The sequence below is a fragment of the Mustela lutreola genome, chromosome 17 (assembly GCF_030435805.1).
Source record: "Mustela lutreola isolate mMusLut2 chromosome 17, mMusLut2.pri, whole genome shotgun sequence".
In the NCBI taxonomy this organism is placed as follows: Eukaryota; Metazoa; Chordata; class Mammalia; order Carnivora; family Mustelidae; genus Mustela; species Mustela lutreola.
In genome coordinates, this window is record NC_081306.1 from 44,661,786 (window position 1) to 44,805,964 (window position 144,179).

Below are 144,179 nucleotides of genomic sequence, written 5' to 3' on the forward strand. Positions count from 1 at the left end.
GTCTAGAACCTTCTGTACTAAGTGGAGGAGATTTTACCTTATCTCAAAGAGAACAGGGAGCCTCAGAACACCATGGCAGGAAGGATAGCGCTGTTGCATTCGTGTTTTGGGGCCATCTCCTCAGCAGTGTGGGGGCTTCCGGGGAGGGGACAGTGGTTGGACAGTGAGACCCGCAGGAGGCTCTTGCTGGGGTTTGGCCAATAACAAAGAGGTCCTGGACCAAGGTCCTATGGGGCTGGAGAGACGAGCATTTGGCAGACACCTTGGAGGGAGCTGGAGGGAATGGTGTCTGGGGAGACACAGGGCTCGGGCGGGATCTGACTGGACAGTGGTTTGATAGCGCTGTTGGTCCCTGTGGGAAGCCTTAGCCAGGGGCTTATTTGGTGGGAGAAGTGAGTTTGGTTCTGGACCCTTGGAGTGGTTGGTGCCTGTTGGTGGGACATCCTGGACGAAATGTGAGGCAGAGCATTGGACATGTGGGTCAGGACACGAGTCGGGGAAGCATGGGCTGGTGAGAGAGACTGGGGGCTTATCAGGATAAAGATGGAGGGAAAGTCAGGGCATCTGCAGGTCACCATCCAAAGTGAGACCGTGGAGAATGCTGGGCACTCTGAATGGAGCCGTAGGCTTTATCAATAGAGAAAGACCCTGACTAGGAGACAGAGAATTCATTGGAATCCAAGGGCTCATGGAGCCACAGAAATCAAGAATGAAGATGTTTCTAGAAGAGTGTAGCCCACGGGGTGAAATGCAAAAACACGAGGCAACCCAATAAAGACTGGACACCGCCCATTGGGTTGGTCTTTGGTGATCCTGGGGGAGAGGTGGGTTGAAGGGAGATGGTGGGGTGAGGTGCAAGGGGTCATGGATTGCTCACTGTCTTGTTCCTTCACTTTGGTGGCTCTACCTCTGTGCCTGGGCTTGTCAGAGCCCTTCCTCCATTTTCTCTGCATCCTTCCAGACCCATCAGGGTAGGGGAGAGACGGCCTCAAAGGATGAGCTAGACAGTGGGTGGAGACACGGCTGTCTTGTGTGGGATGGACAGGGAACCCTCACCTCCTGCCGGGATGAAACCAAACAAATATTATGAGAATGGCCTCCTGAGTGCCCAGGTTTGTGAGGAGAGCACGTGGGGCTACAGCACCCATAGCACACCCCGTCCCCCACGGGTCAGGGCTTCTTGGCCACCAAAGGCTGGGTATCCCCTTTGCTCCCTGGAGTGCTTGGTATAGAGAGCTGAATTGCCCTAAAACGCAGAGCTGAGAATCTGGCTTACATACCAGGCAATCACCTTCTCTTTCTTATTATTTCCTCCAACAAAGACATCAGAAGCTCAAAGAAAGGATATCTGGGAACTCAGAAAGCCTCTACGTAGCGTCCCCCCCACCCCGCCTCCTTGGGGATGGGTGGAAGCCCTCCCCCTGGGCCTGGGGCTGAGCAGGGGGTCCGCCAGAGGCTGCAGGTCCTGGGGGACACGCGCGGGCTCTCCTCCGAGCGCTGTCAGTCAGGATAACATTTCACACTGCCATTGATTTTTATGTCTTTCTACACTAATTAGACCTGTTATTACTAATCTTTGGTAATCACCACAAGGGGCTTGTGGAAACTCTCAGAGATTTCAATCTAGATTAAAAATAAGCAACATTATCACTTCTGGGAAAATGCAAAGAAAGCACATGTTATTCTAATGTTTAAATCAATAAAGCTGTCCTGCTTCTGTTTTGTGCTGGTATTGATGAAATTTATAAAAATCCCCTTTAAATTTCCTTCTGTCCATCTCGGGTCCTGCAGGGGAGCCTGATTGATTTCTCCGAAGGCATCTGTTGGGGGCAGTGCGTGGGGACAGACGCCCACATCCCAGGGACTCTGGGTGGAGTGCAGAGACCTGGGGGACGTGCGGTGGAGGGACGGGGCGTCCCTGTGGGGTCCACTTTCCATTCCTTTATTTTGATGTCTGTGGATTCCTCTTATTAAAGGAGCTTTTGAACTCACAAGAAAGAAAGGGAGAAAAGCCTTTCTTCCTTAATTAATCTCTCTTCCAATTGTTAAATCGCACACTTTGATTGCAAAACAATCTGCCTGCCCCCAGGGCAGATTCAATGATGTAGGGGCGTGAGGTAGGGGAGGGGTCCTGTCACCGGGGAACGCAGAAAAGAAATCACCTGCGAACGCAGAGGATGCCATCTAGCACATTCTCTCCAACAATTGAAACTAATGTGTTCACACAGAGAGAGAGAAAGGAGCCTCCTTTAATGTTCTGTGAAGACATACTGTAATTTGTAATACCTCTGATCAGAAATTGAGGCGGCATATGGACCCGAAGTGAAATAAAGCACAGTTAACTTTCTGCCAGGCGTGGGGGGGGGGAGGGGCAAACACATCTCCGTATGACATTGCCGCCGCAGTGTTTCCTGGCATCAGCAGTGGGGACAGCTTGTGTACCCAGAAGGATGCCAATGTGTACCACAACTCAGGAGGCAGCATGCGTTTCCATGCCTGCTGTGTTTGCCAGGAGCTGTACTCAGCTAGTTGCCAGAGATGTGGTTCAAGATGCATTTCCCAGCTCCACCGCCTGCCTGCCCCCCCACTCGCCCCCCACCCCATCCACCCCAATCTCCCCACTGTCTCCAGGATCAGTCTTGGGGAGCTCTTGGTGCCGCAGAAGAATGTACGATGTCTGTGTCTCTAGGTGTGAGTTCAGCTTTCTTCCCAGGGGAAGAGCTCCTTATTTCTAAGAGCCCCAGGGCAGCCAAAGTACTTGGGCATGCTCGTGTTACACCCCAAACGCTGTGTTATGGATCCGTTCCCTCTACTTGACCGGTCATAAGCTCCTTAAGGGCAGGGGTTGTGTGATTAAAAATGATGATGGAAATAATTGGGATACGCTTGTGCTGTGTGCCGGCTCTGGCTTAGGCACCTTACCTTCTCTGGAACCTGTCTGGTAGCCCAAGCAGGTACGTGACTTAGACTGGGCTGCTAAGGCAAGGTACCATAGCCTCGGGGGGCTTCGATAAACATTTATTTCTGATAGTTCTGGAGGCTGTGAGTCCAAGGGCAAGGGGCCGGCAGACTTGGTCCTTGCTGAGGGCTCTTTTCCTGGCTAGCAGATGGCCACCTTCTTGCTGTGTCCTCACATGGGGGGAGGGGGAGAGTGGGCAAGCGGGCTGTGGTCTCTTCATCAGAGGGCACTAATCCTACCCTCCACAGCGGTGTCATTACTGTCATTTGTTAGTAAAGAAACTGAAGTTCAGAGAGATCCAGGGTCTCTCCCGAGGACACTCAACCACAGGAGGGCAGAATTGGAAGCAAACCCGTACTTTCCACCTCCAAAGCTGGCTCTTCGCCCTCCCACCATGCTATTTCCTGAGCCGAGTGTGGGTCCAGGACCGGGCTGGTGCCCAGGGATGCTGGTTGAAACACGGAGTGTCTTACTTGGCTTTCTGTGACGTCTGTCTTCTTGTGATCTTGACCTCCTACAGTAACCTCTAGATTCAGGGAAGTTTCTCCCAATGGAAAGACTCTAGTGAACTCCCAAACCCTTTCAGTGAGCACAGGTCAGTGAACTCCTGCGGAAACTTCAGCTCAACCACCTCTGTTCACAAGGCAGGGACGACCGTGCCCATTAGATTTATCATGTCAGGTGTTTTGCATATTTTATTTCCGTCATCATTATAAGTTATTTTCTTGGAGGAGAAGATAGTTTCAGGGGGACTAAGTATGTGCCTTACCGAAGGTCTTGCAGTCACAAGCAGCCGAACGGTGATTCTAAACTGGAGCTGTCTTACTATTATTTGGTGACACTGCTTTTATGAACCAGCATGGTATTTTGTGGGAAGACCTTCCTGAACTCAAGTCCTGCATTTCTGGCTGTTGCTTGGACAGCCGGATAACACCTCAAACTCGGTATACATCACGCACCTAAGTCCCGGCCAATCGGATGTGAGCGGGAGAACGCCCACCCTGACACAATTTGCCCTGGACGTCCCCAATTTCCTGTCTAGTGGCTAAATGCAGGTGTGAAAATGCAGCAACTTCATGAAGCCAAGAAGGAAGATAAAGACCTGGGTCCCTTCTGACTTCAAGAAACTGATCCTGCCTGCTCTTCCCAGACAGTCACATAAGAGAGAGAAGCTCTTCTGTCTTCTGGAAACTACAGCATTTCAGGGCCTCCTTGTGCAGGAGGTTCTTTGGTCTGTTTGGTTCTCCCTTCCTCTGCCTTTGAGGATGGCTCCATTCAAGCTCAAAGCCCACGATTATCTTTGATGTGACCCCTTGCTCTCAAGAGATCTCTTGACATCTCTTGACGTCAAGGTGTTACAGCATGAGATATATACTCAGAAAATAGAAGGATTCTTATCTCAGGGCACAGATGGAAACCAGGGTGTATTGAACACTTATTAATTGCAGACAGTCTCACAGATTTCATGAAGAATTGTGTTGCTTCAATATCACTCTTCGATGACTTTGGTAAAAGGTTTACACTTGGCTCCGTCAAAGGCTTTTTGAGTAAGGCAAGACAGAGCTCCAAGCATCACAATGGGGAAAGACAGCAGACTCCTTAGTTGAGCATATGTGGCTCTCCACAGCTGGATCTGTGCCACCCTTCCCCTTCTGCTGCCCTCCTCCCACTGCCCTTGCCATCTCAAGTCTTGCCACTTGGCTCTGTCCTTCCAGATGCTTTTTTTCTGGAATGCCAGTGGCATCTGGTCTACCAGAAGGCTCAGACTCATCTGTTGAGACTAGCTCAATGCTTTCCTTCGTGGACTCTTCCCTTACATCCTCTGCCTTCTACCCCTGTTGGTTTTTCCCTGTGTTCATGGACTCCACTGCATAGCCTCCAGGGCATATGACAGACATGCCCAATGATGGCTCTTGGACGTCATCCATCCTAAGCTGGAACACGGCTCTCCCAAGGCAAGAGCCTCGTCTTATCGTTGCTTTGTTGTGGGTCCCAGCACAGTTCCTGGCCACTGGAAGGGTCTCGGTGGATACTGAATAAAATTGTATTCCGAACAACAATCCCGTGAGGTCCGTGTGATTATCCCTGTTCGCCATAAGAAAAACTGAGGCAGGGACATTCCGACTTGCTCAGAACCAAGGTAGTTCCTAAGACCCATGCTTGGGTTTTGAGTATAGATCTGCCTGATGCCCAAATTCATGCTTTTTAATGTCACCTTATAACTGCCTTTTATATCCCCTGCCTGTGGAGAGTGATTTCCTTTCAGAAAGAGGGATTTTCTGGATTAAATGTGTCTAGACATCTCTCTCTCTTAATGCGGATTTATTCAGAGTAAAGCAGACTCTCCCTGACTGGTGGTAAAATGGAAAAGAAAAAAGCAGTGGCTGTCACTCTCCAACGCTGTCCTTCACTCAGCCCACTGGACCTGTGGTCCTCACGGGCTCTGGGAATGGCCCCGAATGTTCCTTCCTTCCTTCTTTCTCTCTCTCTCTCCCCCTCCCTTTTAAATGAAAGAGCCCAGATCTGGGCTTCTCCGTCTGCAGTTCCGATCTGGGGAGGGTAGGATTATTTTGGGTCCTTGGCAGCGGAGAGTATCTCCTGCTGTGACCTCCATTTCAGGGATTTAGCAGTTGGTATTGAACTCTAGCCTACGTACCAGCAGGTGGGGCCCGCAGCTAGTTTGGCTGCCGTCAGCCTTGTGTTGGGAGCGCCCGGGAATCAGGCAGGGCTTTCTCTTCCAGCACTGAATTGCTTGCCTCTTCCCATAAGACGCTGATTTTAGTTTGCACAGGGTGTCATCCACCCAGCCCCGAGGGTTCCGGCATGTTCTCTACTTTCCCGCCTGCTCCGAGCCTTCCCGGAAGACCCGCTTTGCTCTCTGACCTTGGCTGCCTCCCTCCAGCTGTCTCCCTGGTCTGACGGGACTGGAATGTTGGACCTGGGACATCACTGAGGAGGTGTGAGGCAGGGACCTCTGAGGGATGGAAGAGGCTCTGGGTTTCCGAGAAGACAACAGCCACCTAGATGCCCTTCGCGTGGTAGTTACCCATCCAAGCTGTGCCTTGAGGTCTCTGCAGACAAGCAACTATCTTATTCATAGTTTATGTGGGTCCCAGGATAGTTCCTGGCACCCAGAAGGATGCCAGCAAATACTGTGTGGTAATGGTGGTCTGGTGCCAGTCCTCTGGTGTTAATGTAGCTGTCCCTGTCCATATGCTAGCACTTACATAGTGGCTGTTGGGGAGGGGAGGGGAGAGGGCCCGGACTTGTTCAAAACCCACGTGAAGATTTTGCATTTTGTTTCAGTATATGTGTCCCTGTAGATGACAATCCTCAGACTTTTCAAAAACAGATCCTAGTGCTTCCCCAGCTGCTGAGCACTGGGCTCCTGCTTTGCTTGGAATTCTCTCTAAATTTTTACCATAATCCTTCGAGAAGGTAATTTGCTTAGTCATTAAAAAAGAAAAAAAAAATTAACAAACCAAGGTTCAGAGAGGCTAAAAGACTCCCAGCCATGGGTGGCCCCGTGGAGATTTGAACCCAGCTCTGCCCGATGCCAGAAACATGCTTGTGAGTGCATCAGCTCCCCACATAGCTACCCCAGCGGACGCTTCTAGAGCCTGCCGTGCTCTGATTCCATTGCAGTGGGCCCCGAACTGAGCCCTCCCATGAAGACGAGCAACTGAATGTGAGAAACAGAGGTTTTCAAAGAATGTGCTGTTGTGAAATTTATTCTGATGTCAAAAGGGGGTCTTGAGGGGGATGAAAGAGGCATTGTACCAGCTCCTATGCTCCCCCGATAAGCCTGACTGTGAACTGTAGCGTATGCAGCCATAATGAGTAAGAGAGAGATTTATTTGAGTGGGTCATATTTGGTTAAGTACTTTATATGTACGACAAGCATTTCACTTGTACATATTACATTTTCGATGGGTTTTCAACCATTTTCAATCCATTATTTTTAACTCCTTGCATGATATTGATGGTAAATTAATTACAACAATTACAACTCAAAACCCCATATTGTCCAATCATAATTTAATTTGTTTTAGTTCCTCTTTTTGAGTTTGGATAAAAAGCTAAAGCGCTTTAGAAAACACTGTCATTCCTTCCAGAATCCAGCCCCCCCGTGTTTCTGTGGCGGTTTGAAGGCGGGATGGGGATTCAGTGGGGAGGCGGGGGTTAGCTGGCTCTCCAGGGGACACCGCCATAAGGTCACCAAACAGCCTGGGTTGGGGTCTGGATTCAGCAATCTGCTTGGATCCTTGGATAGCTCACTCAATCTCTCTGTGCCTCTGTTTCCCCACCTGTAAAATGGGAGTAGTGACCGAGTCCCTACCTCACGGGGTTATTCTGGGGATTAAGTGAGTTAGTGGGCTCAACCCCCAGTAGATGCAATGAGCCGAGAATAAGGTTGGCCATAGTTATCCTCACTGTGCTCTGGGGTAATAATGGTGGGTAGCATTATCTCATGAACCAATTCCAGTTCGTAAGTGGTACTTTTCTGGAGCCCCGTGTGAAGACAGACCCAAAGGTCCAGCCAAGGTCAGAATCTATAGTGCAAAGGTTGATCGGAGAGGTCTGCCCTGGGCACAGCTGTTGGGAGAGGTGACAAGTCCTATTAGGTCTGGAATAATGCTTGGTAATTTCTCCACTATTCCCAGGACCCGGCACAGCGCTTGGGCACTGCCAGGCCAGATTTCGATAACAGGGCTGAGCGCTAGCATCCGGCCATGCCTGAGGCCGGCCCTGCCCTGGATGCCTCCGTCAGTGAGCCCATGAAACAGCCCCCTCTGCCTCAGTCCGTTTGGGCTGGATTTTCCAGTATGGGGAACAAAAGGCTCTTTTCAAAACAGTTTTCATTTTTTGCAGTGTTCATGCCTATTTTTTTCATATTTTATTTTATTTTTTTCAGTGTTCCAAGATGGATTGTTTACGCACCACCCCCAGTGCCCCATGCAGTAGTGGCCTCCTCAATACCCATCATGGCCATTTTCCTTACTTCCACTTACTGGAATTGCAGAGGTCCCACGCTCATGGCATAAACATATTTACAGATGTTAGTCCATCTTGAAAAAGAAGGAAATTCCATATTCTGTGACGATGTGGATGAACCGTGAGTTCATGTATGTTAAGTGGGAATAAGGCACTCACGGAAAGACAAATACCGAGTGATTCTACCTCTGGGAGGTGCCCAGAAGAGTCACGTTCACGGACACGGAGAACACAAGGCTGACCGCCAAGGGCTGGTGGGGCGGGCGAGGAGCGTGGTAGGGGGGAGAAGGGGAGTCAGTGTTCAGTGGATATGAGTTTCAGCTGGGGCAAGAGAGAAAGTTCTAGAAACAGATGGTGGAGACGGGAGGCACGACAGTGTGAATGTACTCAGTGCCCCTGACCTGTGTGGTTAGAAATGGTTACATTTCTAAGATATAATGGTTACATTATATCTTCTTTGCTACATAAACATTCGTGGTCAGAAACAATGTAACACCCAGGGACAAGACATAAGGACACAGGTCTGGCTTCTTTCTCTCCAAGGCTAGTCTGGTTCAGGCTCCCGGGCCAGGGGACGAGCTCCATGTCTCTTGCTTTGTCCCAGCACTCCATCCGTGCACCTTCCGGCCCAGCTCCGTGGCGGCATGATGTGTTCTGCCCACCCCACCCCCTCCATGCATCCCCAGGGGGGAGGGCCCTGTCTGCGAGGCTATTTCCAGACTCAGAGCTTCCCCGAGGCCTTGCTGGCGTCTGGCTCATCTCCACGGCTCTCGGGCCTAGCACAGAGCAGATGTCAGCGACTCTGCGGAGGCAGAAATCTTTGATGGTTCTCTCGACTGCCTGGAGCTGTGATTTCCCGAATGGTTCCTCCTTCCCTTTCCTCCAGCATGGCGGTGCACACGGAGGGGACTGGATCATTTTCCTGCAGTTTGACGTTAATGAGGGCTGCCAGACTGCCTGAGGAGCCCTGCTCTGGGGCGCACTCTTAATTGCCCCATTAGACCTGGCTCAGCCCGGCAAGGACACAGCACACTGGCCGGGGGCCAACGGGACCGTCAGCAGCAAGACTGAACCCAGGAAAAAATTAAACCACATGCATCTTGGCTTCCTTTTTCCTTCCCCGGACGTCACCAGCAGATGGACAATGCCTGTCTTGTTTCCTTTTCCTCTCTTTTGACAGGAGGCTGTGTTCCCACCAGACCCCAGCTAAGATGGACTGAGAGAGAAACAGAACAGAGTCGTAGGGAAGGAGGAATGGGAAGCAGAGGATACAAGACAGAGGGAGACGTTGAGAGCAGGGCACAAGGGCTTACGGAGATTCTGCCAGGAAAAGAAGAGGTTGCTTCTTTATGGGAGAGGGGAACTTGTGTCAAGTGTCCATTGGATCACAAGACCTGTTGACTTTAAAGAAACACCCTGCATTGTGCTATCCTGGTGGTAGAAGGAAGAATCTATTGTTCAACCAGGAGACCTGTCTCCTGGACCCCCTCCATCCCTTGGTGTGCCTGCCCACTGACTGCAGTGTCTTGTTCATTCTGCCTGCCAAAATGTGATTTTCCTCTCTGCTTTGGCTTAATTGGTGGAGTGCCGAGGAACAAAGCAAATATTTGTGCAGCTTGAATGCTGGTCTTGGGATTGGAAGGTAACATCGTTCAGTGTCTGCCCGTGAATTGTGATACGCAGGCAGGGGAGTCAATTTGCTTTGGGATCGATAGACGCCGTCTCTGTTGGCAGAGAACTTGGGGGCTGCCTTCTGAAAAGTGGAGGATGCGGGACAGCTCTTCAATGCCTGGCTCAGTTTAACATGGCAACTGGGTAATGGTTTTATTTCTACTCTGATTGTTTTTCAGCTCAAGAATGACGAGCACCTTCCCCGTATCAACCAGCTCAGTGTTAATCCTGCGGAAACACAAGAATCTAAGATGTGGTCACGTGGCCCGAAACGCTTCCTCTGTGTGTGTTACGTCTTTGATATCCTGTGAAGTCCAAGGGAATGGTCCCCTCTCTGGAAAGCCTCCCTCTGCTCTCATGGGGAGGGACCCCCTGTCCGTTGCACATTCCTGGTACTCGCACTCTGTCCACCATGTCTCGGAAGTGGCCAATCACGATGCCGGGCTGTGGCTGTTATATTTTTAAGGTCCCTTTGGTTGGTTGCAGCTACGAAGCACCCACCTGAGCAAGATGAAGACCTAAAAGAAAATCCACTGTAGGGACAAAGGCGCTCTCAGAGTTCAGAGAAGGAGCTTAGTCGGCCGTCAAGGAAAGACCAAATAAAGAATGAAATAACGATCGGAATTGGCTTTCTCTATGTCTTGCTTTTTGGGAAGTGTCTATGTCTTCCTTCTTGTTCTCTTTGCTGATTGATTTCTTTTGCTTCCTCATCCCTATGACAAGTGGGACATGGGCCTCTCACAGATCTGGAGCCCAGGCCGCTCTGGCCAAGGGTTGAGACCTGAGTCCGTATTCGTTCCCTAGGGCTGCCTGACAGAGGACCAAAAATTGGACAGTTTAAAACAGCAGTAATGTATTGTTTTACAGTTCTGGAGGCTGAAAGCCCCAAATCGGGGTGTTGCCAGGGCTCTGCTCTCTCTGAAGTCTCGGGGGAGAATCCTTCCTTGGTTCTCCTGCCTCCTGGTGTTTGCCAGAAATCCTCAGGTTGACTTTGCAAAGACCTTCTTTCTTTAAAAGGTCACCTTCTGAGGTCCTGGTCATTACGATTTCAACATATCTTGTTTTTGGTGGGGGGACACATTTCCACCCATAATGGAGTCCAACCCAGTGGCTGGGAAGACACGATGCCTGTTACGTTCCCACCAGCCCTCGATGGGCTCAAGGATTTGTTGGAGATTTTCCTGGAAAATAGTAAGTTTTTAATAAGAGGCGGCATTAATGGGGCCCTTACAGTGGGCTCTGTGTATTCTCAGCCAGTCATACTATGAAGTCACTGAACTCTTCAGGTCAGCTTGGGGATGGATAATTGCTTTTATCCCCATCATATGGAGGAGGAAAACATGGTCAAGAGGAAATTGTATCCCTGGGATTCTAAGCCAGCCATCATGGTCTGTGCTCTTCTCATCAACTAGGTGGGTTGATCCTGGGTGTGGAGTGGAGGCAGGACAGGGAGAGGAGGCTGCTTTCTGGGTGGGTATGGCTCGGGAGGAAGCAAATGAACATTTAAGGGTTTCATCTGCAAAACCAGGCAGCTAGCTTAGGCTCTCCTACTGGAGACGTTATGGTCCAACATTGAACACAGGATGGTGTCTACAGCAAACTTAGAGCCTTTCCCTGCTTGTGCGTGGGGGTTTTGATACCATGAGCAAAGAGTACCTTGGTTCCCCCTGTTCTGTCTCTGGGTTCCAAGCTCTCAGCTGTGGTGCCATCCCGCTCAGGAGGCTCCTTTTGGGGAATCATAGGGTGTCTGTACCTCCCCCACCACCTTTCTCCAGGCACGTCCTTCTAGAAGCTGTCACTGAGGCTTCCTCCCAAGGGCTCCTGACACCAGCTTCCTTGAGGCAATCAGCTCACAAATGGCCACAGCTGACTCTGGCCTGGGGCTTAGAAAGCAGACCTGGTGTTTGCATGTGTCCTTTTCCTAAAGTCGAGCTCCTGTGCCCCTTTTTCTACTTCCAAATGGAGGTGGTGGCTTCTGGTGGCTGCTTGCTGGATTCTGACAGCTGATCTGTCTTTTTCCTGGAAAGGAAGTGAGAGGAAGGATGTATCTTATTACCTGGACATGGATGGGGGTCTCCTGGTGGACAGGATGATCATCTAAGACTGAGGGTCTCACCCACTGGCTCTGGACGATAGCCGCCAGCACTGGATGGGACACACCAGGATCTGAAGCTTGTCATTGATTGGTCACCACGCCTGAAGCCCCAAGAGCTCCCTTGGGACCAGCCCCTTGGGCTAGATGAGTTCACTACTTCTGGTCCCACCTTCAGTGCTAACCACTGACTTCACACCTGCCTGGCTTCTCACTCTACTACTTCCTAGGTTAGTGGACTTTGAATGTTATCTCATCTCTCTTTTCTGGCCAGCATTCAGTCTGGGAAGCAGAACTAGATATATTTGGAATAAGGGATATAGTAGGGGAATTAGACTTTAGATCTAGGAGGGGAGTTGCCAGACCTGAGAAGTCACTAACTGGCTTTCTGAAGCCCTGGTGATGAGGAGGCCAGGCAAATCCAGCTCCCAACAAAGGGGAGCTCCTACAGAGGCTTACAGGAAACGTCTACCTCTGTGGGTTTGCAGCCAAACATCTGGTGGGGGGCAGAGCCACGGTTGGTCTGCAGGGCCAGCCCTTTGGCAGAAGAACTGGGCCTGGAATGGAGGAGAGAAAGAATAAGTGTTTTCGTGAGGCATCCTACCTGACCTTGAACCTCTGGGGTATCCTACCTGACCTTGAACCTCTGTGGTATCCTACCTGACCTTGAACCTCTGTGGTATCCTATCTGACCTTGAACCTCTGGGGTATCCTACCTGACCTTGAACCTCTGGGGTATCCTACCTGACCTTGAACCTGCGTGGCATCCCACCTGATCTTTAGCTCCTTTAAGGAGCCCCTGTGTCACTTCTGTTTTGCCCCTGCCCATCTCACACAGCTTCCTCTTGTGGCATCTCTAGATCAGAACGCTGTGGGGATCTGTTTGGGAATATAGTAATAGCTACTGGTATATTTTCATTGTCATTTCCTAATAGCATTTACCAGTAATTGGAGGTTTTCTTAGCTCCCAATTCAACGTGAATACTCCTTGGGGAGTCAAAAGCCTCTGAGAGGTAGACAGGGCTCCACTCGGCACGTGTCATAGCTTTCATCCTGAAGCATTTCAAGGGTTTGGGGCCATCTTGGAGAAGATCTTAAAGATGTGTCACATAAAGGGAATCTTTCATACAGCCTCAAAGATCCTCAGGGTTTGCTCCTGCAATTATGGGTGTTATTACTAAGGCAAGTCAAAACAAAACAAAAAAAGAAAGGAAATTTAGAACTTTCTTTTTCTCGAGACCAACGCAGAACTGTACGAGGACTTTTGATAAAGGTACGAAGGTCTTTAGCAAACATCTCTTTCAAATACTGTAGGTTTTGAACACATGGATCTGTAGGTACAGACAAAATAGTTAAGTGTTTAATTTCAAAGGTTAATGAAAAATAGAATTCAGAGGAAGCCTAGTACCATCATTTCTGCAGGAGCTAGACTTTTTTATTTAAGATTTTATTTATTTATTTGACAGACAGAGATCACAAGTAGGCAGAGAGGCAGGCAGAGAGAGAAGAGGAGGCTCCCCATGGAGCAGAGACCCTGATGTGGGGCTTGATCCCAGGACCCTGGGATCAAGGGTCCCAGGCGGCCCCAGGAGCTAGACTTTTGATTCTAGACGACTTTCCCTCCAGCCTGCTGACCTCACTCATTCACCCATTCGTCCATTCCACTTAGGTACTGGGTAGTTTTGTCTGTCGGCATCTCTCAGTCTCTAATAACTTGGGAATGTATAAAAGTCAAGCGCTGCCCTCAAGGAGAATCCAGTCCAGTGAAGAAGACAAGTTAATGCCTCATTCTCTCGAGGCTAATACTCAGACTCTCATTTTTGTAGCTAAATGGACTTGGGGCTCAGGAAACCACTATTTATAGAGTGTCTTTTGTGGGTGGCCCTAACCTGTGCATAGAGACAGGACGTACATAAACATAAGACTTAGGACCTAGTCTGTTTTCTAGGAGCTACAGGGTTGGATGGAGGGGGTTGGTGGGACACCATATCTGCAGAGTGTAGGATGCAGGAACTATAGGAGAAATGCACTTGGAAAGGACAGGCAATATGCTTGTCCTTAGTGAAATCTTGCGGTAGAACACCGTGCCTGACACAGAAGTAAAAAGTCACACTAGGGGCACCTGAGTGGCTCAGTGGGTTAAGCCTCTGCCTTTGGGGGCACCTGGGTGGCTCAGTGGGTTAAGTCTCTGCCTTTGGCTCAGGTCATGATCTCAGGGTCCCGGGATCAAGCCCCACATCGGGCTCTCTGCTCAGCTGGGGGCCTGCTTCTTTCTCTCTCTCTGCCTGCTTCTCTGCCTACTTGTGATCTCTGTGTCAACTAAATAAATAAAATCTTTTTTAAATTTTTAAAAATTTTTTAAAAGATTTTATTTATTTATTTGACAGAGAGAGAGATCACAAATAGGCAGAGAGACAGACAGAGAGAGAGATGAGGAGAAGCAGGATCCCTGCTGAGCAGAGAGCCCTATGCGGGACTCGATCCCAGGCCCCTGGGATCATGACCTGAGCCGAAGGCAGAGGCTTAACCCACTGAGCTACCCAGGAGCCCCTAAATAAATAAAATCTTAAAAAAAAAAAAAAAGCCTCTGCCTTTGGTTCGGGTCATGATCCTGGAGTCCTGGGATGGAGCCCTGCCTTGGGCTCTCTGCTTGGCAGGGAGTCTGCTTCTCCCTCTGCCACTCTCCCTGCTTGTGCTCTCTTTCTCTCTCTCAAATAAATAAATAAAACCTTAAAAAAAAGTCACACTAAGTTGGTTTGTCAGAAGGGAGGATGGACAAAGGCAGACTTGCAGAAAAGGACGTATTAAACCCTAACTGAATGGAAAGACAGTATTTTGTTTTCCTTACAAAAGTAACGCTCATGTGGTTAAAAGGGTTTTTTTTGGGACAGATATGAAAAGGAAGAGTGTGCGGAAACCAAAAGTGAAAATCTCACTTTTTTTGAAGTAAGGTTTTGAAAATTTTTGAAAATTTTGAGTTTTGAAAATCTTACTTACCCATCTCCATTTTTAGGCTCAAAATGCAGACCGAGCTGATTTTCAGCTTTTAATACTTCTGTTGGTTTCCACCACCAGCCTGAATCAAATACTCTGCGAGAATTTTTGATCCATCCAGATAGGGATGGTTCTGCTGCCTTGCCCTGTGCTCCCCCCCGCCACATCACTTCAGCATTTAGGGGTGTGGAACACTTACATTCTCTTCTGAAATCATACAAAAATCTTTTAGACTTTGACCAAAGGCTGATTAAAACCAAACCAAACCAAACCTGGAGAATCCACAGGCAGCATTTACAATAGTATGATTATGTAAATGCTATTCACTATAGAATTGGGTAGCATGATTAAACCCAGGGGACCCCATGTAACCCTATCATCAGGGTTGGTAGTTGCTGGGATGAAAAGCCCAAATCAACACGAAACAGGAAATGAAGATGGCAAGGTCTAATTTGATCCTAAGGTCTGCGGAGTTGTGCAGTGCCCAGCAGGGGCGCACATACCACTAGGCAGTGACTGTGGTTATTTAACAAGGATATAAAAATATAAATTTTTCTTTCAAATTATGTTTCAAATATTCAAATTATGTTTAGAATCAAATTATCTCTCAGATAACTCCTACCTTCTTAAGACATAAATATTTTATTTGGCCTTAACCAAGCAGAACTCTCAGGCATTCCTTTTGGACTAGGGATGCTGTCAAAAAACTTAGTGAGTCAATGAGACTGTCGTGGACTGAGAAAGCTTTGGACAGAACTCTGATAGAGCCGCTGTTCTAAAAAATTCCTTCTGGCTGCTGTGTGGAAAACAGCTGGGAGGGGGCATAAAAGTGGAGTCAGGGAGACGAGTTGGAAGTAGACCCTGTGAAAGAGAACCGGGGCTTGAATGGGGATGAACTCAAGACCCCTTGCGAGGAGACAGATGCCAGCATCTGCTGCTGTGGGAGGTGGGCTTGGAGAGTGGGGGTGGGGCCAGTTCCATCTGCTCAGGTCATCCAAAGGCTTAACTGGCTCTTAACAGGAGACCTCACTCACCTCCGTGCTGTCTGTTGCACAGAGGCCTTGGTTTCCAGCCACATGCACCTCTGGTGGGGCTGCTCGTCTGTCCTCACGACACAGCAGCTGGCTTCTTCTAGAGTGACCAATCCAAGAGATAGCAAAGTTGAAGCTGCAGTGCTTGGTCTCCTTGGTCTCACTGAAGAGAGAGACCACTCAGAACCTCTTGATTCTGTAGGCGAGAGGCCATGAAGGCAGCATCTTCCATCGCCAACAGTGGGCTGCTACCTGCTGGACCTAGGTGTCCAAGTCTCCGGCTGAGCACCTGGCCCATGTGGCAGACTCCCTTTTCGCTCTTGCATTGTACTTTGGAAAGTCGGCCGGTTGGGCACAGAACGTAACTCAGAAGCTGTGCCTCCTTGTCCTTTCTCCTTGGCTTGAGAGAAATCGGTTCTACGTCACTTTTAGACTACAGTGACTCAGTGAAGTGCAATCTTGACTAAAGTAAAATTGCTTAATTAGACAATGATATTAGAGAAATTGACCATTATATTTGGTTATTGACTTTTCAGATGGCCTGTATTACCATTTATATTCTTTCCAGTTGAGTTTTTAAGCATGAAAATAATTTATTGAGGGATTGTTCTTAGAAGCTATTTTTAATAGCCTAATGGCTTTTTAATTTTCAAATCGTTTATATTCATCAGCTGGAGCCAAGAAAGGAGTCAGATTGATTCTCGCTGCACGGCTGTTCCCTTCTCCTTGGTTATTAACTGTTTATACTTGGATATCAAGCCACTGGGGCTCAGGATGTCAGCAGGGGCACATGAGGAAGGAAATGAATTTTCGGGCTGGTAGCCAAAAAAATAATATTTAGTTGCTGTTTATTGATTGACTGCTCTGTGCCAGGCACTTAATGTAGATTTTCGTTTAACCCTCTTGATAATCCTAAGACACAGATATCATTATCAATCTTTAGTAGACCGAGAAATGAAGGTCATCATGGTGGATGCACGTTGATGGGTAGACTGTAGGTCTCTGTGGATACTTTGTCTCCACAGAACTGTTAATGGTGTTCTCCTTCAGTTTCCATATCATCCCAATTTGGGCAGTAGTTTCACTGACCACTCTGCTTATGGGACGCTCATACTGTCCTGAGTACCATGGCTCTGGGACCCTCACAACCACTAATGATTTCTTTTACTGTCCTCCCCTCAGAGTGAATGAAACTGCAGCACTGAGAGAAAAAGGTCAAGGGGAAATCAGTGGCAAAGTTCACAGAGCTGGTTAATGATGGAGCCAGGCACGGAGCCCAGGCAGCCACACTCACACCCCATTCCCTTTCCTGTTGCACAAAGCTGAACGGCAATCAATATCACGATTTCGAAAATGCAGACCAAGGAGAAAGTTCCACGAGACTGGTTATTGGGTGAAAATAGCAACAACACTATTATAACCACAGGAACATTGAATTGTTTTGTTGCGGTGGAACTTTGTTACATGAATAAGCTGCAGGAAATCACATTTTTCTGTTGTCAGGATCTGTCGAGGAAACACAGACTCTTTATATTGGATTAGCAAGAAGAACTCGTGCTTTGCAAGCCAGGGGGCAGCTGGACAAGATATGCATACATTTCTTACTTCCTCCAAGCTTAATTAGACAAACTCGGCGATTGCCAACAACCACAGTTATTCCTGGGAACTCAGGCTGCCTTAATATAAATTTAGCATCTAAAACCATGGCGGAGCTTTCTGGATGCTGGCACCATCACCCACGACTAGAGCGATGCAGAGGAGGCACGGGTGAGGTAATGTGTGTTTGGTCGAGGTGACCATCTGGAGAGGAGGAACAACAGCCCTGTCCTCCAAGGAAAACTTGGGGAATTTGTGGCTGTTAGGTCAGAAGAGATGCCCAAAGGCAGGGCATGGAGAGTGTGCACTTGGGTTTTGGAAGGGATATAATACCGGACCTGTTCTGAGTGGCCTCAGAGCTCTGATGGGGAGACAGAAGCTGCAGGAAGAGGGTCTCCTCCATTTCTGCAGATGTACATGGCAGCTTCTGGATGGCTTCAGAGGGACATCTGGCTGGATTGAGCAACACGTTCTTTATCTCTCCCTCCTGGTAATCTGATGGCACTCTTCACCACCAGACAGTATGAACGTTCACAGAAGACTTACTTGGTTGTTGACTGGGGTCTCCAGGCCATTGAGGCCTAGAGAAGAAGCCCAGATTCCCATTTGTTCCATGTGGCTCTATGATGTCCTTGCTAACATCCATGCAAATTTTGCATTGTTATGCTCTCCTTTGGCTGTGAGCTTCTCTGCCTTGATGTAAGGATTGGGTCATCTTGTCGGCTGTCTTGCTCTCTCTGTTCTGCATCTAATTAGCTTGAATCAATATTAAGGTTTAAACAGAGATCACCTGCTATTTGCAGAATGGGTTGATGGGTGTATTTTGATGAAGGAAGGGCTGAGTATGTGTTAGTAGACTTCAGAAGACTTTCTTGTTTTTTTTTTTTTTTTTAAAGATTTTATTTATTTGTGTGGGAGAGAGAGAGAGAGCACAAGTGATGGAGAGAGCATAAGCAGGGGGAGGGGCAGAGAGAGAGGGAGAATAGGTCCCCATTGAGCAGGGAGCCCAACCTGGATCTTGATCCCAGGACACTGGGATCATGACCTGAACCAAAGGAGGCACTTAACCGACTGAGCCACCCAGGCACTCTTCTGCAAGACAGCCTCTAATTAAACATTAGGCATTCCATTCCAAAATGTCTTTTGACAACTCATCACCAGGGAACTTTTTCTAACCTCTGATTGTACATCACTCGCTATTTTGCTCTTTTTTCCTTTCTTCTCCATTCCATGTGGGAGCAAGTTTCTGATATCAAGCAGTTTGGCCAGCTTTGCCTGATTTCCTGTTGACCTCCAGGTCCTAAGATGGTGGCCTTCCAATGTTTTGACCATGACCCTTAGTTGAAACACTTACTATATATACTGTGACTCAAAACACTCATGTAACACTTAACTCGTACCACCTCTGGTGCTCTTGGTTGGGTATTGTGTAATCTAGGTTATTTGCAATGCTGTATTACCTGATCTGTTTTGTCTGCTCACACCCCATTCCATTTTACTTCTAAATTTTAGTCATGACTCGCAAATGGTGCTCACTGATTTCACAACCACTGATGTATCCGAACTCGAAATTTTCAAAGCGCTGCTCCTACCTTTTTTTAACTCAAGTGATTTGCCAAGTACCTTGCTGTCACTGTTTTGCATAAGTGAGTCCTAGAATGCAAATCTTTTGAAGCGAGATCTTGTGTTTGAATCCCCTACATTGATTAGCTGAGTCGCAAACACAGAGTAAGATAAAGTAGACCCAGCGTTTATTGATCCATGGAATTGTTTGGCTCCTCCAAATGGCACCGCGATCTGAAAGTGACTGTCTCAGGACCAGGACAGTAAGCTAGGGCCATCTGCAGCCCCATTAGAAGCTGAGCGGGGAAGGCGTTTGTATGTGGCAATGTGCTCTTCAAATTCTAGTTCACCCCAAAGTACGTGTTGACTGGATGTGTGTTGGGCCTGGTGCCAGGTTTCCCTACGGAAACTGGAAACATGGGACCTACTCTTATCCTCGACAAACAATGAGTTTATAACATATTGTGGTGAGTGTGGTGTCAAAGCATGAATGATGAGCAGTGGGGACCCAGAGGGGAGGAAGCGCAGAACATGCTGTGTGGAGTTGGTTGAGGTTGGCCAAAGAGAAGGGTTGAGGTTGGCCAAAGGGACTTGGAGGCAGAAGCAACAGCCTGTGCAAAGGCCATGAGACCTAAGAGCAAGGCATGTCTGGTGGAGATCAGTTCTGTGTGGCTGATGTAAGCGATGAGATGCAGAGGGTCATGGGAGATAAGAGGCTGAAGTCAGGCTATAAAGGACTTTGGGCTTGGACAGGAAGCCATCCAATGGTTGTAAAATTGGGCCACAGAGGATGGACCAAAGGTAGGGAGGCTCAGAGAGTGTGGCTGGTTAGGAGACCAGGGATCTCTGCGGTTCCCATCTGCACCTGTTAGGCAGTGACATTGGACATAGCTGTCTTGTGTGTGGAGTCATCAGATAGTTTCTGGGGTAGCAGGCAGGGCTGTCACTCTAATCAATGAAACCTTGATCTGGCAATTTCCTTGGAGGAAATTGAGCCAAGGCCACAGGACTATCTTCTCTGTCTGTTCTTCTGGGAGGGAGGAAATCCCGAGGGCCTGTATGGACCGCCAGGAGAGGAAAGTGCCCATGGCGCTCCTTGTGGTGGCCACTGTGGAGACGTTCCTGAGGATGTCTCCATTACACAAGACTGGGTCCCCTCCACGTGAATGTAAAGAAAATTACCCTTTTCCTGAGTATTTGTCTTTCTCATGTCCCTGGCACTGCTAACGGCTTAGGCTTCCCTGTTTACATCACTTATGACACTCACTGGCTGATCCCTGTGAGTGTGGCAGCTGTTTTGATGTTTTCAATCTCATACCTACTGTCTGCCTCTTTTGTGACTTTCCTCCACTCCCCCCTCCTTGGCATTATTTTTCTATTCTTTTATTATTATTATTTTTTAAAGTAAGCTCTATGCACAAGGTGGGTCTTGAACTCATGACCCCAAGATCAAAAGTTGCATGCTCTATGGACTGAGCCAGCTCAGCACCCTTATTTTTTCCATTCTTTTTAAAAAAAATTTATTTATTTGACAGACAGAGATCCCAAGAAGGCAGAAAGGCAGGCAGAGAGAGAGGAGGAAGTAGGCTCCCTGCTGAGCAGAGAGCCCAATGTGGGGCTCGATCCCAGGACCCTGAGATCATGACCTGAGCCGAAGGCAGAGCCTTAACCCACTGAGTCACCCAGGCGTCCCTTTTCCATTCTTTTAAGACAGTTTTAGACTATCAAGAAGAAGGGTGGATATGAAATGATAAGTAAATAAACAAACCCCTAGAGGTAATATTTCTTACCTCAGTTTCCGTATCTGTGGAATTAGTAAGACTCTGGGCTTGCTCCAGGAGAGATGGGTGGTGCCCATGCATGGTCAGCACATATGGAGAGAATGGTTCTCTCACTTAGGGCAGTGGCCAGGACCTTCAGCCCCATTTGCTTGAGACCAGCCAGCCAGAGCCAACACTCCCTTCCACAGAAGGTCTGACTGTAGAAGTCTGACATGCAGGCTTCACCCACTCCATGTGTTCGCTTTACTCATCTCCCAGGTGTAACCTGTCTGGAGGCAGCCACAGGCGCAGGGACAGAGTTGGGTCCATAGACGGTGAGTGTCCAGACAGCTGTCTCTGACCTGTGGGCTAGGGCAAGAGATCTCAGAGCTGGGTGGGCCTTACTCATGAGCCCAGAGAAGGCTTAAAGCCTGGTGAGTGAAAGGAGAGTGTATTAGTTTCTAGTAGCTGCTACAACAAAGATCCATTAATGAGGTGAAACCAGAGTTTCTCCTCTCACAGTTCTGGAGGTGAGAAGTCTCAAGTCAAGGCACCAGCAGTGCCATGCTCCCTTCACAGGCTCTGGGGAAGAATCCTTCTTGGCCTCTTCCAGCTTCTGGTGGCTCTGGATGGTCCCTGACTTGTACCCACATCCCTCCAGTCTTCTCGCCCATAGTCACATGGCTTCCTTTTGTTGTGTGTCTGTCTTGAAACTCATCTTACCTCTTGCATTTGAAACAAATGTTATTTAAATTCAATTTAGGAAACCTATAAATACTGTGTTATTTAGTTTCAGAGGTCGAGGTCACTGATTCACAGTTGCAGGGAACACCCAGTGCTCCTTCCATCCCGTGCCCTCCTCATGCCCATCACCCAGTTACCCCATCCCTCCACCCACCTCCCCTCCAGCAACCCTCAGAAACTCGGGTGTTTCCTGGAGTTAAGAGTCTCTTACGGTTTCTCTCTCTCTCTCTGTTTTTAATCTTATTTTAGTTTTCCTCCCTTCCCCTATGTTCATGTATTTTGTTTCTTAAACTCAACATATGAGTGAGATCGTATGGTATTTGTCTTTCTCTGACCGACTTCTTTTTTTTTTTATGATCAGCTTTTTTAAAAAAAAATTTATTTCTTTTCAGCATAACAGTATTCCTTGTTTTTGCACCACACCCAGTGCTCCATGCAATCTGTGCCCTCTCCAATACCCACCACCTGGTTCCCCCAACCTCCCATCCCCCGCCCCTTCAAAACCCTCAGATTGTTTTTCTGACTGACTTATTTTACTCAGCCAGTTACATGTTTTGGCAATTCTATTTATTAATTTAATTCTATTGATCAGTTATATTTATTAATTAATTTTATTTAAAAATGGGCATTGTGTTTCAATTTTGTTCATAGTTGTGGCAGCTCGGATTTTTTTTTTTAGTTATCCAAGAAAGGTCGCAACTTGTCAAAAACCAGGCTCAAGATGGTCCTATTGGTTTTTGGGCAAGCCTTAAATGTCCCAAGTCACCCTAATCTCTTCCATGATCAAAGCATTTGGTCATAGATCTAGGGCATGGAGAGTCTGATGGCTTATATTTTAAAAATAGAGCTTTCTTTTTGAGGAAATATTTTGTGTCTTTGTTTTTGCTTCAACTCTCCAGACTTTTGAAGCAAGAAGACCGTGTTTAGTTGACATTTCTTTCTTATTTAAAAAATCTTATTGCACTATATTTGCCTCATCTTTTTTAAGTCTTTCCAATATACACATTGACTGAAAGATCCTCCAACCACGCTAGAGAAGGTAAGGTGTGCATTATCATCCCATTTTATGGATAGAAAGACAGAGTCCCAGAGAGGTGCCCCAGATTAGGGGCCTCCATGGTTAGCGGCAAAGCCGGGGTTAGAATTCTTAAATCCTAAGCCACTGTGGAGATGTCACGGGGTTTAGTCCACATCATGTCAACTGTACCTAAGATTCTGGGGGTTTGGAAATGCCATAGAGACTTTGAATGCTGGCTCTTTGCAGGGAGAGACAGAGAGAAAGAGAAATCACTCTGAGCATTGACTATTTAAAAAAAAAAAAAGATTTTTTTGTTTGGTTTCAATACTGACAGGCTCTTTCCCCTCTGGACCTATGTGAATGGACCACATCTTCTTGTCCCCAGTAAATGTTTTCTCCTGGCCTGTTGCCTCTTGGGGAGCATGGGAGAGAGGGTGCAGGTGTGGGGGTCGGGGGAAGGTGGGATGATGTGGGTGAACAGGGGATTTGGGCTTGGTGAGAAATCCAGGTTCTTGAAAGGCACATTTTACCCCACACTCATAGATTTGGGGTGAATCTTTAGCTCTGTGTCAACTTGTATGCGAAAACTGTACCTAGCTGTTTCTGCCTTGCATCCCTTGTCTTCTTAACTTGTGAATACTGATTGCATTTAAATAGGTTTTTGTCCCAGGGCTGGTCCATGCACCAACATGTTGGATGCAATGCCTTCTGCAGGAGGGAGGCTATGTATGATTATGTAGGAGACTGGATCCAATGTGCAGCCCTTTTTGGAAAGCAGAATTGCTTTATCCTGAATAATTTATTGGAGCCCCCTTTCTAACACAAAACATGAGTTAAGGGAGCTGTCTGGGATGAAGTAACAGTTCATCAGGCCATCTTGACTTGTCATCCCTGTAGCCCATTCTGTTTCCTTACACATGCCCCGTTTTTGCTAAATGAACTAAATTTGCTAAGACTGTAGATTAAGAAAATATAGAAAACAATTTAACAGCTAACAACAATGCACCTACTACCCACAATGAACAAAGGCAGACTTTATCATGAATGCTGTAGATGTTTTATTATTTTTGAAAAAGATATATTTTTTTAAAGATTTTATTTATTTATCAGAGAGAGAGGGAGAGAGTGAGCACAGGCAGACAGAATGGCAGGCAGAGGCAGAGGGAGAAGCAGGCTCCCTGCCGAGCAAGGAGCCCAATGTGGGACTTGATCCCAGGATGCTGGGATCATGACCTGAGCTGAAGGCAGCTGCTTAACCAACTGAGCCACCCAGGCGTCCCTTGAAAAAGATATTTTTTAATTTATTTGAGACAGAGAGAGAACCTCTCTCTTATAACCTCTTTTGCTGCATCAGACAGATTTTAGTATTTCTGTTCTCATTTCATCTCTAGTTTCCTTTTTAAATTTCTCCTTTGATTTCTTTGATAACCCATTGGTTGTTCAGTATCATGTGTTGTATAATCTCCACATTGTGTGGTTTTTCCAGTTTTCTTCTCATAATCCATTTCTAGTTTCATACCATTGTGGTTAGAGAAGTTGTGATTTCAGTCTTTTTGAATTTATCGAGACTACTTTTGTGGTCTAATGTGGCATCTGTTCTAGAGAAGGTTTCCTGTGTCCTCGATCTGCTGCTTTTGGATGGAATGTTCTGTGTATCTCTGGTCCATCTGGTCTAATGTGCCATTTAATGCTGGTGATTCCTTGTTGACTTTCTATCTGGATGATCTGTCCATTGATGGCAGTGGGGTGTTAAGGTCTCCTACTTTTATTGTATTGCTGTTGATTTTCCCCTTTGAACTGTTAATGTTTCCTTTATATATTTAGGTGCTCCTATATTGGGTGTTTACAAATGTTATATTTTCTTGATGGATTGACCCTCCTTATCATTATGTTTTTGTCTTTTATTATAGTATTTATTTTTAAGTCTGTTTCATCTATATAACTATTCCAACTTTCTTTTTGTTTCTATTTGCATGAAATATCTCTTTCCATCTGTTTACTTTCAGTCCACATGTGTCCTTACTTCTAAGGTCTTTTGTAGGCAGCATACAGAGGAGTCTGGTTTTTCAAGTCATTCAGCCACTCTATGCCTTTTGATTGGAGAATTTAGTGCATTTACATTTAAAGTAATTATTGACAAGTATATAATTATGGCCACTTTGTTAACTGTTCTCTGGCTCTTTTTTGTAGTTCTTCTCGGTTCCTTCCTTCTTCTCTTGCTCTCTTTCCTTGTGGTTTGTAACTTTTTTTAGTGCTATATCTAGATTTTTTTCTCATTTTCTTCTATGTATTTACTTACTGTAAGTTGTTGCTTTGTGCTTACTATGAAGTTTACATATAACACCCTGTGTATGTAATTGTCTGTTTTAAGTTCATAACAACTTAAATTTGAATACATTCCAAAACTTTACCTTTTTACTGTCTTTTTTCTGTTTTTGATGTCACATTTGACATCTTTTTATTCTACATATGAAACTAATTACTGGGCACCTGGATGGCTCAGTGGATTAAAGCCTCTGCCTTCAGCTCAGGTCATGGTCCCAGGGCCCTGGGATTGGGCCCCGCATCAGGCACTCTGCTCCTCAGAGAGTCTGCTTCCTCTTCGCTCTCTGCCTGCTTCTCTGCCTACTTGTGATCTCTGTCTGTCAAATAAATAAATAAAATATTAAAAAAAAACTAATTACTATAGTTTTAGTTAATTTTACTACTTTTGTCTTTAGACTTTCAAACTAGCTTTGTAAGTGATTGATCCACTCTTTTTACTATATATTTAAATTTTAGAGTGAGATTTTTACTTCCATTTTTTTTTCATTCCCAACATTGTTTTATTTTTATGCACATCCAATTACAACTTCTTTCTCCCCTAGATAAATTTTTTATTAAAAAAAATTTTATTTATTTTTGAATTTCTTTTCAGTGTTCCTGAATTCCTTGTTTATGCACCACACCCAGTGCTCTATGCAATACATGCCCTCCACAATACCCACCACCAGGCTTACCCAACCTCTTACCCCACTCCCCTTCAAATCCCTCAGTTAGTTCCTCAGAGTTCACAGTCTCTCATGGTTCATCTCTCCCTCCAATTTCCCCCAATTCACTTCACCTCTCCATCTCCCCATTGTCCTCTGTGTTATTCCTTATGTGCCACAAAAAAAAAAAAAAAAAAAAAAAAGCGAAACCATATGATAATTGACTCTCTCTGCTTGACTTATTTCACTCAGCATAATCTCTTCCAGTACCATCCATGTTGCTAAAAAAGTTGGGTATTCATCCTTTCTGATGGAGGCATAATACTCCATAGTGTATATAGACCACATCTTCCTTATCCATTTGTCCGTTGAAGGGCATCTTGGTTCTTTCCACAGTTTGGTGACTGTAGCCATTGCTGCTGTGAACTTTGGGGTACAGATGGCTCTACTTTTCACTACATCTGTATCTTTGGGGTAAATACCCAGTAGTGCAATTGCAGGGTCATAGGGAAGCTCTATTTTTAATTTCTGAAGGAATCTCCACACTGTTTTCCAAGTTGGCTGCACCAACTTGCATTCCTACCAATAGTGTAAGAGGGTTCCCCTTTCTCCACATCCTCTTCAACACATGTTGTTTACCGTCTTGTTGATTTTGGCCATTCTAACTGGTGTAAGGTGGTATCTCAATGTGGTTTTGATTTGAATCTCCCTGATGGCCATGTTTTCTTATCATTAATTAATGCCATTTGTTTTTTTCTTGAAGAAGTCCTTTTATATTTTTTGTAAAACCAGTTTAATGGTGATTAACTCAATTAGCTTTTGCTTGTCTGGCAAACTTTAAACCTCTCATCTTCTGCATAACAGCCTCACAGTAGATATGGTGACAGATGGTAACTAGACTTATTGTGGTGATCAGTTTGGAATGTATACAAATGTTGAATCACTATGTTGTATCCATGAAACTAACATAATATGGTGTGTCAATTAGACTTTAATAAAAGAAATCTATTTTCAGTCTCATAGGTTCAGAAATGTAATTTATTTGCACATCATTTGTGGATCCATCTCTCAGGAAAGGACTTATTCAGATAGCACAGCCTGATGTGTAAAATCAGCATGCCAATTTAAAAATTTATCATGAGAAATGTAACTGTTGAGGGATGGATGCTTAAGACCTCCTGCAGCATTCTTTCCCTAGAGGCAAGCTCCATGGGAAGCCACGTAATAATCAGGAGGCTTCCTATTGAGCATGGAATATAAGCAAAGGGGTTTTTAATTATGTGATTTTGAAAGTTTAATGGCCTCAGGGCCTGTCAGCTTGCTGAATCCATGTCTGTAATAGGGGAATTCCTTGCCAGTGGGACTGTCACATTCAAAGCCCATTTGACAAGGTGTCCTATCCTCTGGACAGAGCTTGGATGGTCAATGCCAGCACTTGTTTTTCTGTTTTTTTTTTTTTTTTCCTTTTCTACATTGCCATAAATGACCCTATTCTGTATTTAGATTTGTTAAGATCTTCCGTCCAGTCTTACTTGGGGCTGGGAGCCAATTTCTTCTAATATTATTTTGTAGGGCACTGGGTTGGCTCAGTCAGTGGAGCACATGACGCTTGATCTCAGAATTGTGAGTTCAAGCTCATTTTTGGTGTGGAGATGACTTAAAAATAAAATCTTTAAAAAATAATGTGATTTTGCAAGGCTCTTCTCTGATTTACTCTGGATAACTTCATAGCTTAGCTCTTAATGTTTCATCTTATGTCCAACGTCTTGGTAGGAGGAAGTAAGACCCACTCATGGCACAACCCCTTCTTCCAGCGGCAAAGCCTATGATTGTTATTGTTTCCCACTTTGTATATGAAACATCTTAAATTTACAAGCATTAGAAAAATAGTTCAGTAACCACTTATAAGCTATATTCTTTATCTAGACTCAATAATTGGTATTATTTTATTGCATTTGCTTCATATTTATGTATAAAACATTTCTACTCATTTGCTTTCCTGAAAGTGAGATATGAAGTTGTAGACATCATGCAACTTAGTTGGTATCAGCACATATTTCCCAGGAATAATTTCATCCTCTTGCATAACCACAGTACCATTATCACACCAAAGAAAATAAGTATTAATTCATATTCTAGACTTGAATTTCCCCAATTATTCCAACAATTATTATTAGTCACAACACTATCATCAGTCATATTTTTGGAAGAAAAATTCATTCAGAGTTTGAGGTGTCAAGAGCACCTTAGCTTGCCCTCAATGCAGGCTTAGATAGGTCTGGTCTTCCTTCTCCACTCATCCTGCTTCCATCTGTTGACCTTTCAGAGGGAGAATAAGGCACGAGGAACTTATAACAAGACCAATGTAAAGAGATCAATGAGAGCCAATGTAAAGATAAGTGGCAGAGTTATGATTTATTATCTTATTGACTCTTAAGAAACTATTCATACTTATCTGGAGGTTTTCCAAACACATTCATGGTTAAGATTTTATATTCAGGCATTTCCTTTTAGTAGCTGGGACCAGAGGCCACCGAAAGGAAACAGTGAATGGAAATCCCAAGGCTCCACCTACTTTAGCGCCAAGTCTTAGTGCCTACAAGAGTTTTGTGGCACAAGATTACCAGCCTTCTCTTCCCAATGGTGTCTGAAGGTATGTATGTTTAAAGAACTTAACACAGGCTGCCTTTCATGTGTTCATGGAAATATTCTGCATGTCCTGGATCAAGGCTGGGGGTGTTGCAAGGTGCTCAAGGGTATTCACTTGTCTTCAGGATGCAGGATCTACATTTTAGCCAAATGGAAGATGGTTTTTCTTGAGAAAACTTCACTGTATTGTCTGTAAGTCTATAGGCTCAGTTTGTTCATAGCTTGGTGAACATAAAGGTGATAACAACTAGACCTATGTTCCTAGGACACATGTGGATTCCTAGCCATCATGGGGGCAGGACTGTGCTCTGGTTCCTTGTTGAGGATGGAGATTACCTGTATACACAGAACTGAACTATCAGGACCGAGAACTGAGACCACCTGTGTGTCCAGAGGACTTTATTAAATGGTTCCAGGAAACTCCTACCCAGAAAGATAAGACGTAAACCAATAAATAACTTCACTGCAGGAAGTTTCTCAGAATCAATTTCTTTGGGCAGTAGTTTGCTCATCCGGGCAACAGCTCAATGATCAAATAACTGTATACTTATCCAGACTTGCTTCAAGACCCTCACTTTGCTGTGTCCATCACTCAGTGACAGCATGAATTTTGCACAGTGCCAGTCAGCTCCCTGTGTTGAAATACCCACCTCGAGTCACTTGAACAAGGCCCCCAAACCTTATAAATATCTGCCTCTAATTTCTTCCTTTTGCTTGCTTCTGAGGCTCTGTCAAGGTGATGTTATCTCTGATTGCAATAGGTTAATAAACTCAGTTTTGCTTCAGCAACAGGGAATTCTGGCGGTCTTTTAGGGTGAGCCCTGCAGTCAGCAGTGTGGTTGCTGGAAGACAGAGTGCTATGTCTACTTTTGCCTCCCTGTTGTCTCTTGGTGAGTTGGAACTTTAGACTTACAGGCAGTTGCTGCCTGGAACCCAGGAGATGCTCCATTTACTAACCGTCCCTTCCCTCTCTTCCTCTGGATCATTTTGGTGACTCACATTTTCCCTCATACACAATACTTTTGGTTGATTCTTTACCCTCATTTTGAATCATCTTGTTCACAGAAGCTGCACATTAAACATGTACAGATCACAAGCATATCTGTGTCCTGGCTGTCACAGGGCAGAGTGAAAACTTTTGGTAGGGTCAGAGGTTCGAAACCATTGAAGTCATGGGGATCTGGACTAAAATATATTGGGCAAGTGGATGGGGGTCTGAAAACTGAGATCAGGGAGCATGGGATAAGGAGATAAACTGGGCAAGACCGGAGGAGCCCTTAGACTTTCTGAGCCCTTTGAAATAACTTGAAGTAACCTTTGAAAATAACTTGAAAAGGAAGAAGATGGAGCTTCCTGTTGCTCCCCACACTTGGAATGAATGACCCAGACTTTGGGAACTCCATTGACCCAGCACTGTGGTGTATTTGTCTTCGCAGAGTCTTGGGGTTTGACCATTCTCCTATGGATGGAGGTTGAGCTTCCTTTGAAGGGACTGGATGGTCCCACCTTCAATCACAGACCTGAGATTTGAGGGAGAAAGTATGTACTATAGGAAATATGGCAAGAGCCTCTCCCTGGGGCCGGAGGAGGTGGCAAAGTGGAAGAGGCCACGTTCCCACTCCTGAGGTTCCACTGGAAGCAGTATTGGGAAGGCAACTGTGTCCAGAAATCTTAGAGGGGTTGTCTGCAGCACAGACAGCAAGGGATTGTGTGGTTACAGTGGGTAGTAGGAGACTGGTCAGGACCAGGGTTGGGTACTGGAGTAAAGGGCCATGACGAAGGGACTGGGAGCTTTTGAGATGCTGAGAATGAGTGTAGAGTCTAGGAGAGACAGGCTTTCTCTCCATTCCCTTTTCCTTCTCAAGCCTCCACGGCCCTACATTCTTTTCTTTCCACTGCTACTGACATTCAGACTAATGGCCAGTCATGAATTTTTTAGATGTTGACTACCTTTCCGATAATGAACCCCAACTGTTCAGAATGGCATTGCTCCAGATCAGGCACAATTTCTCAGCTTCCTTAGCAGTTAAGTGTGGAGATATGACACAGTCTGACTAATGAGACATAAACGGAAATGTTCTAGTAGTTTCCGTCTTTCCTTTTGTTCTTTCTCCTTATTCTTTTCTTGAAGTGGTTGAAATATGGTCTTTGACTTGACACACTTCGCTGCCCTTTCATTCAACAAATATTTATTGAGAGTCTGCAAAGTGCCAAACACAGTGCTAGGTGCCCGTAAATGAAGCTTAGGTCATCTCTGCTCTTCTAAGAATTCTATTTCTAATTAGGGAAGCAAATCAGTCAAGCAACTGACCAAATGACAGGAAAATATTAGCTGGAAGTGAGTAATTTGATGAAAATAAATCAGGAACAGGCTGGAGGCTCCTGGAGGTAGATAGACAGTGAAGGTTTTTCAGAGGTAGTATCTTTGTGAGAGTCTGAAAACAGAAGAAAAAGGTAGCTGTTGAGCCTCGTTGGACATTTTCAGGTAGAGCAGGGTCCTAAGGCCAGAAGACCCTTGAGGATTCAAGGATCAGAGATATGTGTACTGAGACTGGGTGTGTAGAGGACAACTGTAGTTCGGTGAGCTGAGTCCCATGATGGAGAAGGTTCTGACAAAATGGAGCAGAGAGTGGCCACACCTTCCTGGGTCTTTTGTCTTGCAGGTCACTCAACCGTTCTGGGGATTCACCTGAACCACGCTGGAAAATCCACGCAGTTGTGGCTGTATCTTCCTCCGAACTCCACCTCTTTTCAGCAGTGTTCCACAAGATCTGCTTGGCCGGAGGGCTCAGGGCCAGATCTGGTGCCTGCTGGTCTTTTCTGAGCACCCTATTATAGAAGGGCTCTCCTTTGTTTCTTCCCTGTCTCTGTCACTGTGAGATGATTAATATCCTCCTGCCCACTATGCCTCTTGTATTTTAATTGTTCTACCTTTTTACCTTTGTATTATGAACTCTTCCTGAATTAAAGTTAAATTTTCCCAATTTTTAAATTTTTGGCGCTCTTGGTCTATCTGTATGAAATACTCAGCTGTATCTTTTTAAATAAGTTTTATTAAATTTCACATGGATCAGCTGTGTGTGGTTTCCATGTGGTCACTTTACATGGAAGTTTCTAGGGAGCATGTGATCCAGGGAGGATGGAAGTCAATAGTCACTTGAGCCTTTAGGACACGTGTCTCAGGATTATATGCCAATACTGTCATTTGGGTAAAGACGGGGCTACAGAGGCAGAAAGATACAGACAGATAATAGTTTTCTACTCTGGGCTGGGTAATGTATTAAGTAAGCATTTACATCAGGGGTGAGTGAACTCGGGTCTGTGGAACAAATCTAATTTGATAAATAAAGTTTTATTGGAACATAGCCATGCCTGTTCATTTACAGATTGTCTATGGCTGCCTTGGTGCTACAGTGACAGAGTCGAGCAGCTGAGACAGAGACGACGTGGCTCACAAAGACTGAAATAATGACCCTCAAGAGAAAGCGTTTGCTGTTCTGTAAGACTAAGCTGCCTGGATCCCCTCTTCTGTAAGAACTCCTCTCTCCCTCCCACTCCTCACCAATTCTGACAAAGTCATGGAGGGCCAGAAGAACTAGAAAAGACAGAGGATTTGGGGGGAGTTGATCAAGAAGATCAGAAGGGCTTTCAGGGTTGGGCATGAAGCCAATTACCAGAAAGAAGGCTACTTATCCTGGTAATGAAAATAAAATGAGGCCAGGGGTTGTTAATGCCAACTAGGAGTGGAGGCTGAAAGCAGAGGGACGAAGAGGGCAAAGCATGGAAGTGTCAGAGGACATCATCTTCAGGGGCATCTGGAACAGGTGCTCCACTGGGCAAGGTCATCTCACATGTATGAAGAGCAGCAGGGTAAATAGAGACCTAGAAGACGGAGCCGGGAGGAATTGGGTGGATTCCATCCTCTGGTTTGTGGAATTGAAGCCTCTCTTCTTCAGTAGGTTTGTGAACGCTGTTTCCATTTCTTGAGGGCTGGGACTATGCAAGAACTAGAGTGGAGCTCCTCCTCCGTGCTTAGTGTCAGCCTGGATTCCAGAATACGTGCGTCCCCAACACTCGAGCTTCTGGGCTTTGCCTCCTGCTCCCTCCTCCCTCCCTGCCTTGGCTACGCCACATCCCTCCCTTTGCATTTGGCTTCCTGAAATATAGTCTCATTTCCCTGCCAAGCCTCTGTGATTTACTGCACGTGAGCATCGCTGTGGAGCAAGTAAGACATTCTTCATTTTCATACCTGACACATGAGGAGCCATAAAAGTAAGTCTCTGAAGTCAGACTCAAGGGCCTCTTGATTAAGAGTTAAATTGCTGATATGATTTACTCAATTTGAGTTTGGGGAAACAAGGGATGTTGAAGATAATGTGATTGGCAGACTCACACTTCTGCCTCTCTCAAGTGCGCAGATCCCTGTTCAGTCCTTGCGGAGGTGATGGGCATGGGCACTTGGGCATGGAGAGAGGGAGAGCAGAAGACATGAGTGACTCACTTTCCTGGGTCTGTTTCAGGGAAATGTGAGCTGGACAGCTCTTCTGAGGTCAGTTGGACTGAAGTAAAGTCAATAGGCTAACTTGTGAGTTGAAGGTGTGTGTGTGTGGGACGGAGAACATTATGGAAGGAATGGAAGTTCAGAGATAAGAGTTCTGGTCTTGACTTGACTGTGGAGGAGGTGTGGGACTCCTACAGAGGGAAGTATGAATGGGTCTCAGTTTCTTCACCTAAAAACTGGGTTGGGACTAAGTTACATGAAGATTCTTTTCATGGACTTAAGGGAGAATGAGAGATGAGGAAGAAGATCCTGTATGTTTAGAAAATTTTTTGATCAATTTAACCATGAAGGGGAGCTGGGAATGAGTCCTCTAAGAATGAGAGGGCAAGGTGGCATCTGGATAGGGTCCCTTTAAAATGGAAGATAATCGGACACATTTCTTTGATTAGGAATGGAGGAATCCATTGAAGTTATAGAAAGATAGGGGATAATTGTAGTAATAAAGACCCTGGACAGGTGAAAGTGGAGAGAACGTAGAGCTCAAGTGGCTTTGACAGACACAGGGACAACTCATACCCTGTAACTGGATAAAAGACAGAGTATTTGGGCATGAATGCCAGGAGACAGCTGAATTTGATAACGGGAGAGTGAAATCATTCTCCTCTGATCATTCCTGTTTTCTCAAAGAAGCACCACATGATGCTGTCAGCCCAGCTGGAGGGGAGACGTCTTGGAAGTTTGACAATAGAGAAGTTGCGATAGCATCTGAGAAAGTGAGAAAGTGAGATTATTAGGGTATAGGGCATGGTTCTTGGCCAGTTTGAGCACTGGTTTGAGAGCTGTGGGCACAGATTTAAAGGGAGACCAGTTAGCATGATTGTGGGGTTTCTCTTCCAGTGGAGTTCAACTTCCTGAGTGGGGACACAGGGTGGTGAGTGGTTGGCTTCAATGAGGGATGGGTCGGCCAGTTGAGGAGGTATATGTAAAGGGGCCGTTAGAACAAGGGGCATCCAGAACCTAAACTGTGCAAAAAGCAAAACATGGCCTTGAGAAAGGTGATAGATAACAACAACAACAACAACAACAAAAAGGAGAATCAATGAATTTTATGGAATTAATGGAATTGTTGGAGTGGGGTCCTAAGATAAGCAGTCGGAAGGTGGTGGTCAGGAATGCACATGTTCATATAGGAATTTGAACTCTTTTCTTCTTGGTTTCTTTTACAGGTTTAAGTCAAGTCAATAGACTTTAGCCTAAGGACCCAGGTCCAGAGCTGTCAAGCTGTCAAGCCATCAACCCTTCTCTTTCTTTCTCTGTTTTATAATATTTGATCCTTCAGTTGAATTGGTGGACAAGAGGCTGAATTAGTGTAGCCCATTCTTACTATTGCAAAATGAAGTCAGATCGCAAGTCTTATTCACGGAATCCAGCAGTAGTACACGCTGTTATGTATATGTGGTTTTTTTTTTTTTAATGTTTTATTCTTGTTGGATTCAGTGAAGAATCTGTGGTGTTCTCCATGCTTCTTTATGGTTCCCTGGTCATACCACTGATTGGTGAAGGGAGTCCCTTCGCTGTTGATAACATAAGGCCAGTGTAGAGAGATAGATTCATCTAAATTATAAGTGTTAGCATTTCTTCAGTGCAGACTAAGACCCTGCCAAGAGGATTGGTGGGACCCATAGGTAATTTCCATTATACACATGAAGTCAGAGTCCTGGAGACATTAATACCTGCCCCTCCTGCTGTCTTCCTATCTTAGGAAAAACACCACTGTTCACTCAGCTGCCCAAGCCTGAAACCTTGAGATCATCCTTCGTTCCCTGTCTCTTTCACCTACTTCAACCCGTGGCTGTCTTGAATGACTAAATGAGTGGATGAATGAATGAGTTATACAACTTCACCGTAGTTCAGGGGGCCTTGTTAACTCCTTGGGCAGGAGGGATACTGTTGTCCTAACTCCTTCCCATTCCCGCTTTCAAATAAGAAAATAATTCACTCTGATAATTATACAAAGAGCTTAATAAATAAGTTTCAGGATGAGCTTATACATTTACTTTATACTTATTTCTAATTAATTTAGAATTTCTAATTATTAAAAATTCTAATTATTTTAAACCTTAATATCTAATTATTATAAAACCACATACCAAAACATGGATATAAAAAAGCATGATTAATGTAGGTGGGGCAAATAACCTATAGAAACTAAATTGATAATTATGGACTAGCTGTAAAATTTCAATTTAAAATTAAACAGAAAACATCACAGCAACGGGAAACCATGGTTAACTCAGGACACACTGAGGACACACACACACACACACACACACACATTCACAGGTGACTTTTCACACAACTCTTAAGTTGGGGAGGATTGTATGACTGCACTCTGTATTTCTGTTCATGCTGTATTTTCTAAAAATGGACATTGCAATATTTCTGGTCCTTTGAACTTTGTGATTGCCTTGATCAATACAATGTAGGGAAAGGATGTTATAGGACATGGAAAACTAGGCCATACAAGGAAATATGGACCTGGATCTCCTGAGATTCCGGTCATTGGACCCAGCCACCATGTTATGAGGAAGCCTATGCAACAAGGGGAGGCTGTATGTAAATGTTTCAGCCCAAAGCCTCTGCTGAAGTCTTAGTCAATGTCTATCTCATCCACTTGACATGAATGAATGAACCTTCAGTTGACTCCAACCCCTTGTCTTCCAGCCCCTGGCTGACACTCAGTGGGAGCAGAGACAAGCTATTCCATTAGTCCTGCTTGGTTACAGAGTTATGAGCCAAATAAGCACTATTGCTTTCGACCTCTACATCTTAGAGTAATGTGGAACACATGCATATTAGAAGCTTTGCAGCACAGACTTGGTTTGGACGGCAAACAAATTTTCTAATAGCATACGGACTTACTTAGAACCCCTGGAAAACATCCATGATTTTGGTTGACCACTTACTTGCGTCTATTACAGAAACTCTCTTCAAAGAGTAGACTCTAGAAAGTAGGCTTCATATTTACATAAAAATGAACATCTATGAAATTGAAAGCTGTTTTTCAATATAAGCCACAGGAAGAACTTAAAATTTTGGGATCTGCTTACAGTTCCTGCCACTACTTCTAGTTTCCTCCCTTTCTTCATAAGGCAGACTGTGTCCTATACCAGGGTCCCTTCCATGCAGGGCTGTGCTTGTGAGCTCTCTAGTTGCCCATTCACACATTGATGTTTTATGTGTGTCTGAATAAATCCTTCTTTTTTTTTTTTTATTATGTTCAGTTAGCCAACATATAGTACATCATTAGTTTTTGATGTCATGTTCAACAATTCATGAGATGTGTGTCACACCCAGTGCTCATTAGAACAAGTGCTCTCCTTAATATCCATATAATACTTCTTAAAACATAGTTCAGTATTTTGGATGAACATCTGATCTGTGTTACTAGATCTAGTGGTCAGTTCTCATTGTGCTCATCGGGATCTGTTGGGAGTATGTTCCACACTGGGTCACTGCCTCTCTTGATTCCAGGGAGAAGCAACCCTCCTAGTTTCCTACCTCACTGATTCCTCCTCCTCGGTTTCCAGAGCAGGGCAGGACACCATTCCTTTGCCCAACTGCTTCCTGCTTCAGAGCCCCAGAGCCCAGGCATTCCTCTTGGTATCTCTTTCCTCTTCTCTCCACACATACTTGCAACCTGCGTGATCACATCCTAGCTGCTGGCTGAGGAATTTATCCTTTGTCTCTCACCTAGTTCGATATTATTATGTCTATTAATATCCATGAGGCATCTCTTCCCCTGCTCCTGATTTGGAAATTGTACTTTTTTCCTTATCTGTAAGGATTTACTCCAAAACTTTTTAACATGCATTTTTTAAAAAAATTATCATTATTATTTTAAAGATTTTATTTATTTATTTGACAGACAGAGATCACAAGTAGGCAGAGAGGCAGGCAGAGAGAGAGGAGGAAGCAGGCTCCCCGCTGAGCAGAGAGCCCGATGTGGGGCTCGATCCCAGGACCCTGAGATCATGACCTGAGCTGAAGGCAGAGGCTTTAACCCACTGAGCCACCCACGCTCCCCTAAAAAATTATTTTTTATTTATTTTCAGCATAACAGTATTCATTATTTTTGCACCACACCCAGTGCTCCATGCAATCTGTGCCCTCTCTAATACCCACCACCTGGTTCCCCCAACCTCCCACCGCCCCCACCACTTCAAACCCCTCAGATTGTTTTTCAGAGTCCATAGTCTCTCATGGTTCACCTTGCATTTTTAAAAATTTCTTTTCAGCGTAACAGTATTCATTGTTTTTACACCACACCCAGTGCTCCATGCAATACATGCCCTCCCTAATACTCACCACCTGGTTCCCCCAACCTCCAACCCCCCGCCCCTTCAAAACCCTCAGGTTGTTTTTCAGAGTCCATAGTCTCTCGTGATTCACCTCCCCCTCCAATTTCCCCCAACTCCCTTCTCCTCTTCATCTCCCCTTGTCCTCCATGCTATTTGTTATGCTCCACAAATAAGTGAAACCATATGATAATTGACTCTCTCTGCTTGACTTATTTCACTCAGCATAATCTTTGGAGAACAGTGTGGAGATTCCTCAAGAAATTAAAAATAGAACTTCCCTATGACGCTGCAATTGCACTCCTGGGTATTTACCCCAAAGATACAGATGTAGTAAAGAGAAGGGCCATCTGTACCCCAATGTTTATAGCAGCAATGGCCACGGTCGCCAAACTGTGGAAAGAACCAAGATGGATGAATGGATAAGGAAGATGTGGTCCATATACACTATGGAGTATTATGCCTCCATCAGAAAGGACGAATACCCAACTTTTGTAGCAACATGGATGGGACTGGAAGAGATCATGCTGAGTGAAATAAGTCAACATGCATGTTTGATGAAGTTTCAAGTTAGTAATTATTTTAATTTTCTTCTGAAAAGCACACAGGTTTTAGAATGTTTTAGCTCCAATCCCCCTCCTCCTAATTTCTATTGAATTACTATTAAGTGTTTTAGGTCCATGTTGCTTTAACTCATACCCCAATTAAAATTGTACTATTATTTTATAGTATAAATGTTTATTAGATATTGACATGTCTACCGTTTTTGGGGGGGTTGTTTATTATTGATTCTTGGACCCTGTATCTTCCTTCCAGGGTCAAATTTATTTTTACTAATGTACATTTTCAAGAGTTCTTTTGAAGAAGGTATATGAATGAATGTATTTCTCTGACCTTATCTGCAAATGTTTTTCTACACCCTTCCTTCTTAGTTTTCACACTTTTAAAGTTTTGTTCCTTTCATTCTTAAAAATAGCTCATCTAGACATAGAATCCTACACTAACCATTGTTTTCCATCAGCCTTTTAAACAATGACTCCATGGTCTTCTGATATCTGCTATTGTCAATGAGAAGACTGTACGGTTTCTTAACCGAACTTAGATAGTTTTCCTTTTTTTCTGATTTTGTACAGGTTTTTCTCTTTTGAAAAGTCTATCTGGATGTTGGACTTCAAGCTAAAAACTCACATTAGTGCTGGAAAGTTTTCAATAGCCAATTCTTGGAGTATTGTCTCTCCTTAACCCCTGATTCTTGTCTTGTGGAACTCTGAAGCCATGTTTGTTCGTTGTTAATTCTTGTATGTTATCCTCTGTGTTTCTAAATCTACCATTCAGGTTTTCCATCCCTCTGTTTTTTAGTGCATTTCTGGTGATTTCTTCAAATCTAATTTCCAGCTCACCAACTATCACTACGATTTCCCCCCCCCCCCCTAATTCTATTGAACTATATCCACCAAGCTTTAACTATTTATGAGTTTTCTAGAAGTTCTATTTGCTCCTTTCCAAATCTGCCTCTTTTTGTTTTTCATACTAATTTGTTCTTCATTGTACTTTGTTTTGAAACTATGAACTCTTCTGTCATTTTAAGTTTACGGATTCCACATCCTCTTTCTTCTTTCATTCTATGCCATTCCTGGGAGCTAGATTTCCCTAAAGACAGATCTCCCGACTTATCTTCAGGGTGGTTCATTTTTTTCCTATTTTGGCAATTCCGTATTGTTAGTTTATATCAATCAAGGACGACTTATTTCTGTAGGAAGTCTTTGCGCTGTGGGTTGCAAATTTTCCTCCCGGAGAGATTATATATATTATACACACACACACACACACACACGTATTTTAAAGATTTTATTTATTTATTTGTCAGAGAGAGAGAGAGAGAGAGAGAGAGAGAGAGAACAAGCAGGCAAAGTGGCAGGCAGAGGCAGAGAAAGAAGCAGGCTCCCCACATAGCAAGGAGCCTGATGTGGGACTTGATCCCAGGATCCTGGGATCATGACCTGAGCCGAAGGCAGTGGCTTAACCCACTGAGCCACCCAGGCATCCCATATATATATATATATATGTTGGTGCCATTCAGGGGGTCCCCTGACTGGCAAGAGTTTGTCCATTAAACATTCGGCTCGTCGTTCCTCTATTTTTCAAATAATATAATTTAATTTCACAGTGTTATGAGGAACTTGTCTGAGATTTGGTTATTTTCTTTCCACGATCTTCCCAAAGTCTTGCCAAAATCTTCGACAGACATTCGACTCCCGATAGCCTTCCTAGGAAGGTAGATGGAATTCATCTATTTCCCATTTAAGGAAGAGGCAGTTTTCTGAACCTCTGGACTTTATGCACAGGCTTTGGTTTTCATTCCCCACTTCTCTCAAGCCTGAACAGGTGTTCCCTGCCCCAGATAGGAAATAGAACCCAAGCCACTGGGACCTATCATCTGGGGAGGAAACGAAGTAGTTCTCCGTGGAGTCAGCTTGGCTTTCCTTCCTATTCATAATTTTTTCCCATTCGGTTTGGCAGTTGAAGTTTCGTTTTGAACCCACCTTGGCATTACATTTTTATACTCACATTGTATGCAAATTCTTGTTTGTTTTTGGCAAGAATGGGGTTAGCTTGTACCAGCTTAGCCACCCCTCCCATGCTTAAATATTCATTTGCATCTTGGCAAGGTAGCATCCGTCACCAACTCATTGGAGGAAAAGCCTGAAGCCTTCACAAAAGTTAAAATACAACCAACCAGACACACACACACACACACACACACACACACACACACACACACTCAAGCCCATTTGTTGGTTAAAATAATGAGGTTGATAGATTGGATGAACGTTAAAATCCAAAATACTGAACATTTGGAGCAGTATATGATGCAGCTGGTTTAGCACTGGATGTTCTTGAATCTGAGCCTTAGCTTGGCTGTTCACCAGTGGTCAATCCTGAGGGCATCATTTCTCTGAAATTTGCCTTCCTAATCTGTGGAATGGGGATGATACCGACTTCCCATGTTTTCAGGAAGCATTAGAAGAGCTTGTAAGTGTAAAAGTGCCCAGAAGAGTACTTTTAGATTTATACGAAATTTATATTTATTTTGAAAATGTTCCCTTCATCTCATTTTATTAACTAGATTACCTCTCTCCATCTCTATCTTTTAATGAGTTAGTTCTTTAATGAGAGAGAGAGCGCACATACACACATGTGTAGGGGGAGGAACAGTAGGGGAGGGAGAAGAAGAGGGAGAGAATACCAAGGGGACTCAGTGCCAAGGTCACAGCTTGACATGGGGTGAGACCCCATAACCCTGAGATTGTGACCCCAGCTGAAACCGAGAGCCCAACGCCCAACCGAATGAGCCACCCAGGTGGCCCTCTATCCCTCTTTCTATCTCTTTCATCTCTACCTCCTTTCCAACATACAGGGGGGTGGGTCCTCTCTGTGGCCAGTGGCTACATAGCTCAGTCTCTGCTAGGTGCAAGAATAAACCCTGAAAGGACCCCAAGGAGGACCCACGCCTTGCAGATGCCCAGGGAGGAGGACCTGTCTTGTGCTTTAATTCACACCCTCTCTGCCTGCATTTTAGTCTGGCTGTTGCCATGGGAACTATCTGCCTGCAGGTGTAACTTGGCAGCACCTCTCCTTGGCTGTACCAGGCATCTTTTACCTTCTTCCCCAAAGCTCCTCTCTCGGGAAGCCCAGAGGAGTCACGTAGCCATTCTAAAATGTGCACCTGGGTAATCCTCGAAGTGTGAGCGAACCGACACCCATGGGACTACACTTGAGTGGTGCATAGGAGCTGGCATATAAATGCTACCCTTGAGGTGCCTGGGTAGCACAGTTGTTTAAGTGTCTGACTTTTTGATTTCGGCTCAAGTCATGATCTCTGGGTTATGGGATCGAGCCCCGCATCAGGCTCTGGGCTCAGCATAGAGTCTGCTTGGGACTCTCCCTCTCTGTCGCTCTGCCCTTCCCATTTGTGCTCTCTTTCTCTCTCTCTGTGTCTCTGTCTCTCTAAAATAAATAAATAAATCTTAAAAAAATATGCTACCCTTTTACATCCCGGAACAACGGTTCTGAGATGCGTTCTACGTGACTGAGCTCTAGAGGTCAAAGTTCCAGTCTCTTGCAGCTATTAGCCAGTTTAGAATCCCAGTCATCCCCTCAATTTCACTCCCTCTGGATTATACTCCTATTCCTTGGAATAGGAGTATAACTTGGAATTCCTACCTAAGATAAAATATCTGCACATAAACCCTTGCCTCAGGCTCTGCCTTTAGAGAGAACACAGGCTAAAACTCCTGCCTGATTCATCCAGAGACTGGCTTTTCCACATGAGTCGGTGAGAACTTAACTCTATCAAGATTTAAGTACTAAGGTTTAAGTGCTGACATTAATGTGAAGACACGTGTATTGACAAGCTCATGAAATGAAGGCATTTATATTGCAGAGATCTGTATAATTTGTACCATATCCCTTCCCAGAGAGGATATGAGATGCTTTTATGGATAAAGAGGACAGTTAAAAAATCACTGATATTTCAGAAACTTACAACCAATGCTGCCACATCTGAAGCCCAGCATTTGCTATGCTAAAGGCTTTGGGTGATAGAGCTTCCTAATGACTGGAACTTGGCAACCAAGGGACAGAGATAGATAAGAGACAATTAATTATAGGGTATCTTGAAAAATGATAAAAATTAAGAAGGTATTTGCCCCTAAACCTCTCCAGTTTTTGGAGTGATAAACATGATTTCAATTCCCTGGAATGATTCTAATCCCCATGATTTGGAGATCAATCCTAAAATCCAGCTCAAACTGACTTTTCCACTCATTTCTTGTTTGCAGGATTTGGAGGAGCCGTTGTAGGCATCACTCGCTTGGATGGGCAACGAGTAAGTAGTCAGGGCCTTCCTGATCTTGATGCCCCCTACCAAGGAGTTAGGAGTAATTGCCAGCATCAGAAATGGGGCATCTGGATGATATTTTCCAGCAGAGAACAAGCTTCTGATTTTTTTTCTGGACTGTGCTTTGGAGGTCAGATGCCAGAAGTAGAATGCCTGTGCAAGAATTCTAGAAGAGGGGCTCCTCAGGGGTCTCTAACCATCTGCCTAACCATGCTGATTCATGAATTGCTCATATTCTAACAGTCTGTCCTTGGGGTAGAAAGTAGCACCTCTCCCCTTGTGTCGTGCCAAGAACACCTCTCCCCTTCTGTTGTGTTGGGCAGCTGGAATTTCCCTCTGACAAAAATGTGCAGAGGAAAATATATAGCTCACCGAGGTGAGGACAGGTCAGGGGACAGACAGTGGGGTCTCCGCATTCTGAAAACCCATGTCACCATGAGAGAGATCAGAGCACAGGAATAGAAGCGGCATCCAAAGAAGAAACAGGATAAAACAGTTCTGAGCTGGAGAAACACCTTATTGGCAGATCAAAACACCACGAAGCCCCAGGCAGAAAGAATGAAAGCATCCTAACACTTAGAAACAATCTGGTGAGATTCTTGAACTTCGAGGGCAAATAATCACCAGTGCGTTCTCAGGAAAGAGTGAGCTGACCACAAAAGAATAAAAAGTTAAGCTGACGTTTGCAGCATTAAATAGGAGACAACAGGGGCAAATCATGACATAGTTGTGATGGAAAGAGGAGTCATGGTTGCAATTACGCTCATGTGTGAAGTCACGAGGGAGGCATCCCCAGATGGGCAATGACTCAAGGATACCACCACCCACCAGCATATGGTCAGAAAGCTACCCAAGATGTGTGCCAGCCGTACAGAGCATGTATGATGATCAAGAATCCACAAATTACCAAAGTGGGCACCAGGAAAATGACAGCCAGCCCAAAAGTCATTTAAATACAGAGTGAAGTGTCAATAACTGTTGTAAATATATTTTGAAAGCATAATGCAAATACCATCATTAGTTTTGGAAAGAGACAATTTTTTTTGTTTTGTTTTGTTTTTCCAAGACCTATTTATTTATTTCAGAGAGGGAGAGTGTGGGCATAAGCAGGGGGAGGAGCAAGGAAGAGGGAGATGAGCAGACTTTACCTTGAGCCCAGAGTCCAACCCAAGACTTGATCTCACGACCTTGAGATCATGACTTGAGCTGAGATCAAGAGCCAAGAGTTGGCAGCTTAACCAGCTTAACCGTCGGAGCCACCCAGGTGCCCTGGGAAGGAGACAGTGTTAACAAATAAGCTAGGTCAAAAGTTTCAAACCATGTCCATAAAAACAATGAGGTGGGGCTGCTGGGCTAATACCACTGGTATAGAGTGGTACCATTTTTGACGCTCATGGAGCTAAGTGTAACAGTGAGGTAGGTGGTTCTCCATGTCTCCTTTTGATGGGGACTTTCCCACTATTTCCATTTGAGTCCACCTCAGCTAATCTCCCTTTTGTCCCTATCTCCATTTGGAGTTTACAGGTATCTGCCCTTCGGTTGAGGGGAGTGTGCTAGGTCTTCCTACAAAAACCTGGATCATTGTCAGTAGGATGTCTTGTGTGGGTGCTGGGTTTGTGTGTGAGTTGTGTGTGTAGTGAAGACCGCTCTTCAGGGCTGTCTGGATCCTTCTATTTTGCCTCTCAGACCTCTGCTAAGGATGACCCTTCTTGCAGGTCAACCCTATTCCCAGATACTTCTTCCCCACCTTCACCCCAGCTCCAAATTTATCTAGTCTCTGGCAGGGGAGAAACCGGTCTTAAAATCCATCTTCTTCCTCTGCACCTTGAATCTATATTCTTGCTTTACAATGGGCTGTGGAAGACGCCCCCCAGGGTCAAAGTGAGAGAAGGATATTCACAGGGAGGAAGCACATTGGCAATTTGGGATATAACTCTGCCACGCTGGTTTCCAGAACCTTCTACATGGTAGGCTATAACAGAGGTGCAACACGATGCGCAAAGTTATACAACTTAATGTTCCTCCCAAGGTAGACACCAGGGTAACCAGAACTTTTGTACCCCTCCCGGAACCACCACACCCTCTACCCTCACAGAAACACCACCCTGATTTTTTTTTTTTTAAATTAGGAATCGCTTGCTTTTCTGGATATTTTCACCACCAAAACATGTATCCCCAAGTGCTCTGGTTTGATCTTGTCCCTTTTCTTGAACTTTACATAAGGGAAGTTGTAGAGTTTTTTGTTTTTTTTTTAAATTTTACAACAGATTTTTAAAAAATTTTATTTTTTTAATTTCTTTACATTGCTCCAGAATTCATTGTTTATGCACCACACCCAGTGTTCCATGCAATATGTGCCCTCCATAATACCCACCACCCAGGCTCACCCAAACCCCCACTCCCCTCCCCTCCAAAACCCTCAGATTATTTCTCAGAGTCCACAGTCTCCCATGGTTCATCTCCCCCTCCACTTTCCCCAACTCCCTTCTCCTCTCCATCTCCCCATGTCCTCCATGTTATTCCTTATGCTCCACAAGTAAGTGAAACCATATGATAATTGACTCTCTCTGCTTGACTCATTTCACTCAGCATAATCTCCTCCAGTCCCATCCATGCTGATACAAAAGTTGGGTATTCATCCTTTCTGATGGAGGCGTAATACACCATTGTATGTATGGACCATATCTTCTTTATCCATTTGTCTGTTGAAGGGCATCTTGGTCTTTCCACAGTTTGGCAATTGTGGCCATTGCTGCTATGAACATTGGGCTACAGATGGCCCTTCTTTTCACTACATCTGTATCTTTGGCGTAAATACCCAGTAGTACAATTGCAAGGTCATAGGGAAGCTCTATTTTTAATTTCTGAAAAAATCTCCACACTATTTTCCAAAGTGGCTGCACCAACTTGCATTCCCACCAACAGTGGAAGAGGGTTCCCCTTTCTCCACATCCCCTCCAACACTCGTTGTTTCCTGTCTTGTTAATTTTGGCCATTCTAACTGGTGTAAGGTGGTATCTCAATGTGGTTTTGATTTGAATCTCCCTGATAGCTAGTGATGATGAACATTTTTTCATGTGTCTGTTAGCCATTTGTATGTCTTCTTTGGAGAAGTGTCTGTTCATGTCTTCGGCCCATTTTTTGATGTTGATTATCTGTTTTGTGTGTGTTGAGTTTGAGGAGTTTTTTATAGATCCTGGATACCAGCCTTTTGTCTGTAGTGTCATTGGTGAATATCTTCTCCCATTCTGTGGGTTGCCTTTTTGTTTTGTTGACTGTTTCCTTTGCTGTGCAGAAGCTTTGATCTTGATGAAATCCCAAAAGTTCTTTTTCACTTTTGTTTCCTTTGCCTTTGGAGGCATATCTTGAAAGAAGTTGCCGATGTCGAAGAGGTTACTGCCTATCTTCTCCTCTAGGATTCTGACGGATTCTTGCCTCGCTTGAGGTCTTTTATCCATTTCAAGTTTATCTTTGTGTATGGTGTAAGAGAACAGTTGAATTTCATTCTTCTACACATAGCTATCCAATTTCCCCAGCACTATTTATTGAAGAGACTGTCTTTTTTCCACTGTGTATTTTTGTTTCTTCGCTTGTGCAGGTGCACGCAGCTGGGGTCCTTCTGCCCTGTCGCTGCACAGCGCTCCCTTGTGGGAACACTCCATTATTTAGTTACCAACCCACTGTTGATGGACATCTGGGCGCTGTACAATGTTTGGTTTTTACAAACAGCATGAGGGGGGTTGCCGCACTGCTGTCCCCGTCTTGTGGTTCGCATGTGTCTGCATGTCTGCTGAGCGTCTCCTAAATCAACAGCTGAACGCCCCATGCTGCTTTATTACCTTTAACTTCCTGCTGAGTTATTGATTCTGGGATGTGTATTTTTGCGTGGTACTTGTATGCTGACTTATGAATGCTTGAGTGATGTTGTGACAGGACATAAAAGGCATTTTAAATCACAACACTACTAAACGTTGGGATAATAGTATGAGAGCCATTCAGGCCAAGACTACCAGAAGTTCCCATGCTCACAAAGAGTGGCAGGGTACCCAGCCCTGCAGACTGGTGGGAGCGGGGGCGGGGCATGTCACTGTTTTCCAGCCCATGACCTCCAAGCAACAGGTGCACACAGTCACACTCTTTCTGGCCCACCAGCTTTGAACTTGGGCAATTCTACATGACATGTTTTGTTTGTTTGTTTGTTTTTCCAGTTTGGTGCGCTAGTATTATTTATAGTGTTCTGCATAAAGTGAGACTTTAATATTATAAAACACTATGTCAAGATGAATAATATAAAAGCACATAAAAAGCAGCTTCACCTCAGCTCTGAGTGGCTATTTCTCAACCACACAAACAGCCAGTGTGGGCTTTAAAACTGCTGTTTGGAAAAGATTCAATTATATCTGGATCCTGGAGGACTATAATGGCCCCCAATCTCTTTTGAAGAATTGGGGGGGTAAGAGAAATGGAGGTGATTTTAGTCTCTTTGTTAAATGCATATTTAAATGTAAAAATAATAAATATGTATGTAAATAGATACAAATATAATATGTATGTAAATATGTAAATAGATACAAATATAATATTGGAAGGAATATATTGAAGTGTTATGGGGGTCATTTTTTGTGCAAGGGGAGAGGGGATGTTATAAGTAATTCTTCTTCTTGCTTTCTGTTGTTTTCCTGAATTTCTGTATTAAGTATGCTCACTTTCCAACTAGAAGAAAACTTCAAAAATACTGAGAGCTAAGGAAATAATTTAGATAAATAACTAATAAATAGTTTTTATTTTAATTTATTTGGAATAAATAATGTTTAAAATAAAACTTTTCAAGAAGTTGTAGAGAGCAGAAAGAATCCGTATAGAAAATGAGAGGACATAATCCAGCCAGAACCATGAAGCTACATATTTAAGTCTTAAGCCTTTCGGTGAGTGAGGCTGGATGAAAATTTGAACCACTTCTGTGATCTTGTTGCTGAATAGGAAGGAGCAAATCAGTTTTCTAGGAAGCACCTGGTTTTATCTCAGCCACAAACTATAAAGTGTAAGAGGAAATTTTCAGGCCATAAGGTCACTTACTCTGGGACACCGACTCGCTAACCGTGTCTTCAATAGTCAAATTTCTTCCCATCCTTGGCATTGATTCTTAGACCCAAAGGCCATGACATCAACTTTCCTTTCCCTGAATGGGTGTCAGTTAAGGAAGTAGGATTTGCTTTCTTCCTGTTTCTTGCCCTGAATTAAAGCTGGAGCTTGTGAGACAGATCGGCATGTCTCCATATATGGTAGACTAGATGACTGCATCACCATATCTGTTGTCCCACTCTACTGGGACCAGTCCCACTGGATTACATTCCATGGCACCCCCTGTCCCCATGCTCTGTGAGAGGAGACTGTCTCCCACCCCATCAACAGCAGGCCTGACCACGTTACCTACAAGGGTAATGGGATATGAACAGAAGGGGTGTATCTGCATTCAAGCAGAGGCTTTAAAGAGCATTACAAGGTCCAATCACCATTATTTTCCCTCTATAATAAGATCAGTGTGTCCAGAGCAGGATTGTGCTCTCAGCCTGGGGTCTGGGATGGAAAAAGGCAGGAGCAGGGCAGAGCTGACTCACAAAGCACAAGGAGAAGAGCCAGGAGGAATATGTGTTACATATACAAGAGCCACTGTGGGGTTGCTTGTTACTACAGCAACCTAGCAAAAGCTGACTAATACCTAGGACTGCTTTTCTCATGGATTGCATTTTCTGCTAAATGTGAGCTGTGTGGATATGATCTGTTCATCAAAGCAAAATTTATATGCTTTCTTAACAAGAAAGCATATATAGCTTGCCCCCCCTGGTGAAGCGATCCTGGGGGTTCATAGAAGAGCTTCAGGGAGCTCATAAATCTCTTAGAAAGAAAATTTTAAGTCTGTGTGCTTAACGTGCATTTGGAGGGACGGAGATATTTGGTTCATGGACTTTTTTCCCTGAATTTTTAGATGGACCAAATTAGATCCAACAATGCTATAGTAATATTGGACATGAAGACCGCATAATGCCTGCTTATTTATGGGAGCAGCCTGAGTCTGCTCTCATCCTGAGGGCTGCCATCTCACTGCTTGGGAATGGTGGTGGATCTATTTATTTTTCCTCTCAAAGAAGTTTGTGTAAGTTGTAGGGCCTGGACAAGTATATTGCTGACATCTGAGAGTTCTGCAGAATGGTCTTGGCCTGGCACATCTCAGAGCAGGTGTCAGTCTCCTGTGCCACAAAAGAACACTGGCTTCTGCCAACTATGCAGTTTTGTGCAAGCTGGTCTTCTGGTTGGGACCCGAGAATGGTTGAGTTGCACACTGTATCGTATTCTCTGATAACCAAGTGAATTGGCTTGTTGGGCAGAGTTATTTTAGGCCAATCAATTTTGCTTTGTAGAGTTCCCATTAGCTGTGCTTCAGATGCCAATTTTCTGATTTTCGTTGTTTCTCGATGGCCCATGTGTCTGCAGTGATAAAGCAATGCACTTACATAGGCAAGGAAGTATATATCCTTACTGCTCTGCCGAGAGAGCACGTATCACCATCACTGAAGCTAAATCACGTTATTTGTATCTGAGTCCAAAAGAGAGCCCAGGACTGCTCTTCATTTCTTACCAAGGCTCCATTCCACCCGACTGGATTCTAGTGGTGATGCTGTGGTTGACACCTAGCAAGACAGTGATAATACTAGAGCTCTGTAGTGTCTGCATACTCTGGTTCGTGAAACACAATGCGGGTTGCATGACACGATGGATTTATTTTGTTTGTGAGAATTGTGCTCCAATCTTGTAATTTTCTTAGCCAACTTGTGAACAAGAGGAAATAGCATGGAGCAACGATCAGTAATACACTGTTTCACCTAGGATTTGCTCCTGATGAAAGAGTTGGGCTGAGGGTCTGTCTTGTGATTTGTTGGGTGGACCCCATACAGAGGAGGGACCCCATAAGACCATGTATTATTAATTTTGTGGGGGTTGTGCATTTCATTTTTGAAGACAGTATACATTTCCATTGGGTTATGCTAAGGGACTATACTTTAATAATTAACTAGATGCTTGAGCAAGAATGTTGCAGAGGATTGGCTGGGTATTGCATGACTTTCCACAGTGAAGTCCCCAATTTGGTAGGAGGACATGAATCCTGGGCATGCTAGCAGCTCTTGTTCACCCTTGAAAGAATTACTACTCCAGCTCTCCCACCTTATGTTGGGTGGCCCTTATCTAGCTACCTCCTACCCAGTTACTGTGAGAGGGATTCATCTCCCTCATCTTGCCCTTGGATATCTGCTGGAAGGAGATGCTTTGGGCACCTTGTAGGGTTTATGCTTTTCAGCTGTCCGGGATCAATTTTACTCCTAGGGAAAACTTGGCTGTGACAAGGATGGACTATTGTAGACTTATCCAACTCCTCCTGTTAGGATCTTATCTTGAGATTCTCAGGAATCCCAACCCAACGAGGACAACAAGCAATTCACAAACCCTTACTGAGCATTTACTCCGTCTCATGATCATGCTAGGCGTTAGGAATACAGATCATCCGTGTTTTCTCCCTTCAGGAAGACGAAACACTCAACCATTCTTCAAACACTGGTACCCAACACCTCCACCCATCTGCACAGCAGGTGTTCTCACTTGGTATTTCAGAGAGGAAATACAAATAATCCAACACAAATGTTTTCAAATTCCCACCCTGCAAGCTTAGATCTCATCTCCATCTGAACTTTTCTTCTTCTCCCTTCTTCATGTTCATTGAAAAGGTTGTCCCTCTTCCAGGCCAAGATTCACATCTCTACCTGTACCCTGGAGGCCATCTCTTCTACCTACCTTGCGGATGCAGAACCTTCTCTCTTCTTCTCTCCTTCATCAATGAAACAGGCCCAAGTGTCTCCCATAACAAACATAAAGCAATTTCTTTGATCCCATTTCAGTTTCCTGCTCTATTTCCCATACTTCTTTCTTTTCATTGCCAAAATTCTTGAGAGAACTGTTTGTACTCACGCATCCTTGTTCCTTTCTTCTTGAATAAATTCGCCTTGGGAAACTGTAGTAGGGAACATCGCTGAGGGTTGGCTTCCTGATAAATCCAAGGAACCCTCCTCAATCTTTTCCTTCTAGAGTTCTCAGGAGCACTTGGCACTGTTCTGACTACTCCGTCTTACCTGAAATAACCATTTGGCACGTTTTAGGTTGATGGCCACAGTAATGTCATAGTGAAGAGCACGGGCTTTATAGCAGGCCTGCTTGTGTTCTGGTCCTGGATTTAGCCTTTACTAGCAGAGTGCTTTTGTACAAGTTCCACAGACTCTCTGTGCCTCTAGTTTGGAGGGCTGTCATGAGAATTTAATTAGTTAAAACACACGGAACACTTGGAATAGCACCTGGCACAAAATACACGCTAAATAGTTATTTTCTCTTATTACTTTCTTTGTGTTCTTCTCTTTTGCTGCTGTGTCCTTAAATAATGGGGTCTTGTCCTAATGGCCAGTGCTGCACGCTGTTCCTGCTTGCTTACCCCATCAAACCATCTGTACATTGATCATTCCCATGTCTTGCCCCAGATCTCTCTCCTCAGCTTCAAATCTACATACCTAAGTACCAGCAGCACAGATCTATTGTATATGTACTTATATCCATTCTATTCAAAGCTGACCTCGCCATGTTCTTTTCCAAAACATTCACAAGAAATGCAAAAACCAACCATGTGCTTCCCACTTGGATGCCAGAAACAAGGTGTCTTCCTCATCATTCCTTCCCCCTTTGGTCCACATCCAATCAATTGCCAAGTTGCTGTCTCCTTGAGCTCCTAATGATCTCTCAAATCTGCTTGTTTTCTTCATCTCCATTGTTTCTCATGCATGGCACCCTCATTTTTTCCCCTATAAGACTGCAGCAGGCTTTATCTGCCTGTATCACTCCTGGCTTAACATTCTCCACTGTGGGCAAGGCTTTGCTACAACATGTTAGTGCCGCTCATTGTTCTGAGCATGAAAGCTAGAGTCCTTGGAGCAGGTATTGGCCTCCTCCAGTGTTTCTTGCTCCTGTTTTAGAGGTGAAGAGGTGGGGTGGACACCATCTAGATTTGAACTCAGGGGAACTTCCATGACATCCACTCAGCAACTGAAACTACTTTCTATAACTTCTTCAGAGGACAGTGGTCTCAACTCAGACATTGCTTCCTCTGGGTAAATTTCCCGATCCCACCCCATGTCTGGATTAGACATCTACCCATTTATACTCTTCTTTACGTCTTCTGTTGCTGTGCATGGATCACACTACATTGTAACTGCCTCTTTCCTCATCTCTATCCTCCTACAGACTCTAAGTTCTGTCAAGGTAATAATCATACTGTTACAGGCCAAATTGTGTTCCACTCAAAGACTCATATGTTCAAGTCATAATCCCCAGGACCCCAGAATGTAACCATTTTTGGTATCAGGGTCTTTAAAAAGGTAATTGAATTAGAATGAGGTTGTTTCAGTGGGTTCTATTTCAACATGGCTGGTATCCTCGTTATAAGAGGAAAATTAGACACAGACATACTGGAGAAGATGTGAAGGTTCAAGAAGAGAATGGCCATCTACAAGCCAGTAAGAGACATGTGGGACAGATCCTTCTCTCATGGCTCTCAAAAGGAGCCAACCCTGAGACACACTGACTTTGGACACCCAGTCTCCAGAACTGTGAGTCTATACAGTTCTATTTCTATGGCTTAAGCCACCTAGTCTGTGTTGCTTTGTTACAGAAACACTAGAAGACTAATACACATATCGTATTCACTTCCCAATGCTGAGCATGGGGCCAGGAAGAGATTCAGCATCTGATGAAAATTTTTTGAGTAAGCGAAAGAGTGAACCAGCAACTTAGAAGAGCCAGGATTCATTGATCCAGTTTATGCAACTGAATTTAATCAAGTATAGGAAAATACTATAGACATTTAGAGAAAGTAGATGACCATTTGTGGAGTCCTCATGGAGAAGACCGGACGTGAAGATGCAGAATAAGACACCATTTACTGTTTCCATCTTCTGGTGGGTTAGAGTCAAATGTGGAGGGGAATATACGCTTTAACCACAATGAAAGATAAAATTCAAGAGACATTAAAGAGACATTAAAATCCAAGAGACATTAAAACAAGGTGTTACAGGAGCATAAAGGAGGAAAGGGTTGTATTCAGAAGGAGATGGCTGATGGAAAGTCTCACGCATTGAAAAGCTGGGTGTGTTTCAGCAAACAGAAGTAATGTCGACAGGGAAATCCAAGGTGCAGTGTACTTGAAGGCAGAGAGGAAGGAAGTATGTTCTAGGACTAGAACACACCTTGTTTGGCTGGATCATAGGCTTCAACTCATGTTGGGGAGCCATAATGGGGCAGTATTTGGGAGGGCCTTGAATGCCAGTCTGGAACATTTCTGAATCCGTATCTCTGCATTTATGTCTCACAAAGACTGGAAGTATGACGATTAGCCTTTCATCCTCTACGGTCCCTTGAAGAAGCATCCTTTGGTTTCATTATTCATCTCAAACACTATCTTTTTCCCTTATACATTAAAAAAAAAATTTGCTATAATTTTCAATAGGAAATTTATGCACGGTCAATTAGCCCTCCAAGAACAGGCTTGGCTCTGATGGATGGGCCAAGCTTTTGTTAAGACACCACTCGGTACGTGTGTATATGTTTGTGTGTCAGAGCAGAGACTGGCAATTAGTCTGGAAAACTAATCACCTCCTTCAAACAAAGGCAGCCAGAAATTCGTTTACACACATTCAGCCTTGGTAAATCACTTGACAATCACAGGGCTTTCTGGGGCAGGGTGTTCAAACAAATCTCTCTCCTCATCCAAGGTGGCCTCTGGGGTCATCTTTTTTGCATGCTGGCGATCCCACGCAGGTCTGAGTAGCTTGTCACCATACCTCAAGCTCAGCCCTTGGACTTGGAAATGCCAGCCCCTCTCCTTACCTGCTCTCGGTCTTGTTCCAGGGCAGGACTGTTGCAAGCTGTCCGCCCCTCAGCAGGAGCAGCATATTGGAAATGTAAGGTGAGCAGACGTTTGGCAGGGGGTGGGGTGTGGAGAGACTGAGATCTGGTCATGTCTTAATGGAGAAGAGAAAAGCACTTCTTGCTTTGAAATTTTATCTAAATATTTATTTCCCGAAGTGATGACATACCGATGCGGGGCAACTAAGAGTTAGTGTTGCCAGTGAAACCTCTCAATACATTGGCTCTTCTGGTTTCCCAGGTTTCCCCACCCAAATACATCTGAAAGCTACTTTTATTAATAACCGGAACAACTGAGTATGAAGTGAGGGAGCCGTAAGGTTTGTGCAAGTTCCCCCCAGGACCCTCTGTTATGCTTCTATGCTGGACATGCCCTCAATAAATCTCAGAGATATTGATCTGGAATATGACCCTACAGTGAAATCAGGATCCTTTGCTCTTGGCCATATGACTCACAAGATGCTTGGCATTTGCCCACAAGTATTGCTTTGCACTCTTCCCACATCAGCGCTGACCCCTAGAGAAAGAGGAAGCAGAAAAGGCCTTAGATCCTTGTTTTTGGGGTACTTATCCAGATCGTTCTGCCAGGAGGCTTCAAAACCTGAGTTCAAATCCTTGGAGCTACCAGGACTAGCATCTGAGCCAAACCTTTCTTTGTAGAGTCAGTCTCTCATCTGAAAGGAAGGGAGATGGTGGGTTTGGAGGTCCCAGAATACTCTTAGGCTCTAACATCCTGTGGGGAGAGTTTCAATTAGGACTCCTCGAAAGTTACACATCAACATCCAAGGAACGTGAGGTCCAGCCCATGCCTTCTCGCCTTCTGCCACCAACCTGCACATCTACTCTTGGGCTTTTTTCCTCTCCTTTTATGTATTTTTTAAAATATTCACTTCCCCTCTCACTAGTCAGTCCTCCTGAGGTGCGGAAGAGCACATAGTTTACATCCACCCAGACCCCGCCTCTCCTTTCTCCAGGAGTCCCAGGGCCGCCATCTTGGCAGGCTCAGGATGGCCCCATCTTTTGTTGTGGTCGGCTCCCTTGGCATGTGGCCTTCGCCTGGATGAACAATCCAACCACATGTTCCTGGGGCTGAGCACCTGAAGCCATTTGGGTTGTGGAGGGGCTTTGGCGAGTCACTGGTCTCTAACCCCAGTGCTTTTCATCTTTACGCTCCTGTGAATTTAAAGGGAAATGGGAACCAGCTGCTTCTGGTATCTTTACACTTAACTCATCAGAGAGCTGTCTAGGGAAAGGGGTTTGAGAGCTAGAAAACCTTTTTTTAAGACCCTTTGCTTGGGAAGTAAAAATTGCAATGTTTTCCAGAAACCCAAGTTCCATGTCACACCCTTTATTTACTTTTGCACCGTCTCTCCTTGGCACCTCCAAATCAGGCTTCTCAGGCTTAGTTGAACTATCTGTATCTGAAATAATCATGCTAACGGGTCGTATTTGTGTTTTCAATGCTTCAGTGATCTCACAGGATTCTCATGGGAACCTGGGGAAAGATTTGCCAATGGACACATCAAAAGGGATCAGATCGGTCTGTAACGGGCACAGCTTGGATCAGATCCACCCCCCGAACACCCCCACCCCTCTCCTGGCTCCTAATTCTGAGATCAGGGTTTCTTGAACTTGAGCCTAAATCAGAATCACCTAGCTGGGTCCCCACCCCAAAGCAGGTTTGGAGCGGGCCTTGAGAATTTGCCTTCCTAAGGAATTTCCAAACAATATGAACACCCATGGTCCTGGAATGCCATTTTGAAATCCACGGTCTTAAACAAACCCCTACTGGACACCACTGGGTCCCCCGTGAGCATGTAGAGCTGTGTTCCTCAGTCTTATCCAAGCCAGGCAGACAGAAAAGGAGTCCTCATCCACCAAGCAGGGTATCACATACTTGCAAAGACTAGTCAGCAAGAAGAGGCCACTTTCACAGGGACCTGTCCCCTGACAGTAAGCAAAGCCATCCCAACTCAGCCTTTCATTGTTTCCTTCCCTCGGCGTCCCCCACTAGGGCTTTCTGAATCTCAGTTTGTTTTGTCTCCTAACATCTTATGACATTTTCCTGCTATAATCTGACACCTCAGAGGGAATGGGACTGAACACTACTCATAATTCATAGTTTCCTCTCAATGACTATCGCACTTCTGAACGTTATCTCCATATGCGGAATCCCCACTGGGGCAATATTGCCTTTTTGGCATCGTCTGTTAACTTGTTCATTTCCATGTACTTTATTGAAAGCACTCCGAGTCTTAATTAGCCCTCTTTAGCTGCTTTTCCCTACAGCCCTGTGTCACAGAACAAGAGGCACCGAAGCAGGAACAGGCCTAATTAACAGGCCCGTGATGGAAACTCGGGAACGATGGAATGTGCAGAAGACGGACACGATTCTTGTATCAAAACAGGGGGCTGACGTGGGGACGGGGGAGGTGAACACCGGTAGGGAGAGCAGTGAGGATTTGTCAGAGGTTGATGCTGGTTAGGGTTATGGGGCATTCCCTTTCCTTCCAGAAACTGCCTCCCATGCCGCAATTCCAAATGGCTCTGGAGGGGTTGTCAACTGCAGAACCAGCTGAGGTCTCATTCCTTGCTCGAGAACGGGGCACCTGACTGGGTCTGGCTCCTTGGAAGCCTCCATCCCCCTGGCCGTGGGGTTGGGCTCAGGTATGAACATGTGATTCTAGTTGTTCCAGTCAGAGTTTCTTTCTTGGATTTTTCTGGGAGGTGTAGTTGGTAGACATGCCTTTGGCTCTTAGGACCACGGGGTTAGAAGGATGTGACTCTTTGGTGGCTAGGAGCCATCTTCCCCCAACATGGGAGGAGACATCTGCAGGAAAAGAAGGAGGCCCATGGGGCACTTGCGTGGCTCAGTCGGCTGGGCCTCTGACTCTTGATTTTGACTCAGGACATGATCTCAGGGTTGTGAGATGGAGCCCTAAGTAGGGTTCCATGCTCCGCTGGGAGTCTGCTTGGGGATTTCTCTCCTTCTGTTCCTCCTGCTCTCTCTCTTACACACACACACACACACACACACACTCACATACTCACACACACTCTCTTTCTCAAATAAATAAATAAGTAATGATGAAGGAATGTTGTTGATCACTTTGGATTCTGGACTCGCTTGGGACTTATCACCCCTTCCTTCTCTCCTATTTCTTTTGAAACGACAAGGTCAGTCTTATGCCTGCTCCACTGACTATACTTTGGAAACATCAAATGCATTTGATTTCACAGGTTCCCGGCAGGAGGGCAATTTGCCTCAGATTGAAATCATAATGCAGTCTCATGGACACCCGACTTGATGATATTTAATGAGACTTTGGGCTCTGGACTTCGAAGTTGATGCTGGATGAGTTAAGACTTTTGAGGCTGTTGGAATAAAAGGAATGCATCTTGCATGTGAGAAGGACATGGTTTTGGGGGGGACAGGGGGTGGGAGGTTATGGTCTGAATGTTTGCCCCCAAATTCATGTTGAACTCCTAACCCCCATATGGGATGGCATTTGGAGGCAGAGCCTTTGGAAGGGGATGAGGTCATGAGGGTGGAAGCCCCATGAATGGGGTTAGTGCCCTTATAAAAGAGACCCTACAGAACTTCCTCCCTCCCCCTTCCACCACGTGAGGATGCAGCGAGAAGTCTGTCCCTTGGAAGAGGACCCTGGCCATGCTGTCACTCTGATCTCAGACTCACAGTCTCCAGACCTGTGAGAGATCAGTGTCTGATTTTCATTAGCCTCCCAGGGTGGTATTTCCTTAGGGCAGCATGAAGGGAGGGAGGGAGGCAGAATGCGGGAGATCACAGGGATTTTGGGGAGCCAGGCCAGGCCCTCAGGCAGCCGAGGCACTAGGCCAGGTGCTCCCCGTCATCTCCACTGTCTTCCCCATCTTGGAACCTCATGGGTCTGTGATGAGCGCTCCTGCTTTCTTCCTCTAGCTCTTCCTATAGGGGCGTAGAGTCCCTTTCTTCTCAGGCTTGAACTAGACGGCACTTTCCGTGCTGAGAAGATTAATTGGTATTGTTCTCAAAACAGAAAGGTGTCTGGGCTGGTTTCTGAAGTCTGGAGCCTGAGGAGGAGAGTCCTGTGAGAGGTTTCTTTGAGGTTTGTGTCCTGCGGCTGATGCTCTCTCCCTATTGAGACGGAGAGAGGGGGAAGGGAGGGCCGCCCAGACCCCTCTCCTTCGTAGGTGGCTGATGGCCCATTTGAGCATGTTTTGCAGGTCTTATCACCCACTCCCACCCCAGTGACAGCTCAAAGTGTGGTGGCATCACATTTTGGAAGTAGTAAGTGCTGTTCCCCCCAGTGTCATAGTTCCTCGAGCCCCTTGGTCCTTCTATTAGACCTCCCACGGCATCCGGAGGTGCTGGCCCCCATGCTTTGTGCAGGAGGGAGATCTGAGTCAGAGGGACCAAAGAAGTCTAATTTCCTGGACCTCTTTAGGGAAATGAAAGAGCATGAGACAACCTGAGACCAAAGGGAAGGGGTTCAGGGCTGGAAAGGGGCTCCAGCCTCAGCTGTCTGGGTCCCAGTGGGGCTCTGAGAATGGAAAGAGGATCTGCTTTGGAGCCTAGGACTAGACAGGACGGTGGTCATGCCAGTGCCAGCTTCCCCAGGGAGAGGTCTGTGGCAGGACATGTGCCACCCCAAGTTTATGGATGAAGACCTGCTCAGCCACCCTCCTGTGGAGGGAGATCTCCTGAGGAGGGAATGGGGTGAGGGAACTTAACTGCTGAAGGAAGATGGCGACATGCTAGAGAGGGCCAAGTTCTAGAGAATAAGAATCTGCAGACACGGCCAAGAGGCACGAGAAGGTTCCTTGAGAGCATCCAGTCCTTGGTGGTTATCAACCTGGTGTGTGTTCACAGAAGTAGCAGGTGGACAGCAGACCCTAGGATCTTCCCGAGGATTTCTAAGAATTCTCATACCCTCAACGGTCTCTACCTCCACATCTATGACCATTTCTTTTCAGCGCACACATTTTACAATAATTGCCATAATAATATTTATGCTCACCAGATTTGCAACAATCACTGATTACTAAAGGAATTGCTGCTTTGTTCACTTGTGCTGTAAAACACCAACAGAAAGTCCCGTGCCGTTGGAGTCCTTAGCTCTGTGAATGACAGCCACCATAGAATATCTGTAAACACATTAATTTCCTCCTCAGAAAAATGTGGGTTTGGGGTTTCACTTGATTGGAGACCCAGGCTCTTTGATGGAGTAGTAGGTTGCGTATAACATGGGAGATGTTGAGTATCACTGGAGAATTGTAATCTGCTTAACTTGCCACTTGAGCAGGCAGCGGTTGCAGAGCTGGGCGAGTCTTTGTCCCAGGAATGCCTAGCTCTTGGATTTGGTGTCTGGCCAGAGCCTGCTTCCTGGTTCAGGCACGGCCGTCTTCTCTCTGTGTCCTCATGTGGTGGGAGGGATGAAGGAGTTCTCAGCCCTTCCTTATAAGGGCACTAATCTCATTTATGAGGGTTCCCCCCCTCATGGCCTAATTCCTATTAGGAACTATTCCATTCTGGGGGGAGGGGGTGGTTAGTTTTTACATATGAATTGGCAGGAAATGCCACCATTAGTCTCTACTAGAGCTCATTCTCTTCCTTCCCAGATAGGTCTTCTTCTCCAGCTGTCCACCTTGGCACATCAGGATCAGGTCCAGCTTGTCCCTGTACGGGTCCATCACAGCATCTCCTGTCCTCCGCCTCCTGGGGATCTGTTCTGAGTCTGGGGTCCCATGACCCATGCGGGTGACTCGGGAGGCTTTCCATCCTGAAGGTGGGTTGCCGGTGTTAGCACAGGGACAGCAAGCAGAGCAAGACACAAGCACAACAGAGGAGAAACCCAGTGCAGTCTTTGCTGAAAGGCTATTTTGTGAAAATATTTCATGAAAATTCTGCTGCTTAAGCCACCCAGATTATGATCCTCTTGCTATAGGAGCTTGAAGGAGTCTAATGCCTAGGAAGAGAGGAGCCATGAAACCTCTGCCACCAAGCCCAGGAGCCGGGTGCTTGGGTCCCCCACCCCATGCCCGTCCCAGCAGCCCCCAAGCCTCATGTGGTCAGCCCCTCGGAGATAGCTGACATTTCCTCTCTAGGATTTGTCAAAGTCATTATCCTGTACTGGAGGTCAGCAGCCCTGGGCTCCATCCTACAGAGTAAGCCACCCTAAGTGAGCGCCCGCCAAGAGCTAGGGAAGAATGTAACCTATGGGAAAGGCATTCCCCTGGAAATTCTTGAGCGTGTGTGCTTGCTTCGTGGTCCACTTCAAGAGATGTGGCATTGCCTTGGCCAAAGGTATGCTCTTCACCCGTGTGTCCTGGAGCTGGTGTTTCCAGGTCACGAGGGCTGATTGTACATACCTCTTCTCAACTCCACATTCAGGGACGTTACCCTGAGAGGACTGACAGCACAGAAACCTGCAAACACCCCAGTTCAGCTCCCCGCCCAGAGCCGGGTGCTACCCATTTATCAGCTCACCATGTTCCCAACTGACCTTGACGGACCCGTCTTGCTGTGCTAGCCAGCACTCTTCCTCCCCTTTGCAACACCCACCGCCCAGCACCCTCGCACCCCCGAGGCTCACAGCTCTTCTCGCCGGGGAAATTGCCTGCTTACCGGGAATCAATTACGCTTGTCCCGAACCTGTTCATGCAAAATATATTTGTTATAGCAATTACAGAATTAGGTAAATATTGCAGTACTGATGGAATGTGAGTAGGAAAGTAATAGAGTTGTCATTGCCATGGAAATTAAGTCCAATGTCTGGGAAACGCTTAGTAACAGCAAATTGCTTTAAAAAAAAAAAAAAAACAAAAAACAACTGCTATCAAACTGAGTGCAGGCAAAGCAACTGTAAAATTTTGGGGGAAGAGTGTGTAAATTGGGAAGGGTTCTGGGTTCCTGGTCCTTGAAAGTGTCTCTAAAGTTCTTGCTGTGCTTCTAGGAAATAAGACGGCGATTTGGAACTCAGGTTCCAAGGAAGGGATGCCTGTTTGTACGGTTTTAAGTTAAAATATGGTAATATAGGTGTGCTTCTATATTCCGTTGGGAATATACTTAACCCCCTTTGCGGGGATGCTGGGACATCTGTCTGCATCTTGGGGAGCTGAGTGGCTTCTACTGTGACCCAAGGCACCCAGTCATTGCAGCCATGCTATGACTTTATTTCAGGCAAAGATTCAGTCATAAACTGTTGACCCTTGACAGTGTGGGGGGTTAGGAGCATGGACCTCTCAAGCAGCAGAAAATCCATGTGTAAGTTCTCAGTCCCTAGAACTTAAGGACCAATAGCTCAGCGTTGACTGGAAGCCATCATAGAAACGGTTGATGGACAGTATTTTGTACCTTGTATGTATTTTATCCTGCATTCTCTCAATAAAGTAAGCTTGAGAGAAGAACGTGTTGTCAAGAACACCACGAGGAAGGGAGACGACCTTCGTTGTATGGTAAACAACCTCGGTACAGGTGGGCCCCTGTGGTTCATACCCGCGTTTGGTGTTCGAGGGTCAACTCAACGCTCGCGGGTTACTCCCTTGTCAGCCTCATGCCCCAAACTTCTCTCCATGCACTTTTCCCTTCTGCCCCTTGCAGAGGACGCCTCCCCTGTCTCTGCTTCTGCAGCTTGTCCTCGAGGCCCTTCTGCTGTGTTCAGTGCACCGTAACATCCCACCCTCGCTTCCAAATCCAGCTAGGCTCGCTTTCCCGCATGGTACTTGTCCTGGGCTCCCGGCTGGAGGTAATGTCACTGTCTTTGACATTCTCAGATGATTTTATCTGTGTTTCACGAATGACGTGAATCACTTTTTTTAAAAAAAAAGATTTTATTTATTTATTTGACAGACAGAGATCACAAGTAGGCAGAGAGGCACGCGGGGCGGGGGGGCGGGAAGCAGACTCCCTGCTGAGCAGAGAGCCCGATGCAGGGCTTGATCCCAGGACCCTGGGATCATGACCTGAGCCAAAGGCAGAGGCTTCACCCACGGAGCCACCCAGGCACCCCGATGTGGATCACTTCTTACAGAAAATTAGTTACGGCATGAAACTGGGGATCAGGAGAGAACTTCAGATGTTCTGGGAATGACCACTCTAATTCTGGAGACGAGGAAACAGGGTCGGAGCCCTGACATGTCTGTTTCAAGGCGGTCCAGGCAGTTAGCAACTCGAGTGACTTTGGTTATGTGAGGGTCCCCTCCCACGTGCAGGGCGGTCTGCACGAGGCTCCACTCACTGCGCCTGTCCCATTTATTGAATTAGCACTTAGAGGCTATCTTCACTGCCTTCACTAAGTATGTTCAGATAGGAACGAACTCTCTATCCATTGGAGAGAATTTGGAAAACATGAGACCATATGAAGAAGGAAATACGACCTACTCTTTGTCTTGCTGTTCAGAGATCAGGATTTTTAACATTTAGGATCATTTCCTTCAGATTGGGTTGGAAGATAAAGGAATCCCACAAACCAGTATTATGCATAGAAAAATGGTTTGAGGGAGGAAGCGTTTTCTGATTGAAAGAAATGAATCATTCCGGGTGCTGTGTCTGATTCCCATCCAGCCACACATCTATTCAAGAAATAAGCGTCTGGGGGCTGGGGGCCAACCTGTGCTCGACGCTGAGGGGCTCAGAGATGAATTTCATAGGGCAGGTGCCTGCCATGGAACGTTCCAGAATCTAGGGGAGGACACAGACGTATAAACAGATCATCACAACGCAGGCTGACAATGGAGAGGTGAGCGATGTAAGACAGGATGTAATTACACGCCACGTTACGTGACACGGATTTTATGGCCTGTAATAGTGGGCTGTGGCGGTTTATAATTTCTGTTATCCAACCGAAAGCCACCTAACAATGACCAGGGAAACTTCCTTTAAAGGTGATCGTTCATCAAGAGGGAATGATTGGAATCTCACGAACCGGCAATTACAAAAGCAAGAGAGGTTACGACGGTGTGTTTTATAATGGCAATCAAAAAAAAATTACAGGGGGACTTGGAAAACGTTGCATTAATTCACCCCATTCAGGTTCCTGTCAGAGCCAAAAGGCAGAGCAGCTACAACTCACACCTCATGAGGAAGGGGAGGCAGTTGCCATCGGCGAGTCAGGCCCACTCGGGGATCGAGGGCTTCTCGCCTCTGTCGGTGCTGGCAGCCCCCCCCGCGACCCTGACAGTTGGTTTTGTCGTGCTGGAGTGTCACACGCTACGGCCTCTTGTTATTAAGAAGACCATTTTGCATTACTGAACCCTTTTAAAATACTCACGGGGCTTTGGCAGTTGTTCCGTTCCCCTTGTTTTGCTTTAACCTGTCAGGTCCGTTTTTCTTGAACTTGATGCCTTTTGCCCCGGAATGCGGTGTGTGTGTGGGGGGTGGGTGCCTCAGAGACAGGTTGTCACCAGGATCGGAGTGAACGGGAACAGTCAGGAGTCGAAGCAGGGTACATAGGGGCATGGTCTCCCGGGACAGACTGGCCCAGAGTTTCAAATGCTGCCCAGGCTTCCAGGGACCAGAGCATGATTGGTGGCCCTGCATGTCCCTCAGGTGTCAGGAGTATGTCTCTGTTCCAGCAGAGGTGGCTCCTGCTCTGAACGTGACTCTCTCTCTTTCTCGAGGAACATTATTAGCTTGCTCCTGGGGGAAATGAAATTCTGCTCCACAAGATGACTGACCACAGAGCAACATTGCCTGGGCCTTCACGGGGTCAAGTCCCTTTCTCACTCGGTGCCTCGATTTCCTCTTCGGTAAAATGGCAGGACTGGATTAAGAGGAGGTTTCTGGCTCTTCCCTGCTCTGCAACCCTGTGAAACCCCTCTGGGCTTGGACCCGTCTTGGAAGGGGTGCTCCGGGGCTCAGTGTGAGCCCCTCTCCTGCCCCCTGGTCGCCAGGGGTGACTGCTATTCCCATCCATTGTCTAACCCTCTTACCCACCTGTATCCGTTCTGCTGACCCTCCTTCCAGGCCTCCGGCTGCTTCTCCACAACACGCCACGGCTCCTACTGTGAATGCCCTCCAGCCTTTCTGGAAGAACCTGACCATCTTCATCAAACCCTGATTCCTTTTCCTCGCCCCCACTATGCAGGAAGAGAACACTTTCTCTTCTTCTCTGGGGGTAGATCGAGAGAACGTGATTGAGTTCTGGCCACATCGGATTCCAGAAGGGGTCAAGAATGTTCCACTGGGCTTGCCCCGTGACAGCAAGTGACTGGCAGCCCTCCAGCCCTCTCTGGGCCTCTGCCGTGGAGAACCCGGAACCGCATGCAGATTCGGCAGGAGCCGGCCCCTCCTGCCCAAAGGTGGAAAGACTGGGGGAAGCCTGAGGCATTCTCCAATAAGTCAGAACAAATCTTGGTTTGTTCTCCAAATTCTAGCTGCTGCCCTTGAGCCAACGCACGGAAGGAGCATCCTCGGGAGTAGACGGAGTGGGGGAGACGTGACTCGTCAGTTATCCACAAAAACAGTTTGGTGGCTCCTCAATGAATTAAACACAAAGTTGCCATGTGCCCCAGCAATTCTGCTGCCAAATATGTGCCTCAAAGAGTGGAAAACAGACTTTCAAACAAACGCCCGTAGATGTTCAGAGTGGCCCTCTCAATGTCCACACTCGCCAGAAAGAGGGAGACAGCCCAAGAGTCCAACCATGAATGAACGGATAAACAAAATGTGATCTGGCCACACGATGGAAGACGGCCCCGCCATGAAAAGGAACAGAGAACTCAGCCATGCCCCAGCCTGGATGAGCCTTGGAAATGTTACGGGAAGTGAAAGAAGCCAGTCGCAAAGCCTCACCTATTTTGTTATTCCATTAATACGAAATGCTAATCCACAGAGACAGCAAGTTAGGGTTCGCCAGGAGCTGAGGCCGGGGCAGGGGGAGAGGGGAGTTATTGCTTGATGTGCCCGAGGTTTCCTTCTGAGGTGACAAGAAAGTTCTGGAACCAGAAGCAGTGAGGGTTGCACAATCCAGCTGATGTCCTGGGTGCTGCTGAATCGTAGATGTTGAGGTGATTAAAATGGCGAGTTTATGCTTTGTGCATTCTTCCACAACGAAAAAAAAAAAAACAATAAAAAGCTATGTACATACATTTTGAGCCAAGGAAGAGAGAAAAGAACCAAACTGACCCAAAACAACAAGACTGTAGCTGGAAGGCACGTCACGGTACAAAGAAAGAATGCACGCAGTCTTAAAGGTCAAGGTGAGATGGACTCTCACCCAACGGTGACGGGATGACAAAGGGCGGCCCGTGGAGGGTCACGCTGGGCCAGAAGCAGATGCGTTCCTTTAGTGGGAAGGTCCAGGGCAGAGCCTGTTCCATCCAGGTGGGGAGAGGGGAGGCTCAGAAACCATTGACCTGCATTGGGTGCTGTGATTTGAGGGCACCCCTTAATATCATGCCGAATCTTCCAGGAATAGGGAGTTAGCAAAGTGTTGTGCTTGGGGCAATCTCTCTAGAAAAGTCCTTAAAAGTATTCTTCCAGGGGCGCCTGGGTGGGTCAGTGGGTTAAGCCTCTGCTTTCAGCTCCGGTCATGATCCCAGGGTCCTGGGATCGAGCCCCACATGGGGCTCTCTGCTCAGCAGGGAGCCTGCTTCCTCCTCTCTCTCTGCCTGCCTCTCTGCCTACTTGTGATCTCTGTCTGTCAAATAAATAAATAAAATCTTAAAAAAAAAAAAAAGGATTCTTCCAAGGAGCCTATGACTGTACCTCTGTGCTGGTTCCTTCTCTCCTGCCTACGCCGGCACACCTCTCCGTCGCTGTCCTGCCCCCGGAGTCTTCCGACAGTTTCTTTCCTATAAATGAGCACATCTGGCCAGTGTCCCCTGGCTTCACCCAGTCTGTCTGGGAGATGCCACAGAGGAGGCGGCATCTAAGCGGGGTCCTGGAGGAGGAATCGAATATCCCTCCGTGGAGAGAGGAAAGGACCTTGGGAGCAGAGGGAAGCGCAGCGTGGGTACGTGGGGTTGCCTGGGAGTGTGGCTGGAGCCAATCGAGTGGGAGGCAGTAGATCTGGCTGGGAAGCAGCGATGGAATATGGAGTGAAAAGGCTTGTTAGATCATGTTCACGCATCTGTCTTCTGGCGGGGTTTACCAGCGTATTCTAGAACATTCTAAGGGCACACAGCTTGAGGCTCAGCGCCTGACGCAAGGATCAACCAGGGAAATGTGCCCTTTGGAGTCACATTGGGTCCAACTGCACTCCCGCTGCACAACTGGCTGAAATGTTGACTCACGTGGTGGCCACAGAGCTAACGGGGCCACCTCCTTCTAACCCCGATGGACGCGTGCGTGCCCTCCCACATGAACCATGTCCGTGAGCATGGTATTGGGTTGGCTCTCGGGTTCTGACTTCTCTTCTGGGCGTAAGCATGATACTGCTTACCATAATAATTTCTCTTACATATTTAGGCTCCAGGTTTTCCTAGGCCACTGACAGACAACGCCAGGCAGGACCCGACACCTTAACCCGCCCTGTCCGCCATCTTCTCTCCCTGAGAACCACTTTCCTTCCTCAGACTCTCCTGAACATGAAGAGGCTCATCTCGGGTTCTTTATCAAACAAAAGAGCTTGATTGCCTCTGGTGGGCCGCCTGACCTTCACGACGTAGAGGCCTGCTTGCACACATTCTCTTTGGAGGAGGGGACAAACCCAGAGGGCAGCCTCTCATATTTGGTATTTATTTATTCATTCAAGATTTTATTTATTTATTTGACAGAGAGAGAGAGAGAGACAGCGAGAGAGGGAACACAAGCAGGGGGAGTGGGAGAGGGAGAATCAGGCTTCCCATGGAGCAGGGATCCCAATGCAGCGCTCGAACCCAGGACGCTGGGATCTTGACCTGAGCAGAAGGCAGATGCTTAATGACTGAGCCCCCTAGGTGCTCCCATATTTGTTTTTTAAATCAAACGCTATTTCTTACCTCCTTATTAGACAATAGTTCTGCTTTTGCATCAAAATGCTTGTTGATCGTCTGATTGTCCCCAAGGGGTCCTAGATGTGACAGTAAAGAGGCTGTGCTCCTTCTCCTTACTGGGTTTGTCCCAGTGGAAACCTGGGTTCCCTGCTTCTCCAGGGTCACACACCCCGGGTCTCCCCCAAACACTCAGGGTGGACACACATGAGGGACTCTGAAGGCCTGCATAGGTAGGTAGAGCTCCACATCGTTCTTTTCCGGACATTAATGGAAACCTGGCCTCCATTTGCATTCACAGATTTTGGAGATCCGAACATATCCGTGGGTGCGGAAGAAATCACCCCAGGACTGGACAGCTTCTATATTACACATGTTGACTACATGAAGGTAACAATCTGAACCTCAAGATTCTCCCCGTGTTGTTTTTTCCCCTGCAAGGGCTCATTTCTGCAAGGCTGTGGCAAAACAACCAGCCGGGCAGACCTGGAAAATGCCCGCACCCGACATGCCGCAGAGAATCGTCGGCCTCTGATCATTCAAAGGGAATGTAGAGAAAGTAGAAGGGACTCCCTTCCCAATGGTAGGGAGAGGTACTTGCCAGGGTCCCTTTCTTCCTCCCTCCAGTAGGGAACAATGGGTCTTCCAAAGCTGAGATGTTGGCCCAGAGGCCTTCATAATTGGATCATATAATTACCAGGAGAGAAGGGTCGGTGCTTTACCGTCATCTGTGTCATGGGCATCTTTTCAATTACCTTGTAGGGCCGGGTCATAATGGGAAACAGGCATGATGCTTGTTGAAGCAATCTTTAAAGATGAGACTTTCTGGGCTGGTTTCCTGATTGAATGTGTGTGTGTGTGTGTGTGTGTGTGTGTGTGTGTGTGCAATGTTGTCAACTATCCTTCCAAGCACTCCCATTCCTCTTGATTTACCTCCTTGGGGAGTAAATGAACTTCAAAGGAAACCTGGTTCTGATTTATGGTCAGGCCAGGCCTATGACTCCGGCCCCTCCTCCATCCAAACCCCGGGCTTTGAGGGTGAGCGGGGCTTGTGGAGCTCAGCAAACCCCGACGAGGGTGCTTGGGCAGGGCCAGCCCCCACCGTGCGGCCTGCCGGGGCTCCCTCCCGTGGCTGGATCTGCAGGCGCCCTTCCTTCCTCCCAACGTCCTGCGTGTGGCTCCCGCGGCTGGGAGCTCAGCGGAAGGAGGGAGTATTCCAGGATCAGGGAGATCTGACTTCAGTCCTGCGTGCTCCGGGCTGCAGGCCCCGGGAGAGCTTCCAAACCAGCCCAGAGGCCCTATGTCCGGCCACAGGGTCTGCAGCGCAGAGGAGACCAGCTACACGTCTAACCATCGAGCTGGTGCCTTTTCTGCTGAGTGCATAACCTGGTGGGGGGGGTATTAATGCTTTGTTTTTAAGCCACTTGGTTACTCCAATCGAGCATTGATTACTGAGTCATGTGCTTTGGGTTGTAGAGGGAGTAGCGTGATATTGCTGCTTTGGTTCTGAATTTCTTCTCTTTCTCTCTTAGGCCATGGCCACCGTCCCCTGACTTCTCTTTGCTTCAGTCGTGTCCCCTCCAGGCCACCCCCGTCCCTGCTGTCTGCAGAGCTGCAAAGCTCCTTGACTCCCCACTGACCCAGGATACGATGGGAAAGGTGCTGTCTGGGGTATTGTGGGTATTGTCTGCCAGACCAATTTCTCTAAAAACTGTCAATCTTCCCTTGTGAGTCCTCCATCTGAGGTCTGTACAAAGGGCTCCCCGGTGTCTGCAGGACCCAACCTGAGAGTTTTGGCTTGTTATACGAAGCCCTCCAGACCTGGCTGCCGTCCGCCTCTCTGTCATCTGCTACCCTGCCCGCTTCTCCGAGCTCTGTCCCTGAATGGCCCCCAGGGCTTCGCACCTTCAGACACGAACAGCCCGGAATGTTCTCCCCTGCCCTGTACGCTTGCCACCTTCTCTCTGTCCCTCAAGATGCTGCATCAGCTCCTCCTCCCTTGTACTGTCCTCCACACCTTGTCCTGGAGCCCTGTGCCCGGCATTGTCCTCTAAAACTTGTGTCCTGAACTAGACTACAATCACACGGTGACAGCCAGATTTTTATTGGACTGTGACGTCCTTGTGGGAGGAGACCGGGTCTGATCCCTCACCGTATCCTCTGGGTCCAGCACAGACTATGACCCAGGGTTGGCACATAGTGAATATCCAGGAGGGAAATGAACTAAATGTACAACAGCCAGTGGCCTGCAGGACCACTGGAGAGTCCACCTGGAGAGACATCCTGCATCCAGGGACACCTCCCACACCTGGGGACGCATCACACATTCGGGGAGACATGGTCATAGGACAATGGTACGCTATGCTGTGAGCTGTGGGCACTAAAGTTACCCAGGGAGGGAAGGGTAGAGACAGTATTCCAGGATTATTTTGTGTGAGTCTAGGGCTTAAGGAGGCTCAGGGATCACTGATCTGTGTCTTTCCCCCACCGAGGAAGAACTTGAAGTCCGGAGAGAAAGATTGCTGCTTGAGGTCACTCTGAGAGTTGGCTGCAAAGCCAGAAATATCATCCAGGATGGAAATACCATCCCCGAGTCCCCAGTCCAGGGTTTATCAAGAAAACCTCATCAGGCTGGAAGCGGCACGCATGTTGATGTTTTTCCTATAAATAATTTAGGGGGAGGAATAAAAAACAAAACGAAATTTTGTTACTAAATATTGACGCTATAGCTCCTACTTAGGATTGCACATGACGTTTTCCATTAGATTGTCTTTATCTGCTTTCAGAAGCCACCCCTCCCCTTTTTTTTTCTGAAGGACAGGATTGTAGTGTGTGATTAACATAGGCAGATCTAGTTTCCACATTGTGTTTCTGAAGGCATTCGGGGGAGATACTGATCTAGCCACGTAATCCCCACAGAGAGCCTTGTGCTGAGTTCAGGGGAGACCAGCAGGAATTGCTGTCTTGACATTCCAGTGGAAACATCCTCATGGGCTTCCAGAGTGGGGGTTTGATGCAGTGGAGCTCCCTGGGCATCCGTGACTGGAACACGGCGGAATGGGGTGGTGGGTGGAAAGCTCTGATATGGAGAGAGGGTGGATTTCAGCTGGAGGAGCCAACAAAGGTTGTCTCTGAAAAGGAATTCCAGGGATCAGGACATCTTGGACTCATACGTCTGCCAAGAAAAGTGACACTGAGGACCTTGAATGGTTGCTACGCGGTTGGCACTGTGCTCAGAGCTCAGCACGCCTTATCTCAGTTCTCATGATAATCTTGCAGACTAAGTGTTATTATGATTCCTGGTGGTAGGCAGAGCTCTCAGAGGGTCCCCCAAGATGCATATCCCTGGTGTGGACACCATGCATAATCCCCAGGTCTGTGACTGCGATGGATTTCATTCCCATGATGAGACCCGTTATCTGGCACAGTAGGCTTTAAGAAGAGGAGATGATCAGGACGGGACGGATTTAATTGCATGAGCTTCTTAAACATTAAAAAAAATCTGGCTCTAGAGGTCAGAGGCAGAGGAATTTAGAGATACAGAGAAGGAGGGGAGGAAGTGTGAGGAAAGCACTTTTGCTAGTTTGAAGATGGAGGAACCTTGCGGCAAGAATCTGAGCAGGTTCTTTGGTGGCTGAGAGTAACCCGTGGCTGGGAGCTGGGAGGAACATGGGATCCTCCGTCCCAGAGTTGTAAGGACCTGGATGTGCCAACTGCATGCAAGAGCCTGGCACTGAACCTTGAGCTCTGGATGAGAATGCAATCTGTGACCCCTTGATTTTGAATTTGTTAAACACTGAGCAGAGAGTCTGACCACGCTGTGCCTGGACTTCCGACCTGCAGGACCACAAGCTGATTACAAGTCCTGTCTGAACCTGCTAAGTGTCCATAATTAATTATGGGATGAGTATGGGAATGAGTATGTTCCCATTTTATAGATGCAGAACTGAGGCTGGAAAGACCTGATTGCCCGCGCTAACAAAGCTAGAAGGTGAGGAAGCGCAGATAAACAGCCAATGAATGTTCACTGTTATTTTAATCAGAGCTCTTCCAGTGGCAAGTTTTTCAGAGACCCCACTCATAATACTTTGAGAAAAAAAAAATAAAGAAACCTATTGGCTTCTTTAAAGGACTGGGGACTGTGTCTGCTTCAGGCACAGCTGATTCCCTCTCCCGCTGCATTGGACCTCTCCCTCATCATGACCTTGCTGTGTGAATTCCAGGTGAGGTCTCCTTGCTTGGTGGTAAAGATGTCCTGGCAGTTCTGGGCGGCTAGCATCTTTAAGCTACAATCCAGGACTTTTCCACACACATCGCTTCTGTGCCATGGCACGTGTGATCTATATTTGCAATACTGGGTTTTGGATTCTGATGCAGAAGTTAACATTTATTCCCTCTCAACTTCATCACATTATGATTTCTTTCTTTCTTTTTTTAAAGATTTTATTTATTTATTTGACAGACAGAGATCACAGTAGGCAGAGAGGGAGGCAGAGAGAGAGAGAGGAGGAAGCAGGCTCCCCGCCGAGCAGAGAGCCCGATGCGGGGCTTGATCCCAGGACCCTGAGATCACGACCTGAGCCAAAGGTAGAGGTTTTAACCCACTGAGCCACCCAGATGCCCCCTATGATTTATTTCTATTTCCAGCCTCTTCAGACCTTCCTAGGTCCAGTCCACCAACGTCATCCTGGATCTCTTCTTTTCGCGGCTTCGGCAAACATAGATGCATGTTTTAGCCAGGCCACCATTCACTCCTTCCAACGCTGAGTGCTTTAAAGCTTTATGGCAAAGTCACAGGAAAGCTTCCTCTTGCCCAAATCATTAACAGCACAATCATGAGAGCCATTGTCCAAAACTTCCTCCAGTCAAGGCTCTTCGCTACAGCATTTCCCTCATTAGCTGGTTTGGTAATGTAGTTACAAGGGAAAGGCAGAGAATTCAACACGATCCGTTTGGGAAGAGTCTCCTCTTTTCCCTAAGATCGTTGCTTACTTCTTCTGGAGAGTTCAATTCAGTTTAATTAACATCACCTGTATTATTAGTTTCAGAGGTGGAATTCAGTGGCTTGTCAGTTGCATACAACACAAAGGGCTCATATATCCCGTGTCCTCCTCAATGCCCGTTCGTTATCCCACACACCCACCACCTCCCCTCCAGCAACCGTCAGTCTGTTTCCTAGAGCTGAGAGTCTCCTATGGTTTTCCTCCTTCTCTGTTTTCCTCTTATTTTCATTTTCCTTCCCCTCCCCTGTGTTCATCAGTTTTTCCTTGCTTTCGAAGTTCCCACAGAGCTGGGTTTCGTTTCGTTTTGTTTTGTTTTGAAGAATCTTTCAGGGATCCATCTTAAGCTCGACTTTTCTTTTTGAGAGCGTGATCGGTCTGCTTTCTGAAATGAGGATTGCACATACCCCTCTGCAGGCACCTGCGGCCTCACCTGGGATGACTGCCATTAGCAATGTCAGTAGGTAACAGGTGTGGGGCATCTGCCACGAACTTCACACGGGCTGAAGTCTTTCCGATGTACCACTTTACTGGATCCTTCCTCATTGTCCTTCCTCTTCGGAGAGGACACATTTTCTGGGGACCTTTGAGCATGGGAAAACTCAAGTAACATTCCTAGTGACTAAGTAGATATGAGCCAATGCTCAAAGGGTCAAATGTTGTGGAGGCCTGATAGGTTCAGAACAAGGAAGGTTGACTAGATTTTGCAAGGGGTCCTCAGTTGCCTTGAAAAGAGCATTTCAACAGTGTTTGGGTGGAAGGCTTGCTGTTATTGGAAATTAGGAAGTAGAGAGAAGCCAAAGGCGAAGAAATAGACAACACGTCTGAAGTATTTTTTGATGAATAAGGAAGGTGATTGGCTAGGAACCCCAAATGGAAAGAGTCAAGAGAAAGGTGATTTTTTTGGAAGTCCACATGAAATAGTGTGTATGTAAGCCTCTTTTACCATGCCTGGCACGGGTAGGTCTTAATTAATGCCTTGAAAGTGGCAGAATTGATCATATTTGAAAGCAGAAAGAGGTCCTTGAAAGGAAGGTTCTTGTTGACTTATCTAAGGCTCAAATGTTCTCAGAAAATGTGTCCTTTTCAAGATGTTGAAAAGGAAATAGTTGAGGAAGAACAGACAAAGACAGGATAGGACGGTTAGGGTTTTGAGAACAGGTAGAGAAGGCAACTTTAAGGAACGGAGAACTTTCTCTGAACCCTTGGACAGTGAGAGTGGGGGAGCCGTACTATTAATTCTGCCAGGACCCAGTTGTACGTCAAGACTATTCTGGATGGACTGGGTGAACGGCAAGTCAATGGTAGGGTTCCTTCTGTTGGATGCGTCCTCCTTTTTCAAGAAGTTCCTTAAAAGAGAGGAAGTTTTAGGAGAGAAGAAATGTAGAAGAGCCATGTTGGATAGTGAGTGAAGAAGAAGGAGAGGGGAAAGGGTGATGGTCAATTCTATGTGTCCCTTGGCCGGGTTAAGGGGTGCCCAGGTAGCTGGTAAAGTGTTTCTGGGTGTGTCTGTGAGGGTGTTTCAAGAGGATTAGCATTTGTATGGTATCCCGGGTGAGCAGTCACCCTCACTCAATGTGGGGGGGCCATCAACTAGTTCACTGAGGGCCTCAATAAAAGAGAAAAGGCAGAGGAAGGGTGAATTTGGTGTCTGCTTTGGCTGCCTCATCTATCTTCTGCCCTTGGACAGTAGTGCTCTCGGTTCTCACGTGTTTGAACTTGGACTAGGACTTATACCATTGGCTCCCCTGGTTCTCAAGCCTTTGGGCTTGGACCAGAACCACACCACCAGCCTTCCTGGGTCTCCAGCTTTTGGACAGCAGATGGGACATCTCAGCCTCTAAGACCTCATTAGCCAATTGCTTATGCTACTTCTCTTTCAATATAGCTATATCCTATTGGTTCTGGGTCTGTTCTGAGAACACTGATTCATACAGTAAATAAAGATCAGACTCCCCTCCCTACCCACTGCATTGCCCTACAGTGTGTTCACAGGATGGTGGGGGTGGGTGCTGGTGGGATGAACACCCCGCTGCCATTCATCTTAAATGGGGCAGGAGCTCTGGTGCTGTTGGCCATAGTGTCCAGCAGATGAATCAAACCAGGGTCCCAGGACAGGTACGGGTTGGAGGGCAAAGAGATGGTTGAGTTGGAGGCTGACTCAACGATCATATCTTCATTTGCCTCTGTTTTTTCTAAAAGTAGTGTTACTGGATGACACTCTGTAATGCTTTATATACAACAAAACTTCAATTAACCAATTGCTCAGGGGAATGGCAGTGCTGTGGTTAATTGAATTATCTGATTAACTGAGAGTTAATTAACCAGAAACCCTTTGTAGTTCTAAGTCATGCTGCACACATTCCAGCCTCTCGAAGTTCTCTGTCCTACCAGGGTTGGGAAAGGGAAGGAATCAACAGAGAAGGGGAATGGAACTAATTTTTATGGAAGGTCCATTACGTGGTTGGTCACTTATATACAAACTGTTACCTGCTTTAATCCTTGTAACTATGGAATGGAACCAACATGACTAATCCAGTTGATACATCACTGAATTGATTCATTGTTACTAAGTGTTGCTTTCCTGATTGAGAACATGGATGAGTCTCAGAGGGGTCTGAGAATATCAGTGGGATATCAAGGGGAGAAGCTGGTCAAGTGGAGGTTTTGGAATCCATGAGCCTCGCATGTAAACCCCGGTCCTTATTCCAGCTAGCCGTGTGATCCTGACTGACCTGACCTGACTGAATGGAGCTGAGGGGTAGCAGATCAAGGTGATTACATACACTCAGTCTGAGTAGATCAAACTAGATTCAAGTTCCTACTCCTTTTAACTGGGCTCTGTGACCAGTTTTCTTCTTCACGTCTCAACTTCTTCATCCACAAACTGTGTCACTACCTTCCTTGTAGAGTTGCGCGGGTGGGGAGGGGTGGGCACAGAGGTGGCTCCTGCATGAACCACAGCTGCAATGACCATCATCAGCCTGACCCAGGGTCACGGTCATGTTAAAGGAGCAGAGGTGGACAATGTTAAAGATACAGCAAAGAGACCTCCATTTTAGGGTGAGTTCCCCCGATTTTCCCTTTAGTGAAATCCCTGATGCGAATCTTCTTTTCCTGTTCTTTCCTTTTCCTACTCAAAGTATAACGTGAAAAACTTGTTCCGGGGGTGGGGGGCGGTGTGTTCGCTAATTTCGTTCTACCTCTCTTGCACCTCCGACGGAAGAGAGGAAAACACAGTAGGACCCACAGGCGTTGTTTCCCACTAAATCAGTTAGGTTGGCGAAGTCGCCAGCTTTTCTGCTGCCATCGTATTTTTAGGGAACAGAAAGAACCGTTCCTTTTTGCTCAGAATGCTAGATTTATATTGCTTTCACTTAGCAAGTGAATAATTGATAAGTTGGGGCATATTAACATTGAACAAAAGAGCCCAGTGGTGCAAGGGTCCTGGGAAGCCTGCCTAAATCAATATACACTCATGAATTTTGAGCGCAAAAGGTTGAGCGGAGAAAGAACACAGATTTAGACCCCCATTAATATTTGAAACACACTCTTCACTTGAGAGCCTTGCGAGAGCCCAAATGTTAACCGAAGGGGCTTCGGAGCAATGGCTTCTAAACAAATTTGAAAGTAGGGGATTTTTTCCCTCCAAAGATTTCACGAGGGGAATCAATCATCTTTGTTGTTTCTGCTGTCAGAAGTCATCTATTAAAAATCTAATTAGAGTCTTTTTACCAATTAAACATACCAAGGCAGCCCTTGTCTGACTCAATGTTTGTAATTGCTAGAGAAGCAGATGTATCCCACTTTGTCATCTGCCCAGATAGGCTCGAACATTCCAGCCACTCCTGCAGACTCCATCCTCCCCACCCAGGAGCCGGCCTTAAAATTTGATTAATCTAAACATTTTGTAAGGTGTCAAAAGAGGTTTCTCGCCCGATGCCTCACGGGCACCCAAAGTGCCAGTCCAACGGAGGCCAAAATAACCTCATCAGTCACAATTTGCTTTTGAAATGCCTCCTTGCGAGGCCCCCAATTTGAGCTCTCCAAGCTGGAAATTTTAAACCAAGTGGGAAAAAGCCTCGAATTTTAATGATTCATTGAACCCGGCCATCCTGCTAGAAAGTCATCTACGGTGTCTGCTACCAGTGTGCTGCTCTGACCACCGAGGAAGTTCGGACACTGTGTTCCCACTAACATTCTAATGACCTAGATAAGCAAACAATCCTCTGCAGGTAAAGGGCTCACCTTTCAGAAATCATGAAATAGAACCTCACACTTGGACGTGGCCAGAGTCAGCATTTCATCTAACGCCCGGCTTCTCCTTTCCCGCAGAAAATCACGATTCCCACAGCCATACTCAGGCTCGGCTTTCATACCCCTGGTGCCGGTGGGCTCACCACCTCATGAGGCAGCCCATCCTATCCCAAGACACTTCTGAGTTTTGGAGGGAGGCCTCTTATGTTCGGCTGCATATAACCCGCCTCCCTACAACTTTGGTCCAAGACGATCACTCCTAAGCTTCACACATGCAGCTTTCTGAACACTCTTTGACACGTAATTAGATTGCCAATACCACGCTTCTCCCACAAAGCAGTTAATTTGGAGAATAATTCAGAGCATGTGCTCATTACTGGGTCTTAGAGGCTACAAGAGAAATTTGGCCCCTACACAGTACAGATGGTATTTGTTGTTTTCCCTGGAATCCTCATGCTGTATATCTTAATTAATGAATTAATGAAATTTTTCAGTCGAGTGGTCCTAAGGAGCGCTTATTTCTGAAAGCTCTCCTTCTGCCCTGACACGTGGTTTCTTTGTTTTCCCTCCAACACCCTAATTAACAAGCAAGAGAGGGTCAAAGCTAGCTCTTAGACATGCTGGAAAGGTCCGAGATTCTTGATGGAAAGTCACACTTAGAGATAAAAAAACACCTGCCCCCAAGTTCCGTGAGAGCTTTTAGCGAGGGCCAGGAACATTAGCTATTCTGTATGAGTTGCTCCATCATGAAACCAATCACTGTCGCTTGGATCTCTCTAGTCCTCCTTGTAAGTAACCATCTGTTACTCTTCATAGGGGGAAAGAGAGAAGTTGCCCTAGTTAAAAGAACATAGCCTATTAAGTCAAGCAAAGGAGAGGTTTTTTCATGGCTCTACCAATTTCTACCCCAGTTCTTACAAGTTTGCTAAAGCCTCATAAAGCCCACTTTCCTCTACTGCACCATCGGGATAGCAATGCCTAGCTCACAGAGTTATGATAATAAAGAAGAAGTGAGATCATCAAATGACTTAGCATGGCGTATCAGCAAGCTATTGCTTAGTAACAAAGTACCCCAAACTCAGGTGCTTTAAAAAAAAAAAAGGCATTTATTGTTGCTCGCATGAGAATTCTGCTCTTTGCACCAGGCACGGCTGATCTTGCCTGGCTTGGCTCATGTGTCTGTGTTGAACTGGTGAATGGGCTGAGGGCTGGCCGTCTCAGATCGCCTCACTGACATGTCTGGCGGGTGGCTGGTGGGCAGCTGGAGTTATTGGATGCCACCAGCAAGCTAGCTTGGGCTTGTTTACATGGCAGGTGCCCAAAAAAAGCAGGAGAGGCATGCCTGGCTTTGGTAACTGGCGTCATGTCACTTCTGCCACATTCTGTTGGCCAAAGCAAGTCCTTCAAGAGGTGGAGGAATAGATCCCACCTCTTGGTAGGAGACGTGCAAAATCGCATTGCAAAGAGCAGCAATGTTTGCAACCAATCTGCCTCACATGGTATCTGGTGGAAGGAGCCCAGAAACGGAGGCTAGTAGAGATATTTCACAGATGGCAAATTGCAAGGATTAATCTTGTCTGCAGCCTTTTAGTGGAAGCATTTCAAAGCTGTCCATTAGGAACCTCGTATCTTAATCATTGCATTGTTAACACTGGCCATTGCCTGTGGTTATACTTTTGCTGGAAAATCTGTAAAGGAGCAGGGGAATTTGGATCAAGACACTCATGGCAGAAGTGGGACAGGTTTCTAGGTTATTCTGAGTTCAGGATGGAGAGAGCTCCTGGGAAGACCTGTTTGGGGTGTTGCAACAAAGAAATCCTGTTGTTCCCGACCAGAGTGACAATTGTCATCTCTGATGGCCATTGTCATCTCCATCCAGCAAGGGGAAGAGTGTGCCTGGCTGAACATTGCTGTACTCCAGGTCCAGGGCTAGGTCCCTTACATGGACTTCTTCCCTTGGCCTGGTGGTTTCTGTATTATTGCTCCCATTTTCCCATTTCCAAAACTGAGGCTCTGAAAGTCACGGTGATTTACACGTGGTAGAGCTGGGGTTGAACTCAGGAAGAAACACAGCTTGAAAGCCTGGGCTTGTTCCTTCACACCTCCCCAGCCCTGGGCCAGTGGCCGTGGGAACACAATAAAGAAGGAAGAGGAGTGATTTTTTGGGAATGCCTGCCACGTGTTGGGCACAGGCCTGAGCACCTCACATCGGTATCACTTTTCTTACTGACGACCTTTTACGTTTAGTGCTATTTTGCCGACGAAGACACACGGGTACAGAGAGATTATGCAGCCTGCCCAAGGTTGCACAGGCAGGAAGGCACAGAGCTGGGATGAAGGAATCTGTCTGATTCCTCATCACCAGTAATCCACAAGCCACCTTTGAGCAACAAAGAGAAGAGGAGGCTGTCTTCCTAGGAACCCCTGACCTGTTAGAATGTGGGCTGATTGGTCTCTCAGGGAAGAGCTCCCGGAGCAGCATAATAGTCCCCGGGAAATGGCAGGGGCTCCGGGATGTGGGAATCAGCTGCCCTCACAGGGAGCTCTGGGTCCACCTGGGCTGATTCTAGTTACCCCAGCACTGGGGAGAACGGATGTGACAAGATCCCCCTGTCTTTAATCCAGGAGGCCTCAGAATGCAAGCCCCAAGGACACATTAAATCAGCCCTCAAATTTGCTCTTGGCTTTGCAACAGCCTGCTACAGTCTCGGTTTTGTGGTGCTTGTCAGTGGTCTGGGCAGAGGCTGGGCCTGGGGGGCAGGGGAGCAGGCACACCAGGGGCTCAGCGGCAGAAGAGGAAGAATAGATGCATTCCAGGGGTTGGGTCATGTAGAAGGCATGCAAGACCTCCTGCCTCCAGGCCTACCAGCTTCATCCCAGAGCCTGTGTCCCCTCCACAAGCCCCTTCTATGACCGGTGGAGTCCCCAGGTGGTCACCCTGTGTGGCCCCCTCTGTGGTGGCCACTGGATTCTCCCCTGAGCCCTGGGCATCAGGGCACCTACACTTCTCTCTCTGTTCAGGTTCCCGATGCCACCCCCATATCCCAAACTTGAGCGGGGAACGTGGTCTCACCCCGGTCCCCAGGGGCGTGCTGCCTGGGGCTGCCCTGCTTCCTGCTGAGCCTAGACCATTGGCTGGAGTGTGCTTCTCAGCTGGTTCTGGGAATCTAGGCAGGACCCCCAAAGTGCTGGGCTAGGGATTTCATCCTTTTCCTCTGCTTTTGGAGGACTTCCTCCCACCTCTCCCCTACCCCCAAGCTCCCAGGGCCCCCTGCCCTACTTCAGACCCTCATCCCTGTCTATGTCTCTGTCCCTCCTGCCAGGCTGTGCAGCCCTGAGCCCAGGGCCTGGGGCTTGGGCTACTGTACGCACCTGGTCATCAGCTTTGTGTCCAAAGCCCAGGGAATAGGATAGACTAGCACCTCCTCCCCCAAAGATGCCCCAGTCCCCATCAGCATTTGGTTTCCCCTGTGGGGCCCCTCACCGCTTACTCATCTTCATTGCTCATATTATAGCTGTTGAAGATGACATTGCAAGAGGTCCTGGGACAAAGATGTCACGAGGCCCCAGCAGCTACGGGGCTTTGCATGGCATAGTCAGGAAGGGCTTCCTGGAGAAGGGAGCTTGGGGCAGAGCCGAGCAGGGTGGGGGCTTTGCAGGAAGCGTGAGGGAAGCATCCTGGGTGGGCAAAAGACGGCGAGGAGCTTGCCTCTAATGGCCTGTGTGTGTGTGTGTGTGTGTGTGTGTGTGCACGCATGCCCATGGGCTATGTGCGTGACCGTGCACGTGTACATATATGCATGTGTGCGTGCAAGCCTGCGGATGGTGTGCACACGTGCGTGTGTGTGCACTCGCGGACATGCAACAGTGTAGACCCATGTGCCAGTGCACAGTGCGAGTGTGCACACGTGTATGTGTGGATGGATGAGTGTGTGGCTGTACACGTGTGCAGCGTGTGGGAGTGACTGTGTGCCCGTGTGGGGTGGGTTCGGGGTCAGGGAGCCAGGTTGCTGGGCAGAGAGCTGCCAGATCTCCGATGGCCAGTTTGAGCTGCCTCCAGCGGCCTATGGAGAAGCTAAGTGAACAGCCGCCCCACCCCTGAGTCGGCCCCAGGCTGGCTCTGTGTGGTCCCCCACAGGGGGATTTCTGGGTGCAGGACTGGGGCATAAAAGCCTCTGAGTTCAGCTCTTCTGTCCCCCACCTGATTTCACCAACCAGACCAGACAGCTCTGCTCTGAGTTGCCTTTCGGATCTGTGGCTTCCTCTCCACGCCTGTCCTGGCGGGGGGGTCTCTGTTCCTGGAGACCCTGCTGCCCCAGCCCACCCTCCGCTCTGCTCTGGGCCGTCCAGTTGGCTGTTCTCAATGCCTCTCCTGCTTCTGACCTTTGGAGGTGGAGGGAACGTCTGCACTCATTCCTGCATGTGGCTTGCTGCCTCCTTTCTGGTATTCCGAGCCTCCCCGCCCTGTACCCTCCTGTGCATGGCCAGCCAGGCCACCCCCTTCCCCGATGCCCACTACTTCACATCTCTGCAACGTTCTTTTCTCTTCTGCTTGAAATGTCCCTTCTTGCCTCCTGAAATCCTATTCTTGGCTCAAAAATCATTTCCTCTGTGTTGCTTTTCTGACCTTGGAGGGCGGAATGGTTTGTCCTTCTGGGGGCGTTACCAGTGTCTGGCACTGGTCAGCATTGATTTTTCTCCCCGTGCTTTGGGGGGAACTACCTGGTCCAACCTTCGCCTGGCAGACCCTTGGCTCCCCGGGAGCAGAGACCCTGCCTGATGCTTCCACGGTGCCTGGTGTGGGACAATGGCTAGCTGGCGCCTGGCTGGTGTCAGCAGGATGGAAGGGACCCACTGGCCAGGCAGGGCCTCCTCCAGGCCCTCCCCAGTGGCTCACAGACAAAAGGGGGCAGATTTTGCTCTTGGCTAAGCTTCCCCTTCTGGGTCTTATTATGTTCCAGTGCTGGGTTTGTTTCTCCCCAATTCTTTCCCCAATCCCGAAGGGCTGCTTGGGACTTGCAAATCCAGCTTTCTGACTTCTTGCTAACCATAAGCAGGGTTCTTACAGGGGTGTTTTTTTTCCTGGTCTAAAGGGTCTCTCTGAAGCCTATCACATTTCAAGACCACAATGAACTTCCAGCTGGGGTTGTTTGAATAGGGTAGACCCTCTGCTGATGCCAGGACTCGGGAAACCACACATTGGGACAGCCTCAAGGGAAAGGAGCTTTTGGAACCAAGACCTAGGGCAGTGTGGGATGGTAGGTGAGGCTCAAGCAGAGACACCTGTACCCATTGCTGTGGGGACTTGGCATTTTCTTATCTCTAGAATGGTGTAAACATGGCGTCTGCCTCTATGGGTCCCGTAGGACTGAATAAGGTATGTGTGTAACATGTTCAGCATGTGAAACAGGGTAAACCCTTCAAGTTTGCTGTTATAATTATGAATGTGGTTCTTTGTTTTTCATTGTGGCATCAGTTCATAGCATTTGAGAGCTGGATCTAGCTCAGATCCCTCTGTCTGCAGTGAAGGAAATTGACATTCGTGGAAGGGAAGAGTTGTACAAGATCACAAAGACGGGGTGGGGGGAGCAGAGCCCAGGCGTGCTGGGGTCCAGACCAGAGTGGTGGTAGTTTTTCCCACCCACTCCTGGCATTCTGGACATGAGGTGTTCAGATGGTGGGGACCTCACCGCCTTTGGGAGGTAGGCGTCAGTAGGGTGTCTCCCTGACTTTGTCAGCCCTGAGGCTGCCTGGTCACTGATGCTGTCTGTCCCTCCAAGACACCTTTACTGCCGAGCCATAAGAGGGGAGTCTGGACCCTAGGGATTCTCTCTTCTCTGTTCCACATCTTTGTGCTCTCTGTGTGAATGGCACCAAATGATTAATTGTGTTCAGGGAATTTTAAGTGAACCAAGATGTCTTATAAGGTCAGGAAATAGGAGCTCAGTCATGTTAAGTGTCTTGCTCAAAGTCACACAGCAATTGGATAAGGAATCCTGTTCCTCATACTGGGGTCTCCTCTCCTACACCCCCACCTCTCTACCTCACTGCCCATCTGAGTCTGGCACACGCCCCTAGGCTGGACTGACCCTTGCAGGGCTCTGGTCCCTGGGCAGAGGTCAGATCTGGCTCCATCGACAATGTCATTGTCTTGGCCTTTGGTGGCGAGTTTGAGTTCCTTCTCAAGAGTTGGGACAGGCACAGATAGAGATGATGCCAGACAAGTGGGCTGAGTTTCAGTGGGCCACAGCCTCAGTGATAAGTCAGAGTTTTAAACAGAAATGGAACCCAGGGGCCAGTTTCCTGGTGTGGGCCAACCCACTGGGAGTGGCAGCAGGGAGGAATATGGGTAGGCCAGGATCCTGTCCATTATCTGGATAGATCCATCAGCGCGGTGACTCCACACTTGACAGAAGGTGAGGCCAGTGATGGCCTCCACACTTTGCTAGGATGGACTTTGGGCTGGGGGGGTGGGGGGTTATGGCCATGGCAATTCCCAATTGTGGTAGGGAAGGTGGGACCTGATGGGACAAGCTATTTCCAAGCCTTAGACGTCTGGGTTGTAGTGTTGGGGGGCATTCCAGACATATGTATCCGACCTCCTCTGAGACCCTATTTCTGGATGCTGTTGGAAAACATTCACCTGCTTTGCCACTGAACAACTCCAAGGCTGGGAGCTGCCACCATGGCTACCATTCTCTTATGGGCCCTTAGAGAGGAATCTGGGGACCATCGGGGCCAGGCTCCAGGATCAGTCACTGATCTTGGGGTTTGGTACTGCCATTAAACTGAGATGTCTGGTTCTCTCAACTCAGCCAGGAAGAGTATCAGTGTTCCCTAGTGCTCTCCTGGGAGGGAAGTCAGATGAGCCTTCATTCCCATTTTACAGATGAGGGAATGAGGAAGTAGAGAAATCATACAGCTGTTCTTTGGCCAACAGGGGACAAGAACTAAATGTTCTGATTCCCAACCAAGAGCATCTACAACTACACACCTTTCTCTTCCAGTGAGAGGTCCTCCAATGTTGTCCCGTTTCAATACATTCTTAGAGTCAGAACGTTCTTTGGGGTCTCAAGGCTTCATGACGGTCTACATGTTTCTCCCTCTTCCCAAGCAAACCCTCCAGCCTCATGGCAGGCACAGCTGGTTCACTGTAGCCACACTGAATGAGCCATGATTCTCCTGTGCTCCAGACTTTGCCTTCTGCTTTGCACATCTCCTTTCCTCTGTGTAGTGTGACTTTATATCCTAGACCCTTCATCCGGCTCACTCCTGCTCTTCCCCCAGCCCTCAGCCAGACCCAGCGTGCCCCCCTAGAAGCTCTGTGTCCCTCAGTTGTTGAGGCTGTTGAAGTAGGTGCCCTCCTGAAGAGCCTCTGTTGGAGTGAGAGCCAATGGCCCAGCACAAGATTTGGCGGTGGGGGTGGAAACGGGAGAAGCAGGGAAGAACCCACCAGACTGAAACAGCCCTTTGGACTTGAATCGGACGGAGGCAGAAAGGAGGAGTGGCTCCTTCCTTCTCGGCAGGTGGGTGAGTCAGGGGTGGGTACCAAGGTGTGGTATAGACCAATTCTTTGACCTCAGTGTCCCAGCGAACTCGCAGTCTCTGCTCAGATGCCCCTCAAGTAGAGCCTTTAAAAGGCTTTGTGCACTTTAGAGTGGTGATTTTATTTAATTTCAACAAAGTTGGAGCTGCAATTAGATCTGTCCAGATAATTAACTCCAATTTACCAGTTTACAACTAGTAATTAATTACTAAAGTCTCTCCAGTGAGCCTTGGGAAGGAAAGTTGTTCCTCCAAGAATGGAGCTTTGTTCTGAAGGCTTGGAGACATGGCCACCTTTGGGACCTTGGTTTCCCTGTAACCCACTCTGACTCTGGCTCGTGTCCAGGTTGCTGGTGACTTTGGGTAAACTCTTCAACCTGCCCAGCTCTTGGTTTTCTTTCCTGGGCAAGAAGAGCAGTTCTTGTCTCATTGAGTTCCTAATAACCAATGATCAGGCGAAACAAGACTCATGGGTTGGGACACATGCCCTTCTCTTTTTGCTGGGCTGCCTCACCGTTCCTGGGGGCAGTAACAAAAAGCATTCTCCCGCTTCACCATTGAGCACCCCCTGGGGCTGGAATGGGTGCTATGGTCATCATTTTTTTTTAAAGAATTTATTTATTTATTTGACAGACTGAGATCACAAGTAGGCAGAGACGCAGGCAGAGAGAGAGGGAGAAGCAGGCTCCCTGCCGAGCAGAGAGCCTGATGTAGGGCTTGATCCCAGGACCCTGGGTTCATGACCTGAGTTGAAGGCAGAGGCTTCACACACTGAGCCACCCAGGCACCCCTGTGGTCATCATTTTCTTATGGACCCTTGGAGAAGAATCCAGAAAGAGTCAGGGCCGGGCTCTGAGCCCAGCCATTTCTGGGTGTTTCTGTTGCATTGTTTTGTGGATAATCTGATTTCTCAACTCAGCCGTGAAGTGTCAATATTCCCTAAACCTACATTCAAAGATATTGGCAGTTTTTCCAGAAGCCTACATCTAGGGGCGGTTTTGCTTCACACTTGAGGACTTCTGACTTTTCCATGATCTAGAGCAGTAAATCTGCCCCTTGAAAGAATGCTAAGATCAGCTTTCCCACCACAAATGTTGAAATATGAATTGCCACGTAAGGGACTGGACAAGGTGGTCCTTTTCAGAAAGTGGGTTGAAAAGTGGGTCAATGAGGTGTCTCAGAAAAATGAACCTTGACCCTTGCCTTGAACTACATCTCCAAATCCATTCTAGCTGGATCATAGAGTTAAATATAGGAGATATAAAGAGAGGAGAAACTCATCGCTTATGGACGGTCATACAGGAGCATCTTTGTGGCTTTGGGGTAGGCAAAAACGAGGTAAGTCCCAAAAAACACTTGCCACAAAGAAAAGGATGTATGAATTAGGGTTCACTAAAGTTAAGAGGTTCTGGTCATCAAGAGACATGAATGAAGGAAGCAAAAAGGCAAGCCAGAGAGAGTGAGGAGAGACACATGTTATAAATATATCCCCAAAGACTCATACAATGAATATTTATTGAATGATAAATCTATTCAAAGACACTTGTACCCCAATTTTTAGAAAGATTTTATTTATTTGAGAGAGTGCGTGCACAGGAGTGGGGGTGGGGGGCAGAGGGAGAGGGAGAAGCAGTCTCCCCGATGAGCAAGGAGCTCGATGTGGGGGTCGATCCCAAAACCTTGAGATCATGACCTGAATTGAAGGCAGACGCTTAATTGACTGAGCCCCTCCTTCCCCCACTTAAAAGTTGGACAAAGAGGCACTTCACAAGAGAGTATATCCAAATGCCAGTAAGCATACGCCGTGTGTTCCACATATGTCACCGGGAAAATGCAAGTTAAACTCAAAATACATTCTAAGACCATGAGGAGGCAGAGTGGCTAGATTGTCATGCACTGCTTGTGGGAAGGGAACTAGTTTAATTCCTTTGGAAAACTGTCATTTACTACTGGAGATGGACCTACGTACATGCTATGACCCAGCAATTCCAGTCCTGGTTCCATCCCTCCAGGAAATCCTCATCTGCAAGGGCATGGGGCAACCCGTACGGTAAGGTTCATTCAACACGATTCATAATGAAGAAAATAGACTGTGCGGTTCCATCTCTATGTAGTTTGACAGCGGCCAATACCGTGGGGTTGGAAGTCCGCTTAGTGGTCCCCTGAGGGGTGGGGATCAAGGGTCGGTGAAGTACAGGACGCAAACTATCGGAAGGCTGGTGCTGTTCCAGATCTTCTATTAGACCGAGAACCGATGTCCTTCACGTAGTCATCACACCGTGTGGCTCTGGTGTGGGAGCCTAGCCCGGGTTAGGTGCGTGGACCCTCTGAAGGTGCGTGCACCTCTGAAGGTGCGTGGACCCTCTGACCCATCCCTGGGAAATGCAGGCTTTGCTCTGGTGACCATTTAACATGACTGGTTCTACCACGGGCACTCATCTTCCTGGTTCACCATTTAGACAATGGCCAAGTGGTTCTCGTTCATTCTGTGTGTCTCGCCTATGGTTACCCAGCTGGGAAACCGAAGAGCTAGCTTTGAACCTAGGCTCCTGGCTGTTTCCAACCAAGAGATGACAGCCCCAAAGCCTATGCAGAGGACGAAGGGAAAAATAGGTGAGTAGGTAATTTATAGGCGGGGAGCAGTAGATGGGAAGTGAATCATACTTGCCTTTTTAACTGGTACCCGCTGTAAAATACCCCTCACCTTGTTGCTGTTGGGTTTTTTTTTCCTGAATAGAGAGATTCAAATTTATGTTATAATCATTAGTGGGTTTTTTTTTTTTTTGTTTTTTTTTTTTGCTTTTCACCCAAATAGGGTCTCAGATCAAGCCTGTCTCCTAACAGTAATACACAGGAGGATACATTTTGTCTTGCTTCACCACTGTTCTTGATCTCCGGCCCTGTAGGAGAACTCCAGACTGGGGAATCTTCGTCAGAAAGGTGTTATGAGTTGAGATTAGTTAGGCAAGTGGCAGAATGAATGCATAAGCAGTGATTTTGCATAATGAGGCGTGTAAAATCCCACTGGAGGTTGTTAAAACAGCAGACAGACTGTGGTAAACAAGGTGGAAGGTAGGCTTTGAAAACAGATGGCTTTGAAAACCTGGCAAAGCCCTGTTTCAGACTTTTAAGAATTGGTTTCGTTAGTGCAAGCTATTTTTTTTAAAAAATTCTACATGCATATTTTAAAGTTCTGTTTTAATGATAAAGTTCCGTGGGTAATTGAACATCAGTTTACATCCCGCTGTAAAAATGCTAACAGCCAGATGTGATGGACAGCTTGCACGGAGACCTAGCTGTTCTTGTGTACTTGGATTCAAATGTGTTACTTGGGTTTTGGATTGGGGTAGTTTTGTTGACTTCTATGCTGAATGCTTGTATGGCTGGGACCTGCCCACCTTGCTAAATAGGACATCCCCCTACCCCATTCCCGCCGAATTCTCTGCCTGTAATCAGAGCTGCTCCGGAGGCTTTCTCCCATAAATGCAACCATTTTGGAAGATGGCATGATCTCTGGAGTCACTCTGCTTTAGTGGGTGAGCTGAGCCCTGGAGCTAGAGTCCCCTTCTTTAGATAGTTCCCACATTCTTCATGGAGTCACCCATCCAAGCGCCGTTTCTAGATGTTCTAACCTCTTCCCAGAGGCGATGAGCTTGGATGTCTCTGTTGACAGAACGACTTACCTCTAAATTCAAGGCTGCGTCCTGTATTCTTTCTCTATATATTCCCAGACAATATAGACTTTTCAGAATTTTTATTTATTTTTTGCCACATAGAGCAAAACTCCTTCAATGACTTGACCAACGAAATGATAGTAGCAGAGACAGCACTCGCTACATTCCAGACACATTCTAGATAACTTTACTTCTCCTCACAACAATGATATGAGGTAGAAGCTATTGTAACCCTGTCTTGTAAATGGGGAAACTGAGGCACAGGGATTTTTTTTTTTTAAAGATCTTGCCCAAGTTTGTACAGCTAATAAGTGGCAAAGCTGGGACTTGGACTCAGTCACCGGCTTACTGCCTCTCACCCTGGGAAACACAACATGACCTCTTGTAGCTACTCAGCTGCAAGCTGCCCTCCACAGTTGAATGTCCACCTAGAGTCGTTTCGGGGCGCCTGGGTGGTTCAGTTGGTTGAGTGTCTGCCTCTGGCTCAGCTCGTGATCCCAGGGTCCTGGGATCGAGTCCCGTGCCTGGCTCTGTGCTCAGTGCAGAGCCTGCTTCCCCCTCTGTTCCTTCGCTTTCTCCTGCCCTCTCTGCACTCAAATAAATGAGTAAAATCTTGAAAAAAAAGAAGAGTTTCGTGTGTGTATACCACTTGTGCTTGCCATTGTGACCACACAATCTGGTTATGACATAAATGGATGCACTATGAACATAAGAAAGAAAGAAAGTGTGTCTATGAGAAGGGAATTGAATACTTGAGAGGGTGTCCTCGTAGACAAGATGTTAAAATTATGGCTCTCAAACGAGGCTGGATGTAGTCACTAGGCAAGTTTGGGGAGGGGTGTAGATGCTTCTCTGCCATGTCTCAGATAAATGAACAGATAACCACAGAAGATACACCATGACTAAATTATAGGGTGATCATGTGAGTGTTGGGGGTGCCCCTACCTGAATTACCCACAGGGCCCCTCTTACGCTCACCTCTCCCAGTTTCTACGGTAGAATATATGGGTCACCCCAAATGTGGGTGTCGTTTAAGGCAATACAGAGAGACAAAATACTCACCAGCCACCTCTTCTTCAAAGAAAAGCCCTCGACTATTCATTAAAAACCCTGCCATTATCGAGAGCTAATACGGTCTCTGAAAGCGAAGCCTGGAACCCTCCCAGCCCATTCAAAATCTGGGCTTCAGAGAAGGTCCTTTGAAAGAGCGTGCTGCATTCAGAAAGGAACTATTTAGGAAGTTCCCTGCTGGTGCGAGACAGGGAGTGAGATTCTTACACTTCTCCCACATGGGAGAAAATCAGGTTCCTGCGCTCGAAGCAGCTTCAGGATCAAAGAGCTCTGCCCGGGGCTTCACCATGCTGCCATGATGTTTGCGTCTCCACTGACCTGAATTCTAGGAACGCCACCAGAGCCAACGTTAATCTGGCGTTAGTGCGGATAGTCTGGCTTTGGCTCAGGTGTGATGGGTAGTACATTGGTATTCATTTAGTGTCTGACTGGGGCAAGGGGTACTATTTCAGCTTTTTGGTGTGAATCAGTATCAAATCACCAGGTAAATCAGCTTATCCAGGCTCAGTCTGGGGTTTGTCCCATTTGTTCCTTTCGCGACTCTTTTTAATGCTTTAATTCTGAAAAGTGGTTGTTTGCTCAGGTGGCCTTTCTCTGTGGACAAATCAGATTGTCAAGGGCGAGTATTGGTTGAGTATATTTTTCCAGGAATGGTTGAGTGTATTTTCGAGGAATGGTGCTAGGTCCTTTGGGTCCGTGATCTCATTTAAACATCATGGTGTGGGGGACAGGGGGCGGATCCAGGAGATGGGGGGGTATTTTGTCTAATGTACCTGATGGGGCAGAAGCTTGGAGATGGGAAGTGATTTGCCCACGGTCATATAGTTAGGAGGGCAAAGGGCCATGATCAGATTCAGGACTTTCTACTCTCAAACCTTTATGCTTTGGATTCTTCTGTTACTGTGTTTCCTCTCTGACGAGCTATAGGACCCCCCCCCCCACCGTCATGTCATCAATCAATACCAAAACATTGGGGTAATGATGCTGCCAGTCAGATCTGTGGGTCTCCCTCAACCTCCCTGCACTCTGCAGCTTCTTCCCAGCCTGGCCTTGTCCCATGACACTGTTGCACGTTCTCTTACCCTGACTGCACTGTGGGCCATCTTGATGACCTTCAGTGTCCTACACAAAATGGTGGGTTCAGGGGCAATGGGCATCAGAACCCACTTCATCTTTGAATGGGCAGCAGGAAGCTTTGCATGAACATCTTTGGTGTGTGGTCAGACCAGCCTGGAGCTGGTCCACTGCCTTGGCCACTGCCAGGCAGACGAGACAAAGACAGAGGGCAGAGTCTTGACCTTCCACAGCAAGGAACCATGACCCCAAGCCTGTTCTCTGGGGACCACTGCAGAGCCTTACCCTGAGATATGCAGGTCCCTGGGCTTGAGGCCTAGGATCCTGTTCCATGTGTCTTTCGCTTTCAGTATCTGAAGCCAGAGCGGGATTCATGCTTCATCTGTGGCTGGAATTTGGGCTGTGCTGTCCGTTGTGGCTTCTCCCCTCATGGTGCTGGTCTTCATGGCAGGCTGGGGGTAGTGACAACTTTCCAAGTTCAGAATTCATTCCCTATTCCTCTTGTGATTTTTCCTGCTCTGATTTTCCAGCCAGCTTAATATTGGATGATCTTGTTAGAGGAAGTGTTTTCATGGAAACGTGGACTTTCAACCCCTAGCTCCAGCACAGGGACCTTGGTGACTCTCTGGAGATGGTTCTCTGCAGAACCTTAGGTCCTAGGCACACAACGCTAGGCCAGCCTTCCCATCCCACCGGAATATGATAAGTGTCCGTGTCTGGCACCATGATTTCTCCTTGGAAGGAGATGCAGATCAGCTTGCTTTCAATAAATAGAATTTAAACCAAGATGCTTCTGTATAATTATGTTTCCTAATTATATTACTTGCCACCTGTAGGCAAAACACAAAAATCCCCCAGTTGTACCGAAGGAAACCTGGTGAGCTGAGTTTCTGGGCAAACCCAATGCTTATGACAGAGCAAACTCTGGGAAAAGGAGAGCCCCTGACCGGGGAGATTTGGGTGAAAAGGTGAGAAGGACTCTCTAATAGTTTCCAGCTCTGATGTTCTAGAATTCTATCACTGCTCTCTTCTTACATATGCATATATATGTATTGTGTATGTATACACATTTATGTCATGTACATGGATATGGACATCCGTTCTGATTGGGCCATTGTTTGCTCTGTTGGGTGAGTGATCTTCTGAATATGTCCCCTGTCTCTGGCCTTTATGGTTAATTGCATTCAGGTATTGCCCTTGAATAAATCACTCAAGAGATACCATCTTCCAGGAAATACGTGACTTGTATTTGAGAAGCCATCCAAGTGCTTCTTGAAACACTTACGTTACAGAGCTAAGGGCAGTATACGGTCCCAGGTATAGCTAAGGTTCGTATACTTGGGCTGGCGTTGTGCCCATCTGAGTAGGACCACTGGAGTCCCCAGTTCATGGATAAGTTCAAGTTCCCCAGACTACTGGAAGCCTCCCCTAAATGGGCACCCTTTTCCTGTGTCCCATGATGCTTGTAGTGTTTCTCAGAATGTTCTCTCAGTGAGGACAGGTACGGGTCCCACTCCTCCACATCCTACAAAGCCCGGTTTGTCATTGGTGACCCCCAAATTACTTGGGGGTTGATTTGGTTCAGAGGAACAGAGGGAAAAAAATAACACTTGGTGGAAACATTTGCTTGGGATACTTATTTTCAGAATTATAAATCTAGGTGACCAGCTCTCTCGATGTCCTATTCCTTTTTTTTTTTTTTTTAAATTTTTAAATTAACCCACTGCCGCATGAGGCATCACTTAAGAGAGTGAGTCTCCTGCTCTCCTATTCAGACTTGATTCTGAACTGCCCATACCTCCATTGCTGGCATCAATATCTTCTGCCCACTATCCTCTATCCTCCTGACTTCTGATTTTGACCTTTACTCCCCTGGTTTTGGCTTTGCCCTTTCCCTGAGCCTATAGGTTTAGCCCTGATTTTATGGCTATAGCCTTGACCTCTCCGTATACCATGGTTCCTCTCTTCCTCCAGCTGGGATGCTTGGACCTGCTCAAGGTTGACCCTTCTCCAAGCCCACTTCAGTTCCTGCATCTCTGATCCTGTCTTCCTTCTCAGACCTGCCATGTGGCTGACCCTCTCACTGGGCTACCAGAGCCCTTAGGGCATGACCCGTACATTAAGAACACATTTTAGAAACATCCCTTGGGACAATCCCTCTGAGTACGGGTCAAAGGAGATTTGATGCAGAAGAGAGGCCTACAACAACTCCCACTAAGACCCTTGGAATCAAACACCAGTCCCAAGGAAGGGTATCTGTTGGATCCATCCTAAGCAGCACTTGGGGCCTCTCCAATGAAGCATGGCTTTTTTGGGAGGACTGCTACTTATATGGACTTTTTACTGCTCCTTTTTAAGAAGATTTTATTTATTTGGCAGAGAGAGAGAGAGAGAGATAGAGAATGAGTGCAGTCAGGGGGAGCAGCAGCAAGAGAGGGAGAAGCAGGCTCTCTGACAAGATGGGAACCTGATTCGGGACTCCATCCCAGGACCCTGCGATCTTGACCTGAGCTAAAGGCAGATGCTTAACAACTGAGCAACCCAGGTACCCTTTCTGCTACCTTTGATTTACTCTTTAATGAACAGGAAGTCACACAGAGTTCTGCTATCAGAGGTTGGGCAAAGGGATACTAGTAGAGACAAAGTGATAAAATGTCAGCACTATCATTTGGAGACCCTTGCTGTTGACTTAAGATGGCAATAGTAGGCAAAGATTTTTTTTTCCCTACCATAGGTAGGAATGTTCATAGAAACCCCCAAACCTCCCTACTGAAGTATAATATGTGTGAAGTAAATACATGTACACAGTATATGTAAGTGTATAGTTTTATATATTTTCACAAGTGAACATACCCACCTCATTAGTACCAGAGAAGGAACAGTCCCAATAAACTCCTTTCATCTGCCCTTTCAGTTTTTTTTTTTTTAATTTGACAGAGAGGGAGAGAGAGAGAGAGAGAGAGAGAGAGAGAGAGATCACAAGTAGGCAGAGCAGCAGGCAGAGACAGATGAGGAAGCAGGCTCCCCACCGAACAGAGAGCCCGATGACGGACTCAATCCCAGGACCCTAAGATCATGACCTGAGCTGAAGGCAGAGGCTTAATCCACTTAACCCACTGAGCCACTGAGGCACCCCTGCCCTTTCAGTTTTTACCTTATTCCCAGGGTCACTGCTCTCCTGATGCCTAAGAGCATAGATTACTTTGGTCTGTGTTAGTGCTTTATCTTACTAGAACCACACGTACTTATTAGAACCTTAGATATGTATCTGATATCCACCTTCTTTCAGCCAGACTCATGCACATGGTATCTATCCACGTTATTGAGACTAATTGTAAATGGCTCAATTTTTTCGTCCCTTGGACAGTGAAATTTTTAAAACTTTGAGAATAAAATCACTTGATTTTTATTGCTCTATGATACTCAGTGGATAATATTCTTTTTTAAAAAAAGATTTTATTTATTTATTTGACAGAAAGAGAAATCACAAGTAGGAAGAGAGAGAGGAGGAAGCAGGCTTCCTGCTCAGCAGAGACCCTGATGTAGGGCTCGATACCAGGACCCTGAGATCATGACCTGAGCCGAAGGCAGAGGCTTTAGCCCACTGAGCCACCCAGGTGCCCAATGGATAATATTCTTTAGTGCCTATATGCACTTGAATATCTGAAAGCTACTATTTTCTTGATTGTACAAACTCTATGTCTTGGTCGCCACATAATTCTACTTAGATGGGAACCTTCCTAACTACCTATTCAGTGCTTTGTACTCCTGCATATATGACCTCATTCTTTCCCCACAGTTGTCCCATGGGAAAAAAAATTGGTTTTCATCCCATTGAACAGATGGCTGGGACTCAGGCTCTAAGAGATTAAGTGGCTCGTCCAGATTGCCCAGAGCACTAGGACTTAACTCTTCCTACCTCCTCATTTTGTCTCTCTGTAGATGATGATTTTGAGCACCCCATCTGATACCCCAGAGCTTATACGTCAGCCATCAACTCGTGTGACAAATATTTATTATTAACCGTGTGTCTTGGCATTGTCCAGAGTGTTAGGCATTCATTCCTGAACAAGATAAGCATCCTTCCGGCCATTATGGAACATACGTTAAAGTTCCTTTAAGGTCTTTTAGCTGTGTGAGCTTACCAACATACTTGATCACTCTGAGCCTGATTTCCTCTTCTGGTGCAGAAGGATAATGATGCCAGCTTCCTGGAGTGTTGAACTCATCTGTCACCCCATCTGATAACCCAGAACTGATAAAAACCCATGTAAAAGCTGATAAACACCCTCCAAGTAGGAGGCTTCAGTGTTCAATAGACTGATCAGCTGATAAAACCCAGAGAAGAGGAAGGCATCTGGACCCCAGCCCAGGTTAAGCTAGCTGCTGACATGCTGGAGTCTTCACAACCCTCAGAATCATAATTCCCTCTTTTGAGCTATTCAGCAGATCCCAAGCTGGTGGAGTCTTCCCCACAGCATCTTCCTGGCAGGTGTGCAAGTGACCAAAGGGACAGGCAATGGTGGCCTTGGTGACCTGGACTGGGACGTGAGAAATGGAACGAGGCAACCCAGGGACAGTTCTTGTTGGTGACTGGGAACCAGACAAGACCAGAGTGAAACAAGGGGTTTGTCCCTCATTTGTGCCAATCAAAACTATTAGGAAAGACAGTGGGGGTTGGCTATGCAATCCCTAAGACCTACAGATTTTCTTAGTGATAATTCTCTGATCATGTCTTCTGGTCTTTAATTTAAACTTGGGGTTTTTGTTTGTCTGTTTGTTTTTGTCTAGACAATTGTCACAGCCTTCTGGAGGGCTGCTTCTACTTCCTGACCTCCTTCTTCCATTGACCTGTCCCTGGTAGCCCTGGGGAGAGTCCAACTTCCCTGCTCTCCTCTGTTAACCCTTCGTGGTCCATCCTTCTCGTCCATGTCTTTAGTCTGGCATGCCATGGCTCTGTGATCACCCCTGTAACATTCCCATTTGCCCCAGTGCTGCCCACCTTCCAATCAGGCTGAACCACATTCAGTCTCCCCAGCACACTACGCTCTTCCACACCTGGACACTGCGTGTAAAATGCACGTTCTGCCTGCAAGCCCATTTTCGTACTTCGTCCCTGGCCAATTGATTACCTCTTAGAAGGTACAGCTTCGCCATCTTCCTGGGGGCATTTCCCACTTGCACTGGGGGGTGGTCCCTGTGGTAGCTGTGATGCCTTCTATCCAGTTCCCACGCGCTATGTGTTTGCCCCTCAGTTTCTCTGTTTAGGTGATATGCTCCAAAGATCGTGGGGGTTCTAGCAGGGTTAGAAACCATTGTTTAGTAAATGTCTCTTGAAATAAAAAGCACAGAGATCCATTGGGCTGGCTTGTGGCAGGTGGATGTGAGAGGTGCCTTGTGTGCAGAGAAGAGAACACAGACCATCTAAACAGCTGTGCCCAGAGATTCTGCTGGGGAGACTACAAATCCCGGAGGACTCACCATTCCAGCTTGCTACTCGGGGCATGTGTGAGCCCTGCATGTTACCAGAGGATTTTTCTCTTATCTCTGGAGTCGTGGATCTATTCTCTGTAAATGAAGCCTGGTGTCCAATGCATGTCGGGAGGCGGGGGAGGGGGAAAGAGCCTAGGCGGGGGAATGGAGAAGGATGTATCGTTGAAGTTGCTTAAACAGCTGACAGGTGCACTGACTTAATTGGGTTTTATTCTATTTGATCTTGAATAAAGAGGATTTTTTTGAGAGTCCATTTTGTCTTTCTTAAGTGTTCTTAACATATATATATATATATATATATATATATATATATATATATCAGCCAAAAACCCTCCATCCAAATGTCTGCTCAGTTCCCAGGTCCTTGCTAGCCACGCTTGTTACACACGGGGGCAGTAGCATACCACAAACCTTTTCCAGAGCTCCCAGGGGCACTGATGAATCTGAAGCATTCACCGGGAATTTTAACTCTAGCTAGATATTTTCCATTTCATATACATGGGCGAGAAATATCACTTAAGACCAAGTTGGAAATAAATTAAGCAGGGAACCACATAAAGAGGTTTATATTTGCTTTTCTGACATAGTTTGTGAATTTTTATACTCTGAATGTTTTCGGACTGGATCACAAACCTCCAGTTTGAGCTCAATTGTGCCAGAAGCCGGTTCCCATCAACCCCGAGGGTGTACCCAGAAATTTGAGGTCAAAATGGAAACTCTCTCCTTGTCAGTGAAATGGCTTTTGAATGCCTAGACTGCCCTAGACAGTCTCTTGAATCGTCCCATGGATTACTGAGTTCAGCACTCCAGGAAGCTGGCATCCTTATCCTTCTGCACCAGAAGAGGAAATCAGGCTCAGAGAAATCAAGTATGTTGGTCAAGGTCACACAGCTAGAAGACCCTAAAGGAACTTTAATGTATGTTCCGTAATGGCTGGAAGGATACTTGTCTTGTTCAGGAATGAACGCCCAACACTGTGGACCGTGCCAAGACACACGGTTAACACTTAATAAATATTTGTCACATGAGTCGATGGCTGAGGGTTTGCTGACTCCTGGGGCAATTCTCTTTGTTCTGAATGGTGCCCGAAGGAGGAGGTCGACAAGCCTTCAAGCATTCCTGGCGGATGCTCTGTTGCGGTGGCCGCCTTTGGACCCGAGAGGAAAGCTCCAGCCTCCAGGACTTCTGTAGACTCCCACTCTAGAATCAGAGGACAGGGGAGAGATATCAACACATCTTACAGAGTGATTTCTTGCTGAACAAATTCACTGTGAGACAAAAGAAAGAAAACAATGCAGCATGGATTCGGAGCACCAGATTTCATCCTAAGTAAATTGTGCAGAACTGGGAGATAAGGAGGTGTCAGTTATTGACGGGGAGAGCAGCATTTTGATTCCGGTCATGCAAACCCCAGAAACATTCAGGCATGGGGATGAAGAGTCTATCTTCCTCTACACATTCTTGTGCAGGGCAGAAGCCCAGAATGAAGAGCAAATGCTCTACTTGGAAAGGATCCCCTCTCCTTCTCCCCATGGCTGCTAGTTCACACATGCCTGCCGCTCTGCCCTGGGCCTGAATAAGACATCTTGGGGTTGGTGTCCAGAGAATGGCAGTGGTCTGAGGGGCTGGGAAGCTTGCTGAGATCCACTTTGAGATAGGAGCACTGAGAGCCCTGGAGATTCTGGGGACATTCCAGAAAGGGGAGACTGTGAACCAGGGGGAGTGACTGGAAGCCCTCTACACACTTGAAAAAGCTTCTCAATTCAACATGCTTGTTGAAGGACTTGCCAAGAGAGTTGTCCTTACCTACTGAGTACTGTCCCACAGTAAAAGGCACCACAACCTTAGCCAGGAAACAAGCCAGTGTGCTTGACATGCGGGGAGCTGGGCAGATGGTGTCCCACTCCACAGGCACCTTTGGAAGGAAGAGAGGGGGCTCAGGTACCCAGTCCAGGGCAGTCAGTGGGCTTCATGAAGCTTTTTGATTCCCTGATGGGCACACACAGTGGCTCCAGCCCCAGAGTGGGCTCACAGGTGTCTTAGGTGTTTGTGTCAGTCAACAGATGAGGCAGGAACCTTATTAACCAGGCTAGTTTCTGGCTAGGTTCTTTTGCTTGAAAGAAGGGGAAAAAAAAAAGGACATTTCCTGAACTTCCTTCAAAAGTGGGTTGTCGAGGGTATTGGTAAGACCTATGGGAACCAGCCCTGGTCCTAAAAAGAGTGAGAGGGGATGGCTGCTCCCTCCAGCTTTCTGATTTTTTGTATTATTACAGGTTGTGTCAATTCATGATCTCTGATCGCCAAAATTTACTTTTGATTCCAAGTCTCGTTAATTCTACCGTGAGGGTTAATTTTATGTGTCAACTTGACCGGGTCATGGGATTTCCAGATAGTTGGTCAGACATTATTCTGGGTGCATCTGTGAGGAGGTTTTTGGGTGAGATGAACATTTCATGCATAGACTGAATAAAGCAGGTTGTTTTCCCTGATGTGGGTGGACTTCGGCCAATCTACTCAAGGCCTACAAAGAACCCAAAGTCTGACCCTCTTTCAAGTCAGAGGAAACTCCTCTTGTTTGACTGTTTGAACTGAGACATTGATCTCTTCCTGCCTTGGGACTGGGAACTCTTGGATCTTGAGTCAGCCAGCTTTCAGACTGGCACTACGACATCAACTTTCTTGGGTCTCCAACTAGCCAACTGCATATCTTGGAACCTCTCAGCTTCCATAATTATAGAAACCAATCCCTTTAATTCCTTATCATAAAATCCTTTATGTATAGATCCTGGTGGTTCTGTTTCTCTGGGAAATCTTGACTTGTGCATCTACTTTGCAAATGCTTCTTCAGTCTGCTTTGTTTCTGATCCCCGTAACCACATCCACCATCCTCACTGGAGACACACTGCTTTGGCTGAAGTCGGGGTGAAGAACTCTGACTCTACTTACTTCTCTCTTGGCAAGTCCTTACTCCTTGAAGTGGCTAAAGGGGCTTTGGCTTCATGAAACATGGTGTGAAGCTACTGGTCTACATGTCAAGACCAAGTCTTCACCCTGGTATTCATGTCAAGCAGAGTCTGTCCCCTGGGAGCCTCTCCAGCACAGCTTTGGCCGTGCACACTCTGTTTCAGGTGCATACATCTTCTCTAAGCACACCATGTTCTTCCTTTTTGTTCATGCTCTTTCCTTTACATGGAAGGACTACTTAGACCCATACCATACTGCACCCAGTGAACTCTCTTCTCATCTTTCAAGGTGAGATCAAATGTTCTCTTGTTTGTGAAATCCATTCTGGCTGGGGGCACAGCTTGCCACTCCCTCCTCCGGCTTCCACATCACTTAGCCCATGATACTGCCATGAGATTAGTGTGTTTTGCTCCTTATCTCCCTCCCCACACACAAGTTCTTGGAAAGACAGGTCTCTGTTCCTTCAGTGCCTAGAAGAGTTCCCTAGCACTTAGCAAATGCACGTTACAATTTGTGGAATGAATGAACAATGAGTACACTGTGGGTACCTGATTATAACTAGATTTTCAAAATATTGGTCAGCGAGACAACCACAGATCCTTTAATCCCTAAGGTTTATCCAGATTATTTGACCTAATTCTTTAATACCACATCATCAGATAATGCCGTGTGAGGACACCAGCGTACCATCAGCAAACACAGGGCTGAATTTCACCTCCACCACAGTGTGGAGAGCTTGGAGTCCTTTAATGAATGTACACACAGAGAGATATCAAAAGATTAGCATTCTTGTAATGAACAAGGGAGAAACATTCATCAAAATTGCTCAAGTGCTATCAACAGAGCATGTCCAAGCAAAGACTTTCAGTAAACGGTAGTGAGAGATGGAGGGTTTCTCAGGCTGGTCATGGGGAGGCTTGTTAATTTCACAGTTTATAAAAGATTAATGGTAAAGGAAATAGGATTCAGTTACAGTTACCTAACTGAAGAAAATGTTTTGTCTAAAACACAACCCAGAAGAAAACAGTAAGGAGAATGAAGCACTGTCTTTAGAAATAGGGCTTGACCTTCACATTTGACTTCAGAAGTCATGAGGATTCCTAACCAGAGAGATTCTTGCCTCAAATCTAGAATGTGCATCAGCAAACCAACAACTCCCCATTTTAATGGGGGTTTTAATGGGAACCCAGAGAGGGAGGGCCTACTCTTGAGATCTCTCTGAACCAAGAAAATAGACGTTGGCTCCAACACCTGAAATCTTGAAAGGTACATCAGATCACCTGTGCAGGTGGTTTCCCAACCTGAGATCTGAGATCATGGCTCTTGGGAGTCCGAGGACCTCGCTGGAGTCCAAGGTCCAAGGTCTAACCAGAATTATGAGTGGTATTTTCTAATATTGAAAGGCATATTCAGAGAAGTGAGTTGACTTCTCTTTGCCTTCAAATGGAGCTTGCCCCCCCGCCATCCTGTGTCCAGGAAGCTTATAAAAGACCAGTCACACGAATTGTCTCAACTTCTAGAATTCTTTTGGAACTTGACCAGTTAGACCTCGCTTCACTTATTAACCTCTTACTAATTGCATGACTTAGGCAAGCTGTTTATTCTCTCTGTGCCTCCATTTTCTAAAGTATACCCTGGGGACAAGAACAGTGCCTACCTTTCAAGTCCATTGTGAGGATAACATGAGATTGTGTATGTCAAGTTCTTAGAATTGTGCCTGGCATTAGGTACAACTTTCCTCTACAGTTATTCCACAGGACCTGGAATACAGTAAGTGCTCAGTAAATGTTGAATGAATGACCAAAGTGATGAGTCTGGTTGAGATTGTATGTCAGGAACAGAAGGAGACTCTAGTTCTTACATGTGATGCCATTGACTATGGGTTAACCCAGAGTGATGGATTACTCCCAGGTTGTGTCCTGATGAGGGCCTGTAGAAGAGTGGCAGCTCTACCCTGGGAGGCTTCCAGGAGAGGAAGGTAGCCTAGTGATTCAGGGAGCATTGAGCACTTATTTCACATCTTGACTGTGACTGAGCTCCAAGGCAGATGCTAAGCCCAGAGCTTTTCCCATTAGAATTGCTTGATACCTTGTTGAATGAGGTAGAGAATTCCAGCCACTCCCCATCATTTTGGGACTGAATTGTGCCCCCTCAAAATTTATATGTTGGAGTCTTAACCCTTAGCTCCTCAGAATTTGACCATATTTGGAGACAGGGCATTTAAAAGGTTACTCATTTAAAGTGAGGTCCTTAGAGTGGGCCCTAATCCAATCTGACTGCTGTCCTTATAAGAAAAGGAAGTTGGGATGCTCAAAGGGATGCCAGGGATGTGTGCTCACAGAGGAAAGGCCATATGAGGACACAGGGAGAAGGCAGCTGCCGGCACACTATAGAGAGAGAGGCCTCAGAAGGAAACAACCCTGCTGACATCTTGAGCTCAGACTTCCAGTCCTTAAAACCGAGAAAACAGATTATGAGAAATGCATGAGAAAATAATTTTCCATAGTGTAAGCGTCCCAGTCTTTGGAATTTCTTTGTGGCAGCCCTGGTGGACTAATTTACCTCATATTCTGTCTCTTGATTTAGCATTTTAGGAGAATTTTGTGGCCTAGCAGCTGATATGGGATGCTGTCACCTCTGGGACTTTTTCTGAATGTTAATGGTAAAGGTTAAGGATATAACTCTTGATTTTCCTTTTCCACACTGATGGAACATCACTGGGGCAAAAGGAAAAGGGTACTGGGCTCAGGTCTGACAGATGAGGGTTTGAACTGGAGGCTCCCACCAACTCTGTGAACCTCTTGATTCTCTGAGCATCAGTTTCCCCCTTTGTAGCACTGGGGTTCAAAATCATCCTCACAGAGAAATCATAAATGAAGGGCTGCTATCCACATGGTCAGGACTCAACTGCTTTCTGTACTTTTGAACGTACTCCAATCTGCCTCTTCAAGTAGACTGTGAACCTTTCCCATGCAGGGGAAATGTTTTCCATACCTTTGAATCCCTCACACACTTGTTGAATAATTACTTGCGTGTGAACCCACTCCTGTTATGGGTTGCATTGTGTTCCTCCCCTATGCCAAAGCCTATGTTGAGTCCTAAAAAAAGCGACCTAGTTTGGAAACAGGGTCATCAAAGACGTACTTAGTGGAGATTAAGATATATTGGAGTTGGGTGGGCCCCTGAATAATGCAACCAGGGCCCTAATGAAAGGGGGGGATCCTCAAGCAGGTCACACACACAGGAAGAAAGACACGTGAACAGAAGACTATGTCAACACAAGCCGTGGAATGTCTGAGACTACCAGAAACTCGGAGAGAGGCCTGGAAGAGATCTTTCCCTAAGCCTGGAGGGAGAGGGAAGTGAGGCCCTGCCAGTGCCTTGATCTCAGACTTTTGGCCTCCAGAGCTATGAGACAATAAATTTCTGTTTAAGCCACTCAGTTATGGCAGCCCTTGCAAACAAACACCCTTGCTATTACAATCATTATTTGGATCTAAAGAAGGTTAGATCTTCTAAAGAAGTTCAACTGAAGGTTGAATCTCCTTGCTGGAAATGTTACATCTAGGTAGAGGAAAGCTGTCTGCAGTTTGCTTAGAATAAATGGTATGCAGCAAGCAAGCCATTTGCCCATTCAACATTTATTCCATCAGTCAAGAAACAAGGTACGTTGGAAAGCACACTTTGAATTTGGTGACCTCTGTGTTTCTGTCCCATGAGCTCCTTAAGTGACCCTGTTGCAAATCATGTCTCCCCTCTCAGATTGGGCCAAGCCATGAGACATCCACTGTCCCTTCCAGTCCTGGACTCCATGGTTTCTCATTATTCATTTAGAATCTGGTGTGTTGATGGGGCTACAAAAATGGACCCAGCTGGTGGGTTCCACAGTTTCCCTCTGGAGTGTGTCACACACCTCTAGTGTCTCCATTCACACTCTCTTGTCCTCTCACTCAGTTTTAGCCACAGGTGCGGTGGAAAGTTCCTGACTGGGTTTCAACCTGGAACTGATGGCAATTTACCAAAAGTGCCCAGGGTAGTTTTGCATTTTGATGTCTGGTGTTTCTCTGACATATGTGATGTTGGTAGGACCTCACTCATCAAGCATATATGCCCAAACCAGAGGTGAGGCAACTCCCGACCAATGAGTCTAGAAGCCAAAAGATACATGCTTCTAGGTTGACCTTGGGTGGATAATTCCAAGCGGCCTTCTACACACTCCTCAGTTGGTGTCCTGAGGCGAGCCCCAGAGGAACCTAGAAGTGACCTCAATGATGCACCCATATATGACTTTTCCTTCACCAACCCTGCTGAGATAGGTGGTGATAGGATTCCCTAACCCATCTCAGCTGTGTCTCAGTTCAACTTTGCTTTGGATTTTGGCAGTATGGGTCACTTTGTGAAAGCTGATTGTTTGCTTCTCATTCTCTACTCTTTGTGTCTCCTTTCTACCAGTTAGAAGCTGGTGAAGATGAGTGGCAAGTCTCGCACCCCTCATAATTTTTAAGATACTCTAGTCTTGAGAAGATTCATCATGATCCAAGTAAGATGGATAGCGCCCTTAAGAATTCTGGTTCAATGATATTTTACTCGAAGGATTTATGTTACACATTACACATGCTCCTCAAGGTGTACTCCATCACATAACACCATCATCTTGGACCTGAAATACCATGTCTTGGTATTTCTTAGTATTTCCCAACTTACCAAAAAAATTTCACTTCATATCAGGTATCGGGGGGATGAAGGTGTGGTGTTATGCCAGGCAAGAACAGCAACTTGCCAATCTAGGTCCTGAGGAAGGATCCATGTGATGAATGGGGGAGTTCATGCCTCTATTTGTGAAAGTCCTTTTTTGTCATCAATTGCAGTAGGAGATGAACATCTACTCCATTATTGTCTATCATGTGCCTCTTGCTAATTATACTGGTTGCACTTTACAGCTTACTTTAGTACTGGTTGTGGAACTTGGGGAAATACTGTGCCATCTTGGAATATTAATGCAATTTTATTTCCCTGGGGCATTAAGCCTTGACATACTGGATTTTCTCAACTTGGGGGAGGGATTTTGGATTCTTAACTCAAATAAAGCTCATTTTGTATGAGCTTTACCAAAAACAAAACAAAACAAAACAACTTCCCTTTGTATACTGGAAAAGAACCCATGGTCTCATATTAGCCTGTTTCCTGTGAAGAAGAAGAGAGGCCGTGAGTTCTTCAAGAGAGAACATTCCAGATTGGCCCAACAGCTCTTTTTGTCTCTTTCTCAGGTCATGTTTCCTGAGATCTCATCAAAGGAGAACTGATACATTTTAGAAACTCATCAGAGGGGATGCCCGGGTGGCTCAGTCGGTTAAGCACCTGCCCTCGGCTCAGGTCATGATCCCAGGGTCCTGGGATAGAGTCCCATGTCAGGTTCCCTGCTCAGCGGGGAGCCTGCTTCTCCCTCTTCCTGCTGCTCCCCCTGCTTGTGTGCTCTCTCTCTCTCTCTTTCTCTCTGACAAATAAATAAATAAAATATTTTTAAAAAAACTCATCAAAGTAGGAAGGGCTTTCCAAGGCAGCCCTCAGTTCAGTGCCTGCGACATGGCAAGGTCTCAACAGTCTGTCTTTGGATGTTGAGGGAATAGTACCCCATAGTTAGCTGGCCAGGCACCTTCCCCTTGAATCTCCGAGAAGTACTGATGTGTATGTGGTTTTTCAGAACTTGCTCAGTGCTGGACAATGGGCTCTCCCTCCTCTGTGCATCCTGGGGGGGACCTTAAGCATTTCCAGTGTTCTTCTGTGTTTGGAGTCTAGAATCTCCCAGTGTACACGGGAAGACCTACACATTTCCTGGGAGACATGACATTTCACGCACACATAGTTTGCTCAGCAGAAAACAGTCCCCCTCCATGAGCATCCCAACATTCCTCAGAACAGAAGAGGCTAACCTTTCAGCAAGGTTCCCCTGGGGGATTGCATGGAACCTGGCTCTCCTTCGCTTAATGACAATTGCCATTACTCGCCCATTGGGACCTCCAGAAATATGCCTTCTGGACAGACCTCAGGTTTGCTTAGTTTTACCCTTTGGATTTCCCTTTCATGAAGAGGCTGAAAACTTGAGTCAAAGGCAGCTGGTGATTTTTCCATATGCCCTCAAGCCCTATCCCAAGGCCGCATCAAATCCTAAGGGAGGCGCCTGGGTGGCTCAGTCCGTTGAGAGTCTGCCTTCGGCTCAGGTCATGGTCTCAGGGTCCCGGGATGGAGCTCCGTGTCAGGCTCCCTGCTTAGTGTGTGTCAGGGGGTCTGCTTTTCTCTCTCCCTCTCCCACTCACCCTGCTTGTGCTTGCTCTTTCTCAAATAAACAAATAAAATCTTTTAACAACAACAAAAAAATAGCACTTGCTGAACTGGAAGCAGGGGTGTCCACTTTTGTTTCTTTTGACCTCTTCTTTGCTACATCCTTGGTCTACAGTCAGTCCACTTACTGAGAAAAGTAAACCGCCTCCCAGACCCTCGCAGGCAGCACCACGTGCCCCCCGCCCCTCACCCCAGCTTTCCATTTGTAACTGGGATCCTGTCTGCTGATTCCTTAGTCTCTCCTACCTCACACCTCTCCCCCTTCATCAAACATTTTTGGGCCACTGGGCTTTGTGGAGGCTGAAGTGAATCAGACAATTGCCACTCCCCAAGACGTTGAGTCCGGGGACTAAGAAAGACACAGAAACTGAAAATTACGATCAGTATGATGGAACCGTAAAGCAGGAAGCCAGGAGTCAGGGAGCCGAGGAGGGGCTCTGCACAGGGTTGCGGGAAGGGTCCCCCAGGGAGTGGGCAGTAGCTGAAATGCTAGGTGGAGGCAGAGGTCCTACCATGTTGAGCCTGTGAGACAGGGTTTCCAATTACGAGTTGGAAAGCTTGACCTCCATGAAAGGCGCCTGCATTCTAGAAACTTCTAGAACTTGGGCTGTACTCTAGGCGGTGGGAGCCCCTGGAAAGCGCCTTCATGGGAGAACGACCGTCTGGACTCCAGTGTGGAGGCTGGACTGGAGGGGCTGGGACTGGATGGGGGCGGTGTCCTCGGGATGGTGGAAGTGTCAACACAGGCCCAGCCGTGAGCAGAGTGTGGGGGGAGCATGTGGAGAGAAGGTGCTCACTGAGACGGCTTTACTGGACGGTGGGGTCCATGGGGACGGGACGGTCAGTGTAAGCAGGAGTGGGGGACGGGTGACAGCAAAGACAATGCAGGCTCTTCAGGGTCTCCGAATTCGCATTATTACTTTGACCACAGAAGCACGTGAGAGAGCCACGGTGACTGTCACCTCCGGGTCCCGCACACGGTCCCTCCTGCACGTGGGGACCATTGGCCTCGCCCCGTCCCGTCATCCGTCTCTCCCTTGGGCAGGACCTTCTCCTCCTGCCGGTCTCAGGACTTCTCCCAACATCCACGTGCTGGAGTGTCCTTTCTCTTGGGCTCCGGAGCTCACAGTCTGCACAAATATTGATCTTGGGGCTGATTAATATTGCTATTTATATTAACAATGAATTTGTTCACCAAAAAAAAAATTAGCGCAAGAAGACTGCCTATTATTAGAGGCCTCATTAATTTCATGGAGTTTATTTAAATGACAGCAGGATGTCAAGTCAATAATGATGACTAATTAATAAATACATCTGATTACTTCAAAGCACAGGGAGGAGGTGACACGTAGGCTGGGGGAGGGGCGGTGATGGGCAGTTTCTGGTCAACAGAGGTGGTGCTTCCTTTTGTAAACGGAGGGGACCAAAGGTGATGACCCCAAGGTCGGATGTGCTGGGTGGGTGGCCTTGCCAACTTAAATGAAAGGTCAGCTACAGCCACTTGGGGGGTTTGAGGGGATATCCCAGGGTAGCCAGCAGTCTGTGACCCCAATGCGTCATGAGATGTCCCCCCAGCTTCTCTTTCTGAGACCTCATCCGGAGACAGCGGGAACTAGGGTGAAAATGAAGGCTTTGGCTTTGGAATCCGGGTTCCTTCACTTCTGTCGATGGGACTTGGGACAACCCGCATAGTAAGTAGAGGACGTAAGACTTGCCTTCTGGGATACTGTGAGTTTTAAATGAGGTGAGTTGGAAGGGCTTGGCTGCCCAGAATGTAGAAAGGCACTCGGGGAAGTGACCCCTTCTTCCCCTCCTTAATATTTCCCACTTCTGGAGAAGAACCAAGTGTCCCTTTCCTTGCCTTGCTCAGCGGGGGCATGGCCATTTCCCCCTTCCGGGGTGGACATACCCAGCAGTCTTTCCTTTGTGTTTTGAAGCCACCACCTTAAGAAGCCCTGGGAATCCATAATCCCCTATTAGAGGTGATTTTATTCCTTCAACCTCCTACCTGCTCTCTGCCCAGAACCAGCAGAAAGCTTCCGGAGCTCCTAGAAGCAGGATGCTTAGGCGGAGTCACCAGCTTCAAACAGAACAGATTTGTTCCAAGCACTTAGCCCTGAGCGCCTGGCTGGGGAGAGCTGGGTCTACAAAGGAACAGCCCCTCCTCCCAGCACCGCCAGGGAGGGAGGGAGCAGGCCGGGTTGCTGAGAGAGCCTCCAGCAAGCCACCCCAGCAAATGCTAACAGGGCTTTCCAGGGGGGCTCCCGTGTTTTGTTTTGTTCTCTTTTGTTTTAGGGGAAATGGTTCTTTCGGATATTTTAACCCGATCAGCTTGGAGCTGAGAAACCCTTCGGGGCTTGCTTCGGAACAAATTCGAGCTAGAGTCAACCCTCACTGAGGGCTGCTGGTAGGAACGTGCGTGATTTTGTAAACTGAGAGCGCCCGCACTTTTTATTTATTTATTTATTTATTTATTTATTTATTTTTAAGATTTTATTTATTTGTCAGAGAGAAAGAGGGAGAGACAGCGAGCACAGGCAGACAGAATGGTAGGCAGAGGCAGAGGGAGACGCAGAGTCCCTGCCGAGCAAGGAGCCCGATGTGGGACTCGATCCCAGGACGCTGGGATCATGACTTGAGCCAAAGGCAGCTGCTTAACCAACTGAGCCACCCAGGCGTCCCAGCACCCCCACTTTAAATAGGGGTAAACACAGACTTGGGAGGTGATGGCGCATGCCTGGGACTGGAGAGGAGCAGAGCGGGGTTAGACCCAGAAGGGACGCTGTGGGGGATGGGGGCTTCCGTTAAAGTCCCTTGCTCTACTTCCACATCTGTCTCCCGCTGTCGGAGGGTAAGTTTTCTGGGAGTTAGGACCCTGTGTCACTCACTGCGGGGACACTTGTGTCCAAATGCATGCTGGGACACCTGGCCAGGGCCAAGCCAATGTCTCCTGAGCCAATAAGGGGATGATGATGACAGGAGTCCGAGATCCACATGTGTGCCTGATGCAGGAGCCCAGAGGAGCCCTGGCAGACAGAAGGGAAAGCTAGGGCCAGCGTGGCCCCCTGCCAGTGAGTGTGAGCCCACGGGGTGCGTGTCTTGGAACGGGGCCTGTGCACAGCAGCCCCACCCCGGGCCCTGGTCGTGCACGGTCTTGTCCAGACTCCTGGCGGACATGTGGGGAGGAGAGGGTTATCAGAGTTAGAAACTGGAGGAAACCAAGGGACCCACAGGTTTGCCAGCTTGCTGAAGGCTACTCAGGAAGCGGAATATGCCAGCTCTGTCCCCTCCGAGCCCCCATGCTTTTTCAGCATTGCTACAGGAATTGGGCAGAGCCAAAGGAAAGGAGCCAGAGGACCCAGAGGCAGTTTGGGGAACCTCCTAGAGAAAGCCTTTCTCTCTGGAGCTTTTCTGGTTAGGTCATCCGAGTTAGTGAAGTTCAGGGTGCTGGCAGCCTTGACTCGGTGCATCAGAAGGGGAGGGATTGTTGGTTTCTAGCAGGGTTGAGAGGCAGGGTTGGGGTGGAAATGAGCTGGACACAAAATGAGAGTGAGAGCAGCAGCAAAGCTGGGGGGTGTGGGCAGGGTGGTCCCAAAGGCAGCGGAACAGGGCGTCCAGAGCAGGAGTGAAGGCGGGCAGGTCCTTCTCCCGACAAGGAGGGGTCTGGAGGTGGAAGGGGCATATGGGTGGCATTGTGGGGAGGGATGAGGCTGGCCCTGGTGGTCTGGGCAGCTCTGGAGACCTTGCTGTCTCTGCCGGGGCTCTGTGACCTTAAGTGTTTGTGTTCTGGGGCGAGGCGTGGTCTTCCCCCACTGTAAAGACACACTGCCTGTCTTGTCCCATGTATCAAGCAGGTGCCTTTGGAGGAAACACTTGAAGCTGACTCTGGGGAAAGCCAAGAACTACACCCAGTGCATAAATGGGGCCAAACACGCATCTCTCTTGAGTGTTCTTGGTTCCCAGCAAAACTTAACACGGGAGTCTGGAAGGAGCGCGTGCGAACGTTCTCCATCCATGAACTCAGCAGAAGGAATCTTGTCGTTGCTACAGATGCTGGCATTCCCTAGGAGACAGCCTTTCTGCACAGAGGATGCTGCTTCTGGGCACTGCCAAAGACACCTCGAAGAGCCACAGCAGCGAGGGCTTCTGTGCTCCGTGGGGGAGCTCAGACTCCTCCCTGGGTTCCACACTTCACCTGGGACCTCAGTAACAACAGCATTGAACTTTTGTGGTTGGCCAAGTCCCCCGCAGAGCAGGCTCTTAAGCTTCTGTCCACAGTCCCTCTACATTGGGCTCAGGCATTAGTCTGTGGATCTGGCCAGGAAGAATGGATAACACCCTCTGCACCCCAACCTTCCACAATGCCAGTCTGCATGAAGAGACACCTGCATTCTGCCAGACCCCACAACCTCCTACGTGCACCCAGATGCACCCCTGACTGAGGCCCCTTTGGGGGACAGGTGGATCTCTGCTTACACTTGTGATGGACTAAGGGGCAGACAGAGGCTTACAGCCGGTGGCGCACCAAGGGCAGGGCAATGGGACGTCCACCTTGAGTGAAAGCAATAAGGAAACTTATCGTCCATAGAGAATTTAACAACAGTAATAAAATGGGCGAAAAGTTGGTAATTTAACAGCAGTGATGAAACAGACTAAAAGTGGGTCAGCTTCTTAGTATTGCCATGCACCCGCAAGTCTAAGTAGTATCAGTGACAAAATGACCCTCCCTGAAGATCTTTTGTAGCGACTAAGTTCGAACCAATTGTTTCAGCAACGTCTAAGCTATAACAATGTAATACCTAATACAGTAAGCTGCAAGCTGGCATATTAGTATCTATTGTTTCTTCTCTTGAAGATTATCTCCAAATGGAAGTCACTTCAGAGAGTGGCCAGTGTCACAGTTGGTCTCAAAACACGCAAACTCACCTGTCCACGTCGCTCCTGAGGGGGACTTCCTCGAGGGCTTGGCAATCATTTGAACTTGCTTCCAGTGAAGTTCAGACCTCCGTATTACATATTTCTGCATTTCAACAGGGATTGCTTAAATCACTTCAGTGTAAGGATTTAAGTAAAAGCTATTTGAAACAAGAATTATGGATTAGTCATCCATAAAGAAAGAACAGAATCTTGCCCTTTGCTATCATGTGGCTGGAGCTGGTGAGTACCGGACTAAGGAAGGTAAGTCAGATCAGAGAAAGACAAATACCATAGGACCCCGCTCATATGTGAAATTCAAGAGACAAAACCAATGAGCAACAGGGGAAAAAAAGAGAAAGAGAGGAAAACCAAGGAATAGACTCTTAACTACAGAGGACACACGGATGGTTACCAGGGAGGAGATGGGTGACGGGATGGTTGAAACAGGTGATGGGGATTAAGCCGTATCCTTGTCACGATGAGCATTGGGTGATGCGTAGAAATGTTGACTCATTATAATGTACGCCCGGAACTAATATTGCATTGCACATTAACTACACTGGCATTAAAACAAAAGACAGTTATTTAAATTGAAGGATTTGAAATAGAATGTACTGTGGTGATTACAAAGATGAAGAAACCAAATTTCTTACTTCAGTCCTTCATTCCAGGTACAAGCCAGTCTCTGGATTTAGAGAACTGACTCTTTTGGGGGGAAATGTCCCGGTTTCCCCCCAACTCATTAATAAAAAACTAGGTTAATATAGTGAAGGCAGATCACTACATTCCTCTTTCTCCTTTTCATATTGTGGTATGTATTATATTTTCTACTGTTTTGGTGGACAGTGTTCACGAAAAGAAAATTTTTACTGTCAGAATTTTTTTTTTTCCAGACCTTATTCAGTTTTGTAAATTATGGCTGGAAATAATTTTGAGACACAGAGGAGGGCGATGATGAAAGATGGCAGCCTGGATTATGTCTCCTGCCCCAAGTTCATAGGCGGAAACCCTAATCCCCAGGGAGCCTGTGTTTGGAGATGGGGCTTTTAAAGACGCAATCAGGTTACACGAGGTCATAAGCGAGGGGTACCTAATCCAATAAGACTGCTGTCCTTTTAAGAAAAGAGACACCAGGGGTGTGCACACACAGAGAAAAGGCCATTTGAGGTCTCAGCAAGAAGGTCGACACCTGCAAACCAAGGAGATGAGCATCAGAAGAAAACAACGCTGCCCACACCTTGACCTCAGATTTCCAGCCTTCAGGACCATGAGGAAATAAACATCTGTTCTTTAAGTGACCCAATCTGTGACATTTTGTTACGGCAGCCCTAAGCAGACGTAGCAGACTAAGATAATTTCCTAGAAGCCCTCAGAGACAGCTGCCCACACCACCTGCGCTGGCACGGGGAGCTGGCGGGCTGGGTTGCAGAGAGAATGTCAGCCCTCCAGCGGAACGCGCCGAGGGCATTGTCCCAAGTGTCCCAAGTGTCCATATCTACCTACCATGACTCTGCTGGCTCCTCGTGGGTCTTGTGGCTTCTTCAGTCAGTTGTAAAACATCTGGCCTGGGTCTAGACTAAGCTTCTGACAGGTTGACAAGGAAGAGAAGAGATCCCGGGTGTGATCCCAGCATGGAAGTAGGAAATTCAAGGGCTTATTCAGAAAACTCAGGAAGAGCCCGGTTTACCAGGAACCCTGGCTCTCAGGGTGGGTCCGCTGCCCCCTGTGGGTCTCCAAGACCCTTCCTGGAGGTCTCTGAGGGCCCCTCTTTTTTCCAGCTGCATGTTTGTGGGAGGCTGGGTGTTCTACATGTAATTTAACCGAAATAACACTGGAATGAAGAAGCAGATATGGAGCTCCAGCAGTCTTTCATTAAGCCAGACACTAGAAATTTGCAAAAATTCCAATATCGGGGGACTTGGTGGCTCAGTCCATTGAGCATCTAACTTTTTTTTTTTTTAATTTTATATATTTATATGACAGTGAGAGAGAGAGAGAACAAGCAGGGGGAGAAGCAGAGGGAGAAGGCTCCCATGGAGCAGGGAGCCCAACTTGGGGCTTGATCCCAGGACCCTGGAATCATGACCTGAGCTAAAGGCAGACGCTTAACTGACTGAGCCACCCAGACACTGGAAGCATCTGACTCTTGATTTCAGCTCAGGTCATGGTGTCAGGGCCCTGGGATGGAGTCCTGAGTTCAGTTTCGTGCTTAGCAGGGAGTACGTTTGGGATTCTCTCTCTCCCTCTGCTGGGGACCCCACCTTCCTTTCTCCCAAATAAATAAATAAATAATTCTTTTTAAAAATCCCGATGTCACTGGTTGCACTAGTTGAAAAATAGAGCAGGTTTTGTAAAAATCTATCATTTGCGTCAGCACACGAGGAACTCATTGTCACTGAGTTGATTCATACATCATTTCTCGGTTTTAGTCGAGAATGTAGTCAAATTAAAGTTATAGCTCACATAAACAAAAGCATCTTGGGGTCCTCAATAACAGTTAAAAATACAAAGGGGTCCTAGGGCAGAAAGCTTGAGAATTTCACAACAAAAATTGGATATCTATATAGAGGAAGGGGACCAAGAGACTTTCAGAAAGGTAAGCCAGGGGCCATCACACATTGCTTAAGATGCCAAGGTGACCCTGTGTTTATTTTTGCGAGCAGGACAGAGCCCTCAGATGGTTCAGTGCAAGGAAGACGTAGATGGGGCTCTGTTTCACGACAAGGGGATCCGGTGGAGAGCACAGACAGGGCGCTGGGCTAGCTACTTCCTGCGGTCTCTCAAGAGCAATAAGGAAGGCAAGATGGTTCAGGCCAAGAATACAGGGCAGAGTAAGGAAGGGACCAGACCTCGCAGGAGACACACCCATTTGGGCGGGTCAGGGGCTCTGGACTCAACTGTAGCCTCAAAGCCTAGAAGCGTGTGGATATCTGCAGGGGACTTCCTCCCACCAGTACGTGGCTCTAAGCTAAAGTTTTGGGGCATTTGAAAGCAGTTTCCATGAGCATTAAGATCTGGTAAAATGACTCCTTATTTAAGGACAAAACGCCAGCCTCGTTTAGAAGCTCTTTGGAACTAGGAAGCCCCCAGACCTGAGCTAGTAACTGGAGGACGTTACTAGGGGTGGGCGTTGGGACATGGTAAGAACCAAGGAGGAGAAACAAGCTAATGTGTGTCGTGCGCCTGTTAGGGATTCACCTTCTGGATCTCCAAAACAGGAGGACTTCAGAGGGAGGAAATCCCTGGCCCAAAGGAGAGTCAAATCCCCATCTTTGTTGCCAGGCTGAGATCCTGTCTGTGACACCTTTCCGTTTCCTTTGAGGGAGGCCAACAGAACAGGAGTGCAGACGCTGGGAGTGAAGCTCGTTGTCTCCCCGAGCTCCGGAGGGACAGCCAGCTGCCTGCTTGATATTTCAGCGGCGTGCCTTGGACGTCTCAAACTCAACCTGTCTAAATGAAACCCCCACCCCCCCGCACGTGCCCCCTGTCGGCACCCCACGATGCCTACATCTGAGGGTGACTCGCCTGGTGCCCCCATCTCAGCAGATGTGACTCAAACTGCCCCAATCCCTCCTTCCCTCATCCGTACCCACTCTGTGTTTCCCTCACCCGTTTCTCCTGCACCAGCTCACCTCCCACTTGGCTGCCATCACGCTGGCCTGAACCCCACCAGGTCTGAGATCCTTTACACAGTGACCTCCCAATTGGCTTCGCTGTCTTGAATCTCGCCCCTGCACCACCCCCTGTTGACAGGGAATGAGGCTCTCAGAATCGAAACTGAGTCACATCAGCGCTCTGCCTAAAATCGTGCCCTGGCTTTTCCCCACACTTGCAGGGGAGTCGTACACTGCGCCCTGCCCAGCTCAGAAGCACCTGCCCTGAGGGGTCAGGCTTCTGGCCCCGGCTCCTCTGACCCTTGCCCTTGCTTATTTTGCTCCAGAAACCTGCCCTCCCGTGCATGTTCCCATCACACTCGCCCACACGTCCAGATCTGAACCTGTGGCTGTCTGTGCCTGGGGTCCTGACCTTCATTTTACATGACTGTTCCCTTGTTGTGCCTTAATTCTCCACTCCAGAGTTCCTTCCTCAATGTGGCTTTCTCCAATGTCCCCCGTGAAGAGGGTCAACCCTCCCTCGGTTGTGGCCCATCATGCCGCCATATGTATTTCTCTCTAGAAGTTTTCACTATCCAAGATTACCTATTTATCTGCGTGTGCTCTGTTTCTTTCTCAAGGGGGACCCTTAGCTTTTAGTTCATGGGCAGAGTAGAGAACATACCTGATGGATCTTTCCTCCAGCACTTCTGCAGACATCCCCTTGTCTCTTTTTTATTAACCCAAACACCTTAAATGCTAAATTTTATTTTACAGTCATTCTTCTTTTTTAAAAAATTATTTTTATTAACATAAAATGTATTACTTGCCCCAGGGGGACAGGTCTGTGACTCACTAGGCTTACACACTTCATAGCACTCACCACAGCACATACCCTCCCCAGTGTCCATAACCCAACCACCCTCTCCTAACCCCGCACCCCCCAGCAACTCTCAGATTGTTTTGTGAGATTGAGAGTCTCTTTTGGTTTGTCTCCCTCCCGATCCCATCTTGTCAGTCATCCCTCTTCTTGATCAAAGGCAACCAAAATAAGGTTGTTCTTGTCGACAGAAGAAGTCTGGGCTCATTAAATTTGGCCTGATGAAGGTGCCTCGTTAGCGCAGTAGGTAGTGCGTCAGTCTCATAAATTTGGCCTGATGATTTACATAAGTGCAACAAGAGTGGTAATTGACCAGGAAATTTTAAGGTCTGGTTTTCTGGGATTTTCCATAAGAAATTTCAGATTAGACTTATAGAAGCCTCTTGATGTTAGGAGGCCAAGCCAAGAACTCACCACCAAGACCTCACCCGCAGAATATACGGATTTGGGTTCATTTATTTTGTCAAGGTCTTAAAATACCCTAAATTTCCTATGCTGGCCAAGAAGTGACCTTCCTTGCTCACCTGTGAGGTTGGGAACACTGTAAGCTTGGTACCTGGCCAGTTTCCCCAGAAGAGCTTTGTAAGCATTGGCTGAATTTTCAAAGTCAATCTTAGTTCTTTTAAACTGTCTGGTCTCATCTGATTCTATACACATCCTTCTCCAATATCACATTGCAGTCAAAGCCTTGGTTACAAAACCAATGTTTCTAGTCATGTTCAGTTATAAGGAAGACAGATTCTTATTGAACTCGTATACATAATTGTATTGCCATGAAAATAAGAACACACGATAAGAGTTTCAGAGTTCTGAAGGGATTGGGCAAGGAGAAAAGGATAAATGTTTCGTTTCTGTTTACAAAACAAAAATCGGCTACGTCTGCGAATTTTAGATAGTTCCCGAGAAGAGGGAAAGGAGTTTCTTCTATTCACAAAACAGAACCCTACAGGAACAAAACGAAGCAACCAAAAGCCAGGAAAGAAATCTTCATCTTGAAGAAAGCTTTATCAGGGCTTTCAATCCCATGCAATTCATTCTTTTTCTGCTTGATCGCAGGTTAGCCATTTTTGTGAACCACTTCTGCCGGCCCACCAGAGTTCTGGAAATCCTTACTCAGTCCAGTAGTATTGAATCTCCGTTATCCCAGCAATGTCTGGAGCCCAGAGTGTCTCACAGTCCTTTCCATGGGCCTCTGAGCGGCTTGCTTTTTGATGAGGGTGACGCACTCTGACCTACAGCTGATTGCAGACGTTATTGAAGAAAAATCAGAATAAAACACGAAACTCTCTGAGGATGCCCAAAGCCTTAAAACGTCCATGCTTAAAGATCCTGATAAAAATGACACAACTGACAAGGAAGTTTGGTTATTTCTGTGACACGCCGTGGTTTAAAATAATAACCAGATTCACAATTAATGGTATTATATTTATTTTTGTCCAATACCAGGTAAAGCACCATCAGGATAAACAGAGAACAAGGACACTGACAAAATTTTAGGAACTTGATACAATTTCTGAAATGCTTATATTAATAGTATTTACCCATATAAATATAACCTGGGGAAGGATAAACAGTTCTTACTTGACAATGTTTGCCATGCAATTGAACATATTAAATAAACCTAATTATTTTTTAACATTTCTCATTTTATGAGGTGCAAGAAGAAAGCCTTTTTAGATTTTCCAGGGACCCTCTGGGAAATATCACACTCAGCCAGAGGGCAAAAAGGTTTCATTTAGGATTGGATTTTGGCAAAGTTGTTGGAAATGCCAAAAGGTTTGAGCTCTTTGCTAAATAGAACCATAGGTCACTGTGAAATGATACATAGCTACTTAGTTCACCGAAGTAACAATACAAGGTTTTCCAATATACTATATATAGCAGGTAACGTGGTAATTAAAAAAAAAAAAAAAGAAACTTTTTTAGAAGTGAGAAGACTGTTCTTTTTATATACTCAAAGACATGATAAAGTCAGCATGAGCATAGGAGATTATTCTGATGAGACACAGAATTTTTATTTTCAAAGTAGATTGCACAAAAGGTAATGGAAAACCTCCCACAATCTCTTACTAAGAGCAGACCAATAGTTCAGGAAAACTTAGTTGTTTTAACAGATACAAAACCAAACTCTAGTTTTACATCAGTATTGACACTAAAGCTCATAGAAAAAAACTTTATAGATAAATCCATCCAATCATAGCTCAGTGGACCTTATGAGATAAGATTTCTTTTTCATGATTTTTCATAGACTTTCTTTTTCTTTTTTAAATTTTATTTATTTATTTGACAGAGAGAGATCACAAGTGGGCAGAGAGGCAGAGAGAGACAGAGGGGGAAGCAGGCTCCCCGCTGAGCAGAAAGCCGGATGCAGGGCTTGATCCTCGGACCCCGGGATCATGACCTGAGCTGAAGGCAGAGGCTTTAACCCACTGAGCCACCCAGGTGCCCCATTCATAGACTTTCTTCAACTTGGTTGCAATTTATCAAAAAGATTTTGGAAACTGTTCTATGACCAATTTTATAAAAGAATTATTGTTGAAAATTCCATTCTTAAAACTTATTCCCCACATTGGCCACACGCATGTAACTCAGAAGACACAGCAGTTTTACTAAAACCAATGATATCACACGACTCTTATTTTTCAAGGATTTACCCAAATTCTGAATTGGCAAGCATTTGGATTAGTTTCTCTCCTTCCAGAGTTTTAGGAATTACTGTATTTACATAAGCACTTACTTATCTCAAATCCAATATGGTATTAGAAAAGGGGAAAATTTGGACACAGAGAGATACACATGGGGAGTCCCATGTGACTTGACATGGGCAAGTGATCATGTGACTGTAGGGGTGAAGCTACAAGGCAGTGAATACTAAGGAATGCCTCAGACACCAGAATCTAGACTACGCACGGAAGAAATCTTCCTTAGGGACATCAGATGGGGCATGGCCATGCCAACCCCTTGACTTTGAACTTATAGCCTCCAAGAACTGAGACTGCCACCTGGCTCATGGTACTTCGTCCCAGAAGCTCTAGGAAATGCATACAGGTAGGAGGAGTAAAGTGTGGCGGTGGGGAGAAGGTGGAGAAGGAAGGATTAAGGCAATGTCTGGAAAAACAGAGGTGATCAACCTCAGAGAAGCCAAGGGTAGGAAGGCTGATGGAAAACATTAGAGAGCAATTTCTGCAGAGGGTCTAAGAAGCTAGGGAAGGAGATTTGGGATCTGACAATTAAGAGGTCACTGGGGACTTCTGGAAGAGCAGTTGTGGGGAAGTTGAGGAACTGGGATTGCCTGGGAAGGTCCGTGGGCAAGCGCTCCTTCCCAGAGCCCACCAGCCTTCTAGCAGCTTGACTCCCAAGGAGCTAGACCACTCACGGTTGGCCCTGTTTGCCTGTGAGGACCACACTGATTCATGTCAGTGTTTCTGGCTCTTCTTTAATTAAGGATATGAAAATAAAACACTTATTACAAAGGGGAAAAAAAGGTGTTTATAGCAGCTTGGGGAATAGAACTGTTTATTAAGAAGGAGAATAAAGCAAAATAGAGAATAATGCAATGAAATTATTCTTAAATTGAGAACAAAGCTCTCAAATCAACATATGAAAAAAATGCCCAACATTATTTATAATCAAAGGGTTGCAAAATAAAGCAGTGAGATGCTATTTTCTTTTTATTGATTTGGCAAAGATTTAAAAATTCACATGGTCACACCCTAACATTGTGAGACTAGCTGTATCTGGGCAGTTCAACACAGTGCTTTCTAGATGGTAACTTGATAGGATATTTATTTTTTTTAAAGATTTTATTTATTTATTTGACAGACAGAGATCACAAGTAGGCAGAGAGGCAGGCAGAGAGAGAGGAGGAAGCAGGCTCCCCACCGAGCAGAGAGCCCAATGCGGGGCTCCATCCCAGGACCCTGGGATCATGACCTGAGTTGAAGGCAGAGGCTTTAACCCACTGAGGCACCCAGGTGCCCCACTGATAGGATATTTAAAAAGCTTTAAAAAATATCCTCAGATACAGATCTAGAATTCCATTTCTAAATTATTGTTTTAAGGAAATAATGAAAGCTATATGAAAAACCTTTATTATAAGCATATACATCTCAATGTTATTTATATTTCCAAAAAAATTGAAGCAAATGAATATTCCATAATTCAGACTGATTAAATAAGTTCTACTTCTATGAACGGACAATGTAAGTAAATAATGATTTAGGAAACACTTCTAGACAACAAACATTCAGAATATATTAATTTGGAATTGAAAGGTATCAAAACAATATTCATAGAAGGAATCAATAAAAAAAGGTTTTAAGTACCTGGAAAAAAAAACAAAACTGTATACAATGATTAACAGTAGCTAATTGGGGGTAGTGGATGATTTACAATTTTTGCTTATTTTTCTTCCTTGATTTTCCTTTTTTTATTTTCCCCCTAAAGTGAGCATGTGTTGATTATAGATTCGAAATGAGTATGTTTTGTAAATAAGAATTGAGTCTATTCAAGATTGGGTGTGAGAGAGAAATGTTTGATTCCCTGAAATTTGTCAGAAAGGAAGTAGTGAGAGGCACCTGGGTGGCTCAGCCTTGAAATGTCTGCCTTCAGCTCGGGCCATAATCCCAGGCTGAGATGGGGCTCGCATCAGGCTCTCCCTCAGGGGTAGGTCTGCTTCTCCCTCTCCCACTCCCCCTGCTTGTATTCCCTCTCTGTCAAATAAATAAATACAATCTTTTTAAATTTTTTTTTAAGGAGGAAGCAGGGAGGGTTCCACTTGATAAAGTTCAGGCCAAGATACTTGCCAATGTGTGGATTCATTGGATTTAATTTTCCTGGAAATGGGGTAATTCACATGAGAAGACCCCAAGGTGGGCACTTGAACAGTGGGTGGGCCGGAAGTGGACACGAGGCTCCTGATTCATGAACTGTCTACTTGTCCTGCCATAACACCCTAGGCCATCTGTCTTGATGTCTGTCTTATGTTTAGGGCTTCCATCTTGAAGAATTTTCCTTCGTGGTCACTCTAAACATCCCGGAGCACAGATGCTAAATGCCCCTTGCTAGAACCAAGCTTGTCATCTCCATTCAGGCTCAGTCCATGAGCCAGATCCCTCCAATCCAACCAGCTTTCCCACACCAAGGCAGTGGAGTCAAATGAGGAGCTCCTAAAACACGGAGCAAAGGGGGAAATTTAGAAGTGCCCTACCCAAAAGCAGTTCATTTGTTACCGATAGCAACAAGATCAGTAACACCTGGGAAAGAGTTGGTGTAAGTTTCAGGGATGAGGCAGTCACTGAAAGCACTAGGTGGGCTGCCTGGATATGACCACAGTCACCGAGTGACTGTTCAACCAGCCTGTTCTACCTTCTGTTACAAGGGAAGCCCCAAAGCGGGAGGCAAACATGCGACGGAGTAATTACATAGATACTCAATTTGGTTAACATGCAATTAGGTTGGCCACATGATATGGAAGTGCTTGACTCTTTTCCAACCGGCCACTTTATCTTCTGCAAATGATTGGTTGACTGTAATTCTGCTAATATGAGCTGCTCTTTAGATCACTATAATAGTATGTGGGAAAAACGTCGAATTATGTGTTGTCCCTCCAGCAAATGTTTAAAAAGTCCACCCTACTCTTTCCGGGCCCAGAGGTAGCACTTTGGAGGTTTTGGTGTGATTTGTGAGATAAATACATTGGGTCAAGTTAAGGAGAGATTTTTTGCCCCATAAAATAAAGCAAAACACTTGATTTTTTTTGTGGGTCGAAATACGTGTTGTAAATATTAGCATGTACCAAGTGATGGGCTGTCTCTCCTTGTTGAGCTAGACTGTGGACTAACACTCTCTTTTTTTTTTTTTTCCTTTTTAAATAGAAATGATAAATTCTAGAATAAGAAGAGACTGAGACCAATCAAAAGGTCTATCCTTCTCTTCTTAGTTGCTATAAATTGGGGCCAAATGATGTCGACGTATTAGCTCTATGCTCATATTATCCATAACTTCAGGGCACCCGAATTGGACTTTAAGAGAGGATGACAGAGGGGTTCTCATCCTCTCCAGCCAGGTCTCTGGCCACACAACGGGCTGACCCCTGTGAGTTGAGTAGGTATTCGAGCCCTGGCATTGATGCTCTCATGAGAGAAATTATGGGTCACCAGGCACACGCAGTTTCCACTCTCTTACCCTGGGCTGCTGTATACAGGTGTGTAGGTCATGTCCTACCTCAGGGCATCTGTCTGAGGGAGGGAGCAGGAACTGAAAACCATGCCACGCTTAGCCATTACCTGAAGGAAGAGATCTTTTCTGCTAATTTGCACAAAGGCCCTGTTCACTCATAGCTAAGCCCTATGCCCACAGGCTTACATCTTCCCAGAGGGAACCCTTCACCTAACTCATGCAAATGACGCAAATAAGAAAGTAGTGGCCTTGTCCTTATCCCATTTTGAATCCTTTTTATGTTTATATGTTTAAAAATTCAAGTAAGATTTATATACAATGACATGCATAAATACTGAAGATGCAGCTTAATGAATTTCATACTATCACCTATGGGAGAGATTCTTATGCCTCCTGACCATCAATCCCCAAATTCCAGAGGTGGCCGCTGCTCTAATTTTTATCACCATAGCTTAATTTTGCCAACTTCATATATATACATACATGTACATACGTACATGTATGTATATATATGAAATTCATATGTACATATGTATATATATGTACATATGTACATATGTGTATATATATATGAAATTCAAGAATATTCATGGTCCCAGTTTTACAATAGACAAAATTTATAATAACCCAAAAGTTAATCTATAGGAAAATAGTTATAGTAATAGTAGTTGATTCATATATTATTCAGCAATAAAAATGAATGAATTAGGGGCGCCTGGGTGGCTCAGTGGGTTAAGCCGCTGCCTTCGGCTCAGGTCATGATCTCAGGGTCCTGGGATCGAGTCCCGCATCGGGCTCTCTGCTCGGCAGGGAGCCTGCTTCCCCCTCTCTCTCTCTCTCTGCCTGCCTCTCCATCTACTTGTGATTTCTCTCTGTCAAATAAATAAATAAAATCTTTAAAAAAAAAAAAAAAAGAATGAATTATATATATGTATATATATATATGTATATATGTATGGTTATATATAACTTTATGTGATAGTTATATATAGTATTATATATTTGCATATATAACTATATATAATATAGATATGTAACAATTGGATCAATATTACCAACAGGTTGACCAAAAGAAGCCAGGAGCCAGGCACAGAAGAACCTATTCTCATCGGTAATATATATACACACACACACAAATACACCAATAATCATTGTAATATATAATGTAATATATATGCAAATATATGTAATGCATAATGTATGTTGATATAATAATGTATAGTATATGTTACTTTACATAACATCTATAGAATGCATGGTGTGATAATGTTACATATTGCTCAGTGTATATAACATTGTAACACTGGACTACCCTCATAAAACCCTTGACAGGTGCATGTCTTCATTTAATTCGTCTTTGGTCTGTGCAGAAGGTGTGTGGATGTGGGAGACTGACAGGGGTTTATCATGAACACAACAAGGTGGAAATTCCAATCAAAGTGGGTATTTCAGATACAATGGCTTTGTTGGAGCAAATCAATATATCTCCCCTTCTCTTCCACCCTGCACCTGGTACACAGCTACTGAATTACAAAAGCCTTATTTTTCTAGCCTTGTCAGTAAAAATAAGTCAATTGCCTTCACATGTTGGGGGTAACAGCGTACCTTCACGCTTTGACCTCAGACCCGTGTTGATGCGTCTGTTCACTGACCTAGCCGTTGGGAGGAATCTTGATTGTCTTTGACACACCACAGAACATCACATCAAGCATTGATGAGATTGGGCTAAACGGATCTGGTAACAAAGAATCAACAGCACTTTTGATGGGTTAGTGTACGGACTCTCAGAAGTGTGGTCCCTGACCAGCAGCAGCACTGGGGAACTTGCTAAAAAAGCCAATTATCAGACTACATTTCAGAACTATTTGATCCAAAACTCTTGGAGTAGATGAGGCCATCTGGGTTTGTGATTTTATCACCTAAGATTTTATCACCACTGCCTTAGGACAACACCCACATGCCAGAGGATAGAAGATAAATCCCATGAAAATTCAAGGATCTGCCACATAAAGTTTCTAGGTTTCAAGTGGTCCGGGAGTGGTTGTTCCATATGTTTTTTCAAGGGAGAGGTAACTTGTTGCATGTTATGTTGCTCACCAGGATAGTCACACTTAATGGGGCTTTTTGACTTTTGGAGGTTATCTATGACACATTTGGGGATGCTGCTCTGACCCATTCACTGGGTAGCCCAATTGATTGTTAGTTTTAAGTGGGGCCCCAAGGAGGAGAAGGCTCTGCATCAGGTCTAGGCTGTAATGTTTGGACACTTGGACCTTATAACCTTGCCAACCTGCTATTCTAATTATCTGGGGCATATAGGGATGGCATGTGGTACTTCTGACAAATTGCAATGGAGAAATCATGGTGCAGAACTCCGGAGCTCAAGCATGGGATGAGTCTTGCATGGGAGACCCACGTTTCAGATGGGCAGTTAGACAAGATGGTCTTTTGCATTTTTCACAGCTATGAGTCCCTGATGTGAGTTGGATTGCCTTCTCCATAACATTCAAGATCTATACTGAGAAAAGAGGACGGAGTGGGGTGATGAGCTGGAGGTGATGGAGAAAGGTAAAGTAGAATGGTGAACTTTGGGCCAATTGACTTGAAGGGAGAGTAGAAAGATACACAAATATGGCCGGCCACAAGGAGGCTATTTCATGGTGTTTGTCCATGACACACCTTTGGGGATGGGATCAAGCCAGCCAAGTTTCTGTGAGGCCATTGAAAATCTGGAAGGACAGGGAGAGGAGCAAAGTGAAGATGTTAGAAAATCTGCAGATGGGCAATAAATGTGGCAGTTCTTTTAGGTTAGATTTTATATATTTTAAAGTCAGCCCTGTGACATATGGTTGATGAGCTCCTTAAGCAATAAGGCTTTGAGACCACTCTTAAAATAGTTGGGTCTAACGGAGACTCTTTGAATGAGAAGTGAAGCCAGTTCTGGGGTGGTCAGTTCTGGTCTACCATCTTGCATTGCCCTTGCTGCTCTTAAGTGGCCTCTGGAGTACATGGTGGGGTTACAACTGAGGCATGTAGTGAAAAGATTGAAGTGTGTTGATGGTTCTCACTTTGCCTCTGGGTTTTCCCACTGCCTATCTCTGCTCAGCTCTGTCCCCAAATGCTGATCCCCCGGGAATGCTGATCTCTCACTGGGTCTTCTGGGTCCTGGGGTTGCCAGTTGTATCTGGTGAATGGAAGACATGACAGGGAAGGGGATCATGGGTGGTGAGATGCACAGGCATTCTTCCTCCTTTTTCTACCCTGCTCTGTTCTTGTCTCTGGCTTCTCTTTGGTGACTGATTTGAGATCTCAGCTAACCTCACACAATGATCTTCTTCTTGCTTCTTTAGGCCCAGTGGTGTTGCCCCAGAATTCCCAGCTGGTGTCCTAACACTGTCTACACCTCTACATAGAGGCTATTCATTAAAGTCTCTTCAAAACCCCAGCAGATCTAACCTTCTGTCACTGTCAAGATCCTGACAGATAAAGGGAGTGTGTTTTAACTCAATGGCAGGAGAGATCTAGCCTCCATGAAGCATACAGTCCATCAAGAAGGAGAGAGACTATAGTTTCTTCAGCTATAGAATATGGGCAGTCTTATGTATATGTACATGCCTGACCCAAACCAGTGCTTAACAAGCATGTATTCTTTCTGTGGTTGGTTAATTAATTAATTAAGAGAGTAAGGGAGGAGGGACTTGAGGGAGAGGGAGAGAGAGAATCCCAAGCATACTTCCCACTGAGTTTGGAGCCCGAGACTGACCTCGATCTCATGACCTTGAGATCATGACCTGAGCCAAAGTCAAGAGTTGGTTGCCAAATGACACAACAGACAAAGGGCTGATATCCAAGATCTATAAAGAACTCCTCAAACTCAACACACATGAAACAGATAATCACATCAAAAAAATGGGCAGAAGACATGAACAGACACTTCTCCAAAGAAGACGTATAAATGGCTAACAGACACATGAAAAGGTGTTCATTATCACTAACCATTAGGAAGATTCAAATCAGAACCACATTGAGATACCACCTTCCACCAGTTAGAATGGCCCAAATCAACAAGACAGTGAACAGCAAGTGTTGGAGAGGATGTGGAGAAAGGGGAACCCTCTTACACTATTGGTGGGAATGCAAGTTGGTGCAGCCACTTTGGAAAGCAGTGTGGAGATTCCTTCAGAAATCAAAAATAGAACTTCCCTATGACCCTGCAATTGCACTCCTGGGTATTTACCCCAAAGATACAGATGTAGTGAAAAGAAGGGCCATCTGTACCCCAATGTTCATAGCGGCAATGGCCACAGTTGCCAAACTGTGGAAAGAGCCAAGATGCCCTTCAATGGACGAATGCATAAGAAAGATGTGGTCCATATATAAATATGGAGTATCATGACTCTATCAGAAAGGATAAATACCCAACTTTTGTATCAACATGGACGGTACTGGAGGAGATTATGCTGAGTGAAATAAGTCAAGCAGAGAGAGTCAAGTATCATATGATTTCACTTACTTGTGGAGCATAAGGAATAACACGGAGGACATTGGGAGATGGAGAGGAGAAGTGAGTTGGGGGAAATTGTGAGATTATCAGCACAATTGAGATAGACAGATGTAGGGGACAGAGTGTCAGAGATGGGTGGGAACATAGGACTTACTTGCCTAGACTGAGTCACCTGAGGTCTGCTGAGGGTGTGATATGCTTCCTGTTACTAGCTAGCCAGAGGCCAAGCATGGACTGAAATTTGGTTCTTTTTTTTTTAAGATTTCATTTATTTATTTGACAGAGAGATGACAGGGAGAGAGGGAACACAAGCCAGGGGAGTGGGAGAGGGAGAAGCTGGCTTTCCATCAAGCAGGGAGCCCAATTCAGGGCTTGATTCCAGAACCCAGGGATCGTGACCTGAGCGTAAGGCAGACACCTCCCGACTGAGCCACCCAGGTGCCCCTTGGTTCTGTGTCTTGTAGGTTTTCTCTACAGCTACACAAGACCTTGTGACTGCTTTCAGATGGTCAAGATGATGCATGTACATTGGAAAACAATCTTGTTCTCAGTACACGAAACCACTTCGTGGGGCGCAGGACCTGCATGTTCCAAATCCTGCCCTCCCCCATTTAGAGAGTTCTCACGTTTCTCCTGCTCCACAACCAGGTGGCTGGGGACCCTTCTGTGACTCAATTCATTAGTTTGTGGTGGCTTCAAGCTGTAATGGAAGTCTCCAAAGGGACCCGTCTCATCTCTTCTTCATTAAAATGAAATTTTCCCTTGGCATTTCTGTTAGGCACTTCTCCAGGTACGGCTGAGAGGGATTGAGAGGCAGGGGAGGGGGCTCCGGGCTTAAATGCCAGCAATCCAATTAAAGGAATGTTTAACCTTTGTAAATAAAGCCCCTGTTTGGTCTGCTTCTCAGATGTGGGGAGACAAACGAACTGATTTCATGGGAAGCCCCAGACCGCGACTGAGGACTGGTGTCTATGACATCCTTCCGGACAGAGGGAGCTCAGCCTGCTGTTAGAAATTATTCTCTCTCCAAGTCCAGCTGGCAGCAGATGCAGGAAAACACGCAGCTCAATAAAAGCCACCTCCTTGGGTGCCCTTCCTGGTGCAGGGGACTGTTTACCTAAGCGTTTGGTTCAAAAGAGCCCTCACCAGGGCCCGTCCAGCGGCTTGGCTTCCGTTCAGAACACGAGAAAGAAAATTAAACGTTAAAACAGCAAACAGCGGGAAAGTGAACAGAAAATGAAATGGACCACGGAACACAGCCACGGATGGGCAAGACGTCCATGGTGTAGAAGTGGCACAAGGGACCTCAGAAGGGGAGGCGAGAAAGAGCCTATGAGCATGCAGGTAAAACATATTTGAAGGCAAATAAACTGGAGAACACTTGCCGTAGATATGACATCAGAAGATCCGTGTCAGTACTTGTGATTAATTAATTCATTGAACATTTATGGGGCTGCTGGAGATACAAGGACCAAATCTTCGCATGCTAGGGGCCGTCCTACTGTGGAAGATAGAATTCCTCACCCTCATCTATGCTGGTGGTACATCAAGTGGACGTCTCTGTACATACTCGCACCTGCATTTTTTTAAAAAAAGATTTTATTTATTTATTTGAGAGACAGTGAGAAACAGTGTGAGTGAGGAGAAGGTCAGAGGGAAAAGCAGACTCCCCATGGAGCTGGGACCCTGATGCGGGACTCGATCCTGGGAGCCTGGGATCATGACCTGAGCCAGAGGCAGTCTCTTAACCAACTGAGCCACCCAAATGTCCCATATTTGCACCTGTATTAAAAAAAGCACTGGGATATGAAAAGGTCCATGGACAAAGGCCAAGACCCAGCAGCTTACAAAGGAGGAGCTACATTGGGTTAGAAAACAGTCTAATGTAATGAGCACTGGGTATGCAACTGATGAATCATGAAACTCTACCCCTGAAACTCATAATACACTATATATTAGTTATCTGAATTTAAATTAAAAAAAAATCTGCGAACATCCTTATAATGACTGACATGCAAACAGAAATCAGGAAGTTCTAGGCTATTAAATTATCACAATTATTTTTTAAAATGATAATACACAAAGCTAGCAGAGATGTGGAGAAAGAGGTAATGTCGTGTGCCTGAATACCAATTAAAGGTCTTTGGGCTGTATTTTGATAATACGTTCCCAGAGTCTTCAACATGTCCATATTATTTGACCGTAATGATGTTTCTAGAAACTTATGCACAGGAGAGAGTTGAAGATGCAGGCAGGGAATTAAATATAAGAATAGTCATAACATAGATTCTGAAAAAAATCAATTTCAGTGTCCAACAACAGACAAGTGGGCCACTAAACGGGAGACCTATCCATATAACAGTTTGTTTTGAGGAAAAGTCCTGATATCATGAGTTTGAAGAATATTTAATGATAAGAAATATGCTCATGGTATAGTGACAAGTAAAGAAAAATGGTATGCAAACTATGTATGAGTGTTAGGGTCCCAATTTGGTGAGGTGAAGTAAATGTTTACTCGTGTGTTCCAAAATATTTATTCGATTTATTCCCCAAATCCTCCCATGATAACAACATATGGATGTGATAATAATTTTAGAGAACGTCCGCATGGATCGATGAAACACACACATCTGAATTTTAGAAATGTTAACATCTTATGAAAGCAGAAAAATGTGTATTTTGGAGTCGGAGAAACGCGGTTTTGGCACACGCTCTACACAAGGGACAAAGAAAAAGCAAAGAGGGATGTTTGGCGGAATGTTGGGGATCTGTGGGTGGGGCGGATGTTCTCAATCCAACAGACACAAAAGTCATGGGGTTTTTCTCTCCCCTAGAGTGTGATGTCCAGTTTTCCAGAAGATTCTGTGGGCCCCTTGGCTTCACTGAGGGATCCTCCTTTAGAAAGATAGCCTTTGACTCCATGACCCAGGCTTCTTCCTGAGAAACACTAGAGAATCCAGCTCTGGTTTCAAGGGAGGAGGAGGATGAGTCCCGAGAGTCCTTGGTGCGTGGGAACTGGAGAAGGGAGCAGTGGGCTCTGTGCCCCTTGGTGTCCGCATTCAGGGCTCTTGGCCATGGAAAGAACCTTCTTCCTGGTGAAATGGAAATGGTTACTCCACAACTTTGGTAGCAGCTTCTGCCCTCAATCAGGACCACGTGGGGCCACCAGCCCCAACCCAGGGATATGTGCAAGGAGAGAAGGACATAAGGCAGAGTCTCTGGTACCCATTCCTCCTGAGTGCAGAAATCAGATTCTCCCATTCTGGACAATTTAGGGAGGAGAGAAACCTCAAGAGGAAAAAGGAGGTGGCTTGCCAGTTAAACGTGAAGAGGCTCAGTTACTCCCTGGAAAACAAACAAAAGCTATGGGATCAACCTTCCACATCCTTTGGTTGTGAAGTGGTCATTCTGTTATTCTACAAAGAGCATAGAATATTTCCTATAAAAAGGGTAAACCTGGGAATGCAAGCTGGTGTAACCACTCTGGAAAACAGCATGGAGGTTCCTCAAAAAGTTGAAAATAGAGCTACCCTATGACCCAGCAATCGCACTACTGGGCATTTACCCTAAAGATACAAATGTTGTGATCCGAAGGGGCATGTGCACCCCAATGTTTATAGCAGCAATGTCCACAATAGCCAAACTATGGAAAGAGCCTAGATGTTCATCAACAGATGAATGGATAAAGAAGATGTGGTATATATACACAATGGAATACTATGCAGCCATCAAAACAAAAGAAATCTTGCCATTTGTGACAACGGGGATGGAACTAGAGGGTATTATGCTGAGTGAAATAAGTCAATCAGAGAAAGACAACTATCATATGATCTCCCTGATATGAGGAAGTTGAGAGGCAGGGTGGGGGTGGTTGGGAGGTAGGAAAAGAATAAATGAAACAAGATGGGATCGGGAGGGAGACAAACCACAAGAGACTCTTAATCTCACAAAACAAACTGAGGGTTGCCAGGGGGAGGGGTTAAGGAGAGGGCATTTGGGTTATGGACATTGGGGAGGGTATGTGCTTTGGTGAGTGCTGTGAAGTGTGTAAACCTGGCGATTCACAGACCTGTACCCCCGGGGGTTAATAATACATGATAAGTTAATAAAAAAATAAAAAGTTAAAATAAAAAAGAATAAACCTCAAGTCACCCCACTTCTCACCCCAATAGTGAAGCACTTTGGGAGGTGGTCCCATGGAATCAGGGCAGCAGAGCCGGGATTCAAACCCAACTGGCCACGTGGGTAACCAGCGGGGCATCTGAACCTCTCCAAAATGCTTGCAAACGTTTCATCCCTTAGAGGTCCTCCCTTTCATGGTCTGGGAGTACACGGCGTGTCAGCCCCCTCTCCGGAGCTCCACCCTGGGCCTTGGGGACATGTCAGCAGCCTCTGGGGAGTCACATGCCTGCTCCTTCCTAGGGACGCCGAGCTTGAGTGTTTCTAACATTGACAGGATACCCCTGAGCTTCTGGATGGCTTTGAGCAGGGAAATCTTAATTCCAAAGCAACAGACACCCTTCTGTACCCCAGGCGCTGAATAAATCAGTGGAGATCTCAAACTCCATAATTCTAACAGAGCCACCTCTGATGGCTGCGGCAATTTGCTCTCTCGTGGGTTGGCGGCCGGCTGTAATTGATGAGGAAACGGACAGCTCTTTGTCTTCCTTCACAACATTTGTTATGTGACAGCTGGCTTCTCCTTCATCCGTTGCCTGTGACTCCCTGTTTCTCTCTCTCTGTCTGTGTCCCTCTCCTCAGGGCACCTGTGGAGCAGACAGATCTCCTCTCCCTACAGACCAGATCTATAAAACATGACATGTTTTTAATGCAATTGGGCTTTTTGAAAAATGCATAATTGGAGAGTTCCAAAATAATTAGTTTATTATAGTGGGTCTGGAAAAATGAACTTGCATCTCATTTATGAGCCATTAGATCCCATGTTCTATGAGCCTGATTGCTATTAATGCCAGCAGCATATAATTTAGCATATTTTATTAAAACGTGTCACGATTGAGCATCTCTTGTTCCCAGCCCCCATGTCTGGGGGTGGGGCCGGGTTGTTGCACTGAGGAATCTTCCCAGAGCCTTATTTATTAATTTTATTGGGGGTAAAATAGACGTAACATAAAATTCACCAAGTTAACCGTTTTAAGCACACAGTCTCGAGTGCACTCACACTGTTGGGAAACCACCACCATCCATCTCTAGATGTCTTTTCTTCTTGCAAAACGGAAACTCCATGCCCATTCAACAGTAACTCCCCAGAACCTGCAGCTTTTGCTCTAATTCTCTTCTCTCCATGCCCCTGGTGACTTCTAATTGTGAGACACTCTTCCATGGGGGCCTGAGGCACTCACTCAGTTTATTTCAGGGGCGGGTGAGGAAAGAGCTAAAGCGTTGACCTGAGGAGGAGGAAAGAAGAGAGACTCAGAACACGGAAGGTGCGGCACAACCTCAGAGGGGACGGTCTTTGTTCTGGGAGGCAGGAACAAGTAGGACCTTGCAAGGCACAAACTTGGATTATTGTCAGATAATAGATGAAAATCAAAATAGTTATCACTTGTCTTCTACACATCTTCTGTGTGTGCCTGTGTAGGGCACAGACGGATGAGGGAAGAGCTGGTCCCATCCCCTCCTAAGGAATGGAAGTTCTGGTGTCAGAGAGGGCACGACTCCATGGATATTCACACAGCACGGTTAACCTGAAAAATAAAACTCTTAGCTGGATTACCAGCAAAAAATGGGTTAATTTGGGAATAGCCAAGAATTGCAATCAGAGACAAACAAGCTATGGCAAAAACCACAGGCAAGTCCATCCAACAAAAGAGAGGTCCACTTTTTTATGGAAGAAGAGGGGAACATTGGGAAGGCTGTTGTAAACCAGTCTGTTGGAGGAAACAGGGACCTCAGAGTGTAGTGGCTTCTCATTGGCCGAGTGGTGACAATCTCTCATTGGTTGGACTGTTGCTGGGGGAGGAGGAAACCCTTTCTTCCTCCTGCTGGGCTAGTGAAGTAGCCTCAGCTTGCAAATAAATAGTCTTCTCCTGTTGGCTCTGTGGTTGACCTTGAGGGTTATTTCATGGGAGCTCGCCCTGCTGGCCTCCCAACTCCGTTTGAAATGTGATTTCCTTTTATTAATTTTCACAAGTATAAGAGGTTAATACAAATATTCCACAACCAAAGGGAACTGGAATCAACTGCAGGTCTGGAATGTTGCTTGGCTGTGCTAAGGGGAAGGTAAAGAATCTGGGTGTGGGTTGGATCAGTAGGAATAGCTCTTCATCACTCCCTTAGCCCCACAGATGGTTGCCCTGGGTTGAGGGGGAGTGGTGTGAGGGGAAAGACTCCCCAAGGTGGAATGCTGGAAGGGAGTAGTGGGAAAGACCTGTGTCCCAGGGTTGGTGCATTAATATGCATGCCCTCAACCAGCGCTAGATGGATGAAGGAATAGAAGGCTCTCCCCCTTCCTTCTTAAGAGGGCAAGTTGAGCTTTGTGACTTGATGCTCTGGGCTTACTCCAAGGACGAGATAAGAATCTTCTATTTTTTGGCTTGTAGAGGAACACAGCTGGATTGTCACAAAAATGGAGCCTGAAGAGTGGGGATATCTGAAGTCAGGAGCAGAGTGGTTTCTGAGATCAGTGGAGGATGTAGAAGGTGTGTTGCCACATGACCTTTCAGGGCGGGAAGGAGCTTCAAAGCTGTAGCACAGAGAGGCTTAGGGAATGATCTCGAACACCGAGGTCAAGGGCACTCAAAAGAAGAACCTGTGAAGCCCAGCACTTGGGTTTTCTTTGAGGCTTGGGGTCTCTGTGTTCCAGCCTGGGCAATACCATGTGTATTTGGACCGAGAGTGTCTCAGAGGCAGCCAGAGTGGACCAGAGCATGCCCCAGAATGTATGGATGGCTTGATCTCCTGTCCACCCCAGTGGTACCCACCATTCCAGTACGGCCCTACAGAAGAGCAGAGACCTATTAAGAGCTGACATCTGTGTCTCAGAGTCTTTCCAAGAGTCTTCAAAACCCAACTTCACTTGATTAGGGGGGAAAAAATGATAACTTAAAACCTTGTGGTTCTGAGCATCATGGAGTAGATACTGTTAGGTAGACAACCAAGTCTTGGAAGGGAAAATGGCTCTTGGATGTCCAGTGGGAGGTAGTGTCTTACAAGACTTACCAGGGAAAAACTCTATGACCTGGTGCGCTCTAGAGGAATACCTATTATATTTAATTTCTCAGAATTAAAAATTTATCACCAAGTGACTTTTGAAAAAAGATTTTATCTTTTTGAGTGGGGGTGGGGGGCCAGAGAGAGAGACAGAGAGCACAAGTGGGGGCAGGGGCAGAGGGACAAGCAGATTCCATGCTGAGTCCAGAGCCTGATGCTGGGTTCGATCTTAGGATCCTGAGATCATGACCTGAGCCAAAGGCAGAGGCTTAACTGACGGAGCCACCAGGCACTCCCCTTCTTCCATGACTTTTTAAATAGAAAGACGTTAACTCTATCTGGGAAAGTTGGAATGGCTCTGTGCACCCAGGTCACCTCTCTCTGTGTGGGTGGAAGCATTCGGGGAGGCCCTGCGGAGATGAGATCAGAGGCACTGGCCTCAGAGGAGGGCCTGCACGAGTAGGACATGCCCCAATTGGCCCAGTTGGCCCAGAGTGAAAATGCAGGAGAAACCAAATAAATATCCAGCCCATGCTGACATCAACCGGGAGGTCCCTCAGATAAAACCCAAAGGCTTTGGCAGACCTGCCAAAATATGTCACGACCTTCGCAGAGGCTGGAAAAGGCAACAAGAGGAATCTGCTCTTCTGGGCTAGACCCCAACCAACGGCGTAGTCTTGGTAGGTGGGATGACATGGGGAGTCCTGAGGTCAAAGGGGATACCGTGTGTTTGTGGCGACCAAGGTGAGGAGGGAAACAGCATGGGCCCTACTGGGTATCACAAGGCTCAGAAAAGTCATAGGTACCCTTAGGAGAGGTTGAATGGTTTCAGCAAGGTGCCTGAGCCCTGAATGCACAATTTCCCAAAGCCCCGATGAGAGCAGAGAGAGAACCTTCCCAAGAAATCCGTCTGGTGCGCTCAGGCGTAAAACCAGCACATCCAGAAGAGGGAAAGGAGGGTACTTGGGCCAGGATGCATCTGCAGGAAAAATGTCAGGGAAGCCAAAGCCTCACGTATCAGCAGCGGCCGGAGAAGCAGAGAAAAACGCAAGAGGGGGTTTTTAGATGATCATCAGAGCAGACGAAGACTCAAAGTCGGGCGGGGCCCCCACCTGCTCGGCCTCGGCGCTAAAGATGGATGGGAGAGAGGCAGATGTCTCAGTCCCCGCTTGATTTCTGCTTCCTCCCTCTAGAAGAGAAATTTTGGACTGCCAAGGAAAACCAGCAGAGGAGAAGCCACATCCTCTGGGGCACGGAGCAGGGGAGGCTGATGATCAGGCTAGTCATGGGGTGTTGGGCTTCCCTCCCTTCCTGCGTAAAATAGAAAGAGTAATCCCTGTGAGAGCTTGTCACCCCACAGCAGCGGCCTGGGAACTTGCCACAAATGCAGACTCCTAGGTCCCACCCAGAGCAGAACATCTGAGCGCAGGGCCTGGGAAACGGGGGCCACTGGTCCTTTGGAGGCCAGGCTGGAACCCGGTGTTTGCTGTTCGCTCAGGCTAGGACCAGATCTGCATCACACGGTTGTCAGAGGGCAGGAGTGGGAATGTCCCCCACCCTTGCACACTGTAAGACATCTTGAAACTATTCACTCTCCACAGATGAATTCAAACATCCACGCTTGGGCCAAGAGCTTCCCCAAATCTCGACCAGACTGCAGATGAGCTCTCCAGAGTACCGTCCGCTGGCAAAGCATGTTTTGAAAAACAGCAAGTGGGCTACGCGCCAGTCTAACCAGATGGAAAGTTTGCAGGAGGAAGTTGTAAGGGGACAACAGCCAGAGCGGTTTGCTTCCCCTGCAACCACTGGAGCACCTTCGCAATCCTGTGTCATCAGCATGGTGATCCGGTGGTCAGAAGCGCTCAAGGCACCCGCGCCCGGAGAAGCGTGAATGATCTCTCCAGCATCAGAGCACTAATTTGGAACACAGATTAAGTGGGGCTTCGGAATGGGGAGGGGTGGCGCCTTTGAGATATCACACGACACGTAGGGATCACTCACTTTACGCATTAGGATGGATTACGACGTGTCACTATTAATACCAGGCATATCCCCGTTGTCACATGTTGTTAGAAGAACAATTATTTCGCGTCCGAGCAAAAACCTCACTTGGAGGCAGAGTTAATGGCGCATACGGGACCGTGTGGAAACAGGGCTGGCCTGTCTCGTGAACGCAGGCAGCTGCCCGCTGCTGCGCCGGTGAACACCTTCCTCCCATTCGTCTGTTTTACTGTACCCGAGACCATGACTGTTTTGCATGGAAGTGGGTTCAACCCCTCTGAACCTGGAGCGACGTAACACAGACTCCCGACTCAAAGGTTAAGAGAGAATTGATTGGGGAGCTCTCACCCATCCCCTGCTCTGTTCCCTGCTCTTGGGAGGATAAATCTCGTTTTCAGATAAATCCAGATTGCTTTTCCAATAGATTGGCTTCTGGCCTCCTTTGCTGAGTTGTACTTTGACATAACCTGGACAGCCTGCGTATAGCTATGAAGAAATCACTGCTAACATCTGAGGTTAATTCACGCGATGAAGCATTGGATTTTCTTCCATGCAAGCAGGAAAAATTGTTTGGATGAGGTCAAAAAAGGCTGGGCGAGCTCAGGGAACATTCTCCGAGGCCCCACCCCTGTGTGGAGCTCTACTGGACTTTTTTTTTTCTTTTTTTCTTTCTTTTTTTTTTTTGCAGTGCTAAATGAATCAACAGTAGGGAGAATAAAAGCCTTCCTGTTTTCATTGCCTTTTATGTTTTGCGTGATTTCTCATTTGCTACCCTAAATGCCTGGTATGATGAGTAGGATGGGTGGAATTAGCCCCATTCGGGAAATGGGTAGACTGAGGCCAGGGAGTGGAACATGGCTGGCTGCTCACATGCCATTTTTTTAAAAGAATGATTTGAAGATTTATTTTGATAAAGTATTTCAGATACCCTCATATCAGAGTACATCAAAAAGCAAAATGCCCGTATACCGATTTTTTAAAATTTATTTTTTATTAATTTTTAAATTTATTTTTTATTTATTTTCAGCATAACAGTATTCATTATTTTTGCACCACACCCAATGCTCCATGCAATCTGTGCCCTCTCTAATACCCACCACCTGGTACCCTATATCCATTTTAAACTACAGGTCATGTTCCAAATTTCCAATCTTAGGTAAGCAAGGTAAAATATACAAGGGTTAATGATTTAACTGTAAGTCATGTCTAACAAGGAGGGGTCCCTGGTCTCTTCCACTGGACTGAGGTCCATTATCATTCAGCCAGTTGGACTCCAGTGTTCACAGAAGAGAAAGGAAAAGAAAGAGACATGCACATCACGTTATCCTGGCATGAGGCAGGGCAGAGGGGGACCAGCTGTTAGGACTTGATGCTGCACCTACCTCCAGGCCTCAGGATCCCTGGCATTACCGTGTTCCTTATGAACATTTTTATCTGGGGAAAGACCTCCAGTTCTCTTGAAAGGGCCACCCACATCAAAGATTAGTTGAGTTAATTATATTTGTTAACCCCCATTATGCCTTGGTGGTAGATCATGTCCCTGAAGATTGGGAGAAAAGGAGGGAAAGTCAAGAGTTGGGGCATATGCAAGGGTCCTGGGGTTGGTGGGGGCTTAAGTGGGCATGCTGGCCCAGCAGGTATCTGAAGACCCTTGAAATATAAAAGTGTTTTCTTTGTGTGCAAGAGGCACGCAGGAGCCAGAAGAATGAGCCGTTCATGGAGAACTCTGTTCCCCTGCTGTGATCTGAAAAGGAACCTCAAGACAGGGACAGGAGACCAACGTCAAAAACACGGGACAACGAAGACTTCTGGTAACCACCAAGAACCAAGATCAAGCCACAAAAGGATGCAAATCTACCAGACTTCTCTGTGCTAACAGAATTTTGAAGAGTCTGTTTGTTTCCCCTAATCTTCAGTGAAAAAATGTGTCACGGGTTGAATGATGTCCTCCCAAAATTTATTTATTTGAGTCCTAACCTCCAGCACTTAGAATGTGACTACGTTTGGACACAGGGTCTTTAAAAGGGGAACCAAGTTAAAAGGAGGTCATTAAGATGGGGGCTAATCCAGTGTGACTGGCGTCCTTATAAAGAGGGGAGGTTTGGACGCAGAGAGAGACACACAGAGAGGGAGCTGATGTGAAGACCCAGGGAGAGGATGGCTATTCTCAAAGCAGGGAGAGAGGCCTGGGTCAGATTCTCCACCTCCCCCTCGGAAGGAACCACCGCATTTGGCTTGCGGCTTTCCAGAGCTGTGAAACCATGCATTTCCGCGGCTGGAGACGCCCCACCATCCAACGTTTCCAGTGTTTTTGTGTTTTGTTTTGTTTTTTTGTTTTTAAGGCACCCCGGGCAAGCTGATACAATGTATCAACACACAAATGGCTGGGAAAACATGATGGGAAACACAGATGGGCCTCGAAAGCAGGATGCTAAGTGATAGAGTCTCAGTGCTAAAGGTTACTTAGTGTGTGATTCCATTTACAAGAGCTGTGCCGGGTAACTAAACCCACAGAGACAGAGAGCTGCTTAGTTAGTGGTTACCAGAGGCCAGGTGAAGGTGGCGGAGGGGGCAGTGTGACGAGTGAGTGATCTGGGGTCTTCTTTGGGGATAATGGCTGCACCACAAGGTGAATGTGTTACAGATCAATGAATCACACACCTCAAAGGGGTTTGTTTTCTCAGATGTGATTTTCACCTCCATTTCAGCCTAAGAAGATGGCCGGTGTCTGTCCTTGGAAGGTAAGAATTGCCATCGAGGAGAGTGATCTAGCGGATTGGGGCTGTGCTTCCTCTGAAGCGTGTGAAATCCCTGGGGCCAGGGGGAAGTGGCGGGGGGCCCCAGAAACTAGTCTGCTTAAAATGGCCATGGCGTTGGGCAGGGACCGCTGGATAAAGAGACGGAAGCCGCCTGACCTGGCCCCTGACATCCACGTGAGTCCCAGGGCTAGAAGTGCACCCTGGGCTGCCCCAGCATCTCTTGAACATCCTTATGTCAGGATCTTTCCAAACTTTTGAGCCTGGCCTCCCAAGACAGAAGCCAGGATTTCTTTTTTTTTTTCTAGTCTCCCCCACAACTAGGGCACTGTGACGCAGACCAGAGGCGACCGCCCAAGAACTTGAGCAGGCGGTGACCTGAAGGAGGAGGCTTTTTGCAGAATTGATTCGTGGTGGGGAGAGAAAGGATGTCTGGCATTCAGAGGCAGCTGAAGAGGGCCCAGGAGTGGGGTCCCTGGCCTGCCGCAGAAGAGTGGTTTGTAGGTAGCAGGATCTGTTCTAGAATGTTCTAGAGTGTTCTAGAATGCCAGGTGGATGGCGATCCTGGCCACAGAGCCTCCAGCCTTGACTTCGTGAGCCCCAGTGTCCATTCTCAGGCAGCATTTTATACCAGAACAAAGCAGGGTCTTGTCAGTGAGAACCTTGACTTGAGTAGCCCGCTGGCAGCTTGCTTGTCCCGGAGGCAGACGACCCTGTCTGTGTGGGACCCCTTCACCCTCGCCCTCTCCAGATGAGGGATGCCCTGTCACCCTTGCCTGGCTGGATGCTCTGTGTCTTTCTTCCTGCTTTGGGTTGGACCTCACTTGTGAGGTTAGAAAGGATTGACCCCCTAGCACGGCAATGGCAAACACGTGTTCCATGAACCATCACATTAATGTTTTCTTTCCCTGCCTGTATGTGTGACCTCAGGGCCCCCTTTTCACCACGGTGCTCCCTGCATCAATCACTAATAATGGGGACTTAGGCTTAGGGTAGTCCAACCCTACCCCCTTTGTCCTCAAGTTTTAACTTCCACACCTGACGCATTATGATGGGAAGGGAGAAAGGCTTTTATGTTCCCATGTGGAAGTGCCACAGGGAGGGACCTCCCCTTACCCCTCTGAGTATGACTCCAGAACATCTTGCCATCCTCATTTTACCACTAGGGGCACAGACTCTTATGGGAACCACATTTAGAAAATTCACATAATTAGGGAATTTCAAAGAAAGCTCATGCTCCGTGGACCATACAGTCCTTGTCCGGAAAGAGAAGGAGCCAGTCTGGGTGGGGTGTGCCTGGCGCTGGGAGCCTCCAGCAGAAGCCAGATCAGGACCAGTGTGAGGGACCAGATCTGGAGAGCACAGGTGGGAGGAGCCTGATAGACAGCGCGGGGACACTTGTACCGGGACACTGTGAGCCTGGTTGGCTTCTCTGCTGTCTCCTGTCCAAGTCTCCTCTGCTCCAGCCTTTGAACGGAGAACACAGAGGCATTGAATTTGTTTGTCTGGAATGGAGATCCTCAGGGACAGACAGCCGAGTGTTTTGTTTTGTTTTGTTTTTGTTTTTTAACCTGGATGCCATGAGCATTAGGGACAGGACAGACTTTCATTTCCTATTGCCAGACCATTAGCATCCTTGGTCCTGGCCCAGCAAATATCCTTAGGACTCCTCTTCCCTTTCCCAGAGTTACTGGGACAACCGGAAGTCTCCGCTCCCATCTCCCAAGAAGATCGACTCAAGAAGATCCGGAGAGGCAGCGGGAAAGCGATGTGTCCAAACTCACAGCTGCGGAGATGGGAGTCGAACAAGATCCCACCTTGTCCAGAGCTCTTCACACAGGTGACCCACACCACCTCTCAGCCTTGCAAACCTGAGCGTTTTGCCAGAAGTCCATCATGCCCTGCGCCCCGAGACTAGGCTCATGGACAAGGCAAACTGCCCTGCTCCCCCAGGAGCTTCCCTCCGTAAGATCACTCTGAATCACAGCCAGGGGCGCGTTTATTGGAGAATGTTTCTGGTGGACAACTGGGTGTGTTTTCAGCTCTGTTTCCATAGCAGTGACAGCTCAGGCCACATAACTCCTTCAAGACAGTGTCCCTCGGGCCTGCACACCTACCTTGAAGACACCGTCTCAACAGCACTCCCCACCCCCAGCAAGATTGTTGTTGAGGAGACAGGAGATGTGGTATGCGAAGGGCTTTGCAGAATGCCTGTCACACAAGCGTGTGATGAATGCCAGCTCGGGGCTGAACTGTCACCCGCAGATGAACACAAGGGAGGCCGCATGGGGACAGGTGACAAAAGCTAATTGCAGGGGAAGACACTGATGTCCTCCATGGCTGATGCCTTGTGGGGGCTTTGCCCTCCCAGGACCCTTGCCCTCAGTTCCCTTGGCCTTCCGAGTGGCTACCCTTTTGCAGACTCTGAAAAGCTGACCCGGGCTGAGAGACTAGAGCTCTGATGTTGTCTTTCTCTCTCTCTCATACACACACACACACACACACACACACACACACATACACACATACGAAAGTAAATCAGTAAATAGACGGTGTCTGTGTTAATTAACTCTGTGTGGGGAATCCCTCCTCAGTGTATATGTAGATCAAATCACCCCATAGGTGCACTTGAAATAATTTCCAATTTTGCTAATTCTTTGCCAAAAATAAAAATTAGAAAAGGAAAGCACCCTGACCGGCAGGGTGCTTTCAATCTGCACAGGTGCCCGGACGGCTCTCCTAACGGCTCCTGACGTTGGGACCGGCTCTCCCTTCCTGCTGTGTAGCCTATGGCTTTGTCCCTTCCTGGCTCCACTGAACGGCTCTTGGGTACTGGCTGAGGGCCTGGGCTGGAGGAAGGCTTTCTAGCACTGGGTCCCTGCTGAGAGCACAGGGCTTGGCAAGTCAGACGAGTGAGAAGTAGAGCCCAGCTCTGCTACTTGAGGGTTTTGAGGACGGGAGGAGCTTTGGTTCCAAGCCTCGGTTTTCTTATCTGTGAAATGGGGCCAATACCCATCTCATAGTTCCTCTGGGAGGGTCAATTAAAACCCGTGCGCGCAGATCATGTGCTCACGACACGGTCTGTAATCCACCGATCGCACTGGCCCACTTCCTTGAGTCTTAAATCTCCTCATTTTACGCGCCCAGTCTGATGGAACCAGGGTCGCAGCCTCGAGATGTGACCACCGGTGACAGAGCAGACAGAGGACTTACAACAGTGCTGGGCACATTCTCAAGGGCTCAGATGTGGGCTCTTTCCTTTTCTCTGTGAGGCCGGGATCCTCCAGCCCTTCCTTCCCAATGCTGGTATCTTGGCTCGTCCTTTTGGCCTCGTGGTGATGTCTTCCTCCAATACGACCCTCCCTGGAACATTCTGAAGAATCCCATTGGACAGGGAGAGAGACGGACTAGTGTTTCGATGAATAACTCTTGCAGAAAGCACCAGAAAACTCTCTTTAGCGAGGTGCTCAGATAATTGAAAGACTGATCTTAGGAGGCAGTCTTCTATGTGAAATGACCTGGATGCCCCCCTCCCTTCCTTGGAGACGTTCGATGTTTAATGTCTCCAGAACATCCTTTCGGTGCCACTAACCATTTCCCTTTACCAAGAGGAAATGTCAGTGGTGAACTGGAGCATCCTGGGAAATTTTTCCTTTTGCCACCAGGGTTTTTATGCCTCAGCTTAGCTCTGCGCAGGGTGAAGAGGGCACTTCCAGAGGTGGGCTTTTCTCTGAGTAGATCCTCTGTGTCACAGTTACGCTTGTCACTTGTTTTGTGGCTGCAGATGATCTCATTGATGTGGCCTTTGCACACACACTCTCCAATTAGGAGGACTGGATATTCTCCCAAGTGGCAAATACCCTCCCGGCTTTGCAAAGCAGGGTGATGAGTGGCATTGCTAATATAGTCATAAAGCCGTTATTTGCATAAGGAAAATGAAGTGGATATGTAGATAAAATTAAAATTTAAAATGAAATATGGTTATAACAAAAACGGATAATGAAATTAGACACGTTACCGAACAGGTAAGTATTGTGACTGATGAGAGTAGATAATTTTAATTGGTCTCCTCGAATCAAAATCAATATGAAAAAATTGTACGGCATATCAGAAGCCCCTCTATCTCTTCCTTCTGGTAAGATTTGGGTCATTTCTGCAGGAGTCCCAGCCCCTGTCTCCTGGGGCAGGTGCCACTCCTCGTGGGCCAGGAGGGAGGGAGCGGTTCAGATCACTCCCTGCTTCTGTAGAGGGCAGCGAACCAAGCCTGAAATCCCAGGACGCCACCGGATCTCAGAATGCAGATCTGAGATTCAGATCTCAGAACCTCCGGAGATGTAATGCTGGGGCTGAGTGCCAGTCTTCACCTGGGCCAACTGTAGCCTCAGGAGGGAGATGAAGAACCCCGTGAGAGACTGGAACCAGGGACTCAGTCTTCATGATCTTAGTGAATGGGAGGAGGAACCCCAGCAACAGGGGCACCTACTTCCATCCCTCCCAGAATCCCAACCTCCTGGAATCCTCTGGAAGCTTAGCTCTGGAAGGTTATTCACCCACTAAGATTCTTTGGCCGGGACCGGGTCCCCTTCCATGATGTGGCTTCCCTGGTATCGCCAGGAGAACACACACGGAATGGCTTAGGTTAGCGGCCGGCAAGCCACAGCCTCCAGGACCGAATCAAGCTCACCATCTGCTTTTGTAGGGTCAGTGGGCTAAGAGAAGTTTTCCCATTTTAAATGGTTGGGAAAAAGGAAAAAGCCAAAAGAATAATACTTCATGGTATGTGAGATGATACGAAATGCAAATGTCAGCATCCATAAATAAAGTTCTGCTGGAGCATAGAGACGCCTATGGGTCTGTGGATCGCTTGTGGTTTTCTTGACACCCTGGTGGAGCTGAGAACTTGCACCCAGCACCACGTGGCCCCCAAGCTTGAGACATTCACTCTCTGCTTCTTTGCAGAAAAAGCTTGCCAACCTTTGCTTTGACTAAATGCTATCCCTGCAGACCTCGAGCTGGGAGTTGGGGGCTTGTGGAGGAGGGTTAGATACGTTAGATACATTAACAAGATCACGCTTGTTCTGCGAAGGAGAAAAGGTGGAATCCGTGCTTTGGAGGAAATCGAGGGTGTCCACTACACTCGAGCAAGTCCCCTGACTTCTCTGAGACTCCATTTCGCCTTCTGTGGATGAAGGGTAAAGCGGGTATATTTGGGGAACGGTAGAGAGAGCTCAGGAAAAGACCGAGAGATGGCTGGCTGACGGGTGAAGGAATGAATGGGTGGGGAGTGGTCAAAGGTCAGGCCGGGGAGCTGAGAGAGTTCTGGCTTTCTTCTGGAGCCACAGGGGGCCTTTGAAGTATTTTAAGCAGCCAGTGACAAGCGAATGACACTTGCATTGGAGAGAGACAACATGGTATTTTGTGATCCGCTGGAGCAGAAAGGTCAGTTGGTCAGAAAGCACAAATAACAGAAGGCTTCCTGAGACGGGGCAGGGAAATCATCAGCCTTTCCTCTGGGAGAGAGAGGGGATGAGGAAGGGCTGGCTGCAGGCGCTGAGATGCGGGATTGCATCATATAGCACACTCAAAGTCAGGCCACGAGAATGGGTGTCATGCAATGGTCCTGGGGCCAGTGAGGCGAGGGGGACAGCATGGTGCACAGGGCGCCTCACGACAGAAGGCAGAGAATCCTTCTCAGAGTCACGGGTTCTGGTGGTCCTGACCCCACCACTACCTTGCTGTGTGACCTGAGGCAAATGGATCTATCTTTCTGGTTTTCTGTATTATCATCTGCAAAGCAACAGAGAAAGAGAACTCTCTGCAATAATCTAATTTCTTTGAAAACATTAATGTACTAGCAGGGACAGATCCAGATTCTGAGAGCCCGGAAGGTGAAACACCGGGGCAGGGGTGGGGCTCTCGGAAAAGATGACAAAATTAGATGTGAAAATAAAAGCTCTTAAGGAGTCAAGAAATCTGACAACTTACACATTGCCAAGCTCTGAAAAACACAACAAAAATAACAAATCCCAGAAAAATATCAATATATTGTCATTAACAAATGGCTTGACAAATCCTTATACATTCTTTTTCTACATTTTTTGGTCGCATAATTTTTGATCACCTCTTCTTATAACAATACTTTTGCAGTGGTTTCCAAAGAGAGGGTGGAAAGATAACTCTCCCTGTCAGATGGAAAATTGTTTTTAATGATTGATAATTGGACTGCAGGAAACACATGATTCCCACAGCGGCACTTGCTGTTTGCAGTCTCTCGACAGGTCTGTGACCTACAAACACGTAGATTCAGATATATTCAATTTGGCTTGACCCTCAACAGAAAACACAAGTGTGGCGTGTGTGTGTAATTGCAGGCATGGTATCATTGAGTGAATTCCTAACACAGGAGCATTTCCGCTTTTGAGTGGTCATGAAAGTGACCTGAACACTCCACTCACCCTGTTACCTGCTTGATGTAAGAAAAACCTTGCATGTGTGTGTTCTACACCTTGTTCCTGCTTCTGATGCTGTGTCAGGATCCAAGGGAGCTGGCTGTGTGCAGTGGGCATTATTCTTGAAGGCCAGGATAGTTAGAGGACGTGACTGTAGACCATGTATACATGTCTCATAGAACCTAAACCAAATGTGTCTCTGTCGCCCCTTAGCCGGAACCAGCCATTCAATAAGTTGTACTGGGACCAATGGGGAGCGCTAAAGGAGACACCATATTAATTCCCTACCACACATAAATACCTCCAACAAAGTCTGTATGGATGAAAGACCTACGTAAAAAAAACCAAAACCATAAAACCCATAGAAGGACATCTGCGGGAAATCTTGATGACCTTGGAGTAGGGAAGGATATCTGAAGTCAGATGGAAGAGGAAAACCTCATAAAAGGAGACAAGGATAAAATTGGCTTCATCAACATTTTAAATGGCTGTGATAACAGATGCCAGAAAAATAACTATTACTGGGGCGCCTGGGTGGCTCAGTCGCTACACATGGGCCTCTGGCTCAGGTCATGATCCCAGGGTCCTGGGATTGAGCCCTGCATCGGGCTCCCTGCTCAGTGGGGAGCCTGCTTCACTCTCTCCCACTTCCTCTGCTTGTGTTCCCTCTCTCCCTATGTCTGTCTCTGTGTCAAATAAATAAATAAAATCTTAAAAACAAAATAGCTGTTATTTTTTGAATTCTTTCTTTTGGTTCCAAGGGTTTGCACATATTATCTCATTTAATTCGAATAACAATAACATGAAGGATATTATTCTAAAGACAAGGATGCCAAGGCACAGAGAAATCATATAATTTTCCCAGTGTCAAGTGGCTAGTTTATGGGTGACTGGACCAAGATTAGAGACGAGACAGTTTGACTCACCAAGCTGCCCTTCTTAATTAAGTGGCTCATCTCATCTCAGCTTCTTGCCATGTTATTTGTAAGGAGGTACAAAGACATGCCACAGACTGACAGAAGGTTTTCAGTTCAGAACAGCACTGAAGGATTAGTACTCAGAATACATAAAGAGCTCTAACGTATCAATTAGGAAAAGACAAAGAGCTCTATGGGCAAAGGATAAAAGCAGATCATTCATAAAAGAGGATGCCAGAAATGCCAAGAGACACACGAAAAGGCGCTCAGTGTCACTAAAAATTAGGGAGATGCAAATTAGAACAGCAAAAGACTCCATCTCGATGGGGATGCAGGCTGAGCCTCTGTGCAGAGGTTAAGAAGTCTGGTTAACACCAAATAACGGGGCGGACACAGGGAGTCGGAGTTCTTCTGAATGTGCGAAATATTGCAATTACTTCCAGGAGTAAGCTAACGGTTTCTAACAGAGTCAAAGATAGAGATGTCTCAGGATGCGGCAATTTCAAGATCACTTGACTCCATTAGAAATCCTCCCACTTGTGTGTGGGGAGGAAAGTACAAAATTTTCTCTACTGCTCTGTTTCAATTACAAAACGGGGACCTGCCCTAACTCGCGCTCCGGTGGGGAATGGAAAAGGGAAACTCGGCCCATGCCTGGGACGCCCGACGGCAATGAAAAGGAATGAACTGACACGTGTCCAACCAGATAAAACCGAACATCATAAAGATGACTAAAAACAGGCTCCAAGAGTGCATATGATTGAAGCAAAACTTTATGATTTAACATCATTATTGTGCTGTTTTAAAACTCACAAAAGCAGTGTATTTTGGACACTTCTATTGTGAACCGTACATTGAAAAAAGTGCACAAATGCATATCTATTAATAGTTCAATTGTTATAAAGTGAACTGCTGTGTAATCTAAGAGCCAGGACCCCAAAGGCCCCTGTCTATCCCTTTCTAATACAATCCAGCCCCTTACATCCCTGTACAGATAACCATTAGTCTGACTTCCTGTGTATATCACCTTAAAGAAAAAAAACAAACAAACTAGTTGTGCCTGCTTCTGAACTTTACTTAAAAGAAATTAAATTACATATATTCTTTCTAACCTTGCTTTAGGAGTCTTCATTCATGATCATACATCTAGACGGCCCTTGTTCATTTGGATGTGCTTTGTAATATTCCCCTGCGTGAATGTAGTCAAAAGAAACCATTTGTTCTACAGAGACTGAATATCTGCTTTTTTCCCAATTTTACATGTTGTAGTAAAATCACGTGGAAAGAAACTATGTTTCATACGGAAGCTAAGGTGTTACTTCTGAGTGGAGAAGGGGGATTGGGGAATTTTCGATGTGAATGCCATCCATGGCTTATTTCTTGAGCAAAACAAAGCAAAACAAAAACTAAAAACTGGAAGACTGAATCAAACAGGGCAAAATGTTCACACCTGTCTAAGTTCTGTGGTGACTGCAGCACTGTTCTTGTCACATTCTGTACTTTTCCATGTGTTGAAATCGCTTGTCATTTTTAATAGGAAAGCAAACTGTGAAGTGCTTGAGGTGGGAAGCCCTTCTCTGAGGCTTTCCCGACTCCCGAAGCAGAATGCAGTATTCCATCCCTGGTCCCAGACAAGCAGAATGAGCTGCTGTGATGTGGAGACTGCA